The sequence below is a fragment of the Botryllus schlosseri genome, chromosome 2 (assembly GCF_051294905.1).
Source record: "Botryllus schlosseri isolate E-star chromosome 2, Bs_hap1, whole genome shotgun sequence".
Classification (NCBI taxonomy): domain Eukaryota; kingdom Metazoa; phylum Chordata; class Ascidiacea; order Stolidobranchia; family Styelidae; genus Botryllus; species Botryllus schlosseri.
In genome coordinates this window covers 3,318,455-3,424,159 of record NC_137237.1, presented here as the reverse complement: position 1 = coordinate 3,424,159, position 105,705 = coordinate 3,318,455, and the positions used below count along the sequence as shown (strand labels likewise).

At 41.0% G+C, this 105,705-nt stretch overlaps 6 protein-coding genes, 1 long non-coding RNA gene and 1 pseudogene across 10 annotated transcripts in view; 4 read left to right on the top strand and 4 right to left on the bottom strand.

The window, feature by feature from the left end:
• The first annotated feature begins 23,329 nt into the window (after positions 1 to 23,329).
• On the top strand, positions 23,330 to 31,025 carry LOC145433039 (uncharacterized). Its single transcript, XM_080309937.1, has 4 exons — positions 23,330 to 23,488; positions 25,158 to 25,328; positions 28,091 to 28,684; positions 30,338 to 31,025. Exons 1-3 carry the CDS (start codon positions 23,399 to 23,401, stop codon positions 28,385 to 28,387), a joined length of 558 nt encoding a protein of 185 aa, XP_080166063.1. The 5' UTR covers positions 23,330 to 23,398; the 3' UTR covers positions 28,388 to 28,684; positions 30,338 to 31,025.
• Positions 31,026 to 35,941: 4,916 nt separating this feature from the next.
• LOC145433037 (uncharacterized) lies at positions 35,942 to 42,642 on the bottom strand. Its single transcript, XM_080309935.1, has 8 exons — positions 42,374 to 42,642; positions 41,077 to 41,142; positions 40,155 to 40,295; positions 39,541 to 39,660; positions 38,247 to 38,366; positions 38,019 to 38,045; positions 37,306 to 37,415; positions 35,942 to 36,632 (listed from the first exon to the last, which is right to left on the bottom strand). Exons 1-8 carry the CDS (start codon positions 42,486 to 42,488, stop codon positions 36,372 to 36,374), a joined length of 960 nt encoding a protein of 319 aa, XP_080166061.1. The 5' UTR covers positions 42,489 to 42,642; the 3' UTR covers positions 35,942 to 36,371.
• A 5,396-nt stretch (positions 42,643 to 48,038) lies between these two features.
• Positions 48,039 to 50,430, top strand: LOC145433032 (putative oxidoreductase TM_0325). Its single transcript, XM_080309914.1, has 2 exons — positions 48,039 to 48,964; positions 49,798 to 50,430. The coding sequence occupies exons 1-2, from the start codon at positions 48,378 to 48,380 to the stop codon at positions 49,982 to 49,984; spliced, it is 774 nt and encodes a 257-aa protein (XP_080166040.1). The 5' UTR covers positions 48,039 to 48,377; the 3' UTR covers positions 49,985 to 50,430.
• An 8,667-nt stretch (positions 50,431 to 59,097) lies between these two features.
• LOC145460025 (3-oxoacyl-[acyl-carrier-protein] reductase FabG-like) lies at positions 59,098 to 65,727 on the top strand (annotated as a pseudogene).
• A 62-nt stretch (positions 65,728 to 65,789) lies between these two features.
• LOC145433031 (oxidoreductase UcpA-like) lies at positions 65,790 to 69,916 on the top strand. The gene has a single exon (XM_080309912.1). The coding sequence runs from the start codon at positions 66,572 to 66,574 to the stop codon at positions 67,028 to 67,030; it is 459 nt and encodes a 152-aa protein (XP_080166038.1). The 5' UTR covers positions 65,790 to 66,571; the 3' UTR covers positions 67,031 to 69,916.
• Positions 69,917 to 75,171: 5,255 nt separating this feature from the next.
• LOC145433030 (uncharacterized) lies at positions 75,172 to 75,924 on the bottom strand. Its single transcript, XR_013913035.1, has 2 exons — positions 75,631 to 75,924; positions 75,172 to 75,314 (listed from the first exon to the last, which is right to left on the bottom strand). It is a non-coding gene; the product is annotated as an uncharacterized LOC145433030 (long non-coding RNA).
• Positions 75,925 to 86,145: 10,221 nt separating this feature from the next.
• Positions 86,146 to 99,716, bottom strand: LOC145433029 (uncharacterized). 2 transcript variants are annotated; one of them, XM_080309910.1, is made up of 4 exons: positions 99,545 to 99,716; positions 94,300 to 94,489; positions 91,368 to 91,584; positions 86,146 to 86,953 (listed from the first exon to the last, which is right to left on the bottom strand). In XM_080309910.1, the coding sequence occupies exons 2-4, from the start codon at positions 94,482 to 94,484 to the stop codon at positions 86,489 to 86,491; spliced, it is 867 nt and encodes a 288-aa protein (XP_080166036.1). In that variant the 5' UTR covers positions 94,485 to 94,489; positions 99,545 to 99,716; the 3' UTR covers positions 86,146 to 86,488. The 2 variants fall into 2 exon arrangements, with proteins under 2 accessions (XP_080166036.1, XP_080166037.1); XM_080309911.1 differs by having other exon boundaries at positions 91,368 to 91,572; positions 99,545 to 99,712.
• A 5,513-nt stretch (positions 99,717 to 105,229) lies between these two features.
• The window catches only part of LOC145433028 (uncharacterized), a 14,442-nt gene continuing 13,966 nt past the window's right edge, over positions 105,230 to 105,705 (bottom strand). For all 3 annotated transcript variants that reach the window (XM_080309907.1, XM_080309909.1, XM_080309908.1), the window contains one exon: positions 105,230 to 105,705. This exon is cut by the window's right edge and continues 244 nt beyond it. The gene's annotated coding sequence lies outside the window, so the exon portion shown is untranslated.

The window sequence follows — 105,705 nt, the reverse complement described above, 5'->3', positions numbered from 1 at the left end:
CAGCAGTCACTACAAAAAGTGGGAAATTCGAGAGTGCAGTCGGAAAGATGACCTCTTTTTAGTCAACAAAACAAGATGTCCAGAAAAAAAAATTAGAATCAGCAGTGTTCTGGTCCGGTAATATAACTTTAATGATTTGTAAAAAGGGTCCTCTTTTCCGAATTCCAAAATATGTTAACCATTGTGTGTTTCTTAACCTTAAGCTGCCATTAAAATTTCTCGTGCCCCTGTCCATCATCAGGCCGCCACCACGCACTGGTCTTGGGCCCCCATAAGGGTTTCAACATAACTTCTAATGCGGGCCATTTCATCACTACCATTTAGGCACATAGAACAAACACACTCATTCCATGTCGAATAATGCCCTGGATCACACAATTCCCGGACGCAAGGCCAACAGCCTACATCTCGTACCCTTCGCTTTGGTGCTTCGTACACACAAGGCGTCCACGGACCCATTCGGTAAGAACCCATGCGTTGAAGACAAATATCGGTCATCTATTTTTAATCTGATTTCTGACATATTTTTACACTCTAATTTTAATTCCAAGCTACTTTCTGGAATTCCTCAAACTGACACTACACAGGACAAGTGTAGAGTGTGAGACGAACCAAGCTTGGTGAGCTTATGAAAATGAATTCTGATTTATTATTATTAACTAACTTGAATTTTATTGTATTCCTTCCTAATATGGATTTTTATTCAATTACCAAGTTCCAGGTCCAAATCAACAATTCAAATTTAATTTGGAAAACCTGACAATTTTCTAGTTACCTGACTCTGCGTAACTGCGAGATATAGAACGGGAATTTTGTCAAAATCAAAATCAGAAAGAAGCCATCTGCTGACCATACTACTTGAACTACTCCCGAAGGTCGTTTACCTCATGCATATAAGTCGCGTGTGATTTTTATAGGTCACAATTCGGTTTGATCATTCTCCGACAGAATCAAATTTATCGACTTTGTTTGCGGAACATGATTGTCGGACCCACAAGGCGATCGTCTCATTCCTCGATAAACAAGGTCTCGTGATGTTACGCCTACGGCGGGATTACGCATTTCAAAGAAATATTATCTCAATGGAAAGTGTTTGCTTTCATCACATTCCTATTTTCCTCTATCCCAAGCTGTAATTAATGATTACATTTACTTAAGTATGTCGTTTCCAAAGTGTACGTCAGGTGCACTGTCCTTTTGCCAGCGAATTAACATAGGTATACATTAGGCGAGCGAGGATCACATTAGGCTTACAGGAGCACTGCGTTCTAAATATAATGACATGATTGATACAGTTATAGTGCAATGGGTATAGTTTTATGAATATGCAGTTCGAATACGGTGGTTTTATTTGGCGAGATAGCGTAGTGGTATAAGACACAGCTGCAACACCAATTGGTTGCGGGTTCGAGTCCAACCGAGGTCGACTTCAGAATTCCTACTGAAGTGTTGGAGGGTTATCTAGGCTCCTTCTCGTCATCTCATCCGCGTAGACGGTGTATTATAGAAGCCTAAGTGGGCCGTGCTACAAGTCGGCAGCTACGGAATAAAACTGAATAAATTTACCTATGGTGTAAATCAGTAAATGACCATAGTAGTCGACAACAACCATGAATACCACAAACAACAACGGTGGCTTTCAGGAGAAAGCGGTCGCTGCAAATAAATATTTCACGATTTTATCTTCAAGTTGCGATCGCATCATATTTAGATCGGTATTCTCCTTTAAGGTCACAATTCACAAAGTGAGTCTAATAATTCAGTGTATTTACAGTGATGGACGTATATTATAGGGTTACCATGTAGGGAATCGGAAAAGGGGAACACTTTTATAAAAACCTAAAAGTTAATTTACGACCGAAAAAGCAAGTGATTTTGAAATATTTGCTGGTCTAAAAAAACGTCACCAATCCGACCTGACTCCTGAGTGACCCGCTCGAACGTCCGCATTACGTATTTCGCGTTATTTATGGCGATTTTCAGTTTACGCCTGGCTGTCAAACCTGTAAAGGAAGACGAATTTCTAAGGAAGACATTTAGGCGTCCTCAAAGGACATTTACTGAAAATGGGCGACGTATGGCAACCCTACGTATATAGCTAGTTCGCCCGTTGCAAGTCGCCCAATAAGGGATAGTGCCTAAACTTTACAAGTTCTACCAGCAACCATCTATTTGGTATACGGTTACGAACCCGATATTTGATACCTCGTAGTCTAACTAGTGACATGATCAGAGTTGAACAACAATAAAATATTGAAAAAGTATATTGGAATTAGAATACAGCTACACAGTACACAATCTTTTCCAAATAAGTTGTCCAAGTCTGGCTGTGGCCTTGACAATAGAATAGACGAAATACACATGGCCAGTAACATTAAGTACAGACGTATCGTTGAAGAAGGCCGTTCCGCGATCTGCAATCACGCGCAGCTGGTGCTTCAAATGCGATACACAAGGTCGTCGAAATGTTGTTTTAACACATTTAGCCAAATTATAATCTTGGATAAGATATGTAGAACACTCCGAATGTTTACTGGGAATGCGAGTTGAGCCAGTTATGCCGGCGATTGTTGACATTGCTACAACGCCTCACTGAATATCATAGATATCGCACAGGTTACGCCTGCGCAACACTAAGGAAGCGTTGGCGTATATATGGGCGTATCTAATAATATGCTCCCGAGCTTCTTGACTATGGGTTTGCTGACAGTTTCAGATAATGGTATTTTGATTCACCCGAGTACCATGTATAACAGCTACGTGCACACTGCACAGCCATTTTTAACAACGCAGTGACCTAGGTTTCACTATTATTAGGTGGATTAGCTTGGACTCGTCACTGATGCTCTGGGACATCTTCGAGCTCACGTGTGTGTGTACACAGTATTTTAGCTCTATTGCGCAAATACTGGTTGGGCGTATAATTTCCCTCATATTTTTGAATTCTGAGACTCTGACATGCAATGCACAGGCCCAGTGATCTTATATGACGGTAATGACCTTAACGACGTTGTGTAATTAGCAGAATTGCCAGGCAAAATAAAACAATTGCGCAGTCAAAGAGACCATCCGAATTACTTGGTGGATAGTCGCAGTACGATGATCTATTTAGATATTCCAATAAGCCATTGTTGATTGCACAGCAAAAGTGACAATTAAAGATATGCGAACTGTCAGAATCAAATCCATTTAACAACCAAAACCCTATACAATATAGCAATATCACTGACAAGAGTTCGATATTCACACTTGTGAGATGCATTTGTCTCTCGCATGTTGCTAGCGTATCCTTAATCAAAATCACGCCAAATGCACCGGATGTAGGTTATCGTAAACCCCGATTACCAAACTTCGTTATGAGATATTTCACGACTGGCAATCGTGCGCCCATTCATTCACCCATGCTTAGATAAAACTTACTATGTACATTGTACGTATACATTGTACAATCTGTTTTGCGTTATAGTATGAATGAAATGATATCTTATCTCAGTCTGTACAAGTTCATATCAAATTGTATCTGCGCTCCATCTGAAACTACGGAGGTCAAGTACCGCAATGCCATACTCAAACACGTATGAAATCTGGTCGTGACAGATCGAGTGTCTCGTGAAGTTGGCGGTTTCAAATATCGCAATTGATTTGTAGATGATGCAGAACTTTAGTGAAACTTTGCAAAGATAATAATTGCAATAGAAATGAAGCACCAACTGATACAATATTGCAATGATTGGTATATTAACGGGCAAATGTGCTGTAGGGGGCAGAGACCAACAGATTGACACATTAATTGCATTGAATTCCATACAATAACCCATACCGTGACTACCATTCTGCCGGGTTGGCTTAGGTAAACGTCAACTTTCTAAATCCTTGAACATTTCCCGCTACCAAATATAAATATTTTCATGGTTGTCTATTCTTGCGCTCAGAGTCTCACACTAAAATCGGATTATTTGGGAGAGGTCTTTGCTAAACGTCGAGGTATTCTTCCTCGCCAGCAATTGTTTGAGGAGGCCCATCGCCTAACTATACAATTGCTTGGTTAACAACTAAGCTTTTGTGAATGGCACGCGAAATGGCAACCCACTCGATACCCATACAGTGTCAGCATTAAGAAGCTGATCATCAATCGGACGCCGATAGTCAGCCAAGATCAGGTATTATACCATAATCCTTTGAAGTGAGTGGAAAAATAGCAAGAGCTGCTGGGGAATAGTTGAAATAAAATTACGGAACATCACTTCCATTTCACCCTGCTGAGGCTCTGAGAAATGACTCGCACGTTGTCGGTCACAACATCTCTAAAGCACACAGAAATATTCACTGATTCAGATGCTGCAAATACAGATATCATCAACTCTGCTGTAAAAAAAAACTCTTGACTCCCGATGCATTAGGAAAATTGTGAGAACTTTAACCAGCGTACATTCCGAGTCTGATTTCCCTAAGGCTGAATATTCGAATGTTTGTTTTCTGTATCACATTCACTATACAAAACGTACAGCCAGACGCATATGTCGCTTTCTTAAAAGGCTGCCAGACACGGCTGGTGAAGGCGTGATTCAAAGTCTATTGAGTCGCGTCCGACCATGGCAGTGCGTCTGGTCAACAATCAAGCACGGGATATTTATCGCTAATTGATCTCATCACTGATAAACTTAGATGCTACTCAACACGGGAAGGGGATTCAATTGCCGAAAAAATTGAGTTTAGCTACGTTAAAGGTTACGCGCTATCAGTAAATGACTGAACAGTCAGGCGTGAATTATGATTTGCGGAAAACCCGGATGTGAACAAAAATAACCCTATTATTCCGTTACAAAACAAAAAATATTATTAGTATTTGAAGTTATGGAGTGACTAAGACCTGAGAGTCGTGGTATTTTCGCAGCAACAGCTCCAAGACACTAATCAAACTGCCTTTGTCTACTATATAAATATGTATTCAATTATGATTTTAATTGTGCCAGCGTTGTGGAGTCACCTTAGCAATCACTCGCGTGACTTCATTCCATAAACTCAACTTTGATGCGCATAAATTGTAGCAGTGCTTGTGTGTTTGACCGAAACGAGGGGATAGGCAAGTTATGACAGATCGTCCGTAAATACAATCAATTAACCTACTCATCTTTCGGATATCACTGGGCGTCAACATATATACGGGATCCTGTCTGTAGTGACAAGGCTGATTATTGCTGCACCCAGGGCATACGTAATACATAGCGTTATAAACAGGGCTGGGGAAAAATCAGTTACCTGACAGTTTCGATTATGAATCCATTAGTCAGCATCCGAGTCGAATAGGGTATTTGAGAATCCCACATGACGTAATAACAGAATTGATAATTCACAACGTTCAGATAGGAATTTTTCATGCGACAAAATCAAAATGATACCATCTTTACAACATTGTATATTTGTTTTATTTTCTCATGGAAACCCTCATAGATACTGCATTGACGTTCTTCATACTAATAGACCTGTCGTATTTGTTACAGTGATTTCTGAAGAGTTATTTCCTATATAATATAATATAACACATTTTCAAGCTGTACTGTTTGCACTATCAAATAAGACCAACCCACTTTCATGCTTTTGTAGGATGTACCAGATCATCTATCTCTTGATTCGCCAGCGGAGGACGGCTTTCACGGGGAATTCGAAGTGCAGAAATCACGAAGTAACCCGGGGGTATAGGGTCTATTTTACATGGCCAGGGCATTTTCGTCATTCTAGCAATCGTTTTATTGTAGATGTTTGCACCGTCAGCGAACTTATCATTTGATATTTTACAGCTTGTAGCCCAATTTATAGGGTCACCGTTGTATACGGCCCCTTGTCTGCTCATTGTGAATAATAAATTATGCCTAATGTACCGCAATGTCCCAACAGAGGCAAGGGTGCGTGGGCATTCGTTTTTATATCAAAAATTGTGATGTAGAGACCTTCGAGAGAATGAAGCAACACAGAGTGTTACCAGCAGTGTATGCGCATTGCGCAACTTCAGTGCTGCTAGCCAACAACTGCTGCTGTTGAACGTTTTTTTCTATATTATTGGCAAGTTATAGTTTGTGAGGACAGACACTTTTTACACGAGACAGCATGAAAGTATCTTTCGTTGCACTTACAACAAATTTTAATTATCTCTACCTTAATGCGCGATGTAACTATACTGGAATCCTTCATACGTCCACATTCCGTTAAAATAACGTTTTTTTTTCACGTAAAAATTTGTCCGTTTTTCAGTCAAAAATGTTTTTTCAGGCCAGACTACTTCGTAAGGACAGACCGTTCCAACCAGAGATGAAGATAAGTAGTACAATTCTAACATTATGTGCGAAAACACCTAATTTACATACATGTGATCAAAATCTGGTGGAAATTAAGTTTTTTAAGGTCAAGAAATGTAAAAATTGTGATTGTGATAGGTCAAAATCTTCCGTTTTAGGTCGAAAAAAATCGCCCTCGTAATCTGATACGATTTGCCGGTATGTCTTTCAAATGTGACCTGCTGTCACTGCAGTGTAGTGAGTACGATCGCCGATCGTTCAAACACAGATCCGATTAGGTTTGCATTTAAAACAAAAAGCAATAAAAACATGTTTAAAAAATGGCTCTCGCTTGAAACATGTTTTTATTGATGCTTTTGTTTTTCTTTAGCCATGATGTCACGAATATGAACTGTGACGCCACAGTGATTGACATTAACAATTGAAATATGGGGTAAATATGGCTCCTTGATGAAAAAAAAAGCTTCCGACTCCTGTCTGAAACGGACCAAAAGTATCTTTGACCTAGACCACATAAATATGCGGCATTTTACGGTCGGAGGTCATCATCAGAACATCCGATCCGTACCAATGATTCATGTCTACGTGCTATAGCTGTTGGAGCGACGACCATTTCGAGGGCTCCAGCCATTATAGTAGGCCGAGGTGGATGCCAGTCCGCAGACCGCAAATGGTCGCTCGGCATCTTCATATCTGTTCATTACATGGCATTGTGTATCTTGTATATCGCATTGTACATTGTGTGTATGTCATGGGCTCTTGGACAGATGAAAATATAATCTGACGAATATTGAACCATCACTTTATGTTTTATACGTCAACTATATCGGGTGCAAATCGTCCGTAGGCTCATACTACATGCTTGTCGAAAGTGTTTACACTATTATGGCATGATTATACAACTTTTGAAAAAACAATTCTTTGAAATGAAATGTCTTTAAAACACTGTTTAAAACATGCTACGGCGTTTTAAAAAACCCTACATCCGATATTAAGTTCCATCATCGATGAAACTGTCCACTAACGGAATTGTAATCAAATTTCGGTTCATTATATTCAATGAATGGGTATTGGGTGTTTGCGCGAAGCCGAAACTGTAACTAAATGTACATTCGGACAATCTGCCTGGCGTGAATAGTGCTGCATACAAATATTGAACATAGAACACCAAAATCTGCTGATTGACAGTATTATCGGATTTTACTGGCTTTGTAATTGACATTCTGTAAACACAACACGCTCAAGAGGCAACAGCCGCTCTCCCACCTTAATAAATATGGCGTGAGTGCTTCTGCTGTTTTACAACTGAAACCGAGCAAGAGAGACCTTTACGTGAAAGCTAAACTAACACATAAAATATACACCAGTCGTCGCCTAAGCGCAAATCATGAGATAAGAACTTGAGCTGACCATCACGTTTACTGGTTCTATGGGTTTCACCCAACATCATGACACGCTATTCTGTCTCCTCATACTAAATACTGGTATCAAATTCTTCATACTAACAGCTCTATGCCTTATACTACAATATTGACAGGCTGACGAGGGTCGCTGCGAACTTCTGAATACGCATTATAGCCTACGTCTGCACATCTGCATATCAGATAGGGTTAAATGTATCACAACATCGCGTGAAGTATCAACTCATTCCATTTATGCAAAATAAGTTACTCTGCTAAATCACGAACAATCCAGCCTGCCACGACCGAGCTCAATGCCCAGTTCTAGCATTGCTTGAAAAGGCGTCTTCAAAGTTCAAACACCCTACGCAGTTAAAAGTTAGTCCCCCTGTTCCCATTCTACGCGCCACACAAATACCCCACAGCGCCAAAAACAATGATAGAATAGAAACACCTGAAACCATGATACGACATCAATAAAATATATTCTGTCTATTCTGCACTGCTCATATCGGTGCGTTCACTTTCGTCGGTTTCACGGAATAGAATATTACTGCTGTCTTCCTAATCTGACGCTCGAACGAATGTTTCATAGATGCGAAGCAATGCATGCATCTTGGTGCAATTGGATATATTTAATTATCATTCATGATCAATCAGGCAGGCGAGGAAATCACGATCACACAATAAGGCGGTGCAGAATCAGCTAAGGCTCACGAATCATATAAACCCCATCAATAACGTAATAATTACATGCGTGCGTGTAGTAGTGAAAGCGGTACTATTACATTAATTAGTACAATATAAGAACGTTTTTATACCTTATCATTTACAAAGATGCGGTTACCTTGATTCGTTCTATGAATGCTTTGCCGTTACTTGCATATACGATGAATGTCGTCGCAATGCATCAAACCTCAAGCTTAGGCAAGAGGGATTAAAGGTATTGCTTACACGAGCTTGCCTTTAACATATATCATAATTTGACTGTGACGCCGTAACCGAGTAGAAAGTCTTATCTAAGTGGTCCTTAATCATTGTTGTGTGAGCGGCAGGTGTCAATGACAGAGCCATGGCGCAGAGGTGGCTGGAATAGAACCACATGGCGCTCAACAATAGAGACCGAGCTAGCGCAACGCGGGCTATCGCTCGAAGACGCCCACGACCGCCCACGCTGGAGGCGCTTGATAAGGGCCCAAAACTGATATCTTGATGTTCCTTTGTTTCCTGTTTTCTTTTGCCCTTTTATTTAATTGAAAGCCGATATATATATATATATTAATCATTGTTGCCTGGCGAACACTGCGCCAATCTGTAAGCCAGGGGTTCTCAACTTTCCTGGTATAACGGGCCGCATTTTAACAGCAAAAGACGCTGCGGGCCGCAAAACTATGTTACCTTGCATTCATGGGCTACTATTAAATTTAGGCTATTGTAGCCGATTTACCAGTCGTATACCGGCATTTAGTACATTTCTATGCATTATAAAGTAATAATGAACAGCGTTCGTAAGTTTGCAGCTGCTGCTTGTGAGAATATGTATCTTCTAGCTGCGCATATAAATCCCTTCATGGAGCGTGCATTACATTCGTTGTCAAGTCGGTATATGCAACTTCAAATCCTTCCACCAGAGAGCCGAACTCTTTCTTCCAATGCGTGGGCGAGCAAGTATAAAATTACTATAACATTTGCGTTGCAGAGACCATTATCACATTGAGCTCTGAGTGATACGAGAAGAGATCTGGTGCTTGGAGGCATTTCTGAGCAAAACAATCAACATTTCTCCTTTCCGTTCATGCCTAGGGCACTGTACTAATAGTTACAGAAGTCAGCTTTGTCAAGTTGATATTTTTCGCTGGTCCCCTCCCCACGTTTGCCCAGCCAGTATTTCTCTGCATATATGTCCCCTCTGATGACATTCAACCAGATAATTAGTTATACAATGTCGGTGGATTCATCCAAGGCGTAAAAGTAGTCTACGCGGCAACGTGTTTCAGAACAGGCGATAAAAGATTGACTGATATTGATGTTACTCGTCTGGTCAGGATTGAATCAGACGATTGCATCTTCGAAATTTGTCTGGTGATGTTGTCCTTGCTGCTAAGTTCCGGAAACAGCAAATATTCGCAAAGTATGTTACGATTTTATTGAAATCACACCTTCTATATCAGATTTCTTGGGTTTAGCGATATTCGAAGCAATTTTAAACGATGCGTCTGTAACGTCGTCGGCAATCTCAACAACCGTTCGCAGTGAGTCAAACACTCTTTAAAAGTGTAGGCCTACTAAGAAGCGGGATTCTCTTGAACCAGAGTCCAGCCGAATAATGATTCAAAACAATAACAATCTGAAGTCGAGCATATATCAAGAAACGAGAACACATTGAAGCAGTGGTTCTCAAACATTTTTTAGTCACGCCCCCCCTTTTTGATAGGGAAAAATTTCGTGCCCCCTTATCGTCCTATAACAAAATGCAACCAGAATGCTAGCAATACAAACGGCTAGTTTGATGGCATGGAAGGCTATAGCCGTTGATCAGAGAATTCTCAAATATGAAATTCGGACTATACGCAGAGAAATAACAGTGAATTAGGGATAAATTGCGCGCAGCGCGAAATTTTTTTCAGTTGAACGCACCTTCGCGCCCCCTTCAGATGCTTCACGCACCAAAGAGGGCGCGTGCCCCCAATTTGAGAACCACTGTCTTCAAGAATGAGTAATGAAACGAAACAGAGACGGTGCGATAAAAGAGCCAAGTATCTAAATTAATTTGTAACAATACCGTGTCATTAGTAATTGCGTTTACGATGAAAGATGTCGCGGGCCACAAAATATACGTCTGCGGGCCGCATGCGGCCCGCGGGCCGCGGGTTGAGAACCCCTGCTGTAAGCCATCGACGAAACCTGAATTTTCGCAGAGTCACGAAAACAAAAATCAATCGCATTACACCACGTTACAACAGAATACCGGTGCACAGAATGAAGTGTGCATCAACAACTGTGTTAAAAAAGCAAGACAGTATTAGAACATGATTTTCACTCGAAACAAAAACAGTGTAATTAATATTTTCTGTAAATCAGTGTTACTTTTACTGTATGAGTCGGTGTGTATTGACTCCCAGTTATCCTCTGAAACTGGTTCGGCGCTCGGCGGACCCCTGGGGTTTGTTTGAACCCCAGTGATAACCACTGTCTCACCTTCTGCATGGACTGGACATTTTGAGCACGACCTTGTGGCGCCCTCTTCCGTAAACAATATGATATTGACCTAGCTTTGAAGGAAATCCGACAATTTTAGCTCAGCGTAATATATCATCGCTTTTCAGTGGTGGCCCTACGAGACTTACCGGGGGCCCCCTATAAGTATCTAACCCCAACTTCTGGGGGCTCCGCCCCCAGACCCCCCTTTCGCGTCTGTTATTGTTATCAATCTTTCGCCACGTCAAGGTTTGGCCAGATGCTGGATTCGGCCATATCTATTATTGCATATGTGCCAGGATACACTATATCAAAACTAAGTAATTCTACCGCATGCAGAGGCGTGGTGATTTTCGGGATACGGGACTTTTCTAACAAATGCAGATATTTGATGATGATTGACACATCTGTACGAAATCATATTCATGCTTGGTACACGGATTTCCATGTTTATTCGCTATTATTGAAAAAAGCGCAGGGCTTCGACCAGGGGGGACCCCGAGCGACCGCCCACCTTGCCCACCCCAAAAGCCACCACTGTCGCTTTATATCAGGGTTTCTCGACTTCCCATGTTTAACGGCTGAATTTTAACAGAAAAAGACGCCCCGGGCCGCAGGACATTATTACCATGTATTTGTGGGCTATACTGTTAAATTTAGGCTGCTGTAGCCCATATTTACCAGCCGTATACGGGCGTTCAGTTCATTTTTATGCATTCGAAACAGGGATATATATATCCCTGATTCGAAAGCATTATAATGGACAGCATTCGTAAATTTGCAATTAATGTTTTGCATGAGGAATATGTATCTTCCTGACGCATGTAAATTCCTTCATGGAGCGTGCATTGCGTCCATTGCCAAGTCGGTATATGTATAGTGTATACCTTCAAACCTTTTCGCCAGACAACGGAACTGTCTGTTTCAATGCGCGAGCAAGTATAAATCATGGTAACTTTTTCGTTACAGAAGCCATCATCACTTGAGCTTTCAGTGATATCAGAAGAAGTCTGGCGTTTCGGGGTCATTTCTGAGCAAACCAATTAGCCCTTCTCCTTTCTGTCCATAGCTGGAGCCCTGCATCAATAGTTACAGAAGTCAGATTTGTCAAGTCGATGGTTTACGCTGGTCGCCTTGCCAGCATTTCTGCTGCAAATATGTCCATTCTCATAAAATACACCCAGAAAATTAGCTATGCAATGTCTGAGTCGGTGGATTCGTCTAATGCTAGGCTAAAGTAATCTATCCGCGGCAATGTGTTTCATAGGATGCGATAAAAGATCAACTGACATTGTCGCTACTCTTCTGGTCACGGTTGAATCAGACAACTGACGTGTGGAACAGTATCCCGTCGGTCATTCGACAGTCGACGAGCATGTCCACCAGTGGCGGCTCGTGACAATATCGGGTGGTGAGGCAAGGGCTGCAAGCGACATCAACATGACGTCACAATGGCGTTTTCCAACGTAAACAAGTAACTTGGTGGTACGGTAACACGAACGACAACATTGATTTTAACGTATGTGCCGCGAGCGGTCTGCTGGTGAGCTGTGACTTGACGTGTGGTAACTGCGTAAACGGCGTGCAGAACAAAGATTCGACACGGTTCATGTTCGCACTACACCTGACTAATTATCTGCAGAAATGGAAATGACTATAACTCGAGAGATTGCGTAAGTCTAACTGGAAAGGTCAACGAGTTCGGACACACATACGCAATTGTTATCTCATAGATTGGACATGTCATATTGAATCCAAAACATCATTCTGAAGAACTACGGATAGCAGCCTCGGAAATTCGGTCCCGGTACAGCATAGGAGATTTTGGCCTTGAGGCTGGAGACTGTCACGCTACACATACGGCTTACCGTCTATAGCAGTGGTTCCCAACGTGGGCGATATCGCCCCCCAGGGGGCGATTTGTCGGTCCAGGGGGGCAAAAATAGCCAATGGGGCGATAGGGGGGCGAAAATGGACGAAGGGGGCGATAGGGGGGCGATGGCGCGTTGAAATGGCTATATTGGCGTCCATGACCGTAACTGCCACACCCAAACCCCTAAGTGGGATGGGTGGCCAGAGCTCGAAGCGGGCCCACAATTTTTTCATGAATTAACAATAATTATAGAGTATTATTTTGGAAATTTGGGCAACTTTTTCAAAACATTTTCGCGCTGCGCGCCATTTCGTGGTCACGTATTTCTTGCTTATGGGATACCATTCCTCCAAGAAATAATACGCATGAGTTATAGAAATGGGCATCTCGGCATCAGCCATTATCACACCATGACGCACCAAGACATATGAAGTTTCAGGCCATGCAACATGCGACTCCGAGAAGTGTGCCAGAACGAGAAAACCTTGGCGGAAAAGGACTGCCTTTATGCTAACCGACTTCGATATATATACGATATATTCAATTGTGCATAGGCGCCTAAATGGCTGGCGCCAAATGTTACTGTCCTGGCAATCAGAATCCCACAAAAAATGCCATCTCGCAGAGAAAAATTAATTCCCAGTGCAGAAATACCAATTTGAAATCGTGTGCGCCTTTTAGTTTAGTACGTATGGGCGATTTGAATATCTTTTGACGCAACAGACAGGCCACGAAATGTCATTACGTAACGAAGTCATTATACCCACGGGTCCGCCCGAATATGTTCAATTATTATTTACGGGCCTTACATTTTCCAAGACACCTCACTCAGCTTTACCGGTTAATCTGAATACATGAGCAAAGAGAGGATAAAAATGACAGCAGTATACATGCAATTCCCGATCATATTGACCAATTCAATCATGAATGATTGAAATTTTTCGCGCTTTGCGCGAATTAGGCCCACTATCTTAAAGAGTCCAACAATTTGTGCTGAGAAGTAGCAGTAAATAGGTATCGGGGGAGTTGGGTCTGATGGGTGCAGAAGTTTGCTTTATCAACCTTTGGAGGAGGGGGTCAAGACCAACGTATTGGGGGGGGCTGACGAAGTGCTGTTACGGTCCTTTTGGAATCAAGTCGGAGAAATCACCTTTTTTGTTAGTCAACTCACCAAAAGTTAGCTGGAAAAGTGTAATTTCGAGGTCGAGCTGAAAAGTTGACCTTTTTTCTTAGTCAACTCGCCGGTGATTTCAGTCTGTATGCCCCTTTTTCGGTTCCCAATATTTGGGGGGGGGCAATTATCGGTGTGGAGTTTGAAAAGGGGGCGATGAGTCGAAAAAGGTTGGGAACCACTGGTCTATAGTGTCTATATGTCTGCTGCAAAATCGCCTTTGAAAAATATATTACCGAATAAATACGTGGTTGAAAGCCGAAAACTTGGTACACTGTTACATGAAATCATCGAGAAGTAGCCTCATGACCGTTTTCAGTATGGTACACTGTGAAAATTAATACGAACAGACCAACTCCGAATTTTGCGTAAAATTTACTGAGGAATAGGCTGATCAAGCGATCAGCTGTTAGCCACCATCGAAAATGAAACATCTATCGCGCTTGACAGGGGTTGTAATTGTAAGCAAATGGCCTGAAGGCCACAATTGCACGATGAAATTGACATTGAAGAATATAAAATAAAACTAAATATTTGAATGCAAACCGAGGATGTTAGTAAACCGTTTCATGATATCATCATCTCATCAACTATCTCAGTATGGAACACAGTTAGCGTTAACACAGATACACCGGCTTTTGCGTGAAATCCGCAATGCGTTAGGTAGGCTAAGTGTCAGATCAGCGCACATCTCTACCATACTCGACCTTGATAACGAAATTGCTGCCCGAATCAAGGAGTACCAACCTTGAGACTTGGCACAGCGTTCGATACTAAAATCAAGACATACCATGCAAAAGCTCATGACGGATCTAGCTAAGGAGCATCGTTAAAATCAATGGAGACCAACACCGGCTTTGCGTAAATGCGATAAATGACGAGTCAGCTCTCACTCGACTTAGGAAACGAAATTACCACTAACATAGTTCAGTGACAAATTTGAAACTTTGTACAGCGTTCGATACTAACATTATGACTCACCGTACCAAATGTCATGACCGATCTCGATATGGAACATCGTCAAAATCAAGGGACACCAATACCGGCTTTTGAGTAAAATCTGTTTGCGATACATGACGGATCAGCACACACTTAACTTCGGAAACGGAATTACTACCCTAAACTTTGAGTAGAAACCCTGAAACTTAGGACAGTGTTAAATACCACCACCACGACATGACATACCAAGTTTCAAGAATTATCATGGAGTGAAACACCATCAAAATCGACCTATACCAGCAAAGATCGACTCAACGCATATGACGATAACCGAGTTCAGATATAGATACGATTGTTACATCACACCTTAAGGGCAACTAGGCTATGTTGCCCCGGTTGCTCGGTAATTTTATGAATAGGAGAGAGTAAATCACCGTTTATATTGTGCGCGGCTTTGAGAGAATAGACAGTGAAAGCTTGTTATGAGCGTTACCGGGGCATGCCCCGGCTAGGCATTCGCAAAGCGAAAACACGAAGAGAATTCGATTTTCGCAGAGATTTCGCTATATATGGGCATTTACAAGCGAAAGGACAAGAAGAATACGATTTTCGCTGTGATTTCGGTGCGTCTATAAATGGTAAAGAATTTTTATTGAACAGAATTTTAGGTGGGGCAATGCCCCAGTTGCCTTATAGGACGAGCCACCACTGATGTCCACAATCAAGTCGAAATGCAACCAATTACTACTAAATAAATACTAGTCCAATCTAAAGATTAACCGACCACGACCTGACCTATCGATCTCGACATCCATGACATGCCACCCCATTCTATGTCGCTTTCTTTTTTCTATACTATCTTCTTCTACATTTAATTCAGTGTGCAGTGCATGCCTCCTCTTTACTTCGCCTAGGCCAGTGGTTCCCAACCTTTTTCATCTCGTGCCTCCCTTGGCCGAAATTTAAGCCAAAATTCCCCCCTTAGGAGAAATATGCCCGAGGAGTAAAAAAGGTCATTTTTACCGCGCTAACACCTGTTGACTGAGAGAATAAGACGGGCGGTACCGAGTGGTTGTTTCTAGCAGGGCTGTAACAACACTTTATAGACCTCCAGAAACGACGGTCTTCGTCCCAATCAAGCAAATTCTGGAAGGCTTGACTCGACAGATCCCCACACTTCCATTTGTGTTTTTCGGCTTATCATGCACCAATCGCTAATATAACTGCTGTGAAAAACCAGTATGCATAAATTTACTGGTCTCGCGATTTTTTCTCAAGTTTGCGTATATATTTGGCTAATAATATTGGCACTTTCATATATAGCAGGGTTGACCAGACTCGAGTCTGACTCGAGTCACCATTTTCTGATGACTCGACTTGACTCGAGTCATTTTCTCAAAATACGGAAACGACTCGACTCGACGCGAGACAATCTTTGTATTGACTCGACTTGGACTCAGGTCATTGTGGATGACTCGAACCAAGCCATATGACTCGAGACTATAAGACAGCCAAGACCGACATTTCATTGTAATTTCGAAAAACAGTAAAGTGACCACCCGATTGGAATTTCGTCTAATGGTCCTGGTACTTGAAAATGCTACAAGAAACTGCTCAAAGTGAGGAAAATTAGTATATTATAAATCCAAATCATTCAATATTACCAAACAGAGTCATATTTTGTGATACGATTGTTGATATACAATGTTCTTTCCAAATCTCTACTAGTTGCTGACGATTACCGCTGACGAGTGTCAGCCAAAAATATTCGGGTTCATTTCAATATAAATATACTATCCAAACAGAGTTATAAAAAATGGGTTTCACAAGACTTCAACTGGAAACTGAGCAGTCAACCAGGGCTTCGGAGCAGCCGTAAATTTGCATTGCTCCAGCCCCGGCTCCGGAGCTTTTTTCTATCATACATCAGCTCCGGCTCCAGCTCCGGAGCAGCATTATTACCACTGCTCCGGCTCCAGCTCCGGCTCCGGCTCTGAAAACTATCGAAGGTGTCTGTCTGTATCATGGGTGAGCAACCCGCGGCTTGCGGGCCATATGTGGCCCGCGAGAAGGCTTCGAGTAGCCCGCGAGCTAATTTCACATTATATTATCGAAATTCTGTTATATTATCGAAATTGAATTGCTCAGATTGTGAACTCGCTTGGCCAACCAAAAATATCATTAGTCCAGCCGCGGCACTTGGGATGTTATTGATGACTGGACTAAAATATCAGTTTCGACGCATTGGCAGATCCAGGGTCCACTCACATCTTAGTAAATCGTCGTATATTACAATAAACTAAAAAAAAGCACTTTACTCCGTGCCACAGCATTAAAATTCTGATGCGGCGTTTTAACACTGGCACTGTACTCATTACCATTAGGCCATTACCATTACCATACAGCTTAGTTCAATCTTTAAATGTGCGATTATTATTCAACTCACAACTGTAATTGTAGTACGGTAAGGGCAAATTGGGCGGATATAACGACGTGATCAATAGAAATTCGATTTGTACCAAATGGTCAATGGTTTGACGTTCGATATTGGTGCACTCGTTACCAGTCCATCCGGTGTCGATCAAGTTTATCGGAATAATATTTTCCCGTTGAAATGAATCGAAATAAACACTGTGCCGTGCACATTGCGCCATGCCCATAACGAATTAAACTATGCCGTATGCACATTGCACATTTACAAGTTTACGAAACAGATGATTACAAATTGGAAATCGCGTATCAAATCAGTAGTTTGTCTCCAATATAGAATACTATGGGGTTTGGGCCTACTCTTCTGCCAACTCCTATTTAAGCTCGAAAATCCTTACCGGAGATGACAATGATGCACAGTAATGAATTGCAATTAGCATGCATAATTGCATACTCGCAATAACACTGTCCACTTTCGCCGCCCGACTGAAGAACTATATCACGAAAAGACGATTCATAGCAACGATGAGATGGAATTTCTCGGCTCGTGCTCGTCATATCGACATGTGCAACGAAATTACGTTTTTATCCTCTCTCTCATTTCGCGTAATACATAGTGATCATTATTTTCGAACCGTATACAATTGGCCAACAAGGTTGTGCCGATGATGAAATTGCGGATATGCCGAATATCCACAATATTCACAGGCATATGTCGCATACCGAGGTTCGGCACTAATGTATGAAAATTGAACATTGAACATACGACTGCTCTGCTGTTAAACCCCCAGGAACATGGTTAGTCGGAAAATGTAGCGCCAAAGAGGAAAAGATTCTTAATATCGCGAAGGCCTGCTGTTGAATTCGGTGAACTCAGCAGATATGGTTGTTGCATATATAATAGCATCTTATGAAATACGTCGGAGCCGGAGCTACCCCTCAAATAACTGGCTCCAGCTCCGGCTCCGGCTGAATTTTATATAGAGCTCCGGCTCCGGCTCCAGCTCCGGTAAAAATGCACGGCTCCGGGGCTCCGGCTCCGGGCTCCGGCTCCGGCTCCAAAGCCCTGCAGTCAACACAATGACTTGGACTCGGACTCGAGTCATAATACCATGATTCGGACTCGACCCTCTGCTCGTTGACTTAGACCCGGACTTGACTCAATGGTGAATTGAAAATGACTCGACTTGACTCGAGTCAAACTATGAAAGTGAGATTGACTTGTGACTCGGAGTTTCGTGACTTGGTTACATCCCTAATGTATATAACATACACGTGATCAGATTTCCTGTTGTAGCTCATTGAAATTTAGGACACCCATTCCGTTTCGGCAACATTGCACCAAGTTTAGCATGTCTTTTCTTCGATCGGGTAGCTGTTCACTAAAAATAAAGCGAGGCTAGTGATCTCTTTGACTTGAATCGATGACGTTGGACTATTTTGACACTGTCCAAAAATGTTGACTTGAAAATATAAGATGAATACTTTCACTAGAAGCCTTGATGTGATAGATTCGGCATGACATTTGCTCGCTTAGGATATATTTGATTGAGAGGCCGTCGCTGACCTACAAAATTGTCTTGCGAACTGCAGCACATCTGAGCTAGTTAAAAAAAAACAAGGGGGGATTCGTATATGAAAAAGAGATTTTAAATAACATTTGAAGATACTTTCAGCAAACAACAGCCATAAGGAGCATACGTTTGGATATAACTAGTTGACTACAGTTCGGACATGAACAATTTTGGAGAACCGTTACAATTCCAAAGTGGAATTCCTCCCTAAAAATTACAAAATTCCCCCCAAGGGGGGAATTCCTCCCCGGTTGGGAACCACTGGCCTAGGCCAAGGTGGGTGTCTGATTCCATAGACTTGGGCTTACCATACGTCCCGTTTTAGGCGGGATAGTCCCGCTTTTTAACGTCTTGTCCCGGCGTCCCGACCAGTCAGCCAAACGTCCCGCTTTTTAAGGTCGTAAGGTACTGCTGAACTAACAAAATTTTCCAATTTTTTTTTATTGCAGAATCCTTAAGTATGAAACTAGTTCTTTTCAAAAATTCATTGCTTTTGTCTGATTTCGAATTAGAAGTATGTTAAAATACGATTTGAAATCAACCATTTCCGTAGAAATTCACCCCCAGACAAGTTCATTTATTTAAACTCACTCAAAATTGTTATAATCCCTCTGCCGTAAGCATTACCGGTATTTGCTACAGAAAAGGAGATGCTAATACGCCCTACCTATATATTTACCACCCCTGACGACGTGAGATGCTATGGTAGAGTTGCTCTGGACTGAGTCATATTCATGCTACTATATTATTACCCTCTGCTTATACTATAAATTATTTTGTTAACCTTATTTCCTTATTATGACTTTACCTTTATTTATACTTTATCTTCCCATAAGAACTCTTTATCCTATATACTCCCAGATTTTATGTTACATAATATCTACCCAAAACACCCACGCTTTGAATTCTTGTCAGTAGGGTCAAGCCCGCCTATGACAGCTTACGGATGAAGATCCTTTGGCTAAAACACCAGAATGTCTTGTTCACTAAATTCCTACCAATATATATATCTTAAATGTATATATTATATCATGCCTTAAATCTGAACAAGAACTGTGGTGGATCCATTGCGGAAACTCTGTACTACGCCCTTACGGGCGTAGCTATTAGTTTTTCTCGCTATGCTGCCTTCGGCAGCTTAATATTGTAAAATTCTGATCTGGGCCACGGAACATTTTCAAATTGGAGGCGAAGTCGCCCAGAAGTTGCATCGATTACCCCATAGTGTGGGCTCAAAATCATTGTTTATTTGGGCGGGAGAGGGCTAAAACATGTGCTTTCGGTCCCGGTCACACAACACACAGCCACATACTCCTGAACCGGACCGTGACAACCTCGGGTCTGTGAGCAAAGCGATGCTAGTGTGACGTCATAATCCAATTTGAAATCCACTAGTGGGCGCTAAAGAGTGTCATGAATTTGGGTTGCTGAAATATGGTAACCCTACATATACTACTCGAAGTCGCTTCCACACCTTCCTCTATCTTTTAATTGTATCGCATTTTTGTGGTGTATTGAACAGATAAAAACAGCTAATAAACCAATGATGATGAACTGTAGCTTCGAAATTTGTCAGGTGCTGTTGCTCTTGCTGCTATAGGTTCCGTAAACAGCGAATGTTCGCACAGTATGATGAAGTTTGATTATAATCACACCTTCTCTAGCAGATTTCTTGGGTTTATCAATATTCCAATGCGTCTGTAACGTCGTATGCAATTTCAACAATGCCACGAAATATGGATTGCTAGGCTAGGCACCTAGCTAGCAACGTGTTTTTTAAGAGCAGGAAAGGAAAAGAACGTGTAGTTTATTTTTGTCCTTGATGTTTTTGCGTTATATACACCAACTCAGGAATAGCCAGCATCCAAAATCGCTTGACGCAGTAAACAGTAGCGAAACGGCGCATCGTGGTCAGGTCATGCAGCGTCACATAATTATGCACATGGTCTGGTCATACGCTGCCCAGTGCTCACCCCTGATCTTATTGAATGCCAAATACCCGTTGAATAGGCCTATTATTTAAAATTCTCGTCGTGGCGTATTGAAAATAAAAATTGCTCATAAAGTTGCTCCTCTGTCCGTATTGCTGAGTTTGACAATTATGAAGTCTCCAGCCTCTTCAAATTAGATTAGAATTTACATTATAGCTGCATAGCTTTCCCAAATTAGACTAGAATTAGACTTATATAGCTACATAGTTTTTTTTTCAAATAACCATAGAATTAGAATTGGGCGAATTCGCGAACTCATGGAAATTGGGTCAAGTTCAGTCAATATCGAATCAGAGTTCACTCTCAAAAGCACGAGAATGGCAAATGTATGCACAGCAAGCTTGTTTCCCAATATACAGTTATCCTGTAGCATTTTCAGGAAAACCAGAAATTGGATTTGAATTATAATTAAAGCATAGCAACATTTCACAAATCAGCTTAGAATTAGAATTAGAGCAAATGCACAGTTCACAAATTAAATTATAATTAGATCACCACCAGTCCTATGTCATTAGTCTATAATTAGACAACTAGAATTATATCTAGTTGTGCAAGTCTGCCATATGGTGTCATGTCAATATTTTGGTGGTTGTCAGGTTGAAAGACAAGTCAGATATCCCAAATGCGCAGTGTAGCCTCCCCATTAGTTTGCAGACTACTTCCGCTACTGAACAATGTGAACATATTTGATCATTGTTGTGAATGTACTGTATCGACCGTGAGAATTGATGACGATTTTGATGATTGATGAAACAATTAACGATTCAAATGCGTTAGATGTGTTTGAGCGGGTATTATCACGTTTTTAATTATTTTGGGACATTTGCTACGTGAATGAACCATATTCAGGCACTGCATTAAGATTTTGCTGGGAATATCGCTCGTCACATCTCGATTGCATAACGTGGATCGACTGAGCAGTTGAGCGACGACGTTTCCTCGCTATTTGAATGGAATCGGGCTATACATTATGCGTCATCTCAATGCTTCTAACGCAGCAGCGTGAGTGTGCAATTCACTTGGCTTGCGGAAGACTATCAATGTAAAACGAAAGATTGCTGGATAGCAGCTGTACGTTGTGTGATGCTTACGAGTATTGTATATGACTGTACAAGTGTACAGAGGATAAAGATAGTATAGTACATGGTGTTTTGTCTACAATTAAATTGTGTCTCTGGATCCATAATTCAGGTATAGCCCGCCTTGGTTGCAAGCCGTATGATAACGAACGCGGCGCAAGTGGCTGCTTGATACAATGCGACCTCGGAAATCACGTGGTACTCGAATGATCCTCCGTCCTGAGTGTGCTCGTTTTCAAGAGCCATTTAGATGCTTAACCAGAGTCGAGATGTAGCAAGTGTGAGGCGCTAACGCGCATTACTGCCTCAGAAAGGAACTTGCATGCAGTGAAGGCGTTTTATATACTGTGAATAGAATATGCTTTGCTAGACATCAGGGAAGCTGTCCTTTAAATAGTGACATAATATGGTCAATACATCTACTGCTAGGAATAACTGCATCACGGCAAGATTGTTCAAGACATTCTTATTGTACAATGTATTCTGCAGTGAAATTAAGTTAGAGCTTTCGTTGCATGGTAAAGTTTGTCTATGCGGTAGCGAATTCGATCACGCAACGCTATTGATCTGAATTTATGCCGCGTTATGTGTGAGTGTCAGGCGTGGAGTGATATTGGTATTTTGTCGCGCTCAGGAAGGGCAACCTCGTTGTAAAGTTGCTGGGAATCGTATCAAGTGGATGCTCGCACTTAAGCTGTTTTTGTGGTGTGTCCATTACCAGAGCTGGCAACTAAAATAATCTCAGGTTTTCTGAATTAGAGTAGGATTAGAGATACAGCAATATGTTTTATTTTCAAATTAGATTATAATTACATATATGGCTACACAGTTTTTCCCAATTAGAATATAATTAGATTTACTGAATTCGCGAAAACTTGGAAATTGAATCAAGTTCAGTTCATATCAAATCAGAGTTTAATTCTCAGAAGCATGAGGAATGGCAAATGTATGTCCATGTCCATGTCCAGTTGTGCACTTGTGCAGCAAGCTTGCTTCGTTTCGGACCGTACACTGTACACAGTTACCCTACAGCATTCTCAGAACCAGAAAATTAGATCATAGGACCATTATACAAATTTATTAGAATTAGATTACCCACATTTCGCTCCAACTATAGTCTAATGAGACAACGAGATTGTCTACTTTCCAAATCTGCTCAGTGGCGATATTACGCCAGTTGCATCCATATTGAGTATGAGTACACTGCTGTGTTATGACATTCGATATATTTCCGGGTTTCTGATATTTTTAGTGTCCGACCATGCATTGACATACGAAATGTGTCATAGAAGGAAGACATAATTCTGATGATTAACCGCATAAAATGCAGATGCTCCAAAATGACATTTCACCCCCGCCCACCCGTTGTCCGAATTATAATGTTACGTTTTATCAACGTTCCAGATAGCCATACGTGTATCCGTTATCTGTTGTGAAAAAGCGCTAAAACATGGTGTTCACTGTTGGCAACGCACCGGAATCCAACAAGACCGACTACGTAGGTGTGAAAGGCAATGACGTCGACGCTGAAAATGGAAAGGTTAGTCGAATGAGGTGATTTTGAACCTCAATCAGTCAGTTTTATTAATATTTTCATCGTTTCAAAACACTACAAAACAGCGATACAATGAAAAGATAGGAAGGTGTTGAAACAACTTGGAGTAGTCTTTAAGATCCGGCACCCACGTTGAAACTGGAAACTTGACTGGTCGTATTTCAAAACTGCATACCGCCTGGAACGTTTATTATGTTTCACTTATTATGTTATACTATTTGCCATCGCTTGGTACTGTACAGCCGGTAAACATTCCAGCAGTGGTTGGTTCTTGGCGTCCCCTGTAACTAAATGCGCTATGCTACACCCCCGAAATTGAATCGATTTACTAACAACGTATATTAGTATTGCGGGATAGTTGACATTGTATCCTATCGAACAGCGTCATTTTCAGCCCACTTACTTTATTATTTTCAAGAGCTTGTGCTGAACTGATCTATTATATTATTAACAACAACATTAGCACGATCGAGGAAATGTAAGTTCGCAAAGATACGGGATCCAAACAGCGCCTAGAGATCTTGGCTTGAGATATGAAGGGGAATAATAATGATTACAGAGTATCGATAATGTCACTTTGAGTTTCAAGTCAACTGGCAGGTGTTTCAGTTTTCATCGATGTCGGTTGAATCTAATAGATTAGCTAGCTTCCAAATGCTCAACAGGCCTGTATGAAAGTAAAATTATGCGGTCTTTCGGATGTGAAAACACCAATTGCGCTCGTCGTGGACGATACTCAAGTATAACGACACCGCTCCAATCTTTTACAACAGGGTATGAGAATTAATCTCGCCAGTCATGATGCCATTTTTCAAATCGTTGATTAAAAAGCGTTGAATGTCTGTATGGAATAACTTGCAACTTTGGGCGTGTGTTATAAACTCAGATTAAGTTGCGGAGAGCGCTCCGTCTCATGCCCGCTTAAAATCAGGTTGTCTATCCCCTCGTGAACCACAGCCATACATTTAGTTTTATCGCGGGGGTTCTTATAGTATGAGTCGCGAGCCAAACATGTGTGATATTTTCTGAATTTCTGGTAATACGAAATTTTAGTCACGCCTTGGGAGATTTCTTTCCGGGTTAATTGTTACATTTCCAAGAAAGCCGTCTTGGGTACTATACATCACATAAGCAATTGGGGCAGTAAAATGGTTACGCATGAACAATTGAACATGCCTCCATTCGGATGTATAATTAGGTGCCCTAAATTTCCGAAGATACCACCTACAACAGCTCCGCAGATTTATCTAATCACGTGGGATACAAGAGGACACAAATATTAGTGATTTATGCAAGAGCATATGTTATGGCCGAAATTCGCTCACCAATCTTGCTGAATCGATGACTTTTTGTATTGAATCATGTATCATAGATCTGCGTTGCCTGCACCTTGTATGTTTCATGCATGCCCTTTAAAATGCTGCATACTAGCATTAGAAATACATTCATTTTGATGCGTGAGGCTTGGGTTGCGAGATGTAATTGAAACTCAAATTTAGGTCGCGCTCTACAAACTTCAAGAAACACTGTTGTATCGTGTTGGTTGTAATTTGCGACACTAGGCCACACTGGCAAGACAATCACAATTTGCCAGAAGACCTTGCTTTGACGCCGTTTATTAAACTGACACTGATACTGCTCATTCGTTCGTTAGGATGTGAAAGTCGCCATTCCGACATACTACTCGCGAGAAAGAAGAAACGGCCGTTGCTGCGTCGTTGTACCGTGGATCCTATTCATCGCCTGTTTCCTGCTGCTGGGGTGCTCGATGTACTGGGGATGGCAACAGCATTGCCAGCTCAAAAAAGTTCTAGAGAACATCCAGGTGAGCGTTTCCTATTTATGGAATCAGCGAGCTCGCCATGACATTACTTAGGCCAGTGCTCCACAACTTTCTTCAGTTCGCGACACACGCTGAGATCTCAAAAAGCGGATGAAAAACAAATTAACGTGATAAGAAACAATGTGCACTCTGCGAAAACAGTGTGAATTCACACCAAGCCGAACTCAGAATTATATCGCGGTTTTAAATCCTACGTTCCTACGGCCATGCATTATTTGGATTAAAATGTTGTACTCGATTTATACCGCGGTATAAGTCTGAGCTATATGTTCAGGTTTCGTGTGCAACGGGTGTATATCCACACCCGTATATCAGGGGTGTTACACGGGTGCAAATAGTGTATACACATGCAATTTTCTACCAAGTTGAACTTCCATATTAGATATGATCAGCTCAAGTGTAAGCTTGATTGGCTTTATTTTGTACTCTGCAAATATTCAGAAGTATCCAAAATTGTGGTAAGCCTATTTTCGATCAACCGCCGCATACAAGATCGTCAGTTCCTATGAAATTGCTATCGTATCAATTATAAGATTGATAGCATTCTATAACAACCAAAAGCAGTCCCGTCTATAAAATATTGATAGAAAACCGTAGCATTTCGAAATTCATCGCGCCCACTTGTTGGAAAGCATTGAATTAGGCCTATTTTAGTTCAGAATGTGTATGTAGACCGATTATTTGAACCCGAGAAGGTCCAGCCTGAACTGGTAGATTTGATAGACTTTTACTACATTACTAGGCCAAGGATGGAGTTTGAATGATTAACTTCACCAATAATTCTTGGCTCCTTTTCATCTTTTCATTGTGTCGAAATCATTTGGTGCTTTGACTACATGAAAATATCTATGAACGAATGCATGGTGTGTGCAAAATTGTTGTAATAGAACGATCGAAGCAATCCTCATGACCAACGAAACTTTTGAACATCTGATTTTGTACGTACAGTAATTTACAGTCACTTGTGATGGCACACGTCAGATTACGTCATTTTCATTAAGCATTCTATATTAGATAGACCAATCTATACACGACGCGTGCTGGTGATTACGTTACGTGCAGAGATTCGTCATATCCGGCTTGTTTCAACTTATTTTATGATGTAGCTGGGCATTTTTAAATCTGTATCAGATATAATACCCTTAGACTCAATGCGATTCGTGGAATTTTACACATTCCGAGGTATGACTGTACAGTAATGACTTTTGGTAATCTTGGTTTCCATATGGTACGATATTAAATTAGTAATGCTCATTCGTGGTGACATTCGCGATCATGAACCACTGGGCTCTGAGATGAGGTGGTCAAAGTAATCAACGTTTATACTGAATAAGAAGTAGAAGCGGCGATTTCCAAGTATGTATTCCAAAAGTATTTCTGAATATAGGTATTCTAGGCTTAGCTTTGGGTAAAAAGCTCAAAACTGGTAAGTACAGAACGGTGGTTCTCAACCGGTGTTCCACGGGAACACCAAGGGTTCCGCGACCCAGTCTCATGGGCACCGCAGGAGGACAAGAAACACAAAACTCATACATATGATTTGTGGTGGCACGCCATTATTGATTGCAGACAATTAGGCTCGTTCAGTGGGGCGTATATAATTGCGAAGCAGTGAAGTTTGAGGTTCGAAATCGAAACCCAGTCTTTCTGAACTGCCAATTTTATCTTCTATATTTATAAGCTCAATTGTAATTAAGTAATCGGTGTAACCTGTTGCGTTTCGAACGACCAACGCGATGACAATTTACAAGGTGAAGCCTCGGATATCTGAACTGGTGCCAGAAAGGGAAGAGCATATATGCAATGAATAGTCATTATAATGTATTCGTTTTGTGTGGAAATCATACTTTAATGGTTCTGTTCCTTTAATACTCTGCCGATGCACAGTTCATTTTGCATACCAGCAATCTCCAGTAGAGTATTAGATGTGTAGTTACATAATTATTGTGATAAGATAGATCTTTGTTTTTACGACTTCGCAAGATTTGGGGTTCCGCGAAAGCCTTCAGATTATCGTAGGTATTCCGCGGCTTAATAAAGGTTAAGAACCGCTGCATAGAAGTTGAAGTCATCTAAAATGAAAAACACTTGAGCACGTAGGGCAAGCAGGTAAACCAACTTGAGTACTCCGAAAAAGAATATATCCTTCGTTACTTACTGACTATCGTTTGGACGTTATAAGCGGACATAATTAAAGACCTAACTAATAGGGCTGGGCAAAATCGAGTACTTTAGTGATTCGATTCTGAATCACGTATTTTGCTTCGAGTCGAGTCGAGTATTCGAGTATCACTCATTGTGACGTAATATCAAATGCCAAGGTTCAAATATGTAGCTTTATGCCACCACAAAGAATATAATGCCTGTTATCCATCACATTAATGATACTTTGATATTATTTTGACCCTACCGATTTCATTTCACTTTCTGACAATGTTGTTGGAGGATCAGGACTTCGGAAATGTGTTATTTCCAGTAACGTTCGTCGCTTTGTACCATGTGTCGTATGCTGCGACACGGCCAATCAAGGTTTCATGGCTTCCACAGTGGAAAATGGTATCAAAACCCTAATTCTCGTCGTTAAAATAACTTTCAGTGGCGAGGAACGTATAATTTCAGTACTCGAAAAAATCGTCTCTTGCTACTCGACTCGAATCATTGGAATAAATACTCGATTCAGATTCGAGTACTCGAATCATCGTGCCCAGCCCTACTAACTAAACAGTTGTCTATCGTTTATCCAGGAAAAGGAAAACATGGGGCCTGACGCTTTCCAAGGCTCCGATTCCGAGCGTCCACTGATACCTTACGGAAATGATGCATTGAGCGATGACGAAGGCTTGGACGTACGCGAAGATGTTTATCCGTACAACCTCCCGGAGAAGCCACAAGATGGCGGAAATGCCCTACCAGAGTCAGTCGCCGGCTACAGCATTCTGACCATATCCATGCCAAGCTTCGCAGATTTTAATGACATATTTTCCAACATGTTCGGAAATCTCACCATCACATATGGCGATGCTCCGATCGGCTCCAAATAGACGACTGACTGTAACCGTCCGGAAATCACCGTAAACCACTGCAATGAATGTATATATTGATTTTCAGCAGCTTCTCTTATGTTTTTCACCGACTTCTGTAAATACTGTTCCTCTCTGTCTGATGCAGTGGTTCTTGACCTGCGGGTAGTTACCTCCAAAGGGTAATTTGACCAAATGAGAATTCTTTCAATACCTTGATAATGTCTTTGTCGCTTTCGCGCGATTTTCCAGCAAGTCCGTGGCTTGTCCTGACGTTTATAGTTTGGGACAGCCTTTTTAAACCAACAATCTAGCTCAGTGGTTCCCAAACTTTTTCGGTGTCAGGGCCAAATTTAGAATTTCATGGCACGACCGGGGCCGCACAAATACCTGGGCAATTAAACAAACCCAAATGTCATCGAAATATTAAAATTGGCATTGTTCCGATCAGTCACTTGACTCCATTGGCCATTGTTATGATCATAGTGTTGCTGCGCTCCCATAGTTCAGCATCACTCGACCTTTGGAGGCTATTTTGGGGTAGTTTTATTGCCCTTGCGAGATTCCAATTTGAGTTTTTGGAATCAGTGCGAAACTAGCTTTCGATAAAGACCGGACCTATCGAATTATGCGGACGCTTCGGTCGTGAACTATATGACTACCAATATGCTGCTTTCGGGGCGATTTAGGGAGTCAGGTATTATCGCCTGGCCGCACGAAGTGCGACAATTTTCTGTAATTCATGATTGAATCGGTCAATAGGATCGGGAATTGCATATATATTGCTATCAATTTTCATCCTCTCTCTGCTCACGTAATCAGGTTTACAGGTAGAGCCGAGGAAAGTGTGTTTGAAAAGGTAGGGCCCCTAAATAATAATTAAGCATCTTCGGACGTATATACCCGTTGGCAGGAACGATACAGCACTTCATCAGCACCCCCCCAAATGAAATAGTAAACTTGGGTCTTGGTCTCCCATAGGGTGATAAACCTATCCCTACTACCCTGTTCGCTTTTCCCACGAAACTAGTTGTATTGTTAAGTGAGCCAGCGCGAAGCGCGAAAATTTTCAATAATTCATAATGAAATCGGTCAATGTGATCTGGAATTGCATATATATTGCTATCAATTACTTGTCCTTGCTGCTCACGTAATCAGATTTACTGTTAGAGATGTCTTGGAAACTGCAGGGCCCATTAGTATGATTCCGTTACATGTTATTTCGTGACCTCCTGTCTGCTATATCAAAAATATAGAATCGCCCATACAGGCTTCTAATCTAAGAGACGCACACGATTTCAAATTGGTATTTCTTCAGTGGAATATAAATTTTCCCTGCGGGATATGGTATTTGTCTCGTGAGGTTGCGATTGCCAAGACAGTATTTTGAATGTATACCGACATTTTCGGTCATCATAAGGGCAGTCCTGTGCGGCGAAGGTTTTCTCGCTTGGTGTGTCGTGGCGCGATAAAGGCTAACGCCGATATACCCAATGCCCATTTCTATAAATCTCGCGCATTTTTTCATGGGGATGCATGAGTACCCAAAAATCAAGATATTTGGCATCATGGAATCACGCATACAGCAAAAAAAAATCGAAAAACATGCATACAGTTTCCAAAAAATACTCTATAATTCATGCTAGTTCACGAAATAATTTTAAGCCCCATTCGAGCACCCCCACCCCTTCATTTGGGGTTTGGCGTGCGGCAGTTACAGTCCTGTCTTTACCTATATCTACAGCTACTGCTCGTTCAACTGGACGTATCGATATAACAGTCTACTCACGACTTTCCTGCAATCCTAATTGAAAACTCCAGACTCCAAACCAAGCTAGTGTGTTTTATAAAGATAAATTTAATTTTTTGTCATAACTCGATTTCTTAATATCTTCGAGGGGCCGCAAGGAGGCTAGCTGGGGGCCGCATGCGGCCCTCAGGGCCGCACTTGGGAATCACTGATCTAGCTAGTCGACGGTCAACTAACTACTATTTTGAGTAGTTCTAGTTGAAAAATGATTGGTTCTAGTTCTGGTTCTATTCTAGTTTCAGCTGTAGCTAGTGTGTTATAAAGCGTGTGGCTCGTCGTTTCCCTTACTTACCCATATCTGGTGGCCCGCTTGTGAGGCTTGTAATAAAGGTTATAACCTTCACATGCATCCCTGAATTCTAGTCTATACATAGTGTAAGAGCCATGATTAATAAAAAGTCCCAGAATGTATAGTAAACTACAAAAAGCTATTCAATAGATATGAAACCCGCTGTGAGTTTCTCCTATAGTGCTAACTCAATGGCCTGTCAACAACCTTGCCAACTACAATTATACAAGATACTGCCTATGTTCAAGTATATAGATTTGAACAGAATCAGCGTTAAATAATTGTACTAAACGACAATTGGACATGAGTTATGACATGCTACTTTTAATTGCCAGCGGTACCTAGATTCTAGGTATTTTCCGAAACTGGGTGTAATTGATGAATGATCTCGTAGGCGTGTTAGTACATCGAAGAGGTAAAGAACCACTGTCTATCTGTATGTTGGGAATCGGTGGCTAGATTAGCACAGGCTTGTATATTATGCAACTATCTCTTCAGCTATTCTTCATGAATTTCTTTCTCGTGAATCTGTTATTGCACAATAAAGTGTTGATTGTAAAGCTAGTTTTATGGGGACAAGTTGGCAGTTCATTCTGTTGAATCGCGATAATAGAAGTTGCGAGTTTACTGTACACTGTGTATTATAGTGCATACTTAATACTGCATAATAATCATTTAGTGAAACTATGATGTATTGTTGATGGTCTATTGGCATGTACGGTTTGGTTCACCGAACATTAGCAAACTGATTTATATAGTTGATATTCACATCGTGGAAACCGCGACTGCAGAGTTAGTTGGACACGGCGGATTTTTAAAGAGCAACTGCTGGGCATATAGTCCCTACTACATATCTTGGTATTACGGCCTGCAACCACCGTGTCGCGTACGCTATGTATGTACGTTGTCAGCAAGATATTAATGCGACAGCCAAAATGGAACCGCTAAAGCTTTACTTCATGCATAATGCATTTTATTTCCACTACAGGGCAATGATACGTGCTACATTGGGAAGTAGAAATACTAATCTGATGACACTATAAGAATTTTTGCTACTATGAATTTTTAACCAACTGGTACATTGTTAATGTACAAATGAATGCGATATGTCAGGTTTTTCGTTGTGTATGAAGACGGATTCTTTGTATGCGCATTGCGCTTGGTAATATGAAATTATGCATAATCGTACATTCGATTATGGTCTAGCTAGACTTTGATTGACCTATGAATTCCATAGGCAGGATGACATGGATCTTCACAATGAGTTGCATCCTCAAAGTACATGCATAATGACATATCGGAGAATTGAAGTGTATTAGGCTTACGGAATAAACCTTACTTGCCCAAGAAGTTGAACCTGACCCGAATGGAATTTGTAAGTTGGCAACCAAATACATGGACTATCTTAAAATCAATTTGAGTTTACAATATTAAGTCAAGACGTGATAACTCCGTTGTAATTGAATGGATAAGCGCTGTACCTACCGTAGGCCCCAAATTCTGCCAATACATAGTTCGAATAAGGTTTTTGAAAATTTGCTAGATTGCTGATGGTAAATTAACATTCAGTTCGACTCTAGACATACGTATTATGAATCTTGTTATATAAATTGCAGACTCTTCCGAACACATTCGGTATTGTATCGATTGTGTTTGTGTATCTAGAGTTGCATTAAAAATGGTGTTTTGAAACACTTTGTTTAATACAAAAAATGCCTTTTAAAAATTGTTTTTTTTAAACGTTGTTCAATCATGCGATAGTGTAAATACTTTGCATGTAGTATGAGCCTGAGGTCGATATGCACCCAATATAGTCGACGCGATGCGGAGTGGCTGGGACCCCCCAGATCGTCGCCGGTTCAACAGTTACAGCCAGTATAAATATAGATCATTGGTACAGAATGGGTGTTTTGATGATGACCGCCGATATGAAAATGCTGCACAATGACGAAGTCCCGGTTAAAGATATTTTTAGTCTGTTCATGACCGTGGTCGGAACCCTTTTTCGTCGAAGGAGCCATATTTACCCTATAAGTTCAATTGTCAATACCAATCAACTGTGACGTCACAATTAAGGACCAGTGACGTCATGGCTAAAAAACACAATAAAAATCATGTTTTAAACAAGAGCCATGTTTAAACATGTTTGCTTTAAATTGATTCCTGTTTTAAATGCAACACTTGGAGTGTCATTGCAGGTTGACAGAAATATGTGCTCATTGCCGAAATACTTTTACTTGCTTACACTCAAATTGCTACCGTCTGATTGCGGTTAAAGTTTGTGGTCTTGGTATTTAATTCCTTGACAATTTCAACTATATGTTTCAACCTGTGCTTCAAGGACCTTTTTGGAATCATTTTCATGATTAGTCAATCAGCAAAGCAATGCAGTCCCACCTCAAGCGAAGCCTCCGAACCGATTGCTGTAAGAGCTTCAGTACTCGAAAACCTATTTGTTTATCCTGTCTTTCCTTCAAGTGTAGGGTTATAGATTACTTCAGAGTTGTTATGTCTCAACGTGTGCTTTTCATAGGCAGAAATGCCATCGTAAACTCGACAAATCTATAGTTGCATAACACGCTTTCAGAAGTATAGCAAAACTATGATGACTCGTCTTTGCGTAACCTGGAAGGGTACGGCTATGTAGTATGCAACTATGCATGCATGCGTGTATGTATGTATAATGTTGCATTCACATTGAATATCGATAGCAAACTCAGGAATTGAAGCAACCTTATTCATTGCCGAAAATATATATTCTTCGGGCCCTAGAAAAATATCACGTTACCGTTGCGTACGCAGATAGTACAATCATTAGTAAATGCGATAAGAATTCATTGAAATCGCTCTCTTTACCGTATTTGAGGTTCAAATATAGAATAATATGACATATCGAATGTCGGGGTGTTTGGAATTATGAGCAATAATTTAGATGTTATATACCAATATCTCGGATATTTATTATACGACCATTGTGCCCCAAAGATGCTTGCTTATTTGCTTGCACTACCGTGTATATGTATAGCCTATAGGCATGGGACATTGTTTATTTTTGTCCATGATGCTCTTGCGCGGCATATACGTCGACTCATATACATACATACGGACGATACAGACATACATAGACAGATGATCTGTGCATAACCGCACTGCACATGCATACCATGAGTCCATATGCCACTTGACAAAGACTGTGCAGATAGAGCCTTGTAGAGCTTTCTATGTCTTGCACCACCCCTTCATGCTAACCCGGTAATGCCGGGCGCCAAGCGGGAAAGCCATGGATACCATTGTTACTATTCAGGTCTGATGCGGCCGGGGATTGAACCCACGACCTACCGATCAAGAAGCCGCACTCTCCACCATTACGCTATATTGCCGTACTACTTCGATTGAGTATAGATAGAAATCGTCTCAAAAGACCTAAGCTGTTATAGTCTTGATCGGCGGAGGTTGACTATAGGTCATAACTGTATTTAATGATACTGCTGCGCATGCGCACATAGTCGTCAGCTTCCCGCACATATAAGTTTGGGCGAAGGTAATGACCCTTTTTTTAGTAATCAGTAAGCCGCATCAAGACGTGGGGTTGCGGAACATTTTCAAATCGAACTTTGGGGTCGCGACCATAAAAAAAGTTTGCGAAACCATGCTTTATATAACAATAATTCTTACAAACCAAACCTACGTCGTCCACGTCGTCCAAATATCATATGATCGACCGAAAAGATCATCGATCTATCAAATATGCCGGACCTGATGTGTGGAACAGTATCCCGCCGGCCATCCGACAGTCGACGAGCATGTCCACATTCAAGTCGAAATACAAACAATTACTACTTAATGAATTCTCAAGATTACCAGACTACGACCTGACCTATCGAGCTCGCCTTCCATGACATGCCACCCAATTTCTTGTAGCTTGCTTTTTTCTATACACTCTTATTTACTTTTCATTCAGTGTGCATGCCTCCTCTTTACATCGCCTAGGCCAAGGGGGTGCCTGATTCCATAGACAACTCCAAGTCGCTTCGACACCTTCCTATCTTTTCATTGTATCGCATTTTTGTGGTGTATTGAACTGATAAAAATTGATAATAAACCAACGATGATGATGATATACAACTGCGCATGCGCAGTGAGCATATGTCTTGTGATCCGTTGTTATGACGAGTTTGTAGTAAACGTGCTAACGATCATGTGAAGGTAAGCTAACAGTCAATTGGTGACTACATGACTGCCAAGACTACACCCGAATTGACTACATGATGGAATTTGGAAAATCGTCGGATCAATTATTACGTGAATCATATATAGCTTTTGTGACGTACACCATGCTTGGGTCGTTTCGCACTCTATACAGTAATTTCAAGAAAACCGGAAATTAGATTAACACTTAAGTTAAAGTTTTTAGAAGCATTGTATAAATTATATCACCGGCATTTCATTCTAATTTGTCTAATTAGACGACTAGAAATATCTAGCGGTCAACGGTGTCCAGGTATGTTCCAAGAATAGCACATTTCCGCATGAAATCTCAAAGAAATTCAACAAAAATTAAGTTCAGATCATATCAAATTTGAGTTCATTCTCATAGGCGTGAGAACGGCAAATTTCAGTACACCACTCTTGACTGGTTTCGCACTATACAGTAGGGATGGTGTGAAGTGAACGCGAGGTTCACGTTCGCGTTCTGTGTGTGAACCTCGGAAATTTAGAGGTTCACGTTCACAAACGAACCTTGGTAGGTTCTGCACTGTGAACCTTTTTCATATATTACAATTTTCACATCATTATAACATCTTTGGTTGGAATTTATTGCATTTCAACTGCGGACCACTCTATGCGTGGCGCTGGCAGCATAACAAAAAATGGACACCAAACGAGCATACCCCTTGATAATCACAAAAATTTTACGTGCTTTGTTACAAAAATTTGCTCGAAATATCCAGCTTTCCATTTGTGAATATTTAGTGGCTCTCTGCTGTGAGCTTGACTCGCAATGACACAACATCAAGGGTGAAATACACTACATGTAGTCAGCGAATGATGCTTATTAAACCAATCAATGGAATTGATATCGTTGTCTGATGGAAAATATCTTGCAGGTGTACGGTGTCAATCTTGACTTCATATGTTTATTGTATCATAACAACAAAATCCACGCTATTGGGATGTTGGTATGCTACAGCTGTATAACTTGTTAATGGGGTAATATCGGTAGTAAGTATAGAAACTCGTTTTACACTCTGCTCAATATCAACGTCGCAATACTCAGACGCCGAATGCATTGTCCGGTCTGGCCTAGACCGTTAAGCTTATATTCCCTTGCAACTCCTCGTCGAAATCGTTGGCAAAGCGACGAAAGAGATTGATTTTATGGGATTATTATATCATTTGATTGCCCCAGTCGATATATTTGGCGACGTTTAAAACGGTAATAGGTACTTCAGCATTGTGGCATTATGTGGCCGAGTTATCGCTAGGTATCATGTAGAATAATATAGACTATCACTTCGCTGAAATGTTGGGTTGTAATTAGCAATGTGACGTCACGTGACGTCATGAGGTTCACGTTCGCGTTCACACAGAACCTTTCAAAAAGGTTCGCGTTCACACGAACCTGAACCTTTCAGAGGTTCACACCATCCCTACTATACAGCTCTCATGTAACTTTTTCTAGAAATCCAGAAATTAGATTAAAATCAATGTTAGAGCATGGAAACATTGTATATATTCTATTACCGGCACTTCACTCTAATAAAGTCTAATTGGTCTAATTGGACGACTAGAATTTTTCTAGCTGTCCGGTCCACGTGTAGGCCAAGGACATCACATTTCCGCATGAAATCTCAGAAAAACAGACCTAAACGTTTAAAGGATACTATATTGCTACCACTAATAAATCAACCGGCGATGTCAAGAAAAAGGAATCGAATAGTATGCGCGTTATACCGGTGTTCTACGTTGGTAGCGATCGAAAGTCGGGTGTCGTCCAGTCTGCCTGCGATCACGCGCGCAGATACCGCCAACTCGCTGGAAACCCGCAGAACGAACGTCAGCAAACACACGTTAACTTTTTCGAACTCGACTTCAGAGCCGATGTCGGGGTCGTTGGGAAAGTGGATGCGTACGCTCGTGGTGTATGTGACGTTGTTCATAGTATCCTGGGAGAGAAAAATCTGGATGGGAATAACCCACATAGTTGAAGACGACTGTAATTGACGATTTATCAGTTGCTCGAGTTTGTTAGGCCTACCATATTTTCAGCACCCTAAAAGAGGACGTCATTTTCCGGCAAGTAAAACGAAAGTAAAATTGTTACGATTGAGTTTGATGACATTTCACATTTCCTTATTAGTTGCAGGAAAAATTTACAAAAACAAGGCAAATCAGAAGTTTCATAAACAAAAATTAGTAATCGCATTCAGCTCATGAATACTTTGCTAATAAGAAATGATCATTTTTAAGGATTTAGTGAACTTGTTTGAATAAAAAATATCATTGAAATTATGTGCAACCGTCCAAATGCTCGAAACTGATTCATCTAATAGGTATGTTGAGTTCGAACTTCCTCTAGAAAAATTGCGACAGATCCTCGCATGTGAAAAAGATCCAGATGCTACAGAGCAGAGAACGTCGAACGATGTTCGCAATAACAATCAAGGCCGGCAGGCCATTTGTTGGAAAACCTTTTTTGAGCCAGCAATTCGGCATCCTTCATGGCTACGATAATTGCCGGACTCCTGTCCGGTTAGAATATAAAACTCTGACCCTATGCATGCATATCTAATATGTGAGTCAAAATGTATTATTGAATAGCTATAGGAATTAACCTACTTCGATAACAAGATCGTACAGTGACGACGTTACGGTGAAGGTCTTTTGAATCTTTACTATCAGGCTCGTTTCCGCACAGATCTCCAATTGCATTACTTTCGTGGTATTCTCTGTAGAATCGGCAGAGGCATTAAACTGTGATAATACATTATGACCACGACACTACAGCAGACTTGTGCGAATTAAGGAATTTTCAAAATTTGCAACCAAAACTAGAACTAGAACGACTCAGTTTTCAAAACTATCAACTAGAACTAGAACTAGGCCTACTCATTTTTCAAAAGTTGGAACCAGAACTGGAACCGGAACTAGAGCTGTTCAACGTTCAAAAGTAGAAACTAAAACTAGACCTGGAACAACTCACTTTTTAAAAGTTGCAACTAGAACTAGAACTAGAACCAATCACTTTTCAAAACTAGCAGCTCGAAATAGAACTAGAACTAGAACCACTCACCTTTCTAAATTTGGAACCACAACAGGAACTATACTCCAAAGTCAAAAAGTATGCAGTGCCATAATATCGCACGGTGGCGGTAAATATGAATATATTGAGTTACTCAATGCTCAATGTTCATACTGTGTTGATGAAATATGATTTTGGGGCTCGTTTGCTGCAATACTATGTTTAAAGATATATTGTATATACCAATCAACGCATAAAAATCGAATAGCATAAAAATCCAATTTCCGAAATTGCCTCATCACATGTTCACCTTGAATACCTTCCCATGGCAGGAAATCTGAAATGCATAAATCATAATATTATACGAGGCCTAGAACCATTATATCACTTAGCTCCAGCATGTAATTTGAACGCATGAATGATCCCCAAAGTTATTAATTTCACGCAACAATTCAGAAAATGCGCGTAGAGCTATGCCAATGCATAGAAAGCAGTACGCAGTCACAACCGGGATGGAATGGATGATTCATCGGCTCACCTCGACAGTACTTCCCGTCACCAGTCGTCATAAAGGAACAGGTACATTCATAACTCCCTATGGTATTGTCACAGATTGCGAATACATGACAAATCAGATCGTTCGCGCATTCATCAATGTCTAGAAAATAACATTGAGATTGGGAATTGTAAATGCAGTAGGCCTATAGTTTAAGTGCCGACATAAAGATCCAAAATTACCGAAAATGGTCAAAAGTAGGAAATACTATTTCCTTTTCAACTCTTGTTTTTCTTAGCAATAAGTAATGGGAGTTGGTGCACATATAGTAAATGCTAGATTGCCACTTCCAGTACTATAAGTTTGTTTCATTAGGCTCACCGTATTTATAGCGTCCGTAAAGAGGACATTTTTTGCTGTCAAGTGAAACAAAAGTAGAACTGTTTAGTTTGAGTTTGACGATGGTTTATATTTCCTTGGTAGTTGCGAGCAAAAGGTACAAAAACGAAGGAAAGCAAAAGTTATAAGAACAGACAAAACAACTACAAATAAAATTCATTTTTCAGATTCAGCCCAGGCACAGTTTGCGGCTGTGGCGAGATATCGCAGTGGTATAATCCGCGGCTGCAACACCAATGGGTGCGGGTTCGAGTCCGACCGAGGTCGACTTCAGAATTCCGATACCTAAGTGTCGGAGGTTTACCTAGGCTCCTCCTCGCCACCTTATCCGCGTAAGTGGTGTCTTACAAAAGGCCTAGAGGTGGGCCGTGCTATAAGTCGGCAGTTGCGGAAAATAATGAAGTATATCGGCCTGGTGTACATGACCATGGTAGTCGACAAACACCATGAATATCACAAAACAAACAAACAAACAGTTTGCGGCTCTCTTGACATTAGCCAATAAGGAATGATCATTTTAAACAAGATCCTGGATTTTTCACAGGGAATTTAATTTCCATCATATACAACCGTCAAGATTCTCGAAACCGACCGAACCAATAGGCATCTCAAGTTCGAACTTGCGCCAGAAATATTGCGACAGTTCATCTGATGTAAAAGGCCTATATGTTACAGAAAACGTCGCACAATGTTCGAAATAACAATCAAGAATGTAGAGCTCGTAGGACAAATTGTTGGAAAACATTTGACCAGCAATTTAGCATGTATCATGGTTTCAGTAATTTTTGAGAGTAAATGAAACTTAAACTTCTTGGTGAAAATATAAACGTGAAGAAAACGGGACATTTGGGCATTTTTGAGGAGGACAGTTCACTTTTCACGAGAAAAGAGGAAAAAATTCTAAAAGAGAATATATGGTATGCATATCGTTTCATACCATCGCAATGCGTGCCGTTGCCTTCAAAGCCAGCACCACATGTGCAATTGTGACCGCCTTCTGTGTTGAAACAGTCTGCATGTTCGTGACATGAATTGACCCCGTCGCATTCATTTATATCTGTCGGAAGATAAGTTTCTTAACGCGAATGATTTGATTAATACTGTGTTAATATACGTCGTATTAGGCTATATATATAATATCATCTTACAGAAAGTTGTCGAATAAGTTATCTAGCACTAGGTTCAGGTGAAAATCAACTTAAACCTCCGAATAGAATACTTTACCCGAAATTAGTGCGTGTAATATACAAGAAATGTGTTATTCCATGATCGTATACTTCATACTGATTATGCGAAATGTGTTCTCGCCCCTTTTTCAACATGTGGTGGAATTCAATAGGAAACGCGTGGGGAGGGCACTTATTGTGGTAAATTCCCGCTTACAGGACTAACTATGTCACGTGACAAAGGACATTCAAGACTATAGTACTATATCGCTTTATTATTCACTTCTATAGGCTATAAAGAAACCAGTCTATTTGGTGAACCTCAATTTCCGAGGAGTTTCGTGAACCCTATTTGTCAAGACTATGGACAATTACATATGCTTACCTAGGCATTGAAATTTCACTCTTGATGCTTTCACAAAATAACCGTTATTGCATTTGCAGCTGAATATATTGCTCAGTTCTGGAGTGCAGATCGAATATTCACCGCATCCTATATTTTCGCAGGCATCCGCTGCAGATAACTCTAAAACGGTTTGGGAGTATATCAGCAAGCGGCACTTTAGCAATCAGCATGGGTACTATTAGTAATGGTGACGTGTGAACATAGTGAGATTGTAGCAATGCGCATGGGAACGCATGGCAAGGGGACACATGAGGATATGAAATACTGAAGTCCTCACACAGAACATCAACACAACTTTAGCACCATCCCCAATGTTGCCTTTACGGTGAAAGACGTGTACTGCTATTATCGTCACATGGTTGATCTAAGGTTCATTCACATTATACGGCAACAGTATAATGAGTATTTATGGTAAATCAGTGTGACTTCTGCTGTTCCCTTTCAGATACCAGTTTAAAAATGCGAGGGTTCACCTTGGAAAGTGTCAGCGTATTGTTCGGTCGAAACGCAACAGCGTGATACCAGTTGCTTGATTAAAAATGAGCTTATAAATGTTGAAGATAGAAATGACATTTCAGAGGGGCGGGGTTTCGATTTGCGTATACGAGATTGCTCGCGACGTAACACCACCAACAGTCACAATTCGACTAAGGATCGGCCTAATTACCTGCAATCAATGATGGCCAAGACGAGGGTATCATCACAAGTTATAGGTATGAGTTTAGTGTGTGTCTTGACCCGCAGGAAACCCCTGAAAGTGGCCCGGGAATTCCTGGTGTTCAATGGAGCATTGGATCGGAACCACTGATCTAAGTATAGCACGACACCCTAGATTTCAGCAAGCTGAAAGGTGCAATTCAAATCCGCAATGAAATAAGTTTAATTGTTCGGTTGAAATCACCTACTAGTCCCACCGGGATGGCGTCGATACTTTCCTGAAATATCTTCTTGACTTTGCCGTCCTCAACTGTAAAATATAACCGGTCAGGTATCGGTGTGTCATACAGAAAATCGTTTATGAAATGTAGACATTCTAGCACAGGGGTGCTCACAAGGTCGATCACGACATTCCGGTGGGTCGCGGGTCATTTGTGGTAGATCGCGAGAATTTTTCTTTAGATCGGTAGATTGTGAAAACCCGTAGCAAAACGCTGAGCATTATTTTGTTAAATTATGGGTGAAACAGGGAGTGGTGGTATTCAAATTTTACGTCAATCACAAAAGTCTTATTTTTCATCCGGTTCCGACTGCTGCCAACCGGTTTCCTGATTTCATAAAGATTATTCGAGAGTCTGCTCTACATAGACCTACCACGTTTTCGGAATTCAAAAAGAGGACCCTTTTTTCTTGGCTTCAAGTTTGGTGGCTAGCCAAAAAAAGTTATAATAACAGACATAAAAACAGGAAATATATAAACATATTATCCGAATCCCGTGATAGTTTACCTATTTCTAGTCTTCTCTATCACTTATCACACCTAAAAGTCTCCTTGAAAACACAAAAATAGGACGAAATGCTAAAAAAGACACTTTATTTATCAAGAAAGTAGAACAAATTCTCCCTAAAGAGGACATATGGTACCCCTACTTCTATAGAAGCGGATGAATACGGACAGTCGGACACTTGAAATCAATCACCCGAAAAGTATATTGTACTCTAGCAAATAGCAGCCCTTGTCTGATGAGAACTCGGAGATTTTCTTGTCAAAAGTAGTTGTGATTGAAGTGGGAATAGACACAGCGATATTGCCCGGTTTGTGTATGTGAGTGTGTGTGTGTGTGGTATTCATGGTGTTTGTCGACCACTGTAGTCATTTACAAGGCCGATTTAATCTGTGACTGCCGACTTGTAGCACAGCCCAGTTCTAGGCCGCATATATGCGGATGAGAGGGCGATGTGGAGCCTAGATAAACCTCCAACACCTGGGTAGAAATTATGGAGTCGACCTCGGTCGGACTCGAACCCGCAGCCCATTAGTGTTTCAGCTGTGGATTATTCCACTACTTTACTCGCCACCATATTGCCCAGTGTCTGGCACGGTCTTGTTGGATTACTTAAGCAAGAGCAAACCCGGCAACATGCTGGCTTGAACCTGTAACTGGAATGACATTGCTTACGTATTCCTGTGCGGGCTATCGAGTGAAAAGAAGCGGATAAACCTGCTCCAATGCAGAAGAAACAATAAACTCGTCACTTACATATAAACATTCCGTAAAACGAACAATTTGTGCAATCGGCGAATGCAGTGACTCGTGATACCGACCACATCAGACTGAAAACACTCAATGCAGTTACTGAGTGAGTGATATCCATGTTGATCAAAGTTTTACTGTTGCACGTGCAGAAAACAATGATGGTTACTTTATCCTCGCCAACCCTTTTAACAAATTTCCAGGATCTGCCGAACTGTTGCCACCAAAATGTATCGATTCACAAGGTCGATCCTATGCCTACCTGATTCTCCCTTACTGAAAATTTGGATTAATAATAATTATTGCACGCAAAGACCTCGGAAATTCAAGTTACACAGCGCGTCTAGATAATCTATCGTGACATATTTCATTTGCATCTACATGGGATCCTATTAATGTTAAGTCCTATTGTAAATTGTAGTCCTCATATTAGTTGGCGGTAGGTAATAGGTATGAGTACATTTTTATAATGATTTGAATATGCCAGTAAATTGAATTAATCACGATTTGCAATGCGTTCTTACGCAATCTTACGACTAGATACATACGCGGGGCGTATTTCTTTCATAGCACCCCAAAACTTTGAACTACTACTCTTCATACTGAAGTGAATCTAGCAATATCTCCTGTATTCTGCTGGCAACGTCTCTTTTCCTGTGACAGATAGATAGATAGATAGATAGATAGAAGCTTGGTGACTGCAATTATAAGAAAGCGTGAGTCATTCTGCTGGACCAAGAATATCATCAGGAGATGTATTCACTGTGAAATCATTTTTCATATCCTCGCAAGTCCTCGAGCCATAGCGGCGTGATAACACATTATTACATCCGCTTGTCAACACAATACGAAAACTAGTTGGATATACTATGATCTTGGGGCAGGGTTGGGAAACTCAACTTGCATCGCGGGCCGGATTCAAACCTTCAGATCGCTCGCGGGCCGGACCAGTCAAATTATTTCAAATTGTTACCTCAAAATCTGTGCCGTGTCTTAATATCAAGCCTGTGTACGTGATGGTAGACTACATCATATTACGGATCACAGGGGATTCTTGTAACACCTGTATTCGCAAACAATCGATTTAGCAAAAGTACGATGATTGGCCGCTTGAATACAGTTATAAACCGTTAAAACAGTGGCTTTAACGACGATGTACGCCAGGGGTGGGCAAACTTTTGAGTTCGCGGGCCGCATTCAACATCTAAATCCATTCGCGGGCCGCACTATACTCTATAAAATTGGGATTATAAACCGAAACGCAATATTGGTATTTGATAATATAGTGAGGACATGGAGTTGATATATGTGCTTATTTAAAACAAACCAAACATTGCTTTGATGGTATCGTACTCGCGTCAGAAACATAGTGGCGAGATTTCATCGGCTGGTCGACCTCAATAACCAATTTGTCAAAACTATAGAGATGAAAGTCGGAAAATCTGTGAGCAGCGGTCTGTTCATAGATTTACTAATTCCACTTTTGGTTCAGTTCCAGGACACAAAATGCAGACAGCATCATAACCATGCTAGCTTCAAACACACTTCTACTATGTGTAGATAAAATATAAATACCCCAATTCTACGCATACCGAGAACGAATCTACCTAAGACACGCGCGAATCGGTTTTTATAAGCACATAACTGAGATTATTAAAGTAGAGTGGCCAATCTGAAATCCCACTCGTGGTCCGAATTATGTCAATCTCGTTTAGGATTTCTGTGATATTTAGCAGTTGAAACCTTTCAAACTGCGTGGTCCTTGAGATCGGGCTGTCGCGCCAGAAATTAAACGAAGTATTTACCTTGGAATAGGGGTTCTCAAACTTTTTAAGACACGCCCCCCCCCCTTATGATGTTGAAGCATTTCGCGGCCCCTTATCGTCATGTCACAAAACATAACCAGGATGCTAGCAAACCTAACGGATAGTTTGATGGCAGGTAACTATGAAATTCTGACTAAATACCGAGCAACAATTATGAAGCGGACTACAATCGCGCGGAGCGCGAAAATTTTTTACAGTTGAGCTCAACTTCGCACCCCCTTCAGATGCCTTCACACCCGCAAGGAGGCCTGCGTCCCAGTTTGGGAACCATTGTCTTAAGATTATCATGGTGAAATATATTAAGAAAAAGTTTTATCAAGTCCCTACATTAATTCGATATTGAGTATGTATTTTATCAATATTTAAAAAAAGTTTCTTTAGACTCTCGCGGGCCGCACAGAACGGTGTCGCGGGCCGCATGCGGCCCGCGGGCCGTAGTTTGCCCACCCCTGATGTACGCTGTCATATGTCTATGATCCTTTTGTTTTAGTTGTAATCTGGCGCTGCCCTGGGTTGGGTATATGCGCTGTGAGAAATACAATAGAGATTAACTCTAATATACGCGCACGTTGTAATTATAGGTTCATCAGTAATAATTCGCGATTCGGGTTCATGTGGAGGCCGCGGACCTTTCGAGTCAAAACCGATACAGCCGTGCGACAACTTATATTTGAATCATAATTTTGTGACTATTTTGTTCTCAATGTAGCCTGCATATAACAGGGTTGCCATACGTCCGGAATTACCCGGTCATGTCCGGAATTTCACTGAAAAAACTGCGTCCGGGAGGAAATTCTAAAATATGCCTAAATGTCCGGAATTTTGAAGGCATGAAGTAGGCTCAAAAGCTTTTCGTAAATTAACATAAGCAATATTATTTTCAAGTAGGTTTAGGCTATTCGAAATTTTTCTTCGCGCTGCGCGCGAGGTAGTGCTACGTCTATTGATATTAGTATGGGCAACAGGCACCGCCATCGCAAAAATGCAATAAAAAATAAATATAAATAACCATCATTTACTGAAGTAAGTCTAATTGTAATCGCAATTATAAGCTAACGGTATATTCCTAGAGTTGGTTAGGCCGATTGGATGCTTCTGTCACAGACAGTGGTTCCAAATCTTTGGGTCGTCCGCCTTATCTGGGGATCGCGATGATGTTGGACGTAATCAGCTTCCTAGGCCGTGAATTAGTTTGGGCAAGCTGACTTTTTTTAGTAATCAGCTTTTCAAGTTTTGAGGTCGCGACCATAAAAGGTAGGAAATCACCAGATGTGCAACCTGCTGGTGAATCTATAGTAGCCTAATATATGGAAAAATCAATATAATTGACAAAATTTATTCATAAAATTTAACAACAAAATGCATATAGTAAGTGCCCAAGAAGTTACATCGATTACCCTATGGTGGAGCCAAGATCAGTGCTTTTTGAGCAGAAGGGGGCTGAAAAATGTTGTTTCGGACCTGATTAAAACACACAACCAGATAGCAGTACCGACCTAACAGTAGCCTATAGCATGGTTGTCAAACACAATCCCGGCAGGTCAGACACGGCAGTATTGCTGTTAAACTGACTATTTTGAGTGTTCCAACCATCCCGTATCGATATACGTCCGCTACATCGGGTGGTAATTGTCCGTAGGCTCATACAACGTGTTTTTTGTAAAGTATTTACACAATTATGGCATCATTTTACAACTTATAAAAACACATTTTTTAAAGGCTTTTTTAAACACTGTTTAAAACATGTTTTAAACAAAGTGATTTAAACCACCGTTTGTTTGAAATGCAACCCTAGAAACCATATTACCGCTGTCGAATGGATATAATGCGGCCTATGAACATAATTCAACATTTGTGGCCTCGAAGGATTATTTATTGGAAGTATTTCTTACTAAAAACTGAAACATTTGTTAGAACCGTGCTGGATAACACAAATATCTTCCAATCTACTCAGAATTGCTTCGTGGGCCGGATGAAATCGTCTGACGGGCCGTATGTTTTACACCCCTGTCTGAGTGGGTAACCTGAGTCAGTCTGACGGGACCCCCGGAGGTCAAAACACATCTACCCAACTCATACATATGATTTGTGATGAAACACCCGCCTTGGTCAACATTGGTTGCAGGTTAGTAGGCCTGATCAGCAGTCGAATTGCGACTGTTATAGCGGTACGTCTTGTGCAGTGGCGTATGAAGGTTCGAAATCGAAATCCCGTCTATCTGAAAGCTCCTTTGTAATTTCGCAATCGCTATCAGGCTGTTGCGTTTCAACTAGACAAGACAATGACACTTTCCAGGGCGAAGCCCCCATTTCAGAACTGGTGTCCGACAGAAAACAGCAGAAATCACCAGCGATGAGACCAGACTTTTCACTGTTTGGCATCGGACCGGATTTTGCACAGTTTTGAGACAGTCGTATCGGAGTCGGATTCTATTGCAGATTTTGTTTCGAATATATTTGGATAGTTGCAACATCGCTTCGGATATTTTTGGTTAGTTGACTGACCAGACGTTACTTTTGATTTCACGTCAAAAGAAAAACATCGTCAGGTCGACAACCAAACACGGACAGTAAACACGGACTGGTAGCACTCTAAAGTTGTTTTGTCAAAGGTACGATCAAATATAAATCAGCTATTAACCCTAACCTTGGCCTTTGTAAATACTACTCTGCTCTTCTCCTGTAGCAATGAGGCTACTGGTTGGAATTGAACCAAACTTGTTGTGAAGGCTTAAATTAGGTAACCTAACAATTTTATCAAGTAGCCAGTACGATTTGAGAAAAAAAGTCATTTTTGAAGAGCCCTACTGTACATAGGGTTGTGTTTAAAACAAAAATAAATTCAAAACAAACATGTTTAAAACAACGCCCTTGTTTAAAACATATTTGTAATTTTTTATAAGCCATGACGTCACGTATATTCAATTGTGACGTCATAGTGGATTGTGAACGTTTGTTTTAAATGCAACCGTATATGTGGATAAGTTCATAAGTACGACACACGCGCGTCCACGTCGTCCAACTACCATATGGCAGAAAAAATGATCATCGCCGGACTTGATTTGTGCAGCAGTATCTCGCCGGCTATCCGACATTCATCGAGCATGTTCAGTTCACATTCAAGTCGAAATACAAACAATGTCTGACTGAATACTAGTTAGCCGTTTAGTTTACCGAACCGCGAGTCACGACCTGATATATCAATCTCACCTTCCGACACATGCCATCTTTTTTTGCCACCTGTCCTTTTATATTATCTTGTTACTTTTCATTCAGTGTACAGTACATACTGCACAACTTGTACATGCCTCCTTCTTTACATCACCTAGGCCAGGTGGGTGTCTGATTTCGAAGACTACTCCAAGTCGTTTCGACACCTTCCTATCTTTTATTGTATCGCAGTCTTGTGGTGTATTGAAAAGATAAAATTTTAGCAAGAAATTGAATTGAATAGGATGTTCGTCACGCTGCTGGAGAAAAAATGCAGGGAGAAATACATACGTTATGAATCTCAACTAGAACCCTGTAACTGAAACGGAATCATTTAACCGTATCGCAATCACAATTTGCTTTGCAGGCAGGTTTTACATAATACCTTCCACTGAGATTCTGATACTTGTGCTGTGTTGTACACGTTGGCTGTAGAAGAGTAAATATTGTCAGTTATTTTATGCGAAAGCAGTTCGAAAGATGGAGGAAATATGAATTGAGTTGTATGAGTATTGCTGATTATATTAGTAAATATGAATGCCACCCAGCCACAGGTCTTACACGATGTCTAACGAAGTCTTGTATATAATTTTTTACTTTCGCCTGACGATTAGCAGGGCCTTACATATGATGTCTGATGTAATATCGACTGAAATTAATATTATTCGTTTGACATACCACGTAAACCGTGAATATATGGTGGTATGTGCTATTTACAATAAGTGCGGACGGTAACGTTTCGAGCTAGAGCTAATACATGACATTTTGGTGAGCGGGTAAATCGATAGATAGATACCACTATTGAATCTCTTTCCTCGGATATTGTGCTTGTCGCGGTACGACATCATCAGAATCATTAAAACCCCACCACTCACCCGGATATTTTCCACCGGTGCACTTCAGCATTAGCATACGTAAGTAGGTTTTGACTTATTTTGTTTCGAACATCTATCCAGTTCCAGTGTTAGATTTACATGACAGCGATGGAATTCTCCGACAAAGTCGTAGTAATTACGGGTGCCTCAAGTGGCATTGGACGAGCGGCTGCTTTAGCGTTCGCGGAGCACGGTTGCTTTCTCACTATCACAGGACGAAACCTCGAAAATCTTAATGCCGTTGCAGCACTGTGCAAAAGTAAAGGGGCCAAAGATGTATTGACTGTGAAGGCAGAGTTCGAGAACATGCAGGAGGTCGAATCTGTGATCGAAATGACCGTCTCAAGGTTCCCGAGAATCGATATTCTTGTCAATAACGCAGGGCTCAATATTACCGGTACTCTCGAGAATGGTAAAATGGACGATTTCGACCGTCTCTTCCAAGTCAATGTTAAGTCCATGGTACGAATAACTCAGCAAGCAATGCCTTACCTGTTGAAAACGAATGGGAATGTGGTTAACATATCGAGCTACTGCGCCGAGAAACAGGTCACAAACTACTTGTTCTACTGCATGACCAAGGCTGCGGTCAATCAGTTCACAAGGACGACAGCTTTAGACTACGCCCCAAAAGGAGTTCGCGTGAACGCTGTGTGTCCTTACGCAGTATATACCGGTGTAGCCAGGTACGTAATACGACGAGAAAGTACTTTCTGTGTAGAGAGGCGGTCTACGTAATCAGCCCTAGTACTGAAGTATTTTTGAAGATGATCGAAGTAGTCAAGTGTTGTTTTGAAGTAGAAGAAGTAACGATAACAAGTAGACGTAGCAATTTCCATGGGAAAACTACTTCAAGATGAAGTCGAAAATGAAAGGTCTCAAGTGACCAGTGTCCAATGCTGCTAGCAGTTAATCGAATGTTGCTACTTTCGAAATTGAAAGATCATCTTCTCGACTAATATAAAACGGCTGGCACTACAAATACGTACCGTCTTCGAAAATATATTTAGTAACCGTCATGTTCGTACGACAATTCCGACCGTAAAAGTGATGCAAACTAATCCAAAAGTTATTTATCCGTTTTAAAATCCAAATTTTAGGCATTAGTTTTGCCTAAAAACTGTTCAAGTAGCAGTGGCAATAGTCTAAAACATAACCGCTTGAGTAATTATTGAAAGCAGATGAAGTATACTTGGGGTCTCCGAAAAAAGTGAAGCACTTCGCTACTGACCACTGACCAGCTCCGAGCAGAATTAGAATTGGTCCCGCAAAGTTCTACATGACCCATTGTAAATCTATTTTCTGTTTACAAAATCGAACGTGTACAAAATTTACTACGGTAGTTTGATTCAAAAACTTTTGAGCAGAATTGGAAGTATAGTCGGAAACATATCCACCCGAGTAAGTGTTGTGCAAATAGGCAGCTCCCACTTGACTACTTTGAAAATTATAACTACGTCATTACTAACCGTCTCCGTCTGTGTATCGCGATATTGCATTCAATTCATGTTATTTGAAGGGATCGGTTCGAGACATCGGAACAACTGGACCAATTTTACGAGAATGTAGCCGCTGGTATACCTCTAGGTAGAATTGGAAAGGTGGACGAATGCGCCAACGCCATTTTGTTCATGGCATCAGACCGATCTGCTTGGACGACTGGACAGTGTTTAGTTCTCGATGGAGCCAAGAGCCTCGCATCATAAGTCTTAGCAATCGTTTCAAGAACAGCACATATTTAAGATTCAATTCTTCAAACCGCTATAGAATGCAAGAATGAATAAAATAGATGTTGGAAAGCTACTTCTGAATCACGCAGCGTAGCGCTCAAGGATCGAGGGCGCTCGAATCAACACTCGGTCTTGTTACGTCTGGATGCTACCGTGACTTCATCCTATTATCGAATACCATTTTCCCGCCACTTTGTGATCTTTGTCGATGCTTTTTAGCAGTTGATATGTGACATTGTCATCTTGGAAGTAGATATTAATATGGTGTCCCGAACGTTGTTCTTGCTATGTTTCCAAGCGTACCGCGCCATATGACCCTCGTCGGATATTCCATATCAAGGTGTTGCCTCTGGTGCAATACAGGACGCCTATACGGATTGTCTTTTCATTGGCATGGGTGATAATAAATGCGAGTGCATCTATAGGTGAAAGTGGGTAAGTTGTGGAGGCACAAAAATTGAGGAAGGACGTAACCGTTAACTCTAATCATCTTTGGTGCAGTTAGCGACTACAGACAGTGAACAGTAATAAGGTCATACTGAAGAGGCAGATTTATACTTATTCACTTTTGTGCGTAAAAGACCCTCTCATGTAGCTGATGATCAAAGATATAGCACCATCTGAAGATACTTTATGAAAGCAGTGTCCTATATGGTGTGGACATAAGCAAATCTCATGGCTTGGTTAATTTGGTCTACGTCACACTTCCATTTGGCTAAAGGCAATTTGACGATAAATTTTGACCGGCTGGCCGAGCTTTAAATTTGATAAAACGGCCGCGGGTATCAATAGAAAGCTTCCGCTATACTGATTACGAAAATATAAATTTTATTCCGCTCATGGCCCCGGAACCCCCACAATCGGCCTCAAATTTCTCATCGTTAAGGAGATAGGCATTGTTGCGCAACAATGCTGTCTGACCTAACGAGAGCGTAGCACAGGAATTACAGGAGCGGCGAGAGTGAGAATGCTCAACTGGCGTCGCGGCAATGGGTAATGAGCTTGTGTTTCGAAGTGCGATCGCTTCGCAGAGAAATGTTGCCGAGTTGCGCTGTTGGTACTTTCTGGGCGCTTCGGTAGAAGCGAGCACACACCAGCCTTTGTCTTGTAACGGTAGAACTGGGACCACAGAATCCATTAGGGGCCTACGAATTTTCGGGCATTCTCTTTATAGAGATCTTTCCGTCTAGGTAGCTGCATAGTGCATACATTTGATATGTCAGATGATTATGATATCGATTCGCTTATCCCGCTTGTTGTGTAGGACTCCAGGGACACGTTGCGCTGTTGATGGCGGGTATGTCGATATTTTGTATGGTCGCTTTGATTAAGTCTGAGCGCACATTACCAGCCGTTCCTTGTCATGTATCTGAGGGTAGAACTTCTTCCGCTAAAGCAGCAGGTACAATGTTGATTGAAGGTTTACAGCAGGGGTGTCGAACTAAACTGGAGTCGCGGTCCGGATTCAATCCTTTATTAGATAGCTTTCGGGCGGGATCAGTCAAATGATTCGAAAATGTTACCACCAGATCCTTACCTTTTTTTCACTGAAATACTCTATTTACCAATAAGCCTATGCCTATATACCCCTTTTCAGGAATATAGGAGCTTCAACTGAACGGTGACGTTGGAATTTGGTTTATCATATCTCAATCACCATTCGGATTTTTCTGAATGCCGGAGACCTTTTGCGTAAGAAGTAGTACGGAGGTATCATTGCTGCGACGCCAGCTGAGAACGCTCGCCGCGCAGCCGCTCATGTGCTCCTGAGCTACGCTCTCCATAACAATTAAAAATTCAAGACCGATTATGGTGGTTCCAGGGCCATGAGCGGAATAAAATTTATATTTTCGTAATCAGTACCGCGGTAGCTTTTGATTGATACTCGTTTTATCAAATTTACGCAATTCAAGTCGGTCAAAAATTACCCTCAAATTGCCTTTAGCCCAATGGAAAGTGTGACGTAGACCAATTTCACTGAGCCTTGAGATTTGCTTGTGTCTACACCAAAGGTGGGCAAACTACGGCCCGCAACACCGTTTTGTGCGGCCCGCGAAAGCCTCAAGAAACGATGTAAAAAAATTGAGAGAATGCGTACAAAAATGAAATTACTGTGGGTACTTGATGAAACTTTTTCTCAATATATTTCAGCATGATAATGATAAATTATATTCTTACCAAGACCTGAACTGCCGCAAAAGTATTTTCTTTATAAATTTATGAAACTTTTTCAAATTTTTTCGCGCTGTGCGCGATTTGATGTTGTCGAATGCGCCACGACGCACCAAGACATATATGAAGTTATAGGCCATGTAGCAATAAAGTATGCGACTCCGAGATAGAAGCGTGCCAGAACGATCAGAAGCGAGATGAACTTGGCCGAAAAGGGCTTCCCTTGTTCTGAGAGAGAGAGAGTCTTTATTTTCATCGAACCAAAATACATAACAAACGGCAGTGAGTGTGGTACAGAAAATATGCGTGCACAGTATTCGGTATTAGATAGGAATGATCGATAAGACCGTGAAGGTCATCTAGTCCGATCACACCAGCATCAAACAGGTACACTTGACTCTGAACAGTCTGGCTGTAAAGAAATGTTTAGTTAAAGGAAAATAGAAAAAAAAAATTAAACAATGGTGGCAAATGATCAATGAAGCAATGTCTGGGCGAGGTAGGGCAACAGTGTTAGTGTAACGACAAGAGGTGATCAAGTAGGGCTTTTTTGAATCTATTATAAGGCAATTCACGGATGTGTGGTGGTAATGCATTCCAGATGATAGGTCCCGAGTAGTCGATAGATCTCTTAGTTAGGTTGCTATTGGGTGGGGGTAAGTAGATGTTTCCTTTAGACGAGGATCTCGTGTAATGGGAATGGACATGTTTAGCAGGTATGAAAAAGTCATCAAACACAGGAGGCAGACTATTGGAAAAATATTTGTGAACAACTTTTGATACTTCGAAGCGATATAGTTCATCAACTCGCAAAATTCGATGCTTACGGTAGTAAGGCGATAAATTGGTACGTAAAGGTACAGATGAGATCAGCCGTATCGCACGGTTTTGCAGGGTTCGAATTCTGCACAAAAATGTTGTGCATGCATTTCCCCATACTACGATTCCATATTGCAGATGAGAGTGGAAAAGAGAGAAGTAGATGGTTCGTAGCACTGATCTGGAAGCCAAAGATTGGAGACGGGTCATTATTCCCACACACCGAGCTAGTTTTGATATTGTGCATTCAATATGCTGCTTCCAAGACAATTTGGAATCAATGGTGACGCCGAGATATTTTGCTGAGTCACATATTGAGATTTGTTTATGATTGATGTTCACAGTGAAATTATGACTGGCATTATTTAAAACGAGCATCTCGGTCTTATCTGCATTCAAACTTAGTTTGTTTGCTTGGAGCCATCTCGACACTTTTGGGAGTTCCATATTCACAGATGCATGCAAACCATCGACAGTGTTGGAGGTTATGAAGAGGTGAGTATCATCAGCAAATAGCGTTGTGCGGAATAAAGATGCATTAACAATGTCGTTAATATAAATGAGGAAAAAAGTCGGTCCAAGGACTGAGCCTTGTGGCACTCCACAAGTTATATCTCTGGTAGTCGTTCTTAATGACCCCAGTTTAACAAATTGTTTACGGTTTGCCAGGTAGCTTTCAAGTAGAGTTGCTGCAATACCCCTGATTCCATATAGTGTTCTAGCTTGTATCTTAAGATTCTGTGGTTAACTGTGTCGAAAGCTTTGCGGAGATCGATAAAAATGCTGCAGCCACTTTCTTTTTGCTTGATGGTTTTTTAATAGTCCGTTACAATTGATAGTATTGCATGGTTGGTGTTGGGGTTGGATCTGAATCCATGCTGAGTCGGAGACAGTACTGCATTCAATTCAAAAAAGTTCTTTAGTCGGCAGTCAATCAGTTTCTCAAAAACCGTGGCAAGATTTGGCAAAACAGATATTGGTCGGTAGTTAGAAATTAGCTTTTTACAGCCTTTCTTGAACACTGGCATTACTCTGGCAGTTTTCAGTGCATCTGGGAAAATGCCTAGACGTATCGACTCATTAAAGAAAATGCATATAACATCACCAATAATATTAAAGACTAGCTTCAGAAAGTGAGTTGGGATGAGATCGGGTCCTACTGCTTTGTTACTTTTCATTTCAGATAATACGATATACACATTATGTTCAATTGTCCATAGGCGCCCAAATGGCTGGCGCCGAATGTTCCTGTCCTGGCGATTTGAACCTCACAAAACAAATACCATTTCGAGGGCATATTATTTGCCTGTAAAGAAATACTAATTTGAAATCGTGTACGTCTTTTAGTTTAGAAAGTTAGGGCGATTTCAATATCTTTTGATATTGCAGATAGGAGATCACGAAATAGCATCATGTAACGAAGTCATTGTACCAGCGGGTAAGCCCGATAATGTTAATTTATTATTTAGGGGTACTACCTTTTCCAACACACCTCACACAGCTCTACCGATAAATCTGATTACGCGGGCAGAGAGAGGATAAAAAATGATAGCAATATATTATATGCAATTCCCGATCAATCAAACCGATTCAATCATAAATTACAGAAATTTTTCGCGTTTCGCGCGTTAAGACGAAACAAGCGCTAAAAGGACTCCTAATGCAGATAATAAGTGGGGGCAAACAGCATATAGCAGAAGTTCGGTTTATCATCTTATGGTGAGGGGCAAGACCAACGTTTTGGGGGGCCTGACGAAGTCCTGTTACAGTCCTGATTCTTACCACATTTTTTTATTCCATTGGTGGCGCGATAGCCCGAGCCCGAGGCCGATGTGTTTTGCACTATTTAATCATATAACAATATTGGATTTGGGCTTAGTATCCCAATTTTATATTTTGCGGCCCGCGAATGGATTCAAATGCTGAATGCGGCCGGCGAAGTAAAAGGTTTGCCCACCCCTGGTCTACACCATACGGGAAAATATGAAGAAAGCGTGCTGCTGCCGAAGTACACAACGTGGAAGTGAAATCGCGAGGCATCGATAGATGGCAGTAGCGCAGGGCTGCTGGTGCTGCACTACAACGACTATAGGTCGACTCCGCAATGATTGATAACATGCAGGGTGATGGACATATGACGTCAGTGATGTCCACATGTCCTGTAACTTCAATGGGAGAACTTTGTCGCCAGTTACTTCCGGTATGGATATCTGCTTGTGAGGACGAATGCATAGGCGAAATGTATTCTTCTTCGAGCGTCAGTATTTCGTGAATTGATTCGGGAGCAAGCCACTCAAAGCTACATTATGATGTGTTGACGATTGATCAATTTAATCTAAAAACGTTTCAAGACCATTTAATTCCAATTGGTTTGGCATAAGTGGGCATAAACTCCTCTCACACCTAGACACCAGCAACACAAATCAAATCGCGAGTTAATCAATCGCTCATGCCACTATTATTCTGATCAGATGATTCAATATCGTCACTTGTCAATTGTGTCACACATTAACAACATTAACGTATGTAATCTTGCTGCCATTTAGAGCACTGTGCACTGCGTGAACCGCTGAAGCGGAACGAACGTTGGTGTCTACTAGGGTTGTTCAAAATTTGGAAAATGTTTGGAATTCTGCGTGTCCATCGCTTATTCTTTAGATTATTGTTAAAAAACAATAATGGGCTTGAAAGAAGCTCCCAGGAAAGCCGCTAACATTTGTCTAAATGCGTTTGAAAGTCGTTGTTGAAGAGTGGGCGGGCAACCGACAGCAGAGGCGGGCAATCACGAAACCACGGTTCTTGATTGGGTAATCGGCTAAGCTTCACTGATTACTGCAACAGCTGACTCGGATTCGGGAGCTTCGCTTTACTAAATTGAAAGTCTGTTTTGCTGAGGTAGAGTCTGTTAGTAGCGGTTGTGGTTCTGTACAAGCGCGTTGTGTGTTGATGAGTCATTAGTAGTACTGTAACACGTGTTCTTTGAATGCTTCACAGTCGATAGCAGTAGTTTATGCTTTGGAGCAACAATAGTGCAGTCATGGCAGAGGCAAAACGGCGAAAGATTGCACACATGCCGCAGCGAAGAACAAGATCCAAATCTGAGCAGTACTTGGTCGGATATACTTGCGATTACATCTGTGGCTCTAGATTACCTACTATACGAGAAGTAATGAGTTACTTGCTGCATCTGAAAGAGCATTGTCCTCAGTCAACCCCTACTCATTAACTCATGAACAATGTACTGTGGTGGTGGATGATGTAATGACAGTGTGGAAAATGGCGAGAATTGCGACAATGCAGAAATCACATGTGGTGCGATCACTTCAAAACCTGCACGAAAGATGGCGTGATCTGAAGAAGAATCCGAAACAGGAAAGTGATCCCAAGGGTAAGAGGAGAAAATTCACTGATGATTTGGACAAGCTGTGGGATATTGGAAGTAGAGATGCCATAACAACAATAAAAAATGACATTTATCTATCACATGAAAGAAAGCTTGAAGACATTGCATTTTATGAAGATCAACGGCAATCTCGCCAGTCAATAATGTTGGGAAGAGACAAAATTCTGGCTAAAGACCTCAAAAAGAAAACAGCAGCCATTGCAGATCAAACTGTTGAAAACGTTTCACACGACTCAAGTTGTGACTATGTTGTTTTAGCATCATCGTCATCTTCAAAAGAGGGTGACAGTTTGAGTTCAAGTTCTGACTATGATGCAGATGTTGGACTTGGCACCTCGACCCAATCCATTAAACTGATGGCACCTAAAAATATTATGAAAAATACGCATGTTTCCCAAGCTCTGGATCGATTGCAAGTAACTGACAACGATGCAACGATGCTGATGGGAGCATTTATTAAGGCTTGTGGAGGAGATATAGCCATGTTTTCCCTGTCAGGATCTTCAACGAAGAGAGCCAGGGAAACAAATCGCCTGGAAATATCTCAGGACATTTTGGAAAAATTTGCCGAAAATAGACCACAGCATGTTGCCATTCATTGGGATGGAAAGCTCACAGAGGATAGATTAGGAAATCGATATGAAGCTTTGTCAATTGTTCTATCTTGTCAACCTCAATACTCGGAAGGAAAACTACTTGGAATTCAGAAGATACAAAATGCGGCAGGTCAGACACAAGCTGAAACTACTTTCGACATAATTAAAAAGTGGGATATACAAGATGCTGTAACAGCTTTGGTTTTTGACACCACGGCAAGCAACAGCGGCTGGAAGAAGGGTGCAGCGAAAATCCTTGAGGACCTTCTAGGAAAGAAGGTTTTTTACCATGCGTGTCGGCACCATGTGTATGAGCTAGTAGTCAAAGACGTCTGGAAATGTTTATTTGGAAAAGCAACAACCGGACCAGAGAACACATGGTTTGCCCACCTTAAGAAGAGCTGGAGCAGTCTTGACAGAAAACAGCAATTCAAGACTCTGACTATTCCTATATGCTTTAAAGAACGAGCAGCAATGACAGTTGAGAACTTCAAGCTACTACTCGCCAGAAAAGATTTCTTCACACGGGATGACTACAAACAATGTGTGACTAATGCTCTTGCTCTTCTCGGTGCAGATGGAGATATACATCATCACAAACCTGGTGCAACACACCATGCAAGGTGGATGGGCACAATTCTGTATGCTCAGGAGATGTTCATGTGGGCTGATCAGTTACATTACAAATCTGAAGAAGTGGAACTGCTGCATCGCTTCAATTTATTTTTAGTTCTCTTCTATATCCCTGCCTGGGCTGCTTCCAGCATCGGTCGTGATGCAGCCGGTAATGACTTGAGATTCATCCAGGACATGTTGAGTTACAAGGAACATGATGAACAAGTTTCCAAAGCTGCTTCACAAAAGCTTTTAAAGCATGACTGGTATATCGTGGAGGAAACCGCTGTATATGCCTTGTTTTCGCCGAGTGAAAGCAATGAAACCCGAGAAAATATGGCAAAGACGCTCCTACAGGTAGAGCGAACTTCAAGTTTCAGGAGAGGCCCGCCCTCGTTGAATGCAACTGTACGCATCAACAAGGACACTACTTTGTCTGATTTTATTGGACCACAGTCGTGGTACATATTTGATGTTTTTGGGGGGCGTGGCTAGCTCAACCGGTTGATGTTTAACACTTATCAGATTCCTACACCAGAATGAGCTCCTACATCAGTTCTGTCAAAGTCGTTAATGATGCTGCAGAACGAGGTGTAAAGCTAAGCACAGACTATGCTGCAATCTTGACTGACAATGAACAACAAAGAGACAGTCTGCTTCAAGCTGTGGAACAGCATAGGAAGACAGCAGGAAGTCAACTCTAATCAAAAGCCTGTAATCTGCAACTTGTGCCTGACAATGCAACACTGATCTGCCACGTACTTTTTTAATGTCTTTTGTAAATAGTGCTTTTCGCCTTCATTCAATTGTGAATAAAAAGTGTAATATGCGTTTGTTTATGGGTGAGACGTCGACCAGTCATAACAAGTACTACTGAGATGTTGACTCCTGGTGGTAAATTTTTGAGTTTCACTCACTGTCAGTAACTTTTGGAAAGGTAGCAATATGCATGCATCTAGTTTATTCGTATCTCAACTAGCGAGAGCACCTGTGCAATACATAGCACTTTCTACAGGTAGATATTAACTTAGGCGGTTGCGATGTTGTACTATGGACTCTTGGTGACAACATTAACTAAGGCAATATATCATGTCTGTAATGCCACCAACAGAAACGACTGCACAACAGCACGCAAAAATCGTTACCAGCAGTGTTCACAAAGTCGGTCTTCCAGCCAATCATTAGCTTATTATTACCGGCTTCAACCAATCAGGATTAATGGCTTCTCTTTGCCCGCCCACTTCATCGATTCCCCGCCCACTCGCCGACGGCTACTTTCAAACGCATTTAGACAAATGTTAGCGGCTCTCCTGCGAGCTTCTTTCAAGCCCATTATTGTTTTTTAACAATAATCTACAAAATAAGCGATGGACACGCAGAATTCCAAACATTTTCCAAATTTTGAACAACCCTAGTGTCTACATTTCCTTAGACCACTATGGTTACATCACCCTCAACGGTGGTGACTGACGAGCAAATATTGACATTCATTAAATTTGATAGCAGTTCGGTAGGGAGAGGAGATATGCAGAGGGTTATAAGAGTATTGCTGTGATTGTATTGGTAAATATGATTACCTGTAGAACGACTGACCTTATGCAATGTACTGTTCATTGTATAACACAGCCTAATTGCAAGCGGCGATTAGCCTGGCCTATATATATATATATATGATAGCTGATGTGTTATCGATCGAGTATGCTGTTATCAAAATCCCATCACACCATCAGACCTGGATATATTTCCCTATATTCCGTGATGTTTTGAGCTACTTACGTAATTGAATGAGCATCTATCCCCTTTCTGTGTTAGATTTACATGACAGCTATGGAATTCCTGGGTAAAGTCGTAGTAATTACTGGCGCCTCAAGTGGTATTGGACGAGCGGCTGCTTTAGCGTTCGCTGAACACGGTTGCTTTCTCACTATTACAGGACGAAACCTAGAAAATCTCAACACCGTTGCAACACTATGTAAAGGTAAGGGGGCCAAGGACGTGTTGATTGTGAAGGCAGAGTTCGAGAACATGCAGGAGGTCAAATCAGTGATTGAAATGACTGTCTCAAGGTTCCCGAGTATCGATATTCTGGTTAATAACGCAGGGTGTGCTATCGGGAGTGATCTCGAGAACTGTACAATGGACACTGGACAGTTTCGACCGTCTCTTCTAAGTCAACGTAAAGTCAATGGTACGAATAACACAACAAGCAATGCCTTACCTTTTGAAAACGAAGGGGAACGTTGTAAACATATCGAGCTATTACGCCGAGAAGCAGATCACATCCAACTTGTTCTATTGCATGAGCAAGGCCGCTGTCAATCAGTTTACCAAGACAACAGCGCTGGAGTACGCCCCGAAGGGAGTCCGCGTGAACGCCGTGTTTCCATACGTAATTTATACCGGATAAATCAGGTACGGAATACGATGCGAAAGTATACATTCTTTGACTATGGCCAGGCCGTGTTATTTTTGGCATTTCAGGAGCCAGATGCCAAAACTGTCAAAAATAAAAATTTGAAAATGCCAAAAATAAGCAATTTTTGGCTTATGCCAAAAATAACACGGCCTGCCAAATCATGCATTTCGTTTATGGTGCTGTGTTAACAGGACCGCGTTACAAGCGAGAAGAGCGTTTGTGAAAGGCAGGTTTCTTAATCTGGGTCCAGCCCACCCATGAGGGGTGAAAGCATGGTGTCCTAAATGGTGTGGGCACAGCGAGATTGAACGGCTGACTGCATTGGGTTTACGTCATACTTTCCATTTGTCCAAAGGCAATTTTACGACCATTTTTGACCGGCTTGTCGAGCGCGAAATTTGATAAAACGGATATCAATGAGAAACTGCCGCAGTACTGATTATTAATATATAAACTATATTCTGCTCATGGAACTGGAACCTCCAAAATCAATCACGATTTTTGCATTGTGATCGAGTTGAACATTGTGACGCAGCAAACTGTCTGACTATTTCTGAGCTGCATAGTCTCCTTTTGCCAGTCAGTCTTGTTGCGTCAATGTTCTTAAACAAGCTAACCTTCCCAGGACTCTTCCATGCGAGTTGGTAATATTAAAGCCACCTGAAGTGACAAAAGTCCTCCGAAAATATATCGGTAGACTGAAGGAGAAATGATAGTCGGGCTACTAAATAGAATGTGTTGAGAGACAACACAGGAAACTCCTGGAAAAGGATCGGGAAGAAAATTCTTTCCGCGATGAGATTGATGGCACTGGCGAAGTGATCGCTTTTCATGATGCATGGATGCCGGTTCGGCCCTCCAAAGATTTTGAAGCTCTGAAAACCTTTTGTGGATGACTGGCAACATTCATTCCCTCAACGGCTACTGTTGAAGCCGATATTTCCCAGATTCGCTGAGCGAGAAATGAATTTAGGAGAAACTTAGCTGACCTGAGTTTGGAAGCACTGTTACAGTGCAAATGATTTCAGTCTATTCAACAGCTGTAACAATCAGCTGTTGAACGTGTTTGTTAGGCTTTTCTTTCTTCGTTTTTGCTTATAGGCACCGATTCCGATGGATACTGCACATTTTGTGGTTTCGTTTGATATTATCAACCTATGAAATCGTTAGGTTTTTTCTTCTTATTATTGTTTGTTGGCACTGATTATACGTGGATGCTGCACATTTTGTGGTGTCTTTTGACAAATTAGCCCAAATAAAGCGTTTTTGTGACTAATTCGAGGCTGAAACTATCCATTTAGAAGACGATGCCAAAACTGCCAAAAATAAAAATCGAAAAATGCCAAAAATAAGTTATTTTTGGCAGTTTTGGCATATGCCAAAAATAACACGGCCTGACTATGGCTGTTCAAAGTGGTCTGCATTGTTACGTAAGTAGAAGTACTCAAGTAGACGTAGAAAGAAGTAGCAATTTCCATAACACGCCAAAACAAAATTATTGATGTATCTTCGCCAGTGTTGGGATGACTCGAGTCATGACTTGACTCGAGTCAGACTCGAGTCAACTTTTTCGTATGACTTGACTTGACTCGAGTCTCTTTGCAAAAATGACTTGACTTGACTTGACTCGGCGCTTCAGAAATGTGGATTGACTCGTGACTCGGACCAAAATCTACGAGTCAATTTCAAGTCATCTAAAAGTAATGGTGTCGATTAAATCACTGTGCATATGTTCGGATTATTCGCAATACGCCGGTAACACTTGTGAGAGAAACCAGTCATTTACTGATTGTACGTTTCACCGGTCCTCCATTGTTAAATCACGAATAAATTGGCTACAAACGAAATGATCACAGCTTACGTTGCCGTAGTAATAGTAGTTGATAAAAAGCAACGTATCTCTGTTTCGTAGACGGCTCAGTGCTAACATTGCGCAGTGCTCACCTTTATCAACCCTCTTGTAGGATTTAAATCGAATGAATATAGTTTATACATTTATATTCTCACGGATGTGTAGATGGGTACCATATCAATTCGTTCAAACTTCTCGAGGCTTCGTACTCGATCCTCTATTTTGGCTGATATTGACACTCTGCAGCATGTAACTATACTGTTGCCCACGTATTTTATTAACACTTCTACGTGTGCGTGTGCGATAGCCTACAACGCAACTTCATATTCGTTATTTGATTCAAGATAAATGGCTAATTTATCTGTCTTTCACACAACTGGCAAAATATTATGACTTTAAATCACCACTGGTACTTCGAAAATACAATTTGACTTGAATTGTGACTTGACTCGTGACTTGACTTGACTTGACTCGACTTGACTCGAGTCACCTGCAAAAATCGAGTGACTTGACTTGACTCGAGTCACCTTCGAAAATCGATTGACTTGACTTGACTCGAGTCAAAATGTGCAATGACTCGAGATGACTCGTGACTCGAAGGTAGTGACTTGATCCCAACACTGATCTTCGCTGCTAACACAAAGTAAATAACGACAAATTTAATACGTGCACTTTTCGAAAAAAAGAATCATTTTCGATGATACAGGAGCTATATTTCGTTCGTTTGTCATGACAATTTTTCTCGTAAAAGTGATGCGGACCTGTCCCAAAACATACTGTCTAGTTCGCAAAATCTAACGCGTGCACAAAATCGATTAGTTTTAATTCAAAAACCAATTGGGATACGTGAAAGTACACTGAAAGGATATCCAATTGAGTGAGTATGTTGCAAGTAGGGAAGACCCATACTTGAGTACTCTGACAAAGTAGCCGCGTACTTCGTTACTGACCAATTGACCAGTGACCACCACAGGCTGTGTATCATGATATTGTATTCTAATCATTTATCTGAAGGGACCGCTTCGACACCACGGAACAACTGGACCAATTTTACGAGGATTTAGGTGCTGGAATACCTCTGGGTAGGATTGGAAAAGTGGAGGAATGTGTCAACGCCATTTTGTTTATGGCGTCAAATCTATCAGCGTGAACAACAGGGCAGTGTTTAGTTCTTGACGGAGTCAAAAGCGTCGTATCTTGACAACTTCTGTATTTTCTAATCCTTTCGCAGCGTATTTTATTCAATTCTTCAAATCACTAGAAATATTACACGTGAGAATACAATTCGAGTTCAATTCGGGGAGCAGAGGATCTTGTCCGAATCATGATGTTGAGATCTAAGTTCAAGTCGGTGTTTTCAATGTCTAGTTACGAGTTCAAGTGATGCTCAAACGACCAATTTTTATTACGCTACTAGGGTGATATCGAATGCTTCGCTTCCATAATATAATCATCTTTCTCACTCTTTACAGTTTCTGGCTCTATTTTGAAGTACCAGTTCTTACTGACGATATACCAATGATGTGATATATTATTTGCTACTATCCTAAGTTACAATGAAATACCTATCTCGACAGTCCGAGTCTCGAGTCGTATGACTTGGTCCAGTCATGCCCACTGGCTCAAGTACAAGTGGACTCAATACACAAATGGACTCAAGTCAAGTCTAGTTAATTTTTATGTTTGAAAGAATAATTAGAATCCGTGACTTAGATTTCCAAGACACGACCACGTATTTCCGTCAGACAGACATGACGTCCGTGCAAAGCAAACAAAGCCAGCAAAGTCCGAACATGCCCAAAGAGGTGTCTGAGTGGCAATAGTGTTCGAATCCACCCCAGGGCCAGACATAATGCTGTCCCGCCGCTGGGTTACAATATCTGTTTACGAGGCGACCAGCAATCGCTAGATGTATATGGGTACTCATCCGTGAGTCACGTGTTGCGCATATATCGTTAGGTTACTTATATAGACTAGATCAGGGCCGGCCAACCCGTGGCCCGCGGGCCACATGTGCCCCGCGAGAAGGTTTTGAGTGGCCCGCGAGGTAATTTCCGAAATTACTAATATTATCAAAAATGGATTGCACAGTTTGTGAGCTTGTAAAGCCAACCAAAAATTTGATTAGTCTGGCCGTAACACGTGAGATGTGATGACTAAAATATCAGTTCCGACGCATTGGCAGATCCATGAGCCAGTCACACTTTGGTAGATCTTCGTACACTACAATAAAGCAGAATAATGTGCGATGGATTTATCAAAAGTCAAAATTTTCTACACGCTTCGCACAGTAGGCTATGTTGTTACTAGATTTATTGCTTTTGATATTGTTACCCCTTTGCGAAAATGAAAGAACTCCTAATGTAGCAGATTGAGTCTAACTATATTCGCGTTCGCGATCACGAGACAAAGTGTCGTTCAACATATGCGACCTTGCGTTTGCGCTCGCAGAAAGACCGTCGACTGTGAAACCTAGGCACAAAATGATTGATGCATGTTGGTCAAAGCTTTCGAAATTGATATGTCCAGGCGCCGAATAGTCCAGTCCGTGCAAACTGAGCCCAGCTATATACAGCAGGCCCGCAATATAGTCAAGTGACAAATATTACTGAGCTATGAACTTCGAAAAACTTTCGCGCTTCGCGCGGCTAGTGACCCGCACAATATCTCATCAATCGAATGTGGCCCTTTGGCTGAAAAGTTTGGCCACCCCTGGACTAGATAGCTGCCGATAGGTTTCAGACATGCATACTCTCAATCTCAACCAAAGCCTTGGGATCACCAGCGGAATTAACAGACCGATCACAATTTGCTTAGCATTTTACGGGCTGGCTTCATACTTGTGTGTTGTAACACAATGGTAACTCGCTGGTAAATATTGTAATATATTTGGTGCGGTACCAGTTCGCGAGGTAGAAGAAATCTGAATAGGGCTACGACTGTATGAGTTGAGTACTAATGGTCGTAGAAGTTCAGAATGATCGCAGAACTTGTACGTACCAGGCAGAGATGAGCGGATTTGAAATTTCTATGTCCTAATCCAATCCAAATCCAAACCTTCAAATCCAAATCCTAATCCATAACTTTTTCATATTCAAGTCCATGTCCAATCCTAATCCGATTCCAACTGGAAATTCAGAAAAAAAACTAATTAATGCAATGGAGGGATTCGAAAATTTTCTTTTACAACCAACGATTCACTTGATTCAGTATTACCTAGTAACCATAAGTACAATGATAACTGATTTGAATAAAGTTTGTCGCCATTCGCCACACGACATTTCAATCTCCCACAAAATAGATAAATCCAATCCAAATCCTAATCCGTTCTGAAAAAAATGTCTAATCCAAATCCGACAAAATTCCACAAATCCTGTTTTTTCAAAACCTAATCCTAATCCATGCTCATCTCTGGTACCATGCAGGTATAACGCAGCCCTGGAACATGCATTCCTTAGACATGTCACTCGTGAACATAGGGTGATATGTGCTATGGTTAATAAGTGGGTTCTTTAAAGTTTCGAGCTAGAACTAGTACATGATATTTTGGTGACCTGGTACGTCGTTGCATATCAATATCGGTATTGGCGGTATAAGTCTTTCTTCGACATTATGCCTGTTGAAGTATGGCGTCATTAAAACCACCTTCGCATCATCAAACGCCACCAGCATACATACCGTCTCTGTATGCATGTGCTATTTTCAATTGCGCATCCTTCCACTTCTAGTATCAGATTTACATGATATCGATGGAATTCTCCGATAAAAGTTGCAGCGCCTCCCTCCAGTGGCATTGGACGAGCGGCTGCTTTGCAGTGATGAGCATCGGACGGACTCGGGTAGGTTTCGGACCGGATTTTGCACAATTTTGAGACATTCGGATTCTTTTACTGCTTCGGACATTTGATAATCGTCCGTCCGACAACCAAACAAACACGGACAGTAAACACGTTCTGATAGGACCTGTAGCTCTCTAAAGTTGTTCTGCCAAAGATCCAAGCAAATTTAATTCAGCTAACCCAAACCGCCTTTGTAAAGACCATACTATGCAGAGATATACAATTAGGATTCTTTGGAAAAGTTATTCGATTCGGATTCTGGACGGCATTATTCGGATTCGAGTGGATTTTTGGTTCAGATTGTTCAGATTTGGACGGATTGTTCCTCAGATACTCGAGCTGTAGGATGGATACGAATTCTCAGAAATCGATATACGCTCATCACTGCTGCTTTTGTAGGTGGCGAGATAGCGCAGTGGTATAATCCGCGGCTGTAACACCAATGGGTGCGGGTTCGAGTTCGACCGAGGTTGACTTCCTAATTCCGATACCTAAGTGTTGGAGGTTTACCTAGACTCCTCCTCGCCACCTCATCCGCGTCAGCGGTGTCTTACAAAAGCCTAGAGGTGGGCCGTGCTATAAGTCTGCAGTTACGGAGAATAAGAATAATATCGACCTGGTGTAAATGACCATAGTAGTCGAAAAACACCATGAATACCCCAAAAACAAACAAACAAACAAACTGCTGCTTTGGCTTTCGCGGAACACGGTTGCTTTCTCACTATTACAGGACGAAACTTGGAAAATGTTGATGTCGTTGCTACGCTTTGTAAAAGTAAAGGAACCAAAGATGTATTGATTGTAAAGGCAGAGTTCGCGGGCCTATACAGAAGGTGGATTCGGTAATCGAAATGACTGTGTCAAGGTTCTCGAGAATCGAGATTCTTGTCATTAACGCAGGGCTCAATAGCGCCGGGAATCTCGAGATGGGTAAAATGGACGATTTCAACTGGCTGTTTCAAGTCAACGTAAAGTCTATGGTACGAATAACGCAACAAGCAAAACCTTACCTTTTGAAAGAGAAGGAGAATGTGGTCAACATATCGAGCTATTGCGCCGGCACGCAGGTCATAAACTGTTTGTTTCATTGCATGACCAAGGCCGCCGTCAACCCGCTCACAAAGACGACGGCGTTGGAGTATGCTCCGAAAAGTGTCCGCGTTAACGCCGTGTGTCCTTACTCAGTTTATACCGGCATGGCCAGGTACGTAATACAATTGAAAGCACTTCCTGTGTATATAGATATAGTCTTATGGACAAGGATCCAGGACACCCAATCTAACACTCGTACTTGTGACGCCAGAATGTAACCGTGATCCATCATATTGCCGAATACTATTTTCCCGCCACATCATTGCGATCTTCATCCATGCTTTCTACTAGTGGAAATGTGACGTTGTCTTATTAGGGAGTATATATCAATATTGTATCACGTATACGTTTTTCCATGTTCTCAATCGAAGCGCACCACACATCACTCGTCATGTATACCATATCAAGGCTCTGCGTTCTAGGTCCAATACAGTACAGCAGCGGTTCTCAACCTTTTTGGACATGCGCCCCCCTTGGCGATGGTCAAAACAATTGCGCCCCCTGACCCCCTGCAGTTATCGTCATATCAAAAATAGCACATCATATAATGCAGAGGTTGGTTACCTTTTTGCTAATCACGGCCGCATTTCGAATACTTATGTAGCCTAAGGCCGCATTCCAGAGCATAAGCCGTAATGAACTAATTGGACGCAAAATATCAATGTTAATCTGTCCATATCTTTTCCCGGCGAACTCCGGACTATTCTACTTTTCACAACGGCCTCTTGTGCGCACCGAAATCGCGAGTGGCAATGTTATGAATAGTTGCTGGGACTGTCTATTGTCGCCCGGAATTCGGTAATTAATGGTAGCAGTATCACATATTACTATCAAATATTTATCCTTTCTCATCAGCCCATGTGATCAGATTCACCGGTAGATTTTATGGAGGTAGTGCTTTCGAAACAAAGGTATATAAATGATAATGCATCTTCGGGTGGGAAAATTGTTATTAATCACTTTGTTGCATGCTGTTATTTCTTGACCCCCCATCAAGATTTTCGATGGTATCGGTAATGGAAATATATTGAAATCGCGCAAATGTATATTAAGCAAATTTCTGTCGTGATAGCACACGATTCCGATTCCGGCTCAGATTGAGAACGGCGCTACTATATCGGAAAATGAAGTAATGTTGAATTGCGCGGAGAGCGAATAAAATTTCAAGATTAATTAAAATCTCCAGAAAATTCGGGAGTGAATTCGTAATTTCAATCTCCATGTCGACGGCCGCCAACACATACTAATTGAACTAGGTGCGTCGACAGCCGTACAAATTCCCTTCTACGGCCACAGGTTGCCCATCCCTGATCTAAAAATAGTGTACACATGGTATGTCTTATGCCAAGTCTGAATCCGCATTCCAATGGTTGAGTCTTTAACATTACTGACAAATTTCCCCAAACTTGTTTGAAAGGCTCAAAAACATTGAACAGGACATCAATTTATTTCAGGGCAGGTCGCACTGAGACTAATCCTAATGATGGTAGTGACTACGGAGAGCACGGCGTCGGTCTGTACTGCTATGCTAAATTTGCTTAGTTTTGTAATTAAATTAAACTGTGTTGATTTAGGGTAGCCTAATTGAGAGCAAAACCGGGCAACCTATATTGCATCTAAGTCTGTCTTAGGCAGTGCAGTTCGCCAGCTATTAACAACAGCTCACCAGCACACCGAGCTTTAGGCTACTGCCAAAGGTATGAAGTAATGAATGACTTATACGTGGGAATTGCTCTAAATCAGTGGTTCTCAACCTTTTTAGCTTCGCGGACCCCTTTTGACCGTCACGGACCCTCGCGGACCCCCTAAAGTTTTAGCTCTATTATGGTGCAACCTTCATCTGTCTTGTGCAAATATGAACTGTAGGCTTGTGATAAACTGCAAAATAATTTTTTTTCTGGAAAATAACATGCTATTTATGTAGAAATTGGTAGACTTTTATTATTTCAAAGCTAATTTTGGTGCTGTATTTCTTGGAGTACGTGGTCGTGGCTTGAAAATCCGCGTCTGCGTTTTGATATGAACGAGGAGTGCCGAAAACCATTTCCGCAAAGATAGATGGAGGCTAATGCAATATTCACCCATAACACTTCCGACGATACTTTTGGTGTGATCGCAACATTTATGGCACCAAATGAAAAAACATATATTTCATGAACATATCACGTCCAGCATCTAGCGCAGGCACGGGCAACATACGGACCGCGGGCCGAGGCATTTTGATCGGCCTGCAGAGAGTTTCTACCGTCAAAGAGAAATTCTAATCTAAAATGTATAGACAAATTTTATGCGCAAAATAATGGATCAAAGTCTTCCAACCTGAGAAAGACTGTCATGAAACGATTTGTTACGTTCAGGTTTACATATATATTTACGAGCACACATTTTCGACAATGAACAATTGAACATTAAAACAGGACAAGGCTGCATACCAATATAACTGGTGATATGAATTTCAGGGTAGGAGCGTAATGCTTTGATAGCAACGAAACACTCCTTGTTCATCAAAAACACCAGCCTCGTAGATAGGGAATCCGCAATAAGAATGTGCCAAATCTGATAGCGGAGCTTTAACAGCAGGTATATCATTGCCGATTTATGACGAGTGTCCGCCGAAAATACTCGGGTTCATTTCAATATGAATATACTATTCAATTGTATATTGAAGTTCTGCACCTCCAAGAAGCTGTTCAAAGAGTGGTTATTAATATCACGGGATAAAATGGATTTCCTGGCGAGGTTTCAATCCCTGCATTGGGACAAATCAGGGAAATACTTCGGAAATTTTTATTTCAAACGACTGTTCACTAATTTGATGAGACTGACAACTTCGCATCGAGAAGATTTCGCACACACATTACGAAGTCACCCTGATTGACGTTACTATCTCCATATTTTTATTTTTTCCACCAACCCCAACAAAACGTCTCTAAACAGCAATATGCTTGGGTCAGGAGGTTATTGGGAAATTGGCAATGAAAATGATTTTCCACGCTAGGATAGCTCATGTCAGACGATTATTATGATGATATGAGTCATGAGGTTTTAGCAGTTGTGGTGCGAAACTACCCCATGCTTTCTCAAATTAAAAAATAAAACAAAAATTAGGTTATCAACCATTTTAAAAATTTACAGGTCTCGCGGACCCCTTGAAATTGCTTCGCGGACCCCCGGTTGAGAACCGCTGCTCTATATCTTCAAAGAAAATTTCAAAAATTTTCTCAAATGAAGTTAAAATCAGCCTATACTCAGTTGATCGCGACTGCTGGAGTTTGAATTTGGCGAGCTTTCTTGAATACGAAATAAGTTTCATAATGAACAATCGTCTTCTCAGAATGGTTGTAAAACACATGCTTAGTCAGAATTCATACAGACTTTGTCAATTTCTCGCCCCCCCTGAGAGGCTCCCGCGCCCCCAAAGGGAGCGCGCGCCCCAGGTTGAGAACCACTGCAGTACAGTAATTGTTCATTTTATCTAAGTGGATCATAATATATATACGATGAATGCAAGTATTGGTGCAAGTTGTTGAGGTACAAAGAAAGAACAGAGCCGTCAACGCTAACCATATTTGGTGCGGTTACCGACAGCGAGTCGTATAAGGCAGTAATAGCGTAATTTAAGCTGAAGAAGTAGGCCGGTGTATATTCAATATTGACCTTTGCGCGTAAAAGACCTACTTCTGTACAGCCGATACACAATATATGTAGAGCAGGGAGACACAAAAGAGGAAGTGAAACCACGTGGTAACTGTACTAACGTCATAGGGGCAGTATAGAGCACGACTGCTATGTAGCCTACACAGGAACGACTATATGCTTGCTTCGCAATGACAATATCTGGCGAGGTACATGTGCAGGGAGCACTACCATCGATAAGATGATGTCGAAGATGTCAACTTCGACTTGACTGTCATTCCACGAAGACGTGGTATGTTATCATATGCGTTAGAAATTGGTGTTGAGAAAACGTCGTCCAAAACGATTATAGCGAAAATGAAACACTTGGATGGTGATTACGCTTCAAAATAATGATTTCTGGATTCCACTCTTGGTTTGTATATTGGAGTGCCTTCATCAACTGTCCTTCAACGCCACTGTTTCAGCGATATAATGGCGTTGTCAATCTTATTAGTATGTCGCTGTCGTTTTATGATTTGTTCTGATTTGGGTGTGCGCACATGTAACTTTTATCAGTGATATACAGAACTCTAATTTCTATATTTACCACTCCTTTTCATCAGAACTCTAAACCTCGATAAAATCACCCTCGCAATTTCCATTGAATATTTGCACACTTTTTCTATTGTTACACATTACACTCAGTATAAAAAAAGGCACGAGGAAAACCCGACTTTCGAAATTCTTATGACCTGATGGATTAATTAAATGAAGAAAGAATAAACCTTATCAATGACATTTGTTATAAACTGCATGTATACCAGATCAATTGGTACATGAAATACGATACATTTTCCTGTGCATGATACATGGTCTATTAAAAGAATCCTGAGAGATGCGAGCTGATAGTCATATGTTAAAAACTTATCAGTGAATTGTATTGACCGATTAATTAATGACAGACGAGACCTAACATACTGGTGCTTAATTTTAACGAGAAATCATGTCTACAATCGTGATGGGTCGATGACCTGTTAATCCATTAACTTTTTTACAACCTTTGCACGAACTGTATTTATGCGAGAGTGCCGCAATTTACCAAGAACTTACACAGTATAACATACTGTCCCGACTTTAACTCAAGCTTGAACATATCTCATCAGGGCAACAGGAAACGGACATTTCAATGACTGCTATTATCAATGATGTTATTATATTATGCAGGAACGTAATGTCGGATGACGCAAATAACCACGACATGGGATAACGGCTTTATTCTGAGAAATATGCACCTGTAATCCTGCATCGTTACCTAAAAGTCTAGCTACGTGAATCGTTTGTTATGCAAACCCCCTACTTCTATATTCTAGATGTTAACGGAGGTTGATTCTGTCAATATATGGATGTTCGGTCATCTAGCAGTTTTACTGCAACATATCATATAAAAGTAGAAAATCACCTGGTTACCAGCAAGTTAGGTATGCCCAGTGCCCACCATATATGTTCTCGTTTACGATTACTTGTCCTCTTTTCTCAGGAAAAGTGAATGATCTTTCGCGGACGTCCAAATGTCCGCTTTTCGGCGTTCGAGCCACTTGCTTGGACTGTCAGAATGACATTTTGGGGGGACGTCTTAATGTCCAAACAATTACTGTAGCCAGCCTATCAGTTTAATAAGTTTCGAGAATCTTTGACGGCTGTATATAATTTCAATCATAATCCATTTACACAATTTCACGATCTCGTTATAAAGGATCAGTCCTTGCTAGCAAAAGTTGAGGGAACCGCAAAGTATTCATGGGCTGAATGTAAAATATAAATTTGATTTGTTGCTATTGTGTCTCTTTCTGTAACTTTTGCCAGTAACAATATACCAAGGAAATGTGAAACATCATCAAACTCAAGCCGAACAGTTCTACTTTCGCCTTACTTTTTCGGTTTCGAAAATATAGTAGACCTTTTGTTCCGAGGTATTCATGGTGTTTGTCGAGTACTATGATCATTTACACCAGGCCAATTTTTCATTTTTATTCCGTAGCTGCCGACTTTGTAGTAAAGCCCGCTTCTAGGCTGTTATAAGCAGTGTTAGGATGACCCGAGTCAACTTTTTCGAATGACTTAACGTGAGTCGAGTCACTTTGGAAAAATGACTTGACTTGACTTGACTCGACACTTCAAAAATGTGGATTGACTCGTGACTCGGAGCAAAAATTTACGAGTCAATTTCAAGTCATTAAGTAAACGATGTCGAGTAAATCACCCCATCTTATGTATGTTTGGGTTGTTTGCGATACGTCGGTGTCATTTGGGAGAGCCACCGTCAGTCATTCATCGATTGTACGTTTCACTGATCCTTCATTGTTACATAACCAATAAATTGACCGCAAATGAAACGATCACAGCTTACGTTGTCGTAGTATAGCAGTAGATTAATGTCATAGTAACGTGTCTTTGTTTCTTGTACGGCTCATGGGGCTTACATTGCGCATGCGCAGTGATCACCTTTACCAACACTCTTGTATGATTTAAATCGAACGATTTTAGTTTATGCGTTTATATTCTCACGGATGTGTAAAAGGGGCAGCGTATTGTACCACATCAATTTGTTCAACTTCTCGAGGCTTCGTATTCGATCCTCTATATTGGCTGATAACAACAGACTGTGGCATATGTAGCTAGTTACTCACGTGTTTTATTATCTCTACGTGTGCGTGAGCGATACAACACCTTTTTGCATGTATATTTAACTTTATATTCGTTATTTTATTCAAGATAAATGGCCAATTAATCTGTCCTTCTCCCAGTTCGCAAAATGTAATGACTCTGCATCATCACTCATACTTCGGAAGTTCAATTTGACTTGAATCGTGACTTGAATCGTGACTTGACACGTGACATGACTTGACTTGACTCGACTTGACTCGAGTCACCTTTGAAAAACGGTTGACTTGACTTGACTCGAGTCAAAATGTGCAATGACTCGAGATGACTCGTGACTCGAAGGTAGTGACTTGATCTCACCACTGGTTATAAGACACCGCATACGCGGACGAAATGACGGGGAGGAGCCTAGATAAGCCTACAACACTAAGACAGGAATTCTGGAATCGACCTCGGTCGGACTCGAACTCGCAATCCATTGGTGTTGCAGCTATGTATTAAGCCACTACGTTATCTCGCCACTATGGTAGACCTAAAGTTAGGCAAGTGTCCCTTCAACACTTTCGATTCGATGTAAATAGAAATTGTTGCTCCATTTGGTGTTAAGTCTTATCACTAAAGAAGGTGTGACTTGCTACCAAGATATTATCATGTTACTATACCTGAATGCTATCGGTCTGCATCGTGTATTTGGCTTCGATTCGAATATCGTATTCGAGTATCATTCATTATGACGGAAGACGCGTTCGTAGCATGGCAGATGATGAGGAAAATTCACAGAATTAATTGTCTTTTCTACACGATATTAAGGATCATTGGGTGTTTTTTGGACCATGACTAATTCATAGTACTTCGTGAAAATGCTGTCGGTTTCTCACGACTTCACAGATATGTAATTTCCAGGGTGGTAACCAAGTCACAAGGCTCCGAGTCACAAGTCAATCTCACTTTTATAGGTTTGACTCGAGTCAAGTCAGCTAGTTGAGGATCGAGTCCGAGTCATGGTATTATGACTCGACTCCAAGTCCGAGTCATTAAAGTCAAAGTCTTGTTAAACGCACTTTTTAAAGCTCTGTGTGGTGATATCGACTGGTTCACATTTATGATAGACTAATTTTCCTAATTTTTAGCATTTTCTGGTCGCATTTTCAAGTACCCGTAGTAATGTACGAAGTACCTATAGTGTCGTTACTTTACTATTCTTCGAAATTAAAATGAAATGTCGGTTTTGCCCACCACAGATTCACTCGAGTCGAGTCAGGTCATTTCCGTATTTTGAGAAAATGACCCGAGTCAGGTCGAGTCATCAGAAAATCGTGACACGAGTCATTGCAACCCTGGTAATTTCCAATAATGTTTCGTATGCCGCGATAGTCCAATTGAGGTTAAAAATGTTAAAAAAGTAACCTGCAAATCTTTTCAGATAAGTTGCACGTCAAAGCTATGGATACTTATAAACAATTTTTGCAAATTCCGACAGTGCAATTAAGCGACACTTGGCAGTATAAGCGAGGCAGCAAATAGCAAAGTCACATTTCTTTCAAGGATATCGACCAATCACAGTCCGGTTATTAGGCTTAGTGGTTTTTAACAGGACTTCACGAGTTTCGCCAATCATCATCATATCATAAAGAAAGAATTGCAAAATGACTGCAGTTACCCTTGCTCTATAGCAAATTGTAATCATAATTAGTTCTACTTGGTGTTGAATTCAAGTTCCCTATAAATTATGATTGTGTCTTATCCCTATGAAAATATGTACAATGCACCCCTCACCTTACCTCACAGTATGTACCCTCGCATTATTTTATATCCATGTCCTATGGTATGAAAATCCGTTCCTAGATAACATATTTTGTCCGTGGCGCACAGGGCCGGAATCTGCGACAGATACCACTTGAGACTCATGAATAACAATATAATAACAACCCTCGCATCGGCCTGTTGATGATACTATACAGAGATTGGACGCGGTTTCTGACTACCTGGGAAACACTGATCGTAAGTACGACATTTGAACTTGGTGCTTATAGCTCGGTATTCCGAAAATATTTGTAATACTATTGAAAATGTCCCGAAGTCGAAAGTTCTGTACATTTATTGCTGATGCTTTTTGTACGCGATATGGATGTAGTACACATTCATAAAAAGTAGGCCTCTCAAGTATAGTCGGCACTTTGTCTTCCTGGTGATCACGAAAATGCGGTGCTGTGAGATGGGTATCTGAAAATATTAGGAATATATTGATAAACCTGCCGCAGCGAGTACCTGTACAGTGTATATACAAACGTAATTTTACAGAGCACTCGAATGTACTGTTGTAACTCATAACAGGCAGTATATGTCGCAAATACGTCAGTACTGTATGTAGTGAGCATGAGCAATCAGATCCTAATCCTTTGTTGGATTTGAACTAAGGTTGTATGATTCCAATTTCCCGACGCGAACCACTATATGACTAGACTACCGCAAAGACTCCTAGATCCTAATCACAAAATCAAAGAGACGATGAAGCCAAGCACGGAACACAAAGACGTACTTATCCAGCCCTTCTTCGTCTCGAGCTTGGTCTTATTGCGTCGGCGGAATACAGGGTCCACATCATGAGCATGATAAACAAGATAAGGCGTTGGAGCATCATACCATCTAGATAGAGCGCAGCCTTTAGGACTTCGTATTGCAATATATTATTGCCAGACAATCTCCAACTATATAACCCGCTGAAATTTTTTCTACACGTCAGCATTCTACCTTCATGCGCAAAATTAAACAAAAAATACCAAGTCTGAGTCACGATTGCTAACTACGTGATTATTCATATCACCTTCCTGGAAACTACACTAATATATTGATTATTATAAATGGGCTTGCTATAGTCATGATGCTAGTTGATATATTCATTTTATACAAAAGTTTTATGCAATATAATATTGATCAGTTGTTGAGACACGCAATCAAGAAATAAAACTACAATATTCAAAACGCATTAGAAATACAGTGGCCTACATAATCACACGATGCAAATATGTGAGCTTGGTGATAATTCGGTATCATTCGCCAATAACTACGAATCATTACCCATACTTCATCCAATTAGAAATGTCAAGATATTTTTAAAACCGTCTGATGCAGTGCTTTTCAGTCTTTTAGAGCACCAACCGCATTACCGGTTTAGGTTAATATGCGCCTCATTAAATAAACAACTTCCCTTGTTGCCTGATTTCAACCATAGTGCACAATATCCCCTTTTGTGTTAAATAGTTGTTGGGGTGGGTGCTTGGGTGACCAGGTCTTTATAAAAACTATCCCTCACGAGGAAATGCGAATAGCAAAGAAAGTCACAATACCGTGTGTTCGGCTCTTTAGCTAAATCGAACTTAAACGTTCGTAGCAGTTCGATAACCGCAAGCTCCCGTAACAAGACTAGCACATCAAAAAGAATGCATTTTTAATATTAGTATGCTCCGTTTTGACGGGGATGTAAGACATAGATAACAGTAGTTGCATGCAACGCAGATCAATGAAATATGTCCGACGTACACCATTTCAAATTGGATTGCGTTATTTTGCTCTGTCGGCTGCATTTGTACTACAGTTTTATTTCTGTATAATAATCATATTGCACGGACGGAACTATTCGGTTGCGTCCATTTCTACGACCGGACACAGTCTTGGCCAACCAGCAACTGTCATTTTTAGCCAAAGTTTCATGCCGCCGATCTTTTTGGCACCGGACCTTGACCAGCCGTATATGGGCAAAAAACTCATGTTTCATGTGTCCCGGCGAGGCAGGGGTTGGCCTCGAAATACCTGTGTCTCATAGTCCCGCAACCGCTCGTGGCACACCCCTACACTAAATCATCTAAACCAGGGGTGGGCAAACTACGGCCCGCGGGCTGCATGCGGCCCGCAACACTGTTCTGTGCGGCCCGCGAGAGTCTATAGAAACTTTTTTTTAATATTGATTAAATGCGTACTAAAAATCGAATTAGTGCAGGGACTTAATTAAATTTTTCTTAGTATATTTCACCATGATAATCTAAGATAGTGGTTCTCAAACTGGTGGGCGTGCCCACCTTGGGGGTTGAGAGCATCAGAAAGAGGGGCGCAAAGCAGAGCTCAACTGAAAAAATGTTTCGCGCTCCCCGCGGTTTACATCCAATTCACGGTTATTGGTCTTTAATTAGTCTGAATTACATATGTAAAAATCTCTCATCCACAGTCGTAACCGTCCATGCCATGAAACTACCCGTTAGGTTTGCTAGCATCCTGGTTGCATTTTGTGATATGACGATAAGGGGGAGCGAAATCTTTCACCATCATAAGGTGGAGGCGTGTCTTAAAAAGTTTAAGAACCACTGATCTAACGTAAATACTTAATATCACAGCGGGATAGCTGCAACGAGATTGACCTAATTTGAATCACCAGTGGGATTTCAGATTGGATACTCCATTTTTAATTATTTCAGTGATGCGCTTATAAAAAATGATTCGGCCGTGTCTTAAGTAGATTCGTTGTCCGTATACGTAGAATGGGGGTATTTATATTTTATCTACACATAGTAGAAGCGTGTTTGAAGCTTACATGGTTATGATGCTGTCAGCATTGTGTGTCCTGGAACTGAACCAAAAGTGGAATTAGTAAATATATGAACAGATCGCTGCTCACAGATTCAAATTTCAATCATGTTCTAAGAATCGGGCCAACCGACGTTCATCTCTATAGTTTTGACAAATTGGTTATTGAGGTCAACCAGTCAATTAAATCTCGCCGCTATGTTTCTGACGCGTGTACGATATCATCAAAGCAATGTTTGGCTTGTTTCAAATAAGCATATATATTATCTCCATGTCCCCACTATACAATCAAATATCAATATTGCGTTTTGGTTTATAAACCCAATTTTATATAGTGCGGCCCGCGAATGGATTCAGATGTTGAATGCGGCCCGCAAGCTCAAAAGTTTGCCCACCCCTGATCTAAACGGTCCCCGACGGTGTTTTCCGGAGAAACCAATGTCGGACAAATCTTGCCGTAAATGCTCGCGAATTTGCGTGTACAAAGTTCGGCACATTTTCATGACCAAGAAACGACTTTTCTGCGTGTCTTTCGTATTCGCTATAGTACCCAACACGGTGGCCTCGGAGATGTACAAACGACAAACGTTAGGAAGCCACTGTAGTGACATTTTCTATCAAAGGTTAACTGAATTATGCGACGTCAGAAAAGCCAGAACTATATGCGCGATATTCATCCGCGCTGCGTTTGTCATCCGCACAAGTGCGTACATTCCGTACAATCCCACAGGTTAGAGAGCACTGATCTGGTGGAATGAGCATCGAATAACCAATTCAAAGTGTGCTGGGCAGTAGCCTACGGTCGTTTTATCATCTGTTCATGAGTGGAGGGTTTGTGCGATTCAGCGCATATTGCGGACAGTCACAATAGCATCAGTCCGCTCATAAATTACAAATCTGCACTAGATTTCAAATATGTTTTTTCCTATTTCATTTATTCTTTCCTACAGTCCTCCCAACATCAAAATTTTAGTGTTTCATGCATTGAAATTCCGTATCCAATTATGGATGTAGATCCTAGATCTGAAGATGCGCTTCAATAAAAGCAGTTTCTCCGTGTAAATACGGACAATCGTATGTACAATAAGACCTGTCGCGTGTACAATTAAATCCTTCGCGTGCACAATGAACAGAGTCGCCACGTAATCAATAAGGGCGATGCGTGCACTGCACAATAAAACGGTCGCGTGCACAATGCGGATGGTCGTTATACGTGATCAATAATGACAGTGATTGAACAATAAGGTCACTCGCTGCGTGCACAATAATGAGAGTGACTACGTGATCAATAACGGCAGTGTCCGCAACACAATAAGTCCAATCGCTCCATGCTGCACATTGCACAATATTATCAGTCGCGTGCTGAATAAGGAGAGTTGATACTCGCACAATAATCACAGTCTAACCTTTACTAACCCGAGTAACACTTACGCTAATCTGCAAGCCTTCGCGGAGCCCCCATAGAGTCATAAAACAAAAATTTACCACAATACACATCTAATACATAACTATAGATCACTGCTTCACAAAATGACCTGTGCATCATCAGAGTGTTAAAAGAACAAAACCATTAAAATGAAATTTTCATTGAAAACGAAATTAGTATAATTAACATTTACTGCAAATCATTTCCCTCTCACAGATACAAGCTAAGAAATGCGAGCCCCCACCTGCGACAATGGGACCGTTATTCTTCGGTCAAAACGCAACAGCGTGATACCAATTGCTTAATTATAAATGAGCCATACTTGAGATAAGATTGTTTTCCGATGGACTGGGTTTCGATTTCAAATTCCCAACCTCCCAGTGTACGCCACTGCGCACGATGTGCTACCACAACAGTCTCAATTCGACTATCAATCGGGAGTCAGTATTACCTGCAACCCATGATATGAGCAAAACGGCCGTATCATCACGGATCATATGTATGAGTTGAGCGTGTGTCTTGACCTCTGCGGGACTCTGAGACTGGTTCATGGAACCCTTGGCTCTAGGGCCTAGACCAGCAGTGGTCGGGAACCTATGGCTATCAAGCCATATATGGCTATTTTGGGTATAAGATATCGCTCTTTGCCAAAAATTTATTTTTGTACTGAATTGACCAAAATTGCAGCAACTTGTTGGTAAATTTTCAGCACGGCCAGACTAATTATTCTCGTGGCAAAATAAATATATACTGTCGTGCCGGCGACCAATATCACTCGCGAATTTGATGTACCCGACTTGGAATCTTGGATTGCACGATACGTTGATTGGTCAAAGAGAATAGCAGACATAGCGAAGCCCACGCCCATATGACAATAACGAAGTTTTCAAATACACATATCTTCCTGATTTACGGCGCGAACTGTAGTTGACGTTGCATTCTTAATTAGGCTACAACCTCGAATTACAAATAACGTCATAGCTATCCACTAGGGATGGTATGTACTCTGAAAGGTGCAGGTTCTTGTCAACGCGAACAGTTTTGAAAGGTTCAGTGTGAACGCGAACGTGAACCTCATGACGTCACGTGACGTCATATTGCTAATTCCAACATTTCAGTGAGGTGATAGCCTACGATACCTAAGCGATTACTCGGGCCACATAATGCAACAATGCTGAAGTACATACTGTCGTTTTAAATGCCGCCATATGTATCAACTGGGGCAATCAAATGATATAATAATCCCATTAAAATCGTCGCTTTGCCAAGAATTTCGACGAGGACTTGCAAGGGAATATAAGCTTATACGCCTTGACGGTCTAGGCCAGACCATATGATGTATTCGGCGTCTGAGTATTGCTACGCTGATATTAAGAAAAGTGTAAAACGGGTTTCTCTACTTCTTACCTATATTACCCCACTAACAAGTTATACAGCAGTAGTAAATACACTCCAATCGCACGAATTTGGTTTTTATGATGCAATAAGCGTATGAAATCAAGATTGACCCCGTACGCTTGCTAGATATTTTACATCAGACTACGATATGAATTTCATTGATTGGTTAGAATAAGCATCATTCGCTGACTACGTACTTGTAGTGTATTTCGCTGTTGGTGTTGTGTGATTGCGAGTCAAGCTCACAGCAGAGAGTCAATAAATATTCACAAACGGAAAGCTGGATATTTAGAGCAAACGTTTGTAACAAAGCAAGTAAAAGTTTGAGATTGTCAAGATGCATGCCCGTTTGGTGTTGATTTTTTTTAATGCTGCCAGCGCCATGCATAGTGGTGCGAAGTTGACATGCAAATAATTTCAACCAAAGATGTTATAATGACGTGAAAAATAGTAATCTATGAATAACGTTCACAGTGCCGAACCTAGAACCTACCAAGGTTCGTTTGTGAGCGTGAACCTCAACATTTTCGAGGTTCACACACAAAACGCGAACGTGAACCGCACGTTCACACCATCCCTACTATCCACGTTCTTGCATGGTTGGTAAATAGCTCTGTAGTACCGGCGATGAAATGTAGGCGTGAAGGGCAACGTTATATGTCACTGCCGCATAATTTGAGAGTTGAGAAGCTTTTCGGAATCTTTACAGTTACATTCGATTTATATCAGCTACAATAAATTCTAAGCTATTTACGATAAATGGCGTTATCAATGGCGAGGCCTGGCCCGTCGTCGGTGCCTTACCTCTCGTTTCGCGCTTTATTTTCAAACAATAAATGTGCAAATTGTGCGATTTTGGGAGAAAAATGTTCAGAATCTTGTCATTCAGGAACATCGATTGAAAATACTAATAGCAATTGGCGGTTTCACAATTTTCGTTCACTCATCCTGACGACAGGTGAAGTACTTCCTCACTTGCCTCCCCTGACCCGACGTCACCGATGTATCACAGCTTATTGGGTAGGCATATATACTGCTGTAGAGACCATGTTTGGCTCCACCTTTTTATTAACATTTATTAACACGAAGAAGATATCGATGTACCGTACTTCGAAGTTTGGTAATGAAAATCAAATGCTGATAACAATCGGATAGTGAGATGGAATACATGAAAAACGAGTGCTGTGAAATGCCAACACAGCTATACGCAACCACGGTAGTATTGTTCTCCGCATACTGCGCCACTATCAATTGGCTACCGTTCATTTATTCCTACTTCCCTGCCCCCAATTGAACTGCATCGTAAAATAATAGTCAATATACGTCCACAAGAGATAAAGGCATGAAGAATGGGGTTCACTCCCTGTTTACTTGATCATACAAAACCTCCTCTGGATTGTCTTTATCAGACGCTGATTTTTTCGGTACGATTTTTGTATATTTATAATCTCTTGCATCCTTGAGTACTTCACTTACGTCTTCGTACATGGTCGCTTCTGGTTTTCCTGCCGGAATGGGAATGCTTTCTGATCGATCTGAATCAAGCGAGCTACGACTCGCGTAGGCAGCTTCCTGGGTCAAATGTCCGTTCAGTTTATCATAGAGTCCGTCATCATCTTCGTCAGCGGCTGGGAGTTTGCTTTCGGTGGTTTGGATCGCTTGGTCTCCGATGCTTTCTCTGCTGCAGGACTCGTTATTGGCAACATGCGATTCTTGCCTCAAGATTGGCGTGCTTTCCTGCGCGCTAGGAGGTGGCGGGAAGCAGTTTGGCAGAGGGACGTCTTCGTATGAGCCTCCACGATTCTTGAATGTAGACTTCATCTGTCCAAACAGCAACATCTTATAAGACGTCCAATAAGAATATGTGAAAAGCTTCTACCGTCTGTCGATTATTGTAGACTTAATTTATCCAATAAAAGACGCATTGGTGCAAAAAGCCATCATTTTTGATAGGGTGTGAACATACGAAAATCGAACTTGTCGTCATGATCTAAACTGGGATATGCTTTTTTGCTAATGTGAAATATTTTAGGAAGAGTTTGTCTGGTGTTGGTGACTAAATATAGTTTGTGTTAGGATATTCACACGGCAAATTACTATACTATCCAATTATGGCAATGATGATATAAGCTCTGTTGATTCTATAAGTCGCGTAGAGTATTCCCACATTTGAGTCCGTGTATAACAGTGGTTCTTAACCTTTTATCATCCTGCGCCCCCTTTCAAAAATGATCGTGCTCTAGCGCCCCCACCCCCATATTATTCTCGTTTTTCAGATTTTTGAAAATATCCCTCGACGACGCCTAAATGTCCTCCTTTATGGCAATTCGTCCTCCTTGACAGCTTTTAGATCTAAGATGGTCGATATTTTCGAGTGAAAATGGGCATAAATGATGCTAAACAGGAAACCGTGGTTCGAACGTAAGCAACGAATTTTTTTTACTCAACCAACGGAAAATTTAGAAGAAAAACTGTATTTCGGGAGTTGAGCCTGAAAGTTGACCCTTCTTTTAGTCAACCAACCGCAATTTTGTGGTAAATTTACCATTTCTACCGGATTTTACTAACGTATTGCAAGACTGAAAAGTTTGCAAATGGGGCCTCCTTTCCCGATTCCAAAATATGATAACCCTACGTAACAGCACTTCGTCAGTTCCCCTAAAAACGAGGGGCTTGGGCAACCACAGCGTGATGAAAAAAACGTCTGGGGGCTTTGCTCTCAAAAATCCCGTCGCGTGATTTCGATGGTCAGCAAAGTTTGTGTGGCCTGGTTGCCCTCGGCGCCAAAATTTTCTTTAATGCACGAATGAACAGGTGGTAATTTCATTTATATGTCTTATCCTCTCAGCCCACATAATAAGATTTACCAGTAGCTCTGAGTGAGCTGTTGTCTTGGAAAATGAAGGCCACGTAATTAATAATTAAACATGTTCGGGCGTGCCCGTTAGTAAAATTACTTCATTACATGTTGATATTTTGTTACCTCTTGTCCGCTATATAGTCAAAAGATATTGAAACGCATAAACGTAATAAACTTAAATAAGCACATGATTCAAAATTGGTATTTCTTCACTGGAAAAATAATTTTTCTCTGATGGATGTTATTTGTCCTGTAGGCAGTGTTGGGATCAAGTCGCTACCTTCGAGTCACGAGTCATTGTACATTTTGACTCGAGTCAAGTCAAGTCAATCGATTTTCAAAGGTGACTCGAGTCAAGTCAAGTCACTCTATGTTTGGAGTTGACTCGAGTCAAGTCGAGTCAAGTCAAGTCAAGTCACGAGTCAAGTCCCAATTCAAGTAAAATTGGATTTTCGAAGTATGAGTGATGATTCAAACTCATTACATTCTTCTATCTGTGTGAAAGACGGAATAATTGATCATTTATCTTAAATCAAATAACGAATATTTAGTTAAATATATATGCAAACAAACGTTGTATCCCTCACGCACACGTAGAACTGGTAATAAAATACGTGAGTAACTGTACAGCTACATGCTACAGTCAGTTATTATCACCCAAAATATTGGACCTAATACGAAGCTTCGAGTAGTTGAAACAAATTGATATGGTACAATAACCTACACTACCCATCTACACATCGGTGAGAATTTACACGCACAAACTATATTTGTTCGATTTAAATCATACAAGAGGGTTGGTACATGTGAGCACTGCGCAACGTAAGCATCGAGCCGTCTAAGAAACAGAGACACATTGCTACTTAGATTAATCTTCTACTACTACTTCGACAGCGTAAGCTGTGATCGTTCGGGACTCTGAGACTGGTTCATGGAGCCCTTGGCTCTAGGGCCTAGACCAGTGGTCGGGAACCTATGGCTATCAAGCCATATATGACTATTTTGGGTATAAGATATCGCTCTTTGCCAAAAATTTATTTTTGTACTGAATTGACCAAAATTGTAGCAACTTGTTGGTAAATTTTCAGCACGGCCAGACTAATTATTCTCGTGGCAAAATAAATATATACCGTCCTGCCGGCGACCAATATCACTCGCGAATTGGATGTACCCGACTCGGAATCTTGGATTGCACGATACGTTGATTGGTCAAAGAGAATAGCAGACATAACGAAGCCCACGCCCATATGACAATAACGCAGTTTTCAAATACACATTATCTTCCTGATCTACGGCGCGAACTGTAGTGGACGTTGCATGCTAAATTAGGCTACAACCTCGAATTACAAATAACGTCATAGCTATCCACTAGGGATGGTATGTGCTCTGAAAGGTGCAGGTTCTTGTGAACGCGAACAGTTTTGAAAGGTTCAGCGTGAACGCGAACGTGAACCTCATGACGTCACGTGACGTCATATTGCTAATTCCAACATTTCAGTGAGGTGATAGCCTACGATACCTAAGCGATTACTCGGGCCACATAATGCAACAATGCTGAAGTACATACTGTCGTTTAAAACCCCGCCATATGTATCAACTGGGGCAATCAAATGATATAATAATCCCATTAAAATCGTCGCTTTGCCAAGAATTTCGACGAGGACTTGCAAGGGAATATAAGCTTATACGCTTTGACGGTCTAGGCCAGACCGTATAATGTATTCGGCGTCTGAGTATTGCTACGCTGATATTAAGAAGAGTGTAAAACGGGTTTCTCTACTTCTCAACCTATATTACCCCACTAACAAGTTATACAGCAGTAGTAAATACACTCCAATCGCACGAATTTGGTTTTTATGATGCAATAAGCGTATGAAATCAAGATTGACCACGTACGCCTGCTAGATATTTTACATCAGACTACGATATGAATTTCATTGATTGGTTAGAATAAGCATCATTCGCTGACTACGTACTTGTAGTGTATTTCGCTGTTGGTGTTGTGTGATTGCGAGTCAAGCTCACAGCAGAGAGTCAATAAATATTCACAAACGGAAAGCTGGATATTTAGAGCAAACGTTTGTAACAAAGCAAGTAAAAGTTTTGAGATTGTCAAGATGCATGCCCGTTTGGTGTTGATTTTTTTAATGCTGCCAGCGCCATGCATAGTGGTGCGAAGTTGACATGCAAATAATTTCAACCAAAGATGTTATAATGACGTGAAAAATAGTAAAATATGAATAACGTTCACAGTGCCGAACCTAGAACCTACCAAGGTTCGTTTGTGAGCGTGAACCTCAACATTTTCGAGGTTCACACACAAAACGCGAACGTGAACCGCACGTTCACACCATCCCTACTATCCACGTTCTTGCATGGTTGGTAAATAGCTCTGTAGTACCGGCGATGAAATGTAGGCGTGAAGGGCAACGTTATATGTCACTGCCGCATAATTTGAGAGTTGAGAAGCTTTTCGGAATCTTTACAGTTACATTCGATTTATATCAGCTACAATAAATTCTAAGCTATTTACGATAAATGGCGTTATCAATGGCGAGGCCTGGCCCGTCGTCGGTGCCTTACCTCTCGTTTCGCGCTTTATTTTCAAACAATAAATGTGCAAATTGTGCGATTTTGGGAGAAAAATGTTCAGAATCTTTTCATTCAGGAACATCGATTGAAAATACTAATAGCAATTGGCGGTTTCACAATTTTCGTTCACTCATCCTGACGACAGGTGAAGTACTTCCTCACTTGCCTCCCCTGACCCGACGTCACCGATGTATCACAGCTTATTGGGTAGGCATATATACTGCTGTAGAGACCATGTTTGGCTCCACCTTTCTATTAACATTTATTAACACGAAGAAGATATCGATGTACCGAACTTCGAAGTTTGGTAATGAAAATCAAATGCTGATAACAATCGGATAGTGAGATGGAATACATGAAAAACGAGTGCTGTGAAATGCCAACACAGCTATACGCAACCACGGTAGTATTGTTCTCCGCATACTGCGCCACTATCAATTGGCTACCGTTCATTTATTCCTACTTCCCTGCCCCCAATTGAACTGCATCGTAAAATAATAGTCAATATACGTCCACAAGAGATAAAGGCATGAAGAATGGGGTTCACTCCTTGTTTACTTGATCATACAAAACCTCCTCTGGATTGTCTTTATCAGACGCTGATTTTTTCGGTACGATTTTTGTATATTTATAATCTCTTGCATCCTTGAGTACTTCACTTACGTCTTCGTACATGGTCGCTTCTGGTTTTCCTGCCGGAATGGGAATGCTTTCTGATCGATCTGAATCAAGCGAGCTACGACTCGCGTAGGCAGCTTCCTGGGTCAAATGTCCGTTCAGTTTATCATAGAGTCCGTCATCATCTTCGTCAGCGGCTGGGAGTTTGCTTTCGGTGGTTTGGATCGCTTGGTCTCCGATGCTTTCTCTGCTGCAGGACTCGTTATTGGCAACATGCGATTCTTGCCTCAAGATTGGCGTGCTTTCCTGCGCGCTAGGAGGTGGCGGGAAGCAGTTTGGCAGAGGGACGTCTTCGTATGAGCCTCCACGATTCTTGAATGTAGACTTCATCTGTCCAAACAGCAACATCTTATAAGACGTCCAATAAGAATATGTGAAAAGCTTCTACCGTCTGTCGATTATTGTAGACTTAATTTATCCAATAAAAGACGCATTGGTGCAAAAAGCCATCATTTTTGATAGGGTGTGAACATACGAAAATCGAACTTGTCGTCATGATCTAAACTGGGATATGCTTTTTTGCTAATGTGAAATATTTTAGGAAGAGTTTGTCTGGTGTTGGTGACTAAATATAGTTTGTGTTAGGATATTCACACGGCAAATTACTATACTATCCAATTATGGCAATGATGATATAAGCTCTGTTGATTCTATAAGTCGCGTAGAGTATTCCCACATTTGAGTCCGTGTATAACAGTGGTTCTTAACCTTTTATCATCCAGCGCCCCCTTTCAAAAATGATCGTGCTCTAGCGCCCCCACCCCCATATTATTCTCGTTTTTCAGATTTTTGAAAATATCCCTCGACGACGCCTAAATGTCCTCCTTTATGGCAATTCGTCCTCCTTGACAGCTTTTAGATCTAAGATGGTCGATATTTTCGAGTGAAAATGGGCATAAATGATGCTAAACAGGAAACCGTGGTTCGAACGTAAGCAACGAATTTTTTTTACTCAACCAACGGAAAATCTAGAAGAAAAACTGTATTTCGGGAGTTGAGCCTGAAAGTTGACCCTTCTTTTAGTCAACCAACCGCAATTTTGTGGTAAATTTACCATTTCTACCGGATTTTACTAACGTATTGCAAGACTGAAAAGTTTGCAAATGGGGCCTCCTTTCCCGATTCCAAAATATGGTAACCCTACGTAACAGCACTTCGTCAGTTCCCCTAAAAACGAGGGGCTTGGGCAACCACAGCGTGATGAAAAAAACGTCTGGGGGCTTTGCTCTCAAAAATCCCGTCGCGTGATTTCGATGGTCAGCAAAGTTTGTGTGGCCTGGTTGCCCTCGGCGCCAAAATTTTCTTTAATGCACGAATGAACAGGTGGTAATTTCATTTATATGTCTTATCCTCTCAGCCCACATAATAAGATTTACCAGTAGCTCTGAGTGAGCTGTTGTCTTGGAAAATGAAGGCCACGTAATTAATAATTAAACATGTTCGGGCGTGCCCGTTAGTAAAATTACTTCATTACATGTTGATATTTTGTTACCTCTTGTCCGCTATATAGTCAAAAGATATTGAAACGCATAAACGTAATAAACTTAAATAAGCACATGATTCAAAATTGGTATTTCTTCACTGGAAAAATAATTTTTCTCTGATGGATGTTATTTGTCCTGTAGGCAGTGTTGGGATCAAGTCGCTACCTTCGAGTCACGAGTCATTGTACATTTTGACTCGAGTCAAGTCAAGTCAATCGATTTTCAAAGGTGACTCGAGTCAAGTCAAGTCACTCTATGTTTGGAGTTGACTCGAGTCAAGTCGAGTCAAGTCAAGTCAAGTCACGAGTCAAGTCCCAATTCAAGTAAAATTGGATTTTCGAAGTATGAGTGATGATTCAAACTCATTACATTCTTCTATCTGTGTGAAAGACGGAATAATTGATCATTTATCTTAAATCAAATAACGAATATTTAGTTAAATATATATGCAAACAGACGTTGTATCCCTCACGCACACGTAGAACTGGTAATAAAATACGTGAGTAACTGTACAGCTACATGCTACAGTCAGTTATTATCACCCAAAATATTGGACCTAATACGAAGCTTCGAGTAGTTGAAACAAATTGATATGGTACAATAACCTACACTACCCATCTACACATCGGTGAGAATTTACACGCACAAACTATATTTGTTCGATTTAAATCATACAAGAGGGTTGGTACATGTGAGCACTGCGCAACGTAAGCATCGAGCCGTCTAAGAAACAGAGACACATTGCTACTTAGATTAATCTTCTACTACTACTTCGACAGCGTAAGCTGTGATCGTTTAGTTTGCGGTCAATTTATTTGTGATCTAACAATGGATGATAGTGTAACGTAGGATCAGTGAATGAATAGTTGCTCTCACAAGTGACACTGGCGTATCTCGAACAATCCGAACATACACAAGATACAGTGATTTCTTCGACACCGTTTACTTGATGACTTGAAATTGACTCGTAAATTTTGCTCCGAGTCACGAGTCAATGTACATTCTTGAAGCTCCGACTCAAGTCAAGTCAAGTCATTTTTCCAAAGTGACTCGAGTCAAGTCAAGTCATACGAAAAAGTTGACTGACTCGAGTCATCCCAACACTGCCGCTGTGTGGTGCAGATTGTGACGACGTGATAATTCAGCACGGGCGAGTTTTGCACCTATGGACAATCAGACTTGTATACATCGAAGTTTACGGGGCAATCCTCTTCGGCTATGGGTTTCTCGCTGACAATCTTTTTGGCACACTTCTCGGAGTCCCATATTGGCAGGAACTTCATTTGTCTTCGTGCATCGTGGCGTTACAATGGCCGACGCCGAAATGCCTATTTCTATTTCCTATAATTAGGCGTATTTTTTCGAGAGGAGTCGTCAAAACATGATGTGTAATTTATGTTCATTCACCAAAATAATTTAGGGCAACCTTCGAGCTCACGCAATTGTGGGTTTGGGTTGCAGCAGTTTCGGTCCTGGGAAGAGGTCAAATCCAGTCGGTCTTTTCGGGACTTAAGATTGGAAATATTTTGCGATTCAATCGCGCTCGAGGACAACTTAACAATAATAAACCATACAATGATTGTATGTGGTATATTCAGGGTCAAATCTAGGTTATTATAACAACAATCTGGTACGGTCTCATACCCTGTGGTTCGAGCCAGATGTACGCATCCCAAATTCACATCTGCGATTGGCAATACGGGGAAATTAATGGTATTGGTTTTTGTTTTAGTGCTTTGTGTGACTAAGTAAGTTAACTGTGAATGGGATGCATATATCTGCTCACATTGAATCTAGTACTGTACCCAGTTAATAACTTTACCATAAAGGTATTCCAAACGGAGCAACTCATATTATTTAATGTTAATGTGAGGTTGTGGACCACAACACTCGATAGTATCATTTCCTTTATGATACGATGAAGAAATATTCTGACGATTTGATTTTGTAGCTGTCAAATACAAGCATATTTAGTTATTCATTTCGTGCACAAAGCTTCAGAGCATATTTTATGTACAAGGGGCTCTCACTGCTCTCACTGCAGGATATAATACCAAGTTCGAAACATTTTGTTGAAAATAACCCCAGCGAGCGTGACGGTAGTGTTTTAAGGGGAAATTGGCAATCTAACAGTACGCGCAATCCATTTTATATGAATTATAATATCCCACTACATTTATGAAAATATATGTAGCAAATGTCGCCGCGCAGCGCGACTAAAAATTTCGATATTTGACATGTTTTGTGGAATGTTAATTTGCTCTGAATACTCACCAAGGATATGTCCTACTACTACTACATCATCATTTACTGCGAAGCCATTTTTCTTCAGCGCCCCTCATATCGCCCCCTGAGCGTTTCCGCCCCCTTCAAAATCGCTAGCGCCCCTAGGGGGCGCTGGAGGCAAGGTTAAGAACCACTGGTGTATAACGATGAAACACAAGGTTTCATTTACACCTTTTGGTTAGGCAAAAGACGCTGATTCATGAAGATCGATTTGAACAGGCTATACTCCTTAATTCCCGTCTATACACAGAAGGGAATTCAGTGCAAATGTAGTTAGTCACTGTCAGAGGTGGTCAAAGTAGTCATCGTCGCTACTCAAGTAGAAGTAGAAGTAACGCCGAAATTTCTACTCAAGTAGAAGTAGGAGTGGTGGTTCACAAGTAAGTAAGTAAGTAGGTATTCTACGCCTATTTTTGCCTACAAAACTGAAAACTGTCAAGTAGAAGTAGAAGTAGTCTAAAATCATAACTACTTAAAAAGTAGTGTGAGTAGGCAAAATCTACTTCAAGTACTTCAAAAAGTAGAAGTACTTCGTTACTGACCCCCTCTGGTCACTGTTGGGACATCTGGCCAAGGTGATTTGCCAATATTCAGTAGGCGAGTATAGGACACAACATAGACCAATATCCAATAGATATTCATGTGGTTCAGAAAAACACTGTTTCCTCTTCGGCTTTGAGATATGATGATCTTCCGATATAGGCCCATGACGCTACTGAGTCGAACATTTATATTAATCATGTTTACTTTGTTTATGCTATGACTAATCCCATGGTGGGTTTTGAAATACCGTGGTCTCGTATATACAAACTACAGAGTACTGATTAGTTGGAAGGAAAATAGGCCTACGCCTGCGCGACAGACTGTTGGCATTATCGTCTAGTCGGCCAATGTTCACCAAACATGCATGATTCGTTCTACATACCATACTCAGGAAGCCATTACTGCCACCAACGCACGAAAAAGGATGTCACCTGTTTCATATTCACTTCCACAGCAGGACTGTTCTCGATCGGAGTACGGACGTTATCTGTGACACCATGTTCGCTGCCGTTAAAGGAGTCATGTGAGCAAGATGATGCCGCATCGTGACTATGAGATGACTGCAAATGCTCCTCGTCGATATTCCGTTTTTCTGACGACGCTTCTCGCCGTCTCTTGGGGTCTTTGTTTTTCGAACTAGACACTTGACTGTAAATCACCGAGAAACTATGTATGCCTTTTAACTTCAGAGCCGTAAGATTGAATTTATGGTGGGGTTACCATATTTTGGAATCGGGAGAGGAGGACACTTTTTCAAAATTTTCAGATTCAGAATACTGGAGTAAAATCCGGAAGAAATGGTAAATTTTCCACGAAATTGTGGTTGGTTGACTAAAAACAAAAGTCGTCACTTTCGTTCGAACGACGAATTTCCTATTTAGCGTCATTTATCCCCATTTTCATTCGAATCTATCCACTATCGAAGCTCTAAAAGCTGTAAAGGGACAAGAATTGCCAAAAAGGAGGCCATTTAGGCGTCCTCAGAGGACAAATCCTCCTAAAGGAGGACGTATGGTAACACTAATTTATGGCCCGAAACATATATATGGGGATACATCCGTCACGCGTGTAGAGCATAATTTCTGATTTATATACCACAAACCAGGGTTCTAACCATTTCAAAAGATTCCAAGTCACAAGTCGGTCTTACTTTTATAGTTTCACTGTTGTCAATTCGAGTCGTTTTCTATTCCCCGAGTTCAAGTCAGGGTTAAAAGGGTCAAGTCAGAATCCAAGTCGCACTGCTTATTGCGGTCCAGTCTCGAGTTCTAGTAGTGTTCCACTCGTTTTTTACAACTGTACTCGGATGGGATGAGTTTGTCGAATTCATAATATACTCATTTCTCTTACTTTGCACCAGATATGGCCAGTGAAGAAGTATTTATACTTTGTCGAAGTACTGAAGTATGTTTTGTCAATTTGAACTATTAGCTGAATAGAGTATGATTTTAGACGACTTCTACTTCACAATTTTCAGTTTTTTAGCCAAAACTATAGGCATACAATAATTATTATTTTGCATACTTCGAAATATCTGCTTCTACTTGTACTTGAGTGTGAATTTACGTCGTTACTTCTACTTCTACTTGAGTTGAGTGCCAACAATGGCCACTCTGGCTACATCTACACAACACAACACTACACCACTTCTACACTACACAAGATTATTTATTTAATAGGGCTGTTCAAAAATAACTTTTTTTTCGGATTCCAGGCATTCACTGATTAAATTGTCAGGTTACCCTAAAAACGCTGCACACCAAATTTGGTTCAATTGTAACAAGTATAGGACTCCGCAGATCCAATTCAATTAAAATTTTTAATTTAACATGGAAAACTAAAAAAAAAAATTCAAATTTTTCTGCCAACCCCACGAAATTGTTGAGCTGTCTTCAAAGACGTTGCAAAACAAATTTGAGTCAATTCCGACCAGTAGAAGCGGAGTTATGTGAGTTTTTCGTTGATAAATCCCGGATTATCCACCGATCAAGGCTAATCCGAGGATTATCATCGAAAAACTCACATAATTCCGCTTCTACTGGTCGGAATTGACTCAAATTTGTTTTGCAACGTCTTTGAAGACAGCTCAACAATTTCATGGGGTCGGCAGAAAAATTTGAATTTTTTTTCTTCAATGATCCATAATAAATTAAATAATTTAATTGGATCTGCGGAGTCCTATACTTGTTAGAATTGAACCAAATTTGGTGTGCAGCGTTTTTTAGGGTAACCTGACAATTTAATCAGTGAATGGCTGGAATCCGGGAAAAAAGTTATTTTTGAACAGCCCTATTATTTAAACGTATAAAAGACAGTTTCAGGGTCGATTTGTCGTGGGTCGTATATATATATATATGACTGGGTCGAATCATGCGCAAAGACTCGAATTAAAGTCGAGTCAATACACAAAGTGTCACTCAAGTTAAGTTGATTCACTGAAAATTTTCGACTGCAGTGGGACTCGAGTTGGGTCATGTCATGACTCCAGTCATTACAAACGCGCCACAGACATCTCGTGACAGCTAGGTCGGAGTTCAGAATACGTAGACCCATGCTGATTTACGATATATTTCAGACAATTGTGGCATGTTCAACTAATCCGTGTTAGGTACAATCGAGTGAGCAGCTCTTAGAGCGAATGAAATTCAATTCTAGGTATTATTGAACGAATGGCGGGGTAAATGTATAGGTTATGCCCGCAATGGCCTTTCGCAACGATAAAACTCAGTATTGCACAGTGTGTGTTGGGTTGGGCTCGGGGTATGAGTTATAAAGTCGCATGCTGAAGTGTCATATGCGAAGGTGTTGCGTTCTCGTTGCTCAAGTGTCGTTCGTGATTGTGATACATGCTCATGCTCATTTCCTCAAATCCCACGCAACCATATACAGTACATATAGATAGGGTTGCATTTAATACAGATGGTGGTTTGAAATACTTTGTTTAATATGTGTTTTAAACAAAGGCCTTTAAATTGTGTTTTTAAAGTTGTATATTTAAATTATGCCATAATTGCGTAAATACTTTTCAAAAACATGTTGTATGAGGCTACGGGCGATTGCCACCCGATATAGCCGACGTATACGATATGGGATGGTTGGAGACCTCAAAATAATCGGTTCAACAGCTATAGTACGTAGATATTTCATCAAAGGAGCTATATTTACCCTATATTTTCAATGTTCAATGTCAATCCACTATGACGTCACAGTTGAATATTCCAGACGTCATGGCTTAAAAAAAACAATAAAAAACATTTATTAAACAAGGGCCTTGTTTTATCATGTTTGCTTTCAATGTAACACCACATATACACATTGTTCTCCGTAACAGGAAACGGTATGCAGACATGAGGAATTTCTTACCTTTTGCAGATCAAACACACCGCGAGAATCAGTGAGACCAGAATAAAAAATATCGTCACGATAAGGACATACAGTATTCTCTCTCCACCGAAAACATTTGTGAGCCAAGTTGTCAAACCAGCGTCAACTGATTCGTTTGTGGTTGAAAGCGGAGTAACATCAATTTCCGTAGTTGTGTCATTCATTGCCCCTGGAAATTATTGTCGTTTGTAAGACCGTATAATCGCTAGTGGTCACGATTTCGCAAGGGGCAGATAAGTGGGATAACTAGTTAAAAGCAAACTTGGACTTGTCTAATTAATGGGTATTTTAATTCTATCCTAACCATTAAAATATATTTATGCTCTAATTGTAATTCGATTCTAACTTCTGCTTTCCTGAAAATGTAACGGGAAAACAGTATAGTGTGAAACGAACCAAACTTGGTGCACATACATTTACTATTTTTATGCATATGGGAATGAACTGTGATTTGATATGAACGTGACTTGTGTCGTATTTCTTCCTGATTCGGAATTAATTAATTTTGTGAATTGAGCACTTCTAATCGTGAAAGGAACTGAACAAACTTCCCAATACTAATCTAATTTATAATAGCTGAAAATTGTCTAGTTGTCCGACTCTGCTCAAAAGTTATCGTGACCGGCGGAGATACTGCCTTGAAACAGAATGGATAATGGTCTGGGGATGGTGTGAACCTCGGAAAGGTTCAGGTTCGTGTGAACGCGAACCTTTTTGAAAGGTTATGTGTGAACGCGAACGTGAACCTCATGACGTCACTAACGTCATATTTTTTGGGATATTCATGGTGTTTTTCGACTACAACATTCATTTTACACCAGGCAAATTTCCTTCAGTTTTATTCCCTAGCTACCAACTGGTAGCATGGTCGATGCATTTCTAGGCACTCAAAAGACATCGCTTACACGGATGAGGTGGCGAGGAAGAGCCTCGATAAACCTCCAACACTTAGAGAAATTCTGGAGTCGACCTCGGTCGGACTCCTCCCGTAAACTGTTGGTTTTGCAGCTGTGGATTATACCACTGCGCTATCTCCTCGTCACCGTCGTCGTATTGCTAATTCCAACCCTACATGTCAGTGAATTAATATATTAATGTACGTACACGATACTTAGCGACAACTGGGTCCACATTATGCCACAATGCTGAAGTACATACTGACTTTTTGACCGTCGTCAAATGCATCAACCGGGGAATAGCAATTAATATGTTCGGAACAGTGTAAGAACTAAATGCATATATACACACATTATTATAGGGGTTCGGCTCTATCTTGTTTGACTACATCAGCGTCGGGAGTGTGGAAGCTATTTATTTCGCATCTCTTGTGATGATTCTTACACCGCGCCTAAATTTTCCACGCACGTTTCAGCCGTCAATCTCCCGTATTTTAGCGATACGGAGCAATTGATGAAAGACCCGATCTAATTGTACAGCGTGATATACAGCATTGTCAAATAAATATTTCCTATGATATGCATGGGTATATCTTCATCTACTCTACTCATTTTTTCATCAGTTTTCAAGGTTCCTTCGATTTTTTTTTACATCAAAATTTCATGTAATATAAACCCTCTTGACTCCAGCTGGTATAAAGTTACTGATTTCGAAATTGAGTGTTTAAAATTGTCAAAGTTAACTTGTGCTTAACCACGCAAAGCGTACAGTATCTCCACGGAGATAACATATAGGTCATCTCCATTACATATAGTTGAATTGATGTATTATTATCTTCACCTGCTATACTAACAATCGCCAACGCGATACAAAACCGTATCATGACAGACTGCAGACTTTTGCTACAATTTGCTACATGTTACAGGACCCTGTCACATATTGCGTAAATAGCGAATTAGTTTGGCAGTAAATTCGGAACGTTAGAAAACGTTCAACTCGCTCATATGCATTAGAACGGCGGTTCCCAACCTTTTTCGCCTCATCGTCCCCTTATCAAGCTCGACACAAATTTTCGCCCTCCACATTTACGGATCCGAAAAACGGGGCATATAAACGGGAACTTTATTCACCAAACTCTGATCGCTGGTGAAATGACCAAAAAGTAAATATCATTGTTTCGAGTAGGTGTTCGAAAAACCCGTTTCCGCGTCTCTTTTCTATTGAGTTCATCTTTTTGTGGTAAACTTTTGCGTCATATGCAGAATAAGCCATCTTCACGTGCAGTTTTGGCCGTGTTAATTAAATATATCTCTCTGGACGTTCTAACATTTTCGCCCTCCGTCAATTACCAATCGCCCCCTTTTTCTCAAAATCGCCCTCGTAGGAAACCACTGTGTTAGAATGATAGGCCGATATGAGCTTCTATAGTCACTCTTCAACTCTATCATCAAAATAGTTTCGAAACATGCAGTCAAGTATAGGCATTATTGCTAGTCAAATCATCCATCAGCACCCGCCAAACCTAGCCCTAGAGTGTAACTGTACTCTTGCCAAGGTGTGTATTCACACCCGTGTACCACCCGTGACATATGGGTGTGAATATACACCCGCGGTACACGAAACCATAACCTACTTCAGATCTACACCACGGTAGCCTATATATCAGGGGTCGGCAACCTTTTTCGTCCGAAGAGCCATATTGGTCCTAAATTTTCCATTGTAACTCCCATAGAACCATACATGTCAAACAGCTGTTACGTCACAGTTGTAATTTTGTGACGTCATCGAAGCACTTAATCGAAGTTCATACATGGAATTCGTCGTACGCTTTCTATTTTCACAGTAAAAACTGGTACTTATCATGATGGTTGCCTTATTTGAGCATGCGAAACTTAAGTTACATTACCGAATGTCTACATTCGACAGTTACTTGAATGTTTTGCAAGCTACATCTTTTTGAATGTATTTCAGCGATGGCCATATGATAATTGTTCAAGCTCAAGACAAGTAACATTTAGATTTCCAACAATTGTGGACAACAGTAAAAGTGTGAATCCACGATTTACACGCTTTTTGCAGTTAATATGTCTGTTAATGTGACTTGGTAATACTGATAGCTTTGTAATCTGGCTGATATAATAATTGGCGAGGTTAAGCTTCATAATAGCCTCTCGTCAGTAAAACTAGGTCATAGGCTCGTCTTGATGGTTTGTAAATGCAAGAACGACTGGCCAGTGCCCACCTGCGCCGGTGAAGACAAACATGGTCACGACAAAGGCATATACCTTTTGCAGGGTGTGATACGTCAGTGACGTGGGGTCAGGAGAGGTAAGTGAGGCAGTGCCTCGCCTGTCGTGAGGATGAGTGATGGGAGATTGTGGAACCTTCGGTAGGCTATTTTTATCATGTTAAGTAATGACTCAATTTTGAAGCTTTGTACTCTTAAAATCACGCAATTTGCACATCTATTATTCAAATATAAAGCGCGAAACACACAAATGAGATACAGTAGGACGAAGCCTCTCCTGTGATAGCGCAATTCATCGTCAATGGCACTTACCAATCAAGCTATGTTTCTTTTCTATTCATGGTGTTTCGACTACATTGATCATTTTACACCAGGCCGATATATACTTCATTTTGATTCCGTATTTACCGACTTGTAGCACGACCCGCTTCTAGGCTATATTATAAGACACCGCGGACATGCGGATCACGTGGCGAGGAGGAGGCGTGGTTGTTCGTAATTTGGATTTCTGATTGTTAATTACACTTCAAGGCTGTCCATTTCTCCCCGTAGATCAGGTAGAGAATGTGCATTTGAAAACTGGATTGTCATACAGATGTCGCTATGTCGGCTATGTCGGCAATCGAAGATTTCGCGGCGAGTGATGTCGGGTACATCGAATTCGTGAGAGATATTCGTCGCTGGCATGACAGCAACTTAAATAATGAGATTTAGTATAAAGAGAGTCCGAGCCCCTAACACCGGAACGCCACTGTCTTGACCTCTCAAAGGCATGTATATGCTGTCACGAGAATAATTAATCTGGCCGTTAGCAATATTTACTAACACTTTGATGCAATATTCATAAATTAGGCACGAATATGAAAATTTGTCAAAGAGCCATATCTTATACCCAAAAGAGCCATATATGGCTCGCGAGCCATAGGTTCCCGACCGCTGCTATATATCAAAGACAACATTTCATTCCAATTGATGCCTGCATAATGCATATGGACGTAGGAAAGTATGTGCCACGGTGATGGTGAAATGACTTTCACATAACCATTCAACATATGCGATGCATACATATTATTCACGATGGCATGCAAATTTTTACATTATGGTACACATCTCGAAATATTCACCGTACAGTCAACATGGAAGTATTCATTTTAAAATATCCTTTGTTCATTCATATGTTACAGGTTTTTATAACATGGACAAGCCACGGACACTCTAATTATGTATGAATCATTCAAACATGATATATATCCCATCTGTGGATATAAACCATAGCAGTGTAGCTCAACAACTAATATAGCAGCGACCTATAAATTTTATCACAAACACTATACTGATGACAAGTACACACTCTCTCACTACCAATAAACGATGGTCAGAAACGAAATCTAGGGAGCAGTGAAATAACATATGTCTGCATCAGTGGTGCCCAATCTTTTCGGATGTCGCAGCCGCATTTCAAACATCACAGTATTTATGGGGCTGTATGAAAACACGTAGGCGAAAATTTAAAGGTAGCTTGCCTACCTCTCTTGATCTTACCATCCAGCTAATTTAAAAGCCAGCTTAATAGACTACTTACACTTCTAAATATTCTATATCGGTTAATTTAGCATTGTTACATCGCAGATAGGCGAGTGCTATACATTGAAATAAACTAAAAATACATATCGTTTCTATACAATATTCTGTTATATCGTTATGTGATATCTCTCCAGTCTTCATACATTCCAGCACTTGATGAACAGGTTTGCGAGTGATTATACGCCAATTGGCATTGCCAATTGAAAATATAGGGTAAAAATATCTCCATTAGCGAATATCTGTTCTATAACTGTTGAACCGACTTGAGAGTTCCAACCATCCCATATATCGATATACGTCGGCTAAATCGGGTGGCAATTGTCCGTAGACTAATACAACATGATTTCGGAAAGTATTTACACAATTATGGCATAATTTTACAACTTGAAAAAGAACAATTTTTTTTTGAAAAGGCCCTTGCTTAAAACATTGTTTAAAACATGTTTTAAACAAAGTGTTTTAACAACCATTTGTTTTAAATGCAACCCTACTTACCCGACGGGTATTCATCCGTGCGTTTGACGATAGTCTTCAAGAATTCCCTTTCCCGGTGTTCAGAGGCGGCCTTGGACGGCTTTAAACATAACTAATATCCCTCACGTTAGCATTCATATACAGAAATTGACTGTACCTATTTATAGAAACAAAAAACAACTGCCTTCTATCATATTTTGTGGAATAGTTAGAGGTCAATCAAAGTCGCAAGAAGGCTACCTTGGAGCCGCGGTTGGGAATCACTGGTCTACATGCACTTAGTCATGTATTCATGGACTGGGACTATTGCACCCTTTCTTGAACATTTGTACGACCCATGTGGCTGAGCTTCTTATCAGAAATATGTTTGATTTTGCCAAGTGAGAAGCAGTGTTTGGTTATATTTTCTTCAATGTTATAAGTGATGTTGACTTACGAAACCAGACGATGTATTTACTGTTTCAAAATATCATGGTTTAATTCCCAAAATTGAACCAATTTGTGACTGCATCTGTAATTTCGTGTTGGTCGCGATTTGGTTGAAATTTTTTCCTCTATCCGATTGAATTGCAATTTGCAATAAATGTCCAGCTTCATCAATATAGTTACTAATACAAACCCTATTTTTATTTATTAGTAGCAATTTTAAGAGAACTTTGAAAGCATTTCTTTTCATTTTAAGGAAGTTGGAGTCGGAGTCGAAGTCGAGAGCATTTTCACAAACATGACTCCAGTCTGTATTTTTTTCACGACTCCGACTGCATCAAGGTAAAATGAGCGAAACTCTGACTGAGTCTCCACAGCCCCTGCTATGCTGCCAGACTACAGTAAGCTAAAATTGACAACTCGACAAAAACCGTTTTGCCGATGTGCCATGTTCGGACTGTAGGAGCTGTATTCTGCAAAAGCGGGTCGTATGGTATCTCAACGTATACTCGTATCGTTGCAACATCATTTCGAAGGTAGATGATGTGTCAGGTAAATTTATATAGTATAATGTCTTCTCAATACCTACAGCACATGGACGTGTCCTGCCATTTATAGCATAGTATGCAAAACGACCTTGATAAAGACAATGATAATAATAACAAATAGAGTTTTACGAAAACGGGCAGATGATCATATATTCATGCAACTCAGCGACAACTCAAGAGAACTGCACGCTATTTTTCCTGACAATGGAATTATGATAAATAGCTCCCTTTGTCAAACCGGTAGCCCTCGAAGTCAAGTAAAGCGTTGTTGACTTTACGCAGACATAACTGAAATGTAGCATTCTCCGCCCAATGACGCAGTACACATGAGTGATTACTCAAATTTAAACGCTGTTAGTACATACAATTATACAAAATAGGTGCGTGCGCTTCGAGGAAGTACTTCCTTGTGTCACCGTGATACACGTTGGTGATTACGAGATTATGTAGCAGTCAATAATCCGATCTGTCTGACGACGCTGAAGTTTCTGGAGTGATTCAGGGATATTCTGCCTCACGTGATTAGCCTCAAATAAAGTCGTGATCAAATCCTTACTGATTCATCTCATGCAATGCCCTCACACAAGTTTATTTCCGACCATTTTATTCAGGACATCATTGTAAGACAAAGTATATATCACGTCTGCAATCCAAAGCTACAAAGTAGCCCAATCAATCAATGTCCCTAACATTTCAACGACTACATCACCTCGGAGTCACAAGCGCTCAAGTACAGCACACGCGCGTCAACGAAGAACAACTACCACATGATCAGGGCGGAATACAAAAAAAACGCATTGCTCTATCAAGTATGCCGGACCCCAATTGTGGAGCAGCATCTCGCTGGCTATCCGACAGTCGCATGTCCATAGTCCACATTCAAGTCGAAATACAAGCAATTTCTTCTAAATGAATACTAGCCAGCCTTCAGGATTACCGGACAACGACCTAACATCGACCTCGCCTTCCGCCACATGCCACCTCATTTTGTCGCTTGCGTCTTATATTCTCTGCATTACTTTTCATTCAGTGTGCAACTGTGCATGCCTCTTCTTTACTTCGCCTAGGCCAGGGGCGGGCAACATACGGCCCGCGAAGGGATTTAGTCCGGCCCGCGGACAGTTTTCCGTCTAGTGTGGCCCGCGGCCCCAGTCTTCCGAGATTCCCCGCTACTTGCTTACATACTTCAAATTTTAGTGACTGTATGTCATTATACACATGTATGCGCACTTGCGCAGCGAGCGAGGGTGGAGCTTACGCGTAATCCGTCGAAGCGAGAAGACTTATTGCATTATCGGCATTTACGATGTACTCAACCCTAATGTCATTTGTGGTAATCGTGATGGTGTTTGTCGACTACAATGGTCATTTACACCAGCGGTTCTCAACCTTTTTCACTTCACGGACCGGTAAAATTTCAAAACATATTTGGCGGGACCGGTGGACTTTTAAAAATTGAAATCAACCCAAAATGTAAATATGCGGTTTTTTGCAGGTATTTGTTGCCAGAGAGTGACATCTACGGGGTTTTGATCGTAATTAATTATGTTCACGATGGCGTCCATGTGATTTTACGGTAGTGAGTCTGCTGAGTCTAGGTAAAATAAACGTTGGTCTTGGGCCCCCTCATGATGATAAGTCAAACTTCTGGTGGAAATCGCCCCCATACCCCACCGTGGGGTGGATGTTTTCACCGGTACTTGTGAGCACATTCATTCTACTCTGTGTAGTCGGACAGTTTATGTAAATCGCATCAAGCGCTAATATTTTCTATAATTCATGACTGAATCTGTCAATGATATTGGTAATTGCATATAGATTGCCATAAATTTTTTATCCTTAATAATTAAGAGATTTTCCGGTAGAATTGAGTGAGGTGTCGTCTTGGAAAATTTAGGGTACGGACGTAGTAATTAAACATGTTCGGGCGGACGTGTTGGAGTAATTACTTCGTTGCATGTCATTATTTCGCGACGGTCTGTTATATAGTGAATAGATATTGTAATCGCCCATGCGCACTAAACTAAAAGACGGACAAGATTCCAAAAGAGCGCGAAAAAATATTGACATATGTCGGATAAAGTTTTTAAAAAATACTGTATTATTCGTTTGCAAAATAATTTTGGGTCCGTTCAACCACAGTCCCTATACAACTGGGGTGCTTGGCGTGCCGCAGTTATACGATCCTGCATAAAATGAATGAATCGAGAACGAATGATCGCACAAACTGGGCGGTTTAGTGAGTCAGCTCGAACTGGTCGCTCGCATGTCTTCAAATGGCACGTCTTGAACGTCAAGTCAAATCGAACATGTTTCCAGACCTAATGTCACCTAGCGACGTTCTGAATCAGTTTAAAATTTGATGTTTTATTTATTTTATCAATAGACAAGCCTTTGAAATATTGCATCTTTAAATTAAGGTATAAAATTGTAATATGCCTGGCGGACCGGCAGGAAAGTCGTCGCGGACCGGCGGTTGAGAACCACTGATTTACACCAGGCCGATATTTCTTATTTTTGATTCCGTAACCGTCGACTTGTAGCACGGCACACTTCTAGGCTTCTGTAAGACACCGCTTATGCCAGGGGTCGCCAACTCAAAGCGGGTCGGGGGCCACTTTCAAATTTCGTGGAGGCCGCAGGCCGCATGGATTCAATATCGAGATAAAATAGGCCACATAGTCGAACAACCACGCTACATAGTTGAACATTGAACAACCACGCTGTCTCGTCACCTACTAAACCCTAATGAATTGATATCTTGGTAAACTTGGGGTACCGGACTTATCGAACGCCTCGAAATCTTAATTAAGAATTGCACCGTGTGTTGATTGATCAGAGAGAAGCAGACATGGTTGTGCCTGTAGGACAATGCTGTTCTCAAATCCACATTGTCTTTGTCCTTATTGGCGAGAAATGGCGTTGAAATTACATTGCTGTCGTTAAAATACATTCATTAAATACGATTTATTCCTTGTATATGTGGATAAATGGGCGAATAATGTATCGATTCAGCAATCCGGCCCGCCAAGTTCCTAATTTTCCTATATCCGGCCCGCCGACTGGAGAAGTTGCCCGCCCCTGGCCTAGGCCAAGGTGGGTGTCTGATCTTAAAGACAACTCCAAGTTGTTTCGACACCTTCATATCTTTTCATTGTATCGCAGTTTTGTGGTATTTTGAAACGATGAAAATATTTATAAAACTGATTGATTGATATTGAGAAGGACTACCAGTTTGATAAACGCTTAAATAAATTGCATGCCAGGAATAACCAATTCGCTCGTTGAATTACGCTGCATTTTGCGTGTTGAAATAATAACTCATAAATACAAAATTCAACCGGGGCCTACGATAACTTACCGTAGGCCCCGATTCAACTCCCAAACTGGTGGTGGCGGTCGCAGTGCTGGGGACCGTTGCTCTAGAACAGTGGTTCTCAACCTTTTTTTAGACACGCCCCCCTTTTTGATAGTGAAAAATTTCGCGCCCCCTTATCGTCATATCACAAAATCCAACTGGGATGCTAGCAACCCCAACAGATTGTTTGGTGGTATGGATGGTTATGAATGTTGATGAGAGAATAAAAAATATATGAAATTGGGTCTATATAGAGCAGTGGTTCCCAACCTTTTTGTCTTCATTCCCCACTTCAGATTTATTCCGAGCCTTCATTTCCCACCAGAACCGTAACAGCGCTTCGTTCAATTAAACATATATGTGTATTGTATATATATCAAAGTTTTCGGTCACCACAAGGGAATTCCTTCTCGGCCAAGATCTTCTCGCTGTGGATCGTTCTGGCACACTTCTTGGAGTCGCATGTTACATGGCCTATAACTTAATATGTCTTGGTGCGTCGTGACGCAGTAATGGCCGACGCCAAAGTCTCCATTTCTATAAATTCTACGTATTTTCGTGCGGGAAGGGTACCCAATAATCAAGATATTCGGCAATATTAAATCACCCAGCGCGAAAAAATTTTGAAACAGTGGCATAAATTTCCCTAAAAAAGACTCTATAATTTATGTTAATTCACAAACTAATATTGGGCCATTTCGAGCTCCCCCCCCCCCCCCCGGCGGTGGGGTGCGGCAGTTACGGTCCTGTTATCTATTACCGAACACTTTTGTCTTCACAGAGCCGCTATTTGCTGGTTTGACCACACAAGACACACAGCCACACCAGTACGCAAGACAATCGCCTATAACTGCAACACAAAACGTATTGCTAACCGATAACAGTAACGCTCAAAATTTCCCGAAAGCATTATTTCACGTCAAACTAGTCGTGCTGGATGCGTTTGTGGCGCCATGATTGGCCATCCAGAGTTAAAATGAGGTTTTGTGAACAACACGCAATATAATTTTCGATAAATACATTCCAGAGCAGGTAACTGGTAACGGTAATTGTGCATGTGTCTCCGTTAATATGTAGACTGTCAGTTATATAATTTTGAACAAATGCGTCTATTCCCCACGAGAAACCATTGAATTCCCCACTTGGGGGAATTTCCCACCGTTTGGGAACCACTGATATAGAGAGAAACACGCCTGCATTGTAGGTAAATCACGCCGAGCGCGTAAATTTTTTTCAGGTGACCGCTTCTTCGCGCCCCCTTCAGATGTTTCACCCCCCCCCCGAGGGGGGCGCGCCCCCCAGGTTAAGAACCCCTGCTCTAGAACGTACAGCATGAGGAACTCAACACAAGATAAAGCAAGACATGCGTCAATATTTCATTATAAAGGAGTTCTTGATCATCGACAAGTGCATAAAACCGATATCAAATAGTAACGATGTAAAAAACAGATTTCTGGAAGTTAGAATGTACCAAAACATCTATTTATATCTATATATATATCGATACGATGCAGGTCGTGGTAGTGCTGTTAGGATGTTTGCACTACTGAAAAACACAGTCATGCATACGTAGTGGTCAGCCACACAAGGACTAAAGCATCCCATGCAGTCAGTGCTTCATCGCTGTTAAGTTCCGTTCACGTATTTGAAGCAATATAACAGACTTCGGGGAAAAAGCAAATCTTCAGCGTTAATGTATGTGTTTTTTAAACTTTTTGGCTGGTCGAGGGCGAGCTTATGTCCAAAAAGGGTATCCAAATATTCGAACACAGACAATTAAATTTACTGCAGTTGAATATATTATATCCTTAGTCGGATGGATGTCATACAGTCACCATTGTGACTTGTAA

Bases quoted from the DNA above. Each gene is read 5' to 3' on its own strand.
- LOC145433039 (XM_080309937.1), top strand. From the start codon at position 23,399: ATGGTGTTCACTGTTGGCAACGCACCGGAATCCAACAAGACCGACTAC. The intron at 23,489-25,157 runs GTTAGTCGAATG...TTCGTTCGTTAG, and splicing joins TCGACGCTGAAAATGGAAAG to GATGTGAAAGTCGCCATTCC. The intron at 25,329-28,090 runs GTGAGCGTTTCC...TCGTTTATCCAG, and splicing joins AAGTTCTAGAGAACATCCAG to GAAAAGGAAAACATGGGGCC.
- LOC145433037 (XM_080309935.1), bottom strand. From the start codon at position 42,488: ATGGATATCACTCACTCAGTAACTGCATTGAGTGTTTTCAGTCTGATG. The intron at 41,143-42,373 runs GTAAGTGACGAG...TATATTTTACAG, and splicing joins GTTTTACGGAATGTTTATAT to TTGAGGACGGCAAAGTCAAG. The intron at 40,296-41,076 runs GTGATTTCAACC...AAACCGTTTTAG, and splicing joins CATCCCGGTGGGACTAGTAG to AGTTATCTGCAGCGGATGCC.
- LOC145433032 (XM_080309914.1), top strand. From the start codon at position 48,378: ATGACAGCGATGGAATTCTCCGACAAAGTCGTAGTAATTACGGGTGCC. The intron at 48,965-49,797 runs GTACGTAATACG...TGTTATTTGAAG, and splicing joins GTATATACCGGTGTAGCCAG to GGATCGGTTCGAGACATCGG.
- LOC145433031 (XM_080309912.1), top strand. From the start codon at position 66,572: ATGACTGTGTCAAGGTTCTCGAGAATCGAGATTCTTGTCATTAACGCA.
- LOC145433029 (XM_080309910.1), bottom strand. From the start codon at position 94,484: ATGAATGACACAACTACGGAAATTGATGTTACTCCGCTTTCAACCACA. The intron at 91,585-94,299 runs GTAAGAAATTCC...GGTGATTTACAG, and splicing joins GTGTGTTTGATCTGCAAAAG to TCAAGTGTCTAGTTCGAAAA. The intron at 86,954-91,367 runs GTGACATCCTTT...CTGTTTGGACAG, and splicing joins TGGAAGTGAATATGAAACAG to ATGAAGTCTACATTCAAGAA.